Below are 144179 nucleotides of genomic sequence, written 5' to 3' on the forward strand. Positions count from 1 at the left end.
CTCACTGTAGTCTTGACCTCGGGACTCGAGCGATCCCCCTGCCTTAGCCTTCTGAGTTGGGACCACAGGCATGCACTACTATGCCAGGCTAATTTTAAAAAAGTTTTCAGTAGAGATAGGGTCTCACTGTGTTGCCCAGGCTGGTCTCAAGCTCTGGGGTCAAGTGATCCTCTCACCTCAGCCTTCCAAAGTGCTGGGATTGAGTCACCACACCCGGCCAATCGGGATCAAAGAGGGTCTTCTTTGTTTCTCTTTAGGAGGCAGAATTGTATGTCAGAGTAATTCTAATGAGGCTATTAACTGGCTGGCCAGTTAGCTTTCCTGAAGTTTAAGAATTGAGAAAGTCTTGGCCGGGTGCAGTGGCTCACATCCGTAATTCCAGCACTTTGGGGGGCCGAGGCGGGTGGATCACTTGAGGCCAAGAGTTTTAGACCAGCCTGGACAACATAATGAAACCCTATCTCTACTAAAAATACAAAAATTAGCTGGGTGTGGTGGTGCGTGCCTGTAATTCCACCTACTTGGGAGGCTGAGGCCTGAGAATCATTTGAACCCAGGAGGCAGAGGTTGCAGTGAGCTGAGATCGCACCACCGTACTCCAGCCTGGGTGACAGGAGACTCTCTAAAAAAAGATTACCTGAATTTTAACCTTGGAGAACAGGGAGGCACCCCAGGTGGGGACCTGTGGGCTCGCCTCATTCATCCCTGGACGAACCTCCCAGAACCAAAACGGGCTGCTCACCTCTGTGGCCCTCAGAGTCAGCTAAACCGCTTGCCATTGTCGTTTGGGCCTCTTACAAAACGATGCTCACCTATCGCTGAGGATTACATTCATTCTGAATCCCACTCATAGGCTTCAGGATACTTTCCCTTATTTTTTTCCCCTTCATTTCAACAGTTTTCACTGAGTGTCTTGTGGACACGTGTCATCACATGTTTTGGTGCCTTTATGATCCAGTCCCAGAGAAGAAGTAACACATTTGTCCTAGTGCCTCACTGTCGTCACTCAGACAGACCAGGAGTCAGGACGCAGATTCACGTTCAAGCAGCTGTGTGGCCTTGAGAGGGCCACGTCACCTCTCTGTTGGTGTTGGGTGAAGTCTGTCCTGGGGGCCTGGCTGCCTCCCTCACAGGGTTGGGAGGATGTCCCAGGACAATGCATGGAGAGTACCATGAAACCAGGGACGGAGGCAGTCTCCGCTGGCGTGGAGATTTATTTTGCCAAGGCTGGGGATGCGCCTGGGAGAACACCACAAGCCACAGTAGGATCTGTGGTCTGCACTTTTTTCCAAAAAGGATTTTGGGCGCTTCAATATGTAAAGAGGAAAGAAACAGAAGAGGGTGGGTCACATCCTTGACTAGAGCTCAGTAATGCACACACTGAGCGCGAGGAGGGAGAGGAACAGCGGGTTCCATGGGGGAGACGGTCTTTTTCCTCGCCTCTCATCCCTCACCGGCAAGATAAGCTGTTAATTTACATTATCTGGGTGACAGAGGCCACCTGGGGAGACCCTGCCTTCTGTCTCTAGCTGTTTTGTTGAGGAACAGAAGGCAGGCCAGTGTTCTGTGTGACTCAGCTTCCAAGCTTGCCTGTTCCCCTAGGCATAGTGAGTCCGGGGTCTCCAGATTTTCCTTTCCATACACAGCAACTGTGGAAAGCGGGTTGGTTTTTTGTTGTTTTTGTTTTTTACAGTTAAACATATTATTAAAGCATGAAAATAGCATGAGGTCTCCAATAACCAAATGTTATTGGGGAAAACTAGAAATATTTAGATTACACCACAGCTTAGACAGACTTTGCCTGATTTATTAAGCCATTTACAATCAGTTCTATCATCCATACCCAAGACTTCAGGGCTAGAAAAATACATTCCATAGCTTTCCTAGTAGGAACCACATTCATCATTGCTTTTTTCCATGGAGGCAATGTATAAATAGAGCAGCTTTTTGAAAACATAAGCAGAGGTCCAAATCAGTGGCCTAAAACTTGAGTGATCTGGGGAGGCACCAGGCCATCTGAACCAGTGCTTTGTGTCCCCATCAGATGGTGGGACGTGCGGGGGCTATGCATGTCAGCACAGGGGGCCACTCAGCAGCGGGGTAAACTTGAGGTACTGGCCTAGCCTCTCTGTGTCCCTCTGTAAAATGAAATAAACAGGACTCCTGCCAGGACTGTGTGGATCAAATGAAATAGCATATGCACGTGACCGCATCAAACAGACAGACAAGAAGAGCAGAAAGACTGCAGAAGCCAGGACAGAGGACCCAGAGTCAAGGGCTTCTCACCCCAACTGCTTCCTGCCTCTTTCTCTGCCCTGGACTTCCCAGTGTCAGCCCCACAAATTGTGCAGTAAGAGTCAAGTGATGTCCAAATCCTGGGCTGTTCTGTACATGCTCAGGCCCTGAACCTTCACTTAACAATGCCACTTCTGCAAGGATGCTCCCCCCCAGCCAGCCAGGCACTGCACCTGATGTTCCCCACAATATGGTTTACTACTTGGATCAGGATTAAGAGAAATGTTGAGATTTGACAGAAAAATTTTAAGTATGAGACACGAAAAAACAAAGGGAGGAAGAAATCTCAGTGACAGAGACCCTGATTTCAATCTTCCTGGATGTTCCAACTCCTTAGTGCAGGAAAATCTGAGACCTGAGATTACCCAGGATGAAAGCCACAGCATCTGAGCTAGGAAACCAGCCAGTCCGAACCACGCTGCTTAATTTTTAACAACCAATTGCTCACATTCCTATTTAAAGATCAAATTGAAAGCTCAGGCTGGGCGCGGTGGCTCAAGCTTGTAATCCCAGCACTTTGGGAGGCCGAGACGGGTGGATCACGAGGTCAGGAGATCGAGACCATCCTGGCTAACACGGTGAAACCCCGTCTCTACTAAAAATACAAAAACTAGCTGGGCGAGGTGGCGGGCGCCTGTAGTCCCAGCTACTCGGGAGGCTGAGGCAGGAGAATGGCGTGAACCCGGGAGGCGGAGCTTGCAGTGAGCTGAGATCTGGCCACTGCACTCCAGCCTGGGCGACAGAGCGAGACTCCGTCTCAAAAAAAAAAAAAAAAAAAAAAAAAAAAAAAGGAAGCTCAAACTCCAAGTTGGCCTACTGTTGTTTTTCATTTCACATAAATGATAGAAAACCAAGAAGCCAGTTTAAACAGTATCTCCTGTTAGGAATATTAACATCAAAAACATTCAGAGTAAATTAATTCCTCTGAGTTTGTTTACTCACCTGAAGAACGAGGGTAAGACAATGACTGTCAGGGCTACATGTACTAATATGGTGAAGCCGCCTGAATGTGTGTGACAGGGTAACAGTGACTGCTGTAGGGCTGACTATATTCTTTTCCACTGAAATTCTATAATGAGAATTAGAAACAGTTAATCAAAATAACTTCTGATTGACCTCAAATGCTTTTAGATATAAGTAGACTGTATAATCCCTAGCATAGCTGGTGGTTCTCCTCTCCCTCGTGGTCCACAGGCCCCCAAAGGCTCTGGCCCTTTATGACGTGGTGAATGCAGGTCGGGCGTCTCACTTCTGGGATGAGCAGCACATCGATGGCAGGAGACCATCTTGAGTTCCCTTCTCTTATCACTGGGATCTGTGGTCCCTTGTTCTGCCCTGAGAGCAGCAGACGTGGGGCAGAGCTGACCCGTGGTGGACACGCGGCATGAATGGAAATGAGCCTTTGTCATGTTAAACCAGAGATCTGAGGGTTATTACTGCAGCATAACAGTCCCATCCTGACCGATCAACTTTTTATGAAGTCACACCTTCCCTATAATGAGACCATCGTATCTATAGTGGTGATTTTTCCATTAAGTTTATCAATATAAAGCCTACTGAATTATGAACTTATCAGTATGACTACTAAATCGTGGCCTAAAATCCATGAAATATGAAAAGACACGGGAACCAACTGAACAGTAATAAAGATACTTCAACCCAAATCAAGTAGGGGAAGATAGTGCCTTCAACCTGATTGTAGGTGCAGAATTCTTTCTATCCAAATCCCACTACAAAATGTTAAAGTAGGTTACAAAAAACCATAATAATAAACCCAAGGATGAAGACTTTAAAATGCCATGGTCCACTGCTTTGTGAAACTGAACTCTAGACTGGGCGCGGTGGCTCAAGCCTGTAATCCCAGCACTTTGGGAGGCTGAGGCAGGTGGATCACGAGGTCAGGAGATCGAGACCATCCTGGCTAGCACAGTGAAACCCCGTCTCTACTAAAAAATACAAAAAACTAGCCGGGCGACGAGGCGGGCGCCTGTAGTCCCAGCTACTCGGGAGGCTGAGACAGGAGAATGGCGTAAACCCGGGAGGCGGAGCTTGCAGTGAGCTGAGAGCCGGCCACTGCACTCCAGCCTGGGTGACAGAGCAAGACTCCGTCTCCAAAAAAAAAAAAAAAAAAAAAAAAAAAAGAAACTGAACTCTAAGCTGAAAGGCACAGTCCTGGTGTGCCCCACTGACATGGTACAAAAACTAAAGTAAAAAAGAAGGCCAACCATGCTCACCTGAGTATGCACAGAATCTCCTGCAAGAACTTAGCACTCACAGCACACATCTCAGTCTTTGCACTCCAGCTGTGCCGTGGTCCCAACAGCATTTTGGCCCTCCCAAGAAGGTAAATTTGTTCTTCTTATTTGGCTAAATTAAATGATTTACCCTGGGTTAAGTACAGAAATAAGTATTTCATATTGATAAAGTCAACTTTAGTGATAATACTTTCTAGTTATGTTTAGGAATAAATTTTATGATCGTTATGATAATCTGTGCAGGTTTACATTTAAGGTTCTTAAAACATTTAACAAAATCTTACATATTCCCCTTTTGATTTTCAATGTTTAATTGTGATTGAGAATTTTTCACAAACAGTATTTGCAAATCTGAAAGCTCAAATAACCGTATGTGTAATGTTGGATTTACTAGCTTTATAAGGATTACTTAAGTACTTAGAAAAATTTTTTAAAGTTTTAAGGCTGTTTAAATTAGGCCCCTTGAAAAATTTAAGAGAGTCAGATATTAAAAATACCTGTAAAGGTAATGTAACTCTATGGGAGCTAATGAGCCAAGTTTGTGAAGTGGAGGTAATTATCTGACAGCATTTTATTCAGTGTCCTTGAGTATTAATTAAAAGCCATGTAAGTTGTTTCTGTGCACAAAACCTCGTTAGAATAAAAACAATCGAGTGGAAAGTTTGTTTTCCTTTTTCAAAATTGGTGTTTGCCTCAGTCCTTTTTACTTGCAAGATGTTTTTAATGTCCTTAAATTTAACTCATCACATTAAAGTCATTATTTATTGACCCTTTCTCGATGAGTCGAATGAAAGCAATGCGGGGGGTGACAGCAGAAGGTGGACTTTGCTTATCCTTCCTGGCTATCTCCTCTTGCTGCTACAAACACAATAGTGACCACAAACCACATTCAAGACACTCCAAGGTGTCCTGGAAGAAATATAAAATCACACGATGTCCGACAGCCACTCCTGCATTCTTTCTTACTCCAACTTCTCCTGAGTCCAGGTATCAAATTACATTATTAATTTCCATTCCATGAAAGACAGGGATAATATTACATAGCTAGCATCCAATAAATGTCTGATTGTAAGTAAATCTGCCAGTCATTGAAGTGCTAATTATGTAAACAATTTCACATCAGTTCTCTTAGCCTCCTAATCATACGTGGTTTTATCTCACTTAACCCAATCAAAGAATGACTTTCTTGGAAGATGCGTTAGTCTTCCATCTCACCAAACAGCAGTATATCATAGTATTACAATAACCGCATGACTGGTATTTTACCTTCCCAAAGGTACCTTACTCCCAAAGAGCAGAAAAGACAACTGCAGATAACAAAATACTGTCCTTGTAAAATAATGCTGAAGTCATATAATTAAGAGAATGTGTCCCTGGAAAAAGGAAATTTAACAAGCTAAACAAAATAAATAATACAAATAATAATCATATTTACATAGTTTCAGGTTTTATTTTCATAATTATCTTCCTATAGAAGCAATACTCTGCATTTCCATAACAACACATTTAATATTCTACTCATCAGAGCTGGAAAAAATAGGAATAAAGCAGATTCCATACACGAATACCATACTCTGCATATGTACAAATAAATTCAATATATTAAATCTATTTTGTAGGTGGACTTCACTTACAATGTAACAGAATGTTGAATATTAGATTCTGAGCATATTCATGCAGACTTCCACTTTGGTGAAAGTGATGACAGTGGAGTTCTGGAAGACAATTCTTGTAAACACCAAGTTTTACACTTTGGACTATGCTCTCAAGATAGAAACTTATGTGAGTGGAAAAAGAAAATGTATAAATGTGAACCAAATACTCTTTACCACATAGAATAACCCTGACAACAAAGAATGTCCCCAAGTCCTGGTTATTCAGTCCTCCCCGTGGGCAGGAAGGGTGAAGGAGGCTGCCATTGGACACAGTCTTTTGTGTGGTTTAAAGCCCAGCTGCGCTGTTGCTACAGAATGCATTTCATCCTCACCTTTTTTAAAAAAAAGTTTTCAGTACATGAGACAACTTTTCTCCCCCAAGACTTTAAGGGTAATATGATCTATAAATAAATAGTCTACAATATTTTTAAAGTATTGCCAAATCTGTTTAAACAGATTACTAATTAGCTCAAATGAGCATTAATGTAAGACTCCAGAAGTTTCTGATTGGATCTAAAGGATACAAGCTGCAATGATGGGATCTTTGAAACACTGCAATGTCCTTAAATGCAAATGTCTACACATCGCTTGTTCATAGTTAATCCCAATATCATTAATAAAAATGAGCTGCTACCTGAAGAACTATGCCAATAAATTAAGGAAGAAAAACATTAAATTTATTAGCGTTTTGTATCAGACCTAAAATAAAGACCGTATACCAACATTCACACACCCAAGACCACCTCCCAAAGGAGGATGTTTTTTTTTTTTTTTTTTTTTTTTTTGGAGACGGAGTCTCGCTCTGTCACCCAGGCTGGAGTGCAGTGGCTGGATCTCAGCTCACTGCAAGCTCCACCTCCCGGGTTCACGCCATTCTCCTGTCTCAGCCTCCCGGGTAGCTGGGACTACAGGCGCCGCCACCTCGCCCGGCTAGTTTTTTGTAGTTTTTAGTAGAGACGGGGTTTCACCGTGTTAGCCAGGATGGTCTCGATCTCCTGACCTCGTGATCCGCCCGTCTCGGCCTCCCAAAGTGCTGGGATTACAGGATTGAGCCACCGCGCCCGGCCTAGGAGGATGTTATTCTGTCTAAGCTCTCCCACAGAACTAATTGTGACTAAAATCACTTCTGATACTCCACCGCAGTGTTTTCAGAAAGTCTAGCAAAATCAAGCATTCTATACTTAAACAAGTTATGACTCTAAAAGAGACAGAGACAGGGCATGAATAAGCAGGAAATTTCTTTGGCAGCGTGTACTTGCAGAATGCACACTACTGGTGTTTGCAGCCTCTTTCCAATTAATAGATTATGAGATGGGTCTAAGCCACACAGGGTGATAAAGGAATGTTTCGAAAACAGCATTTTAGGAAATAACTACAAAGGATCAATATATTAGCAGTGTGGTGTTTTAAACATGTCTTTCTAAAATGATTCTTCCCTTTCAGCTAAGTTTTCATAGTATATAGCATTTTCTTTTTTTTTTTTTTTTTTTTGAGACAGAGTCTCACTCTGTCGCTCAGCCTGCAGTGCAGTGAGTGGCACGATCTTGGCTCACTGCAAGCTCTGCCTCCCGGGTTTATGCCATTCTCCTGCCTCAGCCTCCCAAGTAGCTGGGACAACAGGCACCCGCCACCATGCCTGGCTAATTTTTTTTGTATTTTTAGTAGAGACTAGGGATTTCACTATGTTAGCCAGGATGGTCTCGATCTCCTGACCTCGTGATCTGCCAGCCTCGGCCTCCCAAAGTGCTGGGATTACAGGCGTGAGCCACCGCGCCGGCCTATATAGCATTTTCCATGTCAAGTTAAGACGGAGTTACAATAAAACAAGCCAAATTATTTTGGAGGGAAGAAATATATCTGTATTAGATTGATGGAAACATTACCTCATTCTTACAATGTAAGAAAGATATTCGTAGGCTGGGTGAGGGGGCTTATGTCTACAATCCCAAGACAGGCAGATGGCTTGAGCTTAGGAGTTTGAGAACAGCCTGTGCAACATGGAGCAACCCCATCTCTACAAAAAATAGCAAAAAATAAAAAAAATAAAAAATAAAAAAATTAGCCTGGCATGGTGGTGCATGCCTGTAGTCCCAGCTACTCGGGACTGAGGTGGCAGAATCACCTGAGTCCAGGAGAGGCTGCAGGGAGCTGTGATCACACCACTGCACTCCCGCCTGGGCAACAGAGTGAGACCCTTAAAAAAACAACAAAAACCCCTGAAGGTATTCATTACCCATGAGCTCCTACTTGGTCAAGAACCAAGTAGATGTGAAGACAGTCACTGTATGTACTTTTTAGATAGAAGAAATACCCACACTTCAGAGACGACTGAAGATCTTTATAGAATCACTTTAATATGCTACCTTCAAAATTTTTCAAACTTATAATAAGAGCTTCAATGCATCTTTGATTGGGCTAAATAATATTGTAAGGCTCAAAATAACTTCCTGTCTCCATCTCATCTCTGAAAAGACTTGATAATTTAAATGTATCTAACATCATGGGGGTAAATTTCCTTTTCAAAACAAAACAAATTTTAAAATAATTTTTTATCAGTAAACATCACTTTTAGCAGCAATAAAGTAAAATGTAAAAAACAATTCACTAACAGTAACTTACAAGCGTCCAAGAGAGAAGAATACCTATGCTTATTACCCCTTTTGTTTAGAACATAATTTATGTATAATTTGGCTTGCAAATTTTTTCATCAACTGTATTAAAACATAGACAGTCCATTTTCTCTAAATTCCTGCTGGTGTCTTAGAAAAGCTCTTATGGAAAGAAAAAGATATGCTTCACAGGTAATGGATACAATGAGTGATTTGGGGAGATGGTAACTAAAGATCCTAAGTCTTTATTAGGATCCAAAATGACTGTGATGAAGTACGTATATCTTTAATCTATTCCCAAGTCCTTGAAATGGCATGTCAGGATTTTACCTTTGTTTCCCTTTTCTTTTCAGTAAGCGAAATGCTAGCATAGTCCTCCTGAGTATTCGTCGTCCTCTTCAGCAGCAGCTGTGGCAGTGACTCCACCAGGCCTGGCCTGTGGTGTCGCGGGTGATTTCTTCTTGATTCCCCCTCCTGGAACCACCAGACTCAGGCCCAGCTTAGCATACTGTCGACAACAGAGCATGTTCTTCAAAGCTGGGTAACGAGAATCCTGACACGTTTCACTCAGCTCTAAAAAGACACAGCCTGGTTCTCCACCCTCATGAACACCAATTCTACCATTCAGACGGAAAAACAGAACCCAATACTGCTGTTCTCCAGACGGCTCATGACCATGGTGGGACAGGTATACAACTAGTAAAAGTATCAATTATAATTTTTTAATTAAAAATTTAAAAAAAATATATTTTCAAAACCTATGTAATAAGTTATTCAGAAAAAAATTTTTCTACATGTATCATAATAAACAACTGAAGGCCTTAAGTTGATCTGATACTATGATAATACTCTAAAGGCCTAAGGCCAAACAGGTACTTACAAATCCACTGAAAAAATAGAACAAATAGAAACTTACAGTCCTGGTTCACTTTACGTGCAAGGCATCACGTGAGGATGTTTCTCACACACTGACTAATGTATTCCTCACAACAGTCCAGCAAGACAGGTACTAGGGGCTTCATTTTTACAAATGAATTAACTGAGGTTTAGAGATAATTAGTGACCTGGAACACGTAGCTAGTCATCACGGATTCCCACAAGTCTACTGAATTACAAAGGCCACTACAGAATGGGCCTCTTTCAGACAGTCCGTCTAAAAGAAACGAGTAAAAGCAACCTATGCAGGACAACAGATAGAGGAAAAGTTGAGAAATAAGCCTGAATTTTAAAATATGTATGTGGTCAACAGTTAGACGGGTGAGTAAATGGCTATAAACCACACAACTACCATCTATTTTATCTAAATCTATGGTGAAATTCAATGCAAGTGGTCAGTTTCCTTATGAGTAGTAGTTTGAGAAGAAAAAAAGAGGTCAGAAAAAATCTCTTAAGTACACGGGTAAAAATCTCACTAGAAACTTTTCTTTCAAGAGAAAAGACGAAAGCTATGCAAACAGGTCCACTTACATCATTGTCCATGTACTTGAACAGCGGTGAGTTGCAGACATCTGACACTTGATCTTGGTCTTGCTGGTCATAACCTTCAAGAAGCTGTTCCAGTGCAGCGCAGTCTTCACTGCCATTGAACCCGGGGATGCTGCAGGAAGCACAAGTCACGTGTTTTCACCTTCTCCTTAAAAGAACACAACTCAGGCAGGGGTGATTCTGCCCCTGGCATGTGACAATGTCTGGAGACATTTTGGTGCTTAAAAGTGTGGGAATGCTAGTGGCATCTACAGGGCAGAGACCAGGGATCCCACTAACCAGCCTGCAGTGCACAGGACAGGCCCGACCACAAAGAATTATCCAGCCCAAATGTTGTTTTTTTTTTTTGAGGCGGAGTCTCGCTCTGTCGCCCGGGCTGGAGAGCAGTGGCCAGATCTCAGCTCACTGCAAGCTCCGCCTCCCGGGTTTACGCCATTCTCCTGCCTCAGCCTCCAGGGTAGCTGGGACTACAGGCGCCCACCACCTCGCCCGGCTAGTTTTTTGTATTTTTAGTAGAGACGGGGTTTCACCGGGTTAGCCAGGATGGTCTCGATCTCCTGACCTCGTGATCCGCCCATCTCGGCCTCCCAAAGTGCTGGGATTACAGGCTTGAGCCATTGCGCCCGGCCAGCCCAAATGTTAACAGTGTTGAGATTAAGACTGCTCATGTTAAACACTGAGAAAATCCCTCATTCTGATTTCTGTAACATATAATCTGAGAATTTTTTTCCCCTTTTTCTTATTCTTTTTTTCTTAGAAGGTAAATAAAACAAAATGACTAAAATGACTAAAGTCATTCACTTCCATGGAGATCCCCAAGAGAAAAATACAGGAAAGGAAAAAAACAAAAAACAAAACAAAAAAACCATGTAAAATGCCCACTGTAAAAGATGAAATGGTAGACGAGCACTCCTAAGATTTTGAAGTAACAGTCTCATGGCCAGGAACATCTGTCCCAGCAGCAATCTTAGCTGTAGAAACAGAAGTGCTAACACTGCAAGTCAAGAGGGCCCAGACAACGTCTTACCTATAGCTCTCCCGGACACATCTTTCTGCAGCTACATAGTCATTTCTGTGTAGATGTACTAAGACTTGAGCAATTGTTTTCTAAAACAAAAGAGAGGATCATGGTCAAATTCATATCTGTTTAATAAAGTCAATATCCTGGCAGTATTAAAAACACCTGGAGTTTCACTTTCAGAGTCTTTGTTTGTACAAATACAGATTTATAAATGCTATAGTAACTTCTACGGGACACCTGACGGGAAATGTCCTAGAACAGTACTTTCCCAACTCTCATGTCCTGGGATTTGGCTGCTTGGGGCAAGTCTGGGATTCACCCACTTCTAACAGGTTCCAGGGGCACTCTTACTACTGGTCCGGGGACCGCACTTTGACACAAGCCTTAGATCACAACCACGTTTTCAAGAGAATCTCTTTCAAATATCTACACAGATTCAAGCTTGAAAAGTGAATAAAAAAGAAGAGGGGGGCGACCAGAATTCCACAATGACACTTAGAATCGTTAAAAAGAAACTAGGAAAAAGATGTATGAGTGAAAACAGAAACAATGATAGTATTAATAAGTCAATATAAAAGCAGTAATAAGATCAAGGATATGACTGATAAATTATTGGCAAAATAGGTCTTTATGAAGTATTTTTCCATCTTTTTGATCTGTATTGTTTAGGTAACTTTTACTGATTTATCTTCAAGTTCACAAAGTCTTCCTTCTGTCATCTCTGAGATTAAGCTTATCCAGTATTTTATTTCAATCATGTATTTTCCAGTCCAAAAATTCCCATTTAGTTCATTTTTATAGTTTCTATAAAAACAATTTTTTCCTATAAAAAACAACAGGTCCTCTTTTCTATTCATTTCAATTGTCTTTATCTCTACCTCATGAAGCAACTGTAAGTCTTTATGTGATAATGCCAAAAACCCTGGTCACTGCCGGGTTGCCATCAGTTGTCTTTTCTCCTGAAAACTGGTCATACTGCCAGGTTCTTGCATGTTAATTCTGGATTGTACTGTGAATGTGATGCTGCACAGCCTCTGCTTAATTTTCAGGAGAGTACGGATGTTTTCAGCAGGTAATCACTCCAGTTAGGTTCAGATGACACGTGGTGCCTTGCTTTTGGTGGATGGAAGTTCTACACTTAGTTCAAATCCTTTGCTATGTGGCTTCGGGCCTGTTCCATGCCTAAGCCCTTCAGAGGGCAGTGCGACACTTCGACGGTGATGATATCTTAGCTCTCCAAGCTCTGCATTGCACTGCTACTTTGATGCCTGTCTCAGTACAGCTGAAGAGTAAACCCAAGACTTGTGTGGGCCACATCCACACTCAGGGGACTCCGTTTCCAGCTCTCTCCTTTCTGGAATTTTCTCCTTTCTCTCTAGCTCATTTTTCTAGTTCCTCTGGGGTCCTTGTGGTGTTTTATCAACCTGAGCCATCATCACAGTGCAGCTCCATGCCTGGGCACAAGCTTGGAGCAAAGAAAAAGGAGAGGAAAACAACGGGGCCTCTTCTCCCAGTGCTGGTTAGAAAGGCGGGGTTTCCCGTCTCTACTAAAAATACAAAAAAAACTAGCCGGGCGCGGTGGCGGCGCCTGTAGTCCCAGCTACTCGGGAGGCTGAGGCAGGAGAATGACGTGAACCCGGGAGGCAGAGCTTGCAGTGAGCTGAGATCCGGCCACTGCACTCCAGCCTGGGCCACAGAGCCAGACTCCATCTCAAACAAAACAAAACAAAACAAAACAAAACAAAACAAAACAAAACAAAACAAAAACAAAAGCGAAAGGCGGGGTTTCTTCTGGTGTTTTCATTGTTGCAGCCTTTGCTGCCCAGCTCCACAACTGCGGGCTTCGCTCACGGCAGGGCAATGCTGCCAGACGAAATGGAAAAAAACCCCAGAAACTCACTCCCACGGTGGTTGTTTCTCCAAGTGTTTGCTCTTCTCGTCTGTTTTTATTTACTTTTCAGAGTTCAAGGGTGGTTGCTTTTGTATTTTATCCAGTAGTTTAGTTGTAACCAGCAGAGAGAGAAGCTGTAGTGGGCTTACTCTATCTTGGTCAAAAATAGAGGCCCAGGAAGTATTATTTCACAAAAACATAGAAACAGCCATAGAATCCTTTCTTAGGTACTTATTCATACCAGTATAAAAAATCATCTAATGTAACACCAAAAACAAACACTTCCAAAGAATACCTTATAACAAGTTGGATAATTCTCAATTTCCTTATAAATATTTTTTTCTTTCTGAATAGAGAGTGCCGCCTCATCAAACCTAAAACGAAACACAGAAATGTGAAACAAGCAAGTCTAAATGATGGATAGCAGAGGTCCCCTGAGAAATGTGCTTGACATCATAGATTTGCAGAGACACCCGGAGGACAGGAGTTGTTAGCAGCTGCCCCAGGACCCAGGTTTCCACACGCTCCGCTCATTTGGCCTTTCTAATGTCTGACTGCCCACTTTCAGGCTGCACGGTGACAGAAAAAGCAAAAGAACTCAAGGAGGGGTTAGGTCAAATGGGGAGTTTGAAGCTTGGTAAGGACTGTCCAATAATGAGTAGCACAACTTCTTTGTGATATGTATTTGAGACGATCTTCGATTAAATCACCCAAGATTTCTTTCCGCCCGACTGAAAGAACATCCAGACACCCAAGGCACTCAGTACCTTCCCCCAACTGTGTCCCTCCGTCACACACTCCGCTGCTGCCCCAGTGGCCCTAGTATGCTCTGAGGTGCCTAAAAGGGCAGCACTGAGCAGTGGCAAGTCAGAGACCTAAACAAAAGCCTTCCTGCATCTTCAATCTTCAACATTCATCATTTCCACTGACCCTCATACATTCTCCTTCTCTTCCGTTTTGCCTAATGGCAGAATGAAGATGAAGGCAAGGAAAGGGGTCACCAAAACTTTCTCCCCAAACCCTCCAGGTCCTTACCCCTTTCTCACTCCCCCAGCCCTAATTCCATCAAACCCTAATTGAATCCTCCCCTCCCTGCAAAGCTGTAGTATACTCCAAATGCCAGGACTCCCTGAGTAGTACAACTAGAGACTGAGTGAAATGCACAGTCTGTAGCCATTGCTCTCATCCCAATATGAGTCCAAGGTTATGGCAGCAACTACCAGGGGTCTGGGCATTGGGAATACACAAAACCAACAGCCAAAAGGGGCAAGAGTCTGTACTTTCGGGATTCAAAGGGAGGTAAGTGGTATTATAACCCAAAATAAAAATACAAAAATGTTATGCTCTATGATTTTTTTTTTTTTTGAGACAGAGTCTCACTCTGTTGCCCAGGCTGGAGTGCAGTGGTGTGATCTCGGCTCCTTGCAACCACCTCTGCCTCCTGGGTTCAAGCGATTCTCCTGCCTTAGTCTCCCAAGTAGCTGGGATTACTGGCGACTGCCACCACGCCCAGCTAATTTTTGTATTTTTAATAGAGATGGGGTTTTGCCATGTTGGCCAGGCTGGTCTCAAACTCCTGACTTCAGGTGATCCACCTGCCTTGGCCTCCCAGTGCTGGGATTACAGGCGTGAGCCACTGCACCCAGCTTATATGTTATCTTTTTAAAAATAGTTGCATGTATACAGACACACACACCACACACACAATGGCTTGGCTTATGCTATTATGGCTACTTACATCACGAGTTAAACTGAATCTTTATGGGATGCACCCTGGTAACTTAGTGCCTTATAAAATAACACTCAGAGAAGAAATGCATTCTGAATTTCCACAGGTCAACTTGATACATTTTTGGAACTAAGTCAATTTATAAACTGAGTTTGGTAGCAGAATTCTAAGAGTGCTCCCAGTTCTTGTCCCTTGTAAACATTTCCTGTATAATCCCCCTTTAAGTGTAGGTGTGACTCTTGGAATATGATGGGCCATCCTGTGATTAGGACACAAATCAGCTGACTTCGAGTGAATCACTGTCTGTGTGGGCCTGACTTAATCAGGCCGGCCCTTCCTTAAGTTAGAGGCCAGAATCAGAGTGATGCGCTCCCGATGCCTCCAATCAGCAGCAAACTGCCATGCTGTGAACCACCAAGGGGGACACACGGCCAGGAACTGAAGGTGAACTCAAAGCTGAGAACAGTTCCTGGCCAATAGGCAACAGGAAAACAGGAATCTCTTTTACACAGCTGCAAGGAAATCAATTCTGCCAACAATCAATGAGCTTGCAAAAGGACCCAGCCTCCGGTGAGATCACAGCCCGCTCTGACACCTTGATTTCAGCCTGGTGAGACCCTAGCTCTGCTACCTAGCTACACCAGGATCGAGCTACACGAGGATCGAGCTACACAGGATCGAGCTACACTAGGATGGAGCTACACTAGGATGGAGCTACACTAGGATGGAGCTACACTAGGGTCTAGCTACACTAGGATCTAGCTACACTAGGATCTAGCTACACTAGGATGGAGCTACACTAGGATCGAGCTACACTAGGGTCTAGCTACACCAGGATCTAGCTACACTAGGATGCAGCTACACTAGGGTCTAGCTACACCGTATCCAAACTTCTGGCCTTGTGAAACTGTGAGCTAATCAGTGAGTATTGTTTTAAGTTGCTAAGTTTGCAGCAATTTGCTATGCAGAAATAAAAATTTAATGCAAGGCAGACTACAGCTACATGTATCTATATTATTTATAATTGTGACCCTGAGCTTATAACAGATCCTGTTTTATAAAATAAATTACGTCAGAATATTCTGTGCCCAGTGTCCAGATTATATCATTCTATTAGCAATCTCAGTATTTTAAACTTTTCATATATTTAACTATAAAGGGTGCATTCTTTACACATAAACTGTTTATTTCCTTGACATAATAATAGCATTTCTATGTGCTAATATATATTTACTTAACAAAAAAGCCAAGCATTTACATGAGTCTGTAGTTGAAAAAGTTGATCGACTTTGCTAAAAGGCCATGAAATTAGCATATAAAGCCATCTATTTTTAAATGTATCCAGAAAAGTATTAGTTACTTATAATGAAACACCCATGATTACAACTTTCCCCTCACGTAACACTCAATATTCCTAACAAAATGACAAGAACCTGGTTTTGCTGAAAAAAGAATAAATTGTTTTTATCTTCCCCAAATGAAACAAAACTGAATCCAGACAGAAGTTATGTGCAAATGGCAGAAAACTGTCACAGAACCTCATTCACCCCCAAGCTTTCAACAGACACCTTCCTCACCACAACTCAAACTCTTCCCCTGGCCCCAACTATTTCCTGAACTCCAAAACCTATTTTTACCTACCTACAGAAATGTCGAGTTTATGTGTCATATTCCCAACGAAGTTTATGATCATCACCGAGAAGTTTGTGTCTATATTCCTTATCTGTTATTAATGGCACTATGGGCAGAACAGTTATGCAAGACAGAAACCCAGTGATTCTCCTTAATAGCACACACCCCACCCCGAACATATACATACCCAACCCTCCCTGTGTTTAGATCTAGTGACTGTCTCAGACAACTGGTGAGAAGCAGCTCTTTTCTTTGCTAAGTGAATCTTCTATGAGGGATTTGGGTTCACTGAGATCACACACCTTGTCTCAGAGGCACAGACCTTCTCTCAGAGGCACAAGGTCATGATCAATCTGCTGCAAAGGCCTTTTCTATTTTTTTTTTTTTTTTGAGATGGAGTCTCACTGCAACCTGTGCCTCCTGGGTTCGAGCGATTCTCCAGCCTCCTGAGTAGCTGGGATTACAGGTGTGTGCCATCACGCCCAGCTAATTTTTGTATTTTTAGTAGAGGAGGAATTTCACCATGTTGGCCAGGCTAATCTTGAACTTCTGACCTCAGGTGATTCGCCTGCCTCGGCCTCCCAAAGTGGCGTGATTACAGGCATGAGCCACCGCACCCAGCCTGGAAAGGCCTTTTCTAAAAAGGAACAGGGGCACTGGCCTTGGACTGCCTTTAAGACCATCCCAGATGTAATCTAAATGAAACTGAATCACTTCTGAACTATGACTCTCCAGAACTGAAGGAGAAGCAAGAGATTAATATATTAAATAGATAAAGCATTAAATTAGGACATCTTACGGACTCATGTTACTGTAAAAAGAAAAAAAAAACCCAAAAAACAAAGTCATGAATAAAAGCCCTAGATTTATAAATGTGCCCTTTGAGCACATTCTCACTTCCGCTGCTCATTCAACTAGCATTCTCCCCTCTGCTGAGGCTCTGAAGAATTTAACTCAGTACCTGCTTTAGAACAATAGCTTTCTTTAGATGTGTCCAAACCGACTGGCAACATCGGTAATGTTTTGAGGATGGTGGTGGCCCCCATCCCTAGTGGAGCTTTCTAAAGGAATATGCACAGGCAGCTGGAAAACATTCCTCACCTGACCTCCCCCCGAAAGATCCTGGCCTCTCCCCTTTGCCATGCTACTCCCTCTACGACACAGCTTTAGATCATCTGTACCTTGAGAAACAAAAGGAGAGAAGATGTGGAAAGCAGAAATACTTCAGGGGAGCTGAGGCTGTGTGGACTCTCACACAGGGCTGTCCTTAACTTCTGCCCCTTCCTGCAACTTCACTTCCTCCACCTTCCATGGGGTCTTATAGTAAGGGGCTTAGTGCTCTAGAAAGGCACTGCGAGCCTTGTTGGGGAGCATTAGGAGGTGAGAACAGGTGAGAAAGGAGGTAAACTATGCTAAAACTTGCCTCCTGACTGCCCTGAAAAGAATGAAGGACACTTTCTAAGACATGGGGACCCTGCTCACAAGTCAGAACCTGGGTATCACCTCACAGTTCAGCTATTCTGCCACAGCCAGAGCGCCGTCACCAAGAGCAGCTCTGCTGCTGTAACAAACACCTTCAGAAACTAAACGGAACCCCACGAACAGCTCTGCTGCTGTAACAAACACCTTCAGAAACTAAACGGAACCCCACGAACAGCTCTGCTGCTGTAACAAACACCTTCAGAAACTAAACGGAACCCCACGAACAGCTCTGCTGCTGTAACAAACACCTTCAGAAACTAAACGGAACCCCACGAACAGCTCTGCTGCTGTAACAAACACCTTCAGAAACTAAACGGAACCCCACGAACAGCTCTGCTGCTGTAACAAACACCTTCAGAAACTAAACGGAACCCCACGAACAGCTCTGCTGCTGTAACAAACACCTTCAGAAACTAAACGGAACCCCAAGAACAGCTCTGCTGCTGTAACAAACACCTTCAGAAACTAAACGGAACCCCACGAACAGCTCTGCTGCTGTAACAAACACCTTCAGAAACTAAACGGAACCCCACGAACAGCTCTGCTGCTGTAACAAACACCTTCAGAAACTAAACGGAACCCCACGAACAGCTCTGCTGCTGTAACAAACACCTTCAGAAACTAAACGGAATCCCACGAACAGCTCTGCTGCTGTAACAAACACCTTCAGAAACTAAACGGAATCCCACGAACAGCTCTGCTGCTGTAACAAACACCTTCAGAAACTAAACGGAACCCCACGAACAGCTCTGCTGCTGTAACAAACACCTTCAGAAACTAAACGGAATCATTCTTCAGTTGGGAATCGTCAGAGTTAGCGTTTCAGTCACTGATTTCTGGGAAGCAACAAGTAATAAGATGAATAAAGGTAATGACCCCGGACTGACATTTAAATTAAACTTTGCTTCATGATTAAAGTCCTAATTTAAAAACAAAATGAAATTTCTATTCCATTTAGACAAAAAAAAACAAAAACAAAAAACCTACTCAGTGAAGGAAGGTCTTATAAACAAAGTAGTCTATCTAAATGAGATTAACAGTTAATTCTAGATTAATTTATTCTCATGTTACTCTACACTGGTTTCTATTTCAGAATCTGCAGTCTTCATGAAGAAAAAATTTAACTCAGTGTCAGAAAGGACAGATTCATCACTCATTTCTATTTTGATTCCTTAACATATGAACTGGATCTTGGGTCTTTTCTGTTACTGGGAAGCTTTGGGCAAATTTCAACTAAGATATCTGCAGACCTACAACCACCTAAAGATGTTTATCTTAAATATTATTGAGACAGAAGTTTATTAATGAAAGAAACTGCTTACTAAAAGTAAACTGAGATAAAGTAAAAAAACAAAAGGAAATCCCAATAGGTTTTTAGCTTTCCGAGGTTCAACTATTTGTGCTTCAGGTCATATGCTGAAAGGTAAATATTGTATTAATGACACTATTTGTCAAGAACCTGTCAATTTTCATGGGTGTTTATGCATCTTTGTCATTTATCCTAATATTCTTATTTTTCCTTGAGAGAGGTATCATAACCCACCCAAATAACATGAAGAAAACTGTTCCCTCTCAGGTTGCTGAGCCAGGGTTCAACCAACAAAAGCACAGTGCATGACAAATTTGGGCATTATAAATTTGGGCATTACACTTTCAAAAAACAGCAGATCTTTTAATATCTAATTCAGTGTGCCTACTGTCTAGTAAATGTTAATATTCTATTGTGTGGCCTGGTGTGTCTACAGCTTATACCAAAAAATTAACAAGCTATCCCCCAAATGACTTTCCAGTTCCAAATGTGGATTCAAAGTATAAAGACACAGCAATAGTTTTTAAAGACATACCTACGTCCTCGCACTAGTAGTCTGGAGGCTTTTCCTAGTAATTCAACTGCCTGCCGTAAGCGCTCTTCATTCTGAAGGCATCAAAGAAAAACAAGTGTTGGCTGCTTTAAGGCTGAACTGTTTTTATCCCACAATATTTATTTTGTAAAGAAGTAATGGCACTGGATCAAGGGGGGAACACGAAAGCTGCTAGTCCATTTCACTACTCTCTAACAGAAAAGAGACAGCACGCAACTGTGAGCAGGGAAAAGTTTTAAAAGTAGCCACTGCATTTCTCTATTTTCCTATATATTATTAATCTAAACATTCTAAGTAATTAAAGAAAAAAATAAGATTCAAACTTACTTCAAACACATTAGCTGTCTGTTGATATAACTGTACAGCCTTCTCTGGATCAACATTTTCTATAAGCCTGAATTAGACAAGAAAATGTGACTCACATGAGAAATGGAAAGCTTGTTTTTCAAGGACTTGTTTAAAATAGAGACAAGACTTCAATGCAGAGACTCGTCCATCTCACACTCACTTTCCAGCTCGCTCCAAAGCCATGGCTGCAGTGTCTGGGGTGCCGTTTTCTAGATACATCATGCTGGCTTTCTCAATTAGCTGAACAGCCTCTGGTAGTTTCTGCATCTCCTTTGGGCAAAGGATACAGCACAGGTCAGAAAATGCATCAATTAAAGAAAAACAGAGTTAACAATCTGAAATGCAATTTTTAAAATTTTAAGTTCTGGGATACATGTGCAGAACGTGCAGGTTTGTTACATAGGTATACATATGCCATGGTGGTTTGCTATACCTATCAACCCATCATCTAGGATTTAAGCCGCGCATGCATTAGGTGTTTGTTCCAGTGCTCTCCTTCCCCTTAATCCCCAACCCCCGACAGACCCCGGAGTGTAATACTCCATCCCTGTGTTCATGTGTTCTTGTGGTTCAATTCCCACTTATAAGTGAGAACATATGGGGTTTGATTTTCTGTTCCTGTGTTAAGTTTTCTGAGAATGATGGCTTCCAGCTTCATCCATGTCCCTGCAAAGGACATGATCTCATTCTTTTTTACAGCTGCATAGTATTCCATAGTGTATATGTACCACATTTTCTTTATCCAGTCTGTCACTGATGGGCATTTGGGTTGGTTCCATGTCTTTGCTATTGTGAATGGTGCTACAATAAACATACGTGTGCACGTGTCTTTATAGAATGATTTATGCTCCTTTGGGCATATGCCCAGTAATGGGATGGCTGGGTCAAACGGTATTTCTGGTTCTAGATCCTTGAGGAATTGCCACACTGTCTTCCACAATGGTTTAACTAATTTACACTCCCACCAAGAGTATAAAAACTTTCCTATTTCTCCACAGCCTGGCCAGCATCTATTGTGTCCTGACTTCTTAATCATTGCCATTCCAACTGGCGTGAGATCTCATTGTGGTTTTGATTTGCATTTCTCTAATGATCAGTGATGAGGAGCTGTTTTTCATGTTTGTTGGCCACATGTCTTCTTTTTCTATAAGGAACTTAAATTTACAAGAAAAAAACAACCCCATCAAAGAGTGGGCAAAGGATATGAAATGCAATTATTTTATCCCTAATTCCTGAAAGTAAATGACTCGAAAACATTGTATAGCAACAAATATATTTAAAATGAAAGGCTTCACATGATTACTCTCCCAATCAAGCCTCATTAAACCCAACCAAAAAGGTACCAGGTAATCTCTACACAGAGTTCATCACCACTTCACAGAACTTTGGGAAATCTATGAAAACAGAAAAAAACCAAAAACCTCGCTCTTCACTGTTTTCTAAGCATTCCTTATTCTTAAAATATTTACCAAGTCCCTACGACATACAAACCTATGCCAAAGATCACAAACTGGCAGCCCAATGACTCTATCTCACTTCCAAGTGTGTTTTGCTTGATCCATGCAGTATTTTTAAATTAGATACTTTCATGAAAACTCTGTTTTATGGCTTTCTTCAAAAAAATATCAAAAGCTACGGCATCAGCAGGCTTGCATCCCTGTATGGCAACAAGCTAGGGCTGGGCAGCACTGTCCCGCCAGATGAGCATGCACCTCCTGGCACTTCTCCCCGCTCTTCACTTCCAAATGCCCTCCGCGTCCTGGCTGCTCATTCATTTCAGTTACTCCTCTATACCCTGAGTTCATCTGAGTTTCCAACCCTCTTCCACGACTGATAAATTCTGTATCTTACTATTAATCTGTACATCTCAGGATCATGCAGTCCTACTGTCTAATATCTCCAAATCAAACACTTTAAAAATAAACTTAAAAAACACCGTTTAAAAGCTAGTTATAAAGTTTACATAAGCAACTTATTTAGTGTTGACTTGCTGTATCTTAAGGTAGGCTCCGCACTGACATCTCACAGGTAGTTTACAAATCTGCCTCTTCAGTCCCTTGCTAAGTTGACAAATTCATTAGGACACCCCTAACAAAACTGGTCTCCTTTTCACCAACCCCAAAACATAACTTTATTACTTAGCTATGGAAACCAACAATAAAACAGACTGAAAGATACTGTATGAAACAAGGACTGCTATCACTCACTCTAGCAGAATGAGATGCTAATACATCTCCAAAGCTCAGTGAAAAAATAAAAACAACACTTTTTTTGTTATAAAACCAAAAGTCAACGAAAGAATCTGAGTCTACAATATCTGCTGAAAAATGTCTGAACGAACAGGGGAGGCAAACCTACCAACCTCTCCCAGGCGCGCTAGTCCTGAGGGCCGTTTCAGCCTCTAAAGAATAACCAACCTCTCCCAGGCGCGCTAGTCCTGAGGGCCGTTTCAGCCTTTAAAGAATAACCAACCTCTCCCAGGCGCGCTAGTCCTGAGGGCCGTTTCAGCTTTTAAAGAATAACCAGACCTCTCCCAGGCGCGCTAGTCCTGAGGGCCGTTTCAGCCTTTAAAGAACACAACTGAACCTTGGACAACAATTTAAACTGTGCTGGTCCAATTATTTGCAGACTGTCTTGCTCCTCTGCCCCGAGACAGCAAAACCAACCCCTCCTCTTCCTCCTCCTCAGCCCACTCAAACCTGAAGAGAATGATGAGGATGAAGAGCCCTGTGGTGCTCTACTTCCACTTACAGAACACTAAATATACTTTCTCTTCCTTAGGATTTTCTTAATATTTTCTCTAGCTTACTTTACTGTAAGAATACAGTATAAAACATATTCCACACAACACACAACATATGTACTGTTTATATTATTAAGACTTGCAGTCAATAGTAGTAGTGGCTCACGCCTATAATCCCAGCACTTTGGGAGGCTGAGGCAGAAGTATCACTTGAGCCCAGAAGTTTGAGCCCAGCCTGGGCAACACAGTGAGAACCAGTCTCTATCAAAAAGATGAAAAAATTAGCAGGGCATGGTGGCATGCACCTACAGTCCCAGCTACTCAGGAGGCTGAGGTGGGAGAATCGCTTGAGTCCAGGAGGTTGAGGCTGCAGTGAGCCACGACTGTGCCACTGCATGCCAGCCTGGGCAACAGAGCAAGACCCTGTCTCAAAAAACAAAAAAAGGCTATTGGTAAAGTTTTTGGGGAGTAAAAAGTTATGTGTAGATTTTCAACTGCACAAGGGGTTGGCGTCCCAACCCTTGGGTGTTTCAAGGGTCAACTGTATTTCCTCCCCAAATTTACCTATCCACTAATTACATATAATCTGTGAATCTACAACATAAAAGCATTTGGGAGGATTAAAAAAAACGAAACAAAACAAAACAAAAAAACACACAGGAACTATTCGTCATGAGTTTTACCCAGTAGATAGAGCAAAAAATACATTAGAAGGCAGTATAAATGGCATCCAAGTCCTATTTGTTGTTTAAAAATTAGCAACTACATCTTCCTGCTTTTGCATAAAATCAAGTGAGGCTGTGAATAAGAGGTCCAACCACAATATTGATACTTCTCCATAAAAAATGATGAGCTGCCTACTTGAAAGTTATACCCTCCACCATAAATATGCCTATTTTCAATGGCTGTGTGCCTGTGGAGCAAACAGGATATGAAATCACAGCAGTCATCAAGTGACAGAACCAAAGGTTGATCCAACAAGTTTCTGTGGCTTCCCTTGCGCATCTGTCTACAAAATGGCACTCCCCAAGCCTTGCTGGTGAATAAATGTGAAGGTTTGTATGACAAACTGGTAGAAATCTTAGCCCACAGAATTGCGGACCATGTAGCGCAGGGGTCCTGTGCTCCCAAGACTGTCCCAGGGCATTTAATTTACATATAAGACAATGCCAGAAAGCATTTTCCTTCATCTGTTTCCCTATCCACTAAGTTAATTTTCTTTCATTCAAAGTATTGCCTTTCCAACCCTCAAATTAAATAGATACTTGAGCAATGGAAATGATGCCTGAATAATAACTTTTGATGAAGATTCAAGTCTTAGTACAGCTGTTGCAATATAAACTGAGGCTGTGAGAATTAGAGTGTCTGAGCATTTCTTAATTAAGTGTATCCTAAAAACAGGCACGAAGTACACTGAGACTGTAGCAGCCACCCGGGAGCTTCCTAGTTCTCAGTGGAAAACGAGACAGAAGAAGGCCAGAGCAGATCCCCAGCTTCTTTGGCTGTAAGAGAAACTCTACTTGCAAAGGAACTGCAATAAATAACCTAACTTGCATCACCAAATACCAATACAGTTGCATGTTTGGCCAGAAAAGCTTCATTTCAATGGATTTATAACAGTTTATCATAAGGAAGCCTCATAATTTAAACATTCTCCTATTATTATTATTATTATTTGTTTTGAGACAGAGTCTCGCTCTGTGGCTCAGGCTGGCGCGCAGTGGCGTGATCTCGGCTCACTGCAACCTCCGCCTCCCGAGTTTAAGCAATTCTCCTGCCTCAGCCTCCCGAGTACCTGGGATTATAGGCGCCCACCACCACCCAGCTAATTTATGTATTTTTAGAAGACATAGTGTTTCACCATGTTGGCTAGGCTGGTGTCGAACTCCTGACCTCAGGTAATCCACCTGCCTTGGCCTCCCAAAGTGCTGGGATTACAGGTGTGAGCCACTATACCCAGCCTCACTTTCTTATTATTCAAAATTTAGATAATTGCCATTTCTTCAAAAAACATCCTGATGCATAAATCTTTGCTCTCTCTCTCTTAATGACAGATTCACAGAATTGAAATTCCTGGGTCAAAGACTATAAAATCTTTTAAATTAAGCATGTTAACAGCTATTACTAACATTCTTTAACCTTTTGCTATTTTTTGTTGTTCTACAATGAGCATGTGTTCACTGAAAAAAATAAGTAAGTTCACATTATAAAAGTCATAGAAATTAAAAACAAAAGCTTTACTAAGGTCAAAGTTCTTAAAAACAAAGCTTTATAATAAATACTTGAAAGTAGCTTTTACCAATGTAGATGAAACGTTTTAAAAAAAAGAAAGACATGTACTTTATTTCAGCTGCCAGCTGGCATACTTTGAGAGTCAGCATCATGAAGTAGGGTGCTCTGTCTCACCACAGCAGGACAATAACTCCTAGCCTGCTTTTGAGGAGCAGAAGTACCAACAGTGGCACAGGCACATTAGTCAGAATATTCCATGCAGAATGAATTAAAGTAGCAAAAGCTTAAATCTGTGGTGGTCTCTGCTGCCAACTGTTATTCACACAAGTAAAAATGTCTTCTATAACCCACGTATGATAATTTTTTAAATATTTATAAAATTTACTACATTCAGATGTCCTTCCCAAAAGTAGAGAAATTTCCCATAGAGCTCTTTTTATAGCAATACACATCTATCCTGGTTATAGAGCTTAACACGCTACTGTTCCCAGTTCCCTCCGACACATTTTCTCTTAAATTTCACGTTTAACACTCTTTATCTTAAGAGGTACAGAATGTATTCTATGGGTCCAATTAACGTTACTATGGACGGAAAATCTTACACTTAGCACTTCTTGCCTTACAGTAAGGACGCTTTTCAACTTCAACATAAATTCTTGTTTAACACTTTGTAGTTAATTCATTTTACCCACACAACAATTGTGATGTAACATTACTGACCTTCAACATCATTCCAGCTTGCTCATAAGCTCTGAAAGAGAATATAATTTCTCTGATGAAATCTTAATGAAATAAGGGGTAGAAGAAACTCTCTAGTGAGGAACTACTGATAAGGAAAGTGACTTCACTTAAAATGGGCTCATGCACAACATATCACTTCAGGCTTGTATTACCACACAATATAATTTTTTATTCTTTTTTCAGGGGGAATAATGGCTTAGAACATTAGACATTTGAGTTAAAGAGATTTTATTTTGCAGATGCAAACTTAAGTAAGGCTCAGTAAGGTTAAATTAATTTCCATCTGACAAACCTAAATCTAAGTTTTTTTGCTTTTGTTTTTGGGGCGGGGGGGATGGAGTCTTGCTGTTATCACCCAGGCTGGAGTGCAGAGGCACGATCCCACCTCACTGCAACCTCCGTCTCCCAGTTTCAAGCAACTCTCCTGCCTCAGCTTACCCAGTAGCTGAGATTACAGGCATGTGCCACCACATCCAGCTAATTTTTTGTATTTTTAGTACAGACAGGGTTTCACCAAGTTGGCCAGGCTCGTCTCAAACTCCTGACCTCAAGTGACCTGCCGCCTCGTCCAACAAATAACTACTCTTCACAAGGCAGGAGAAAACTTCCTGCCTCCTTTCCACAGGCACTATTAACTATCGAACAGAGAAAAACAGAGATTCTAACTTATTTTTTTCCCCATAGGCTACTGAACAAAATGCTCCTAATAATATATTATGGCAATTTAATTTAAACTCTTTACATTTTAGAGTTGGGAGTGACTTAGTTTTTAACGTTGAGGTAAAAACTGAAACAAAGAGAAATGATTATTTAAATCAATACAAAATTTATAATTTGGGAAAAAATTACCAACCTACAGAAAAACAGCGACATTTAAAACATAATTTGCAAATACATGAAAACATGAAGAATACTTACTTGGCAGCATGAAAAAGACTGAATGGAAGTATCGAAGTCAAAGTTAAGGAAAAAAGAAAAAAAAACCCAATAGTTTCTACAGATCTACTATTTAAAGACAGTTCTACTATTAAAAGATATTTTTACTACTATCTACTATTTAAAGACAGTTAACTCAATCACTGAGCCAGCTGGTTCCAAAAGACAAATCCTACAAACAGGTAAAAAGAAATAATTCAATGCCTGTCGATATCGTTTAAAACTACATAATTCCCCAAAACACTGCACAGGTTTTAAACTATTTCTATTAGGCAATAATCTGAAATTTTACTGAAGTGCAAAGTTATTATGACTACAGTTTGCAAGTAAGAGAAACATTTTTTATCGATAAGTTTTCAAATACCTCAGGAAAATGTACTGTTTTAAACTACTTATAATTTTTATTTCAAATACCTAAGGAAAACTGTATTAAAAAAAAACTGATACAGTAGTTCATGCGTTTTCAATACCCGTGCTACTTCTTCATTCTTCAGCACTTGTCTATAGATTTCCCTTACTTCATCCCAAGTAAAACCATCATCAAGTAAAACCACAAACAATAGAAAGTAAGTTCTCAAATGTAGCTCTGCGAACCAGCGTGGACCTTATGATCAAACTTCACTATAAACACTCCTTCAGAGTTTAAAAATACAGAATTTTTCTAATAATTTTCTAACTTAAAAACATTTTACTTCACAGGTAGTAAAGCAAATTTACAGCAAGAGAAAACAGTTTGTCAAAACCATCTAATTGTTTAATTTCTTTTTAACAGTTGAAAAAGATACGCCCTATTATTTTCGTGGGCAACAGCTTCCCTCAGGCAGGCATCTTTTGCTTGCTCAAACTGTTTGGCATTTTTAAAAGCAACAGCTGAAATAGAAAAAAAAAAAAAAACCTCTCTATTTCCATCATTAAAAACCTCAAATAAATCATCACTGAAATCTGCATTTTATAGGAAGTATTACAAACATACTTACTTCAAATACTTAAGAAGTTTCCTAAACTATAAAATACTACTTTTTTCTAAAGCAATTTCCTTACAACTTTTCCAATTATCAGTAACTTAGGAGTATTTTTAAAAGTTTTTCTTTTTTAATTGTCGACTACCGGCAACAAATCAGTGTTACTTCCACTCAAAATCTAGAAGTCTTTCTAACACCAACACTCCCTGATGCTCCCCAGTGACAGGCAGAGTTTTCAGTCACAAAAGACAGCACCTGACTTCACCAGTTGTACCTTTAACAATAAAAACAGTATTTTAGGTATAGGTCATTCAATTACGTAGAAACTGAGGGCCAATAAGCACCTTAAACAGTTTTTTTTTATAATAAACCTTCCTTTTGGCACAATCTTTAAATGTCTAACAATGCATTTTTTTTAAAAATCTTTTTATACTGTTTACTATCTATGAAAAAGATATCTCACTGTTCAAACAGCTAAAGTATATTGCAAGCTGTTTTAAAAGTGCAATCATCAAAGCAAAACAGGAGTGCTTATAAAATATGACCTTACAAATTCTGGAAAACTTATCAAGGGTTGCTTACAAAGAAGCAAAAAGCATAATGCTTTAAGAAAAGTGTTAATTGTTAAAAACACTCTTAAAATTCTCTTAATAAAATGTGAAAAATAAATACTGAAACTATTCCCCTCCCTGCTTTTCCGTATGCTGCTTTTTAAAAAATTTATTCTGATTAAATAGATTTTCCATAAGCCCTTAAAGAAAATAAACAAATGATGTTTCAGTGGGAAAATCTCACCTAAAACATTGATTTTTGAATGTAGTTCATGATCTCAGAGGGACAGAAAACAAATCTGTGTTAAATTTCCCTCACAGAGGACACTTGGAAAATGTTGTTCCCTTCACTCCAGAAGCCTCCCTGTATAAGTAGTCCATAAAATTCATACAGAGTTTAAACTTTTCATAATTTTAAAGTATGAGAGATAAACAATTTGCCTGATGCAAAAAAAGAGAACTTACTCAGATTTAAATAAAGGCAGTGAAGACTCATTTGCTGTTTAACCAAAAGCACTTGCCCTAGATGTTCTCTGTGCTGGGCTAACAAGTGTGATCAGGGCTATCGCTGAAATACAACTGAAAATGTGTTCAAGGTACTCAAAATTTTGTTATATTTTATTTATACTCCAAATTACCACAGATATGCTGAAAGCTATCACTCTATAATTCAGAATGCTAAATTTTTAGTAAATTCCCTTTCTGTTGCATATTTTACATTGTTTATATCTTATATAAACTGATTAAAATATGTATATAGCTTAACACGTCACGAACACTGAACAGACACATTCACTGTGACGTTCATAAAAGACATAAAGGACCAAGCAAACATATGATTTGCAGATCTGCTGAAGATGAGGCTAAGTTAACAAAAAATTTAACAAACTCCTTATGCAATAGAAAGTATAGAGAAAAATGGCAACATTCATGGATATAGTATTCAAACAACTGGAGCTGAAGAATATATAAGCAACACTAAAAACCCACTGCTGTGTATCACCAACCCCGCCCCAGCCCTGCTGTCAGACAGCAGGTACCAGGAACTCTGACTCAGCTCTCAACACATCTGAAAATAACAAGTGGAAAAAAACTTTTGTTTTTTAACTATTAAAGTCTTGTAGAAAGTATATACATATTACGGTGAAATGAAGTTATCAGACTATTTTAAGATTACATGCTGGAGCAACCGGACTACAGTCAAAAATACCTGCTTTTCCATATTCAGAAGCGGCACTGTCATAATCTGGCTTCCATTTTAAAAAACCAGTTTTCAGGCTAGAATGAAAGAAAGACACAGTTAACAGAAGTTACCAACCACATTTATAAGTCAGATCCCTGCTTGTAATGACCTTCTAGGTCTTTAAAAAAAAAAAAAAGAAAATAAAGGAGGAGCCATCAGGCATAAACTTCCCGTGTCACCTGCCTCCACCCAAACTTATGCTTAACAAACACAACCTCACCTCTTTCCCTCCCACTGTCACAGGTATGTGGTTTTCCTCCTACAGGTTCTCAATTCGTGGTCCCCAGACCAGCACCATCAGCACTGCCTGGGAACTTACTAAAAACATAAATTGTTGACCCCATCCCAAGCCTACAGCACCTCTGAGGTTTAACGAGCCCAAAGGTGCATTAAAGCTTCAGAACCTCTGAAGCACAGTGTTGACAGCAGAGGGACTCATTGAACTGATGCACAGACGAGAGGCTAGAGACATAAATGGAGGCATCATAAGCGTATGTCAAGAGCATAGGTGAGACCAGATCTCCTAGTAAGACTGCAGAGAGAGAACAGAAAGACTAAGGAATATAATCATTCAGCGGAATAACAGAGGAAGTAGGCAAAAAAAAAAAAAAAAAAAAAAAAAAAAATTAAAAAATTAAAAAAATTAAAAAAGTGAAACTCGCCACCCGTAAACAAGCATGATAATCAGAAAAGGAAGGATATTACAAAAGCCAAGAGAAACTGCCTTCCAGGATCACTACTGGCTTCTCGGATGCCAAATCAAAGAACAATCAATTTTGAATTCTTATCTTACTTGCCTTTTCCTCAATATTTTATTTTTTTCTTATTTTAAAATAGTTTCAGAATTAAACTAATTCAGTAACTGTCAAATTTGGGTGTGCATAAAAATTGCCCAAACCATCTTCAATTCTAAATTCCATTCAATCAGTGCAGGCCCGCTTGCATAGAACACGGTTTGCTTCAAAGGAATCAGTCCAGTATCTTAACTGGAAGATGGGGAATCCGTAGGAGCCCTCAGAAGCACAGCCTTCATTGTGTGACAGCCATGTGAACTGCCAAAAAGTCGTAGCTTTTTTTTTTTTTGAGATAAGGTCTCGCTCTGTCGCCCAGGCTGGAGTGCAGTGGTGGTATCTCGGCTCACTGCAACTTCCGCCTCCCAGGTTCAAGTGACTAATGCCTCAGCCTCCTGAGCAGCTGGGATTACAGGCTTGCACCACCACACTCAGCTAATTTTTGTATTTTTAGCAGGGAAGAGGTTTCGCCATGTTGGCCAGGTGGTCTTGAACTCCTGGCCTCAAGTGATCCGCCGACCTCAGCCTCCCAAAGAGCTAGAATTACCGGCATGAGCCCCTGCGCCCAGCCAGCTACAGTAACATTTTTTGCCAACTAAATTTATTTAACATACTTAGCATCTAAAACTTGTTTGTGTATATAGTGTTACAAGATTCAAATTAACATAAGCAATTTTTCAAGCTTACCAAGAATTTCACTGCTCAGAAAAATAATATCCTTAAATTGTGGTGTGTCTACTGTAATCCACAAAATTGAGGAAATATGCAATATGCAAAATGCTGACCCTCTGTTTCTATCCCAAAACAAACATTACATTCTGTATATTAACATCATTTTTTTAATCCCACTAAAACCAAGATACAATCATTCAGTCGCCTGAGGTGCTATACACGGAAAGACCCAGAGAGTTTAAAACGGGGCACACCATCCCAAGTCACACGAATACCACTAATAAGGAAGAAAGCCTACAGCTAATTTAAGTTTAGCAGCTATACCTGTTAGTCCTTTTCACTCTTTTTCTCCAAAGAATCAATAAGGAAACTGACCAATTTCCACAGAAAAAAAGAAAACAGCAAAATTACCATCTGTGGGGGTGGGGGGGGATCAATTTACTAAATTACTCAGCAATACTGCACTATATCATCATTAGAAAATGGAGAAAAATCAAATATCTCCTAAGCTCCTGGCCCACTTTTCCTACCACCCACCGACTAACGGTCTAGCAGCATTTCAAACGCACACTTCAAGCCTGAACCCCACACCTCCCTGCCCCAGACCTACCCACCAATCACATCCATTAACCCCTATCCCCTATCTTGGCTGAAGGCCTCTCCCACTCAACTCCCAAGTTAGAAACCTAGGAGTTAACCCTTCATCTCTATATGCACGCAGGTCATTAAAGCATGTCAACTATATATTGACAAATGTCACCCAATCCTACCCCTGTATTGTACTGGAATTCAGGCCATCACCACCTCTCCCCTGAAGTCAACAACACACTAACATGTCTGGCAGTACCTTCACGGGACAGGCACCTTTCCTCCTCTTCCATTCCCCACACCCGGAGCATATTACCTTTTCCTTGCTTCGTATCTCCACCATACTACACTGAATACTTCTAGCACTGAACATCTTATTTTTAGTCCTCTGTTCACTTGTCTGCCTGTCTGTGAATTCTAAGCTCTTGAAGAAGGGGCCACTTTTGGTTACGCCAGTATCCTCACTGGCTGGTACAGGTACACAGAGACAAATTTGTAAATGTTTACTGAATATGTCAAAGTTCATTCTCCACATTGCTGCCACATTTTTCTTTTCCTTTTTATTTTTGAGACAGAGTCTTGTTCTGTCTCCCAGGCTGGAGTACAGTGGCACCATCTCTGCTCACAGCAACCTCCGCCTCTGGGGCTCAAGCTATTCTCCTGCCTCAGCTTCCTGAGCAATTGGGATTACAGGTGTGCGCCACCACAAAACGGCTAATTTTTGTATTTTTAGTAGAGACAGGGTTTCACCATGTTGGCCAGGCTGGTCTTAAACTCCTGACCTCAAGTGATCTGCCCACCTCAGCCTCCCAAAGTGCTGGGACTATAGGCGTGAGCCACCGCGCCCAGCCTGCTGCCACATTTCTTTCACCCAAAGCAAATCTAACCGGGTTCTCTGGTTAGATGCCTACAACAGCCATCTGAGAAGCTGTCCCTTCACAGTCTGGCCCCAACTCTTCTTCACTCCAGCTCGTCCTCTGGCACTGTGACTACACTACATTCACTGTTCCCAGAGCACATTTTCAGGCCCGTGTATAATACATACTACAGTTTGTACACAGAATCTCTTTCACAAGATTTTCCCTCTGTCTAAAACATTCTGTATTTTTCAGGCCCTGCTCACAAATCATCTCTTCCTCAAATTTTCTCATGAAAAATAAACTTCTCCCCCTGGGTTACCTATGCACAGTTAATACAGCTTTTTTTGTGGTCCCTATTCTACACACTACTCTTACTACAATTTTTGCGTTTGCTCCCACTAGAAAGTCAGATTGTTGTGGGAACCTCCTGCACCAGGAGAGCCCCAGTACCTTACACACTGACTGCCTCAAGTCATGTGACAGGGCTCGAGGTTTTCCACTGTTTGAAAACTGGCTCTGCCATCTTTCACCTGTGCAGTTCGGGACAAGTAGTTATGAGGCTTCCCCGAGTCTCATCTCCTCTTACGAAAAATTATCATCTCTATTTGGAAAGTTATTGTGACGATCTCAGCTTATGAAATTATGTATGTGAAGCACCCACCACAGGGTACGATGCTGGCCTTTTATTAACTGTAAGTGACAGATAAAAATGCGCCGGAGTAACGAAGCGGGGGGAAGAGGCTGCCCAAAGGATGAATTAAGGAGAATCAGTTCAGTCCCACCCACAGTTGCTGGGTGCCTACTACGTACTGCACCAGAGGTGCAAGGACATACACATCAAAGGACGAACGAAGCACAGTCCCTGCCCACAGGAAAAGTAAACTGCCAGATGACAAAGGTTCACCGAGGAGTTTTTGGGGTAAACCTATGGTCCCCTCCACACAAGGAGCTTTTCAAGGGCAGTGGTTCTCAACAACGCGATGTTGTTCCCCAGAAGGCATTTTGCGTTGCCACAAATGGGGAACAGGTGCGACCGGCACCCAGCAGGTGGAGGCCGGGGATGCTGCTAACGAGCCTCCGACGCACGGACGGCCCCCACCAGAAGGAATCTTCAGCAGCAGAGCGCCCAAGTCAAGAAGCCCTCTCTACATACCAGCCCGACGGCACTGCGCCGGGTCCCCGCCCACACCAGCCACCGGGAGCGGACTTCCGGCGGGTGGACCCACGGCGCTGCCCGAGGCGCAGCGGACCTGACTCCAACCCCGATCCCGGGAGCTCGACCCCGGGAGTGCGACCCAGGGGACACCGAGCCCCTGCAGCCCCGCGGGCACCAGCGCGCTGGGTCTCCTTATCCCTGACCGGAGCCTCCCTCCCGCCCCGCCGGGTGCTAAGGCCGCGCCAGTGAGAGACGGACCCGGCGTCCACACACAGGCCCATGGTAGGTTCTCACTCACTATTTCTCTGCTTTGGCGAGGTGTTCCAGCCCCTCGTTTATCTTCTGAGCCGCCATCTCCACAGTCAGGTCTCTGACGCGGAGAGACGCTGCGCCTACCTCTTCCTCGGGCGCCAAGAATCCGCCCAAATAGGCGTGGGAACGCCGAGGAGGAAGCTGGTGCGGCGCGACAGTCGGGCGGCTACGGAGGGCCGGAGGGCCCAAGCCTCTGCGGCAAAGCGGGGCTGGGAACCGACCGGGGCGCCCCGCAAAGAGACATCGCGCAGGCGCAGCGCGTCAAGGCTGGCCCCACCCAGGACATGTAGCGCAGGCGCGGTGAGATACTGATGGGGTGTATTCTTTCATTCAGTATTTGCAGGGCACTTAATATGTGTCAGGCACTGTGCTAGACGCGGGAAAATCGGCAGACAAAAACTCCCGCCCTCTTGAAGTCTTGCTTTCTCATTGTTGTGAAACTGTGGATCCTGTTTGTAGGGTTAATTGGCCTTATAATTTATTACATCTGAAGTTTCTCTGTATCACAGATGGAATAGTATTCATCCATCTATCCATTCTGCCTTTTGGGTATTAATCGTATGTCAATCAAGAAACGAAACAGACTTGTAAGCCCTGATTACTGTCAAATAATCCGTGCCCTGCGCAAATAATCGCTCTAATATTTCAAGCCGTGATAAGTGCTCTAAATGGGAAGTTGAGGGATCTAAAGTCGCGTACAGTGGTCTGGTAAAAATAGTAACCAGTAATACAGTTGGCTCCATTCGTAATTCATGGTGATTTCAATATCCACATGGATGATTCCTGCAATGTCTATACAGCCTCTCAGCTTCCAACCTCCTGTGATCTTTCCCACACCAGCGCAGCCACACATTCCTGGTATCACACTATTGACTTTACTCATAACTGTGTGCCCTCCGTAGTGTCAGTTTCAAGCAGCTCACTTTACATTCCCTTTCCATTCCAGCTCATGCCTCTTAGTGCCAGTAATTACTTACCTTCATCAGATTCCTCACCTTTCCCTATCGCTCTGCTCTTAGACTTCCCTCTTTTCCCAGCATAAATTCATGTCCCATCATCTTAGTGCATATACTCTCAACGGCCTTGGCTCCCTCTCCCTCCTTTCTCCCAGCCAGGAAAAACCCCAACTCTCCCACCTACTCTGGAACTCCTCTTGAGCAAGTAAATTTGACTGGAAAAAACAAACGAGCATGCTAACATTACTCATTTTAATGATCATAAACATCAAGACGACCTTTGGTGCTGCTGAGCAACTCTCCCACTTTTCCATGGTCAAATCACTCACCCACTCATTGGAGGGCTGATTCGCACCTTCCTTCTCAAAACTCCTACACAATCGCTGCTTGCCTGCCAACTCTCACTTCTCGTTGAATAGAAAATAACAATTTGAAGAGCTCTTCCCTTTGGCCTCACCACACAATCTATTGCCAATCAATATTTTGCCTTTTCTCTCATGACAATGGGTGAACTGGCTTTGGACTTTTTCTCTGTCTATCCTCACTTTCTCATTTAGTACCCACACACAAGACCCCTCTTCATTTGGTTGTCTAGGAAGGCAGCAGAATTTCAAGAGAGTGAAAGTGGAAACTTCAGGCTTCGTAAGGCCTGGATGCCCACTGCACATTACTTCTGCCACCATTTATTGATGAAAACAAGTCACAAGGCAAGTTCAGATTCAAGAGGTAGGAAAATAGAGGAGTGTAAAGTACTGTGGCCATGACTTCCAATTCACCACAACTTTGGGATGACTGATTAAATGTAAAAGGACTGTTACCAGTGGAAAGCCTTATGTTTTCAAGTGAATTTAGATTTATTAACCACCCAATGCCATCACCCTCTAAAACCATTGAAAGTGCCCAGAAAGATTTCTAAAGGATCTACACCAAAAGCCTATAGCCTCGTCCACATTCTCCCTTATTTATTCATTCATTATTGAATTATTATTTACTGAATGCCCACTCTGCACAAGACACTAAGCCTACACACCTAGGACCCAATTGTTGAGCAAGAGACATAATGCCTGCCTTCATTGCATTCGTGATCTGTGAGCAGATATAATATTTAACTTAATTTTATTTTGGCATCAACAAAGAAAGAATGGGGGGAAAAAACCCCATGATAGTGATATAGCAGTTATTAAGAAATACTTTTTAGGCACATAGTAAGGGTAAAAGTTCTCAGTGGAAATTTTCCTGCTATAAGAAATAACCCCTGAACCATCTCTGTTCTAACAGAAAAGGCAGCTTGAAGGGCCAGTCCCACAAGCTTTGATATGCAAATGTCAGCCATTAGAAACTGGGTTCACTCTCCCGTCATCTCTTCCTTGTCATCAGGTGTACCAAGTGTCGTGGCCACCTCCAGACAACACCATGTGTTCAGAACATCACGGTGACCCGCATTTGCATATTAAAGGGCTAAGGTGGGAGGGCCAGGTTTTTCGAGAGCTGTGTAAATGACACACCTGATCAAACCAATCCCCTGGACCCTATGCAAACCAGACACCGCCTCCTCCAGGATCCCAATATAAGCAACCACTTTTCCACCGCACACTGGATTTTCTCTTCGTTTGAATCCTCCCTATCTCTGTCTCTGTATGGGGGAGCTGTTTTCTTCTTCCCTCCTTCTTTCTTGCCTGTTAAACTTTTTGCTCCTTAAAACTATTCCACGTGTCCGTGTTGTTAATCCTATCAGCATGAGACCAAGAACCCTGGTGTTCCTCCAGTCACTGGAGCTATATCAATAGCCATTGGTATTCAAGGGTTCTATGTTTCCAAGAACCCTTGACCAAGGAAGCCGTGATAAGTGTGTGCTAACCTGCTTTCACAGTAAAGGGGAGAAGAAGAGGGAGAATGGGCACAGTAAAGGTGTGATACAAATGTCCCCACTTTCTTCCCCCTCCCCTTCTCTTCCTACAATAAAATTGAGGTGGGAGTTGAGCAAGGGGAATTTAAACTGAGAAGCCCGCTTAGAAGAGCTGAGAATGGAAAGCATGGACCAAATGATGACAGACTAAGACATGTAGTTTTCCAAGCTAGATTCGATAGTGTAACTCAAGCCTTGGTGACCCATGAACGTAATCCTTGTTATCACAGCAGCTACCACCAGAACCTCAGCAAAAGTTGTCTTTGTGACTTCAACTTACCTCTTGCCTCTTCTAAGCCTCTTTAGGCACTTAATGTCTTCCCTCACCCACACCATCAACATACAGACTAGCTGGCTGCTGGCCCAAGTGACTCCATCTGAGCCAATCCCCTCCTCTAGTTCTAGAAACCCTTTTTTCTTTATTCCGCCTCAATAAAAATGTGCATTCCCGAGTGAGCTACTTGTTTTGGATGTGACTAAAATGAATCACATCAAAGTGTGAATGAGGCTTCAAATAGAGCTTGCAAACCCCATTCCTTCTCTCATGGTGGGCTTAAGTCTCTGAGAGTTCTTTGAGCCTGCCGCCCCAGGTTCCTTGTCTACATAAACCTGCTTCCTTCCCGTAGCCTAGTCTGCTGCCAGGAAGCAAAATTCTTGGAACTACCTCCCACAGCTGAATGTTCCAGTCAAATAAAAGGTCTTTGTCATTTCTTGGAGAGAGGGTTTGATTGGTCAAATGAGCTCTATTTCAAATCAGGAATCATAAATAAGGAAGCATAAGAGCTCCTATATCACTAAGTTTTGTTTGTTTGTTTAATTGCTAGTACCTTGACAGTGTTATTTGACTCTTTTCCCCCACAAATATGCTGTTATGTTATACAAGAGATACACTTCTGAGACCTAGCCCACGAGGTTAGCCATGAATCATGAAATTATTTCTCTGGGAAAATATATTCTGAGTTATAAATAACAAATGTACAAAAAACCTTTGGAAAAAATTCTGCTATCGTTTGACAGTTCCTTTCATCAGAATAGGATTTTAGAAGATTGTTCTTGGCTTTTGTTCCGATAAAACTAATAGAAGCCGTTATGATCTGTATTTTTTTTTCCGGTTAAGTATTAATGAATGTGCTGACTTTTAAAAATCACCACTGAATCTTTATGAGATTAATATGGAGAATTCATTCCCCAGATTCCTGTGTCCAATGCCTGCTTAGCAGCTCCACATAGACATGTAAAATGTCACACATAACCTGTTCACATCTGAGCTCCTGACGCTCCCACACCTGCTCTACCTTCAGGCTCAGCCATGTGGGTTCATGGCAGCTTCACCCTCTCCTTGGCCAAACACTTAGAGTCATGCTCCTCTGCTCTTTCCCTCACACACCACATGCAATCTATAGGAAATTCTGTTGACTTTGCCTCCAAAAAGTGCCCAGGGGCAACCTCATCTCCTGGTCTCCCTGTCCACAGCCACCGCGTGGTCTGTGAGTCGCCATCGTCTGTGACTGCACTTGCCATCTGTGTTCAGAACCTAGCACAGTGTCACTTCCAGAGCAGAACCCAGTCAATTTTGGTTGAAAGTCCTGTGTCGTGATGGAAGAAGAGGAAGAAGCATTTGGACACTCTGGAGGTGTTTTCTCTCAAGTCTGGCTGTGGCTCTTCTTCAAGGTAATTTCTTTTCTTTTTTTTTCTTTTCTTTTCTTTTCCTTTCCTTTCCTTTCCTTTCTTTTCTTTTCTTTTTTCCTTCTTTCTTTCTTTCTTTCTTTCTTTCTTTCTTTCTTTCTTTCATTCATTATTCTTTCTTTCTTTTTTTAGAGACAGGGTCTTACTCTGTCACCCAGGCTGGAGTGCAGTGGCATAATCATGACTTACTGCAGCCTCAAACTCCTAGCCTCAAGTAATCCTCCTGCCTCAACCTCCCAAGTAGCTGGGATCGTAGGTATGTGCCACCACACCTGGCTATTTTTTATTATTATTTTTAGCAGAGACAAGGCTTCACTATGTTGCCCAGGCAGATCTCAAACTTCTGGACTCAAGCAACCCTCTTGCCTCAGCCTCCCAAAGTGCTGGGATCACCAGTGCACCCCCCTGTACCCAGCCAGCCTTTTCTAGTGTTTTCTTTGACTTGTTATTTGCTTCTATTTGCTGGGCTTTCTCCACATTTCTCTCAACCTCTCCTGCTCTAACCTTTCACAAAACCATCATTATTAATTTGTTTTATTTTCAATTGAATTTCAAAATCAAAGCAAGAGAGCGAATGTTTGAAAAGGAGAAAGAGAACGGGGCGACACTCAAAGGTGCCAGCCCTTGAAGACCAGGCAGACTGGCATCCCCTGACCATAGCATAGCTTCCAGCACAGCAGGGCCAGTTTCTGGGGGGCGGAGGGGAGATGGGTGCCAAAGGTGCCTGGAGTGGGAGTGGGATTAGCAGCCTGGAGCTTGCCTGAGCTCCCAGGCACCTGATGGAGGCTGGCACCTAAAACCTCCACTGAACCCTAGGGCCCCTGGTAACCATTTGCCAGAAACTCTACAAAGTGCTTTAGAAACACTGTTGTTAACCCATCTCACATATAAGGACTGAAGCTCAGAGAAGCTAAGTACCTTTCCTAAGGTCACACAGCCAGTAAATGGGAAGATGGGGACTTGAACCCAGACCCATGTGACTCCAAATCTATACTTGGCCCACTAGAATGGACCAGAAAATGGTCCTTATTTTGTAATAGTTTAATAACCACTCACGCAACACCGCTGCCTAGTTGTATGGACCAATGACTGATTTTCAAATGTTTTCATGGGGAAAAAGTCGGTTTATTAGTACCTGGTACTTTACACATATTGCTTTGAAATTTTAATAATAATTGGAAAATGAGAGTTGGAAGTTTATTAGGTTCGACTGAAGTAAGTTGTCAAATGGCTCAGGAAGGGCCACGCCTAACAGAAGCACCAAGCATGTTATACTGAGAAATCCCCCGTAGGCACACATTGGCTGGGGAGAGTCCTGGCGTTCATTTCCTCTCGCACGTAGCCTTATGGGTCCCTTCAGTGGACACACGGTGGCGCTACCTGCACGTGCCTTTGCAAACTGCAAGCCGTCCAAACAAAAGTGGTTAGTTTCTGTCTCTTGGGATTACAGTCAGATTCTGGCAGCATTTCGCATTCATAACTGAACTTTCCACATAAAAGCAATCTCTCTCACTGTTTTGTACACAAAGTGTGGCAGCGTTGTCTGAGTACAGTAATGTTGGAAAGAGATGAAGCATTGTAAATGTTTAACAACAGATCTCTGTTAAATCCACTCTAACGAATGCAACCGTTTTGATGAACACTATTTTTAAAGAGAGAGAAAAATACAGACCTTCCTTTGCAAGCTATCTTTGAATAAAAGATAAAACCAATGCACCGAATTGGCTTAGTGGAAACCCATCATATGTTTCATTAGACCACTTGCAGATAGCCCAGTGCCAACCTGTAAATATTCTCTCTTGAAAACCACACCTTATGGATATACAGCAATCATTTTCTTTAAAGGAGGATATGTTCACACAGTTACATTTTGTACAAATATAAAGTAGGCAAAATTGAGAGAATACAACCTAAAACATGACTCATTAATGAAGTTTGTGAATGAGTAATTCCCTCTTTTTGAATGAGTAAAAAAACCCTCTTTTCTCCAGCCCCCAACGTAATCAGAGATGAAAGAAGACAGTTTTAGCTTGGTAAATAAGAAATAAACAAGTGCTTGAAATGGATACGTTTTTTCTTTTAAATTTGTTTTTGCAAAGGGTTTTTCTTCCCTGAAAAACAACATACTAAAATAGCTCATTCACAAACTTCATTAATGAATGTTTGAAAATAACATATCTTCCAAATTAAAAATTCCTCAAGAAGTGCACATGTTGAAGCTGCCAGGAATAAGGACTGGATTTATTCTATTCATTCTTTAGGCACTCATTCAACAAGTATGTGTGGGATGGCTTCTCCATGCAGGCACTGTATAAGCAGCAGGGATTCCCAGAACTGACATCCTAGCAGAGGGCATATGGGTGGGGTTGTGGAGTCCAGTAGGAAACTGGCTAAGGCGGTGTAGACAAAGTGCTAGCGGGCATCAACACTCGGGAAAACAAAGCAGGACGTGGGAATGGGACAGGGCACCTGTGATTGTGGGGTAGGTTTCCTCACTGGGTAGGTGACAATGAAGTAAAGCTCTGAAAGAATGGTGGTCTGAGACCTGGGATATCTGGACAAAGATGGTTACTGATAAAGAAGGAATAGCAAATTTGTGCGGCAGACTGTGCGGGTGCCTGCCCCCACATTCCAGGGAAGAGTGGGGAGGTGACGCGGTTGCAAGCCAAGGGTGACTTGGCTAGAAAAGCAGCACATGACCCCCTTTGTGAAGACTGGATTAAAATTGTGCAATGGTTGCATTAAGTTTGCAGATCTTCAGGGACACATCTCTTGCAGCTTCCCTCTACTTGTGTAATTAGAAATGAATAAATGTTAATAAGGAAGTTGAAAAGGCTCTAACGGTCTAGGACATTATATAAAGCTTACTGGAACATGAAGTTCTCAAAGTGTACTAGGATTGCAAAAGCAGCCACAGGACCCTGATTTTCCAGATTCCTGTGGAGCTGAGGAGGGGGAATCACAGCACAATAGCGGGACACATGGCAAAGGAGCATGGAGCTGTGTGCTAGCAGGTGCACAGCGGGGTCATGGCCACGGTTGTTCAGTGGGGCCACCAGATAACAGATGAACACTGCAGCCATCTCACATGTGACTGCCCTCGCCCTTCATTTCCTATCCCCCACTGTGTGGAGCTCTTGGGCCACAGTTACAGCCGGAGGAGGCTGTGGATTCAGAAACGCAGTTGTGGATAAGGAAAGGTTTAGCACTGCCCACAAATGAAAAGCGACCTTCCAGATTTAGAGAAAAGGAAAAAGCAAACAAAACAAAATAAAAACCCTCTTTTCTCCAGCCCCCAATGTAATCAGAGATGAAAGAAGACAGTTTTAGCCTGGTAAATAAGAAAATAAGCGCTTGAAATGGATACGTTTTTTCTTTTAAATTTGTTTTTGCAAAGGGTTTTTCTTCCCTGAAAAACAGAATACTAAAATAGCAAGTTGTGTTTTCATTTATAAATCCTTCTCAAGAGGAAATCTAATAATAACAAGGGGTTTCCATTGGATTCCAGCTTATTGCATAATGTAAATATATATCTATCCTCTGGGGAAAGAAACCTTCCCTGAGCCAGGTATTTCTCATTTAAATTTGTGATTTTATTCACTTCCATTTTTTCCTCTTCCTTTACCTTGAACAGCCTCTGAAATTGAAGAGCAGTGTTCAATTCTACAGCTTATTAGATAGGGCCTCTTCATTCAGTGATGCAAAGTTTAAAAAGAACACAGACAATGACTTGCTACGTTTTGTTCCACATCCAATCAGAAGAGTAGCTTGTGGCTCAAAAAGTCTTATCTTAGAAGATCAAGTGTCCGCATTTTAAGCGAGCGGGGCTGTATACTAGAAAGAAGAACGGATTAGAGTCAGTCATACTTTCAAACCTCAGCAGTATTTCTTAGGTTATTTAAAGACATATATTTTCTGGCTTCTTTGAGCTTCAGTTTCTTCTCCTATAAAATAGGAAGAATAGTAATGTGGTAGATTAAAAATGGCAGCCAAATCGCTGACCCTCCTCCCATTGAGAGGCGGACTCTGTCCTCTCCTCTTAAATACAGGTGGGTTTTCTGACTGCTTTGACTGAGAGAACAAGGATGTGATGCTGTGCCACTCTCAGGGCTCAATCTTCAAGGCACAGGCAGCTCCCACTTCCCATCTCCCACAACATGAACTGGCTCTTGAAACCCTGAACAGTGCAACTCCCTTGAGGCTGCCATGATGTGAGGAAGCTCACGCCACCCCGGTAGAGGTGTATGAGTGGAGAAGGGTAATGGCCAGCTGCCCCTCCTCTCCTAGCGGCAGCCATGAGAGCCGTCCTAGCCGTCCAACCGTGAAGCCGAGTAGAGCCCCTCTGACTGTGCCCTGTCCGAATGTTCCATCCACACCATCAGGAGATACAATAATACTGTTTTAACCCACTGGGCTTTGAGATGGCTTGTTAAGCAGCAATAGATAAACATACTAAATGCTTATGTTGTGGAGTTACTGTCAGTTTTACAAATAATCCCTCCAAAGCGCCCACACAGAATGGACACAGAGGGAACAGTCAGTAAACAGGAGCCATCATTCGTACCGTTGTTCTCATCATCTTCCCACGAGAGTGTTTATTAGAAATGTGATCAGAGAATCCTTTCTGAGCTCACGAAAGGCATTGAAATCCCTCACAGCTGACTTGCATGGGAGTACATGGGCTTTGGGATAGCAAATCCTTTCTAGCCCAAGCCAGTCAGGTGCAGGAGAGCCACTAAAAGCCTGCTACTGCCGGCACTGCCATTCAACATGTGTCCTCTCAGCAAACGAGACGTGCCTTCCCTGCACTCCAGAAACATTGCAGCTCCACATTGTTCTTGTATATTTTCCTCTCCTGTAAATCTCCCTGATTACCTAAACTCAGTAGGCAACTAAGCACAACTGGGTTTACAGAAGGCAAAGTGACCTAAGAGAGCTTCGAATATAGCTGTTGATGTCCAGACTGCACGGAGAGCTCACCAGCCAGGTTGAGAGCCTTTCAAGCACTTATCGTCCCCCTACTTCCAAGTGACCTTCTCTCTGGGGCACAGGTATTTAGGAGACACTTCTAATGATGACTGTAGACATCTTGGGACCATTGAGACATTGGTAATATTAGGAAATAAAGTACTTTCAATGGAGCGAACTTGAAGGATTCAGAATTCCAAGATTCCTTAACCTCTCCTGCTCAGGTTAACCACTGCTCCCCATCCTGGCTGCCATCAACACCTTCTCTTGCCCGGCCTGCTGGACAACCTGCTCTTACTGATTAGTCATTCTGCCACCAACGTGGTCTCTATTCAGTGCATCTTCTCCTCTGCAGCACAGTCTTCTTAAAGCACCAGTGTCACAGTGCAGTCATGCACCTCTTTGTTTTAGTCCTTCTTTACTAATGGAAGAAAAATGTACCAATTCGAGAAGCCTAGCTTCCCAACCCCTGTGTGCCGCCCCTCACTTCTCTGACTGATGGCTCAGGGGTTAACTCTTTGGGAGGAGTGAGGGACAAAAGCCAGGATGACATGGCCCACAGCTGATGGAAGCAGCCAAGGCCAGCTTGGAGGGGAGGGGAGGACCTTCTGCTTAAGGATTTCTTCTATTTCTTACAGTCAGCCTCTGGATCTAAACGGGGACTCTTAAGATCAGTCCAAGTTACCAGGACCAGGACAAATAACTTGGAATGAGGTGCTTTTTTCCATCAGTTCTTTGGAACTGTTTGGGTTAAAAAAAGAGATGTAACTGAAAGCACAAAGTTACAAAGCAAAACGAGGGAGGGAAGAGTCAAGACTCATGTGTTTCTCAGCCAAGCTGGGACCAGGTGCTCAGTTGTTTGCTGATGGTTTAAGCTATCTCTGTCCCCTAAGGAGAACAGCTTAGGAGCCGTCAGAACCTGCTCGAGTTCCATTTAGAAGCCAAGTGCCCACGTTCCTGCTGTGCCCCATGTTGTTTTCCTGGTGCCAGTTTCTCCTGTCTCACTCCTGAAGCTCAGGTTTTCAGCTTCTCCTTTCCATCCTCATCTTCAGCATCCCCACGGGAACCTTCCTGGACAGGTTTCTGTCACTGATCTGAAGTGCAGGCCCCAGCTTGCTGCTGCCCTCCCTCCGACCTTGTTGCCTTTGGAAGGGCATTCTCTGCATGGCTTCTTGTTGCCCTGGGCTGGCATTCTGCCACCCATCCCATATCGTTCTCAGAACAGAACCACAAGTGAGTTGAAAACTTCCATCCAGTGAGTTATGTAAAAGCCACACCAGTAGCCACACAGACACATGGGACCATGATGAGGATGTAGCATTTGCAGATAATTCCAGGAAGAGTTTCTACCTTAACAATGACTTGCTTTACTTTCCTCTATTCCTGAGCTTCAGTGCTGATCCTACAGATGAAGAGAGAAAGGTCCTTCTCTCATGGTGCAGACTGAGGACAAAACAGCAATGCACCTGAACACGTCTGTCTCCAAGCCATCCCCAAGATTCTGTTTCAGTCCTTCTTTGAGCTGTGGCCTTTACCACTGTAGAACTTCAGTTTTATGGTGTTGACCTTTAAATCCAAGATGGATCCGATAATTCAGATAAGCGTTGACCAGCAGATGACTTCCAGTTTAGACTACAGCATATGTCTTTAATATTCAAACAGGCTTCCAAATCAATACTCTTACTGAATTATAATTTTCTACATCTCGTTTATTAAAAATATGAATTTATGAAAACAACAGAACTTAGCAACCTTAACCTGTCCTTTATCCATGTTTCAAGACTCTTGGGTTGTGTGGGAAGGTGTTACCGTGAACGTGCTCCTCCACCCCACACCTTGGGCTGGCTTCCCTATCAGGTGGGCCAATTCAGCTCCCAGAGACCAGTTTGAGGCCCTGGCCAGCCTAAGTAGGTTCCAGGAGTTGGTGGCGGTGGGGGTGGGGGGTCTGTCTGTCTTTTGATTCTCACAGTAGCAAGAGCATGGACTGCCTTACTGTTCAGACATTGAACAGGAAAAACATAACTCTTCCCACTTGTTGCTGGGACTATCTGTGTGTAATTTTCCCAGAAAGATTCTTTTTTTCCTGCATCCTGAGTAAAGACTTCTCTTTCTGACTCTTAGGTAAGCATTGGACTTTTTTTGCACAGAGTATCATTCACAATGAACTTTGCTCCTGACAGTAGTTTTAGATATGGAATTAGTGTAACATTTATATTAGAACAAAAGTTTGTATGTTTTATATAGAATATGTTTAGGTGATTCACAAGAGTTTTTGAAGCTGAAGTTATGCTCATTTTACTCCCAGAGCTATGATGAAATCTGTTGACTCTCTGTTCACATTTTGTAATATTCCAAAACTTTGAATTCTGTGTAGAGCAGTTTTTTTAAGGAGGCGAGGCTGTAAGGCTGGTAGGGGACCCAGATGGCACACGCAGTGTTTGCTTGCTCATCAGAACATGTTTTGCCAAAAGTGTTCCATGTGCAAGGCACTGAGATCTGCCAAGGGCACCAGCAAGGACAAGTCAGAAACAGTCCCTTCCCTTGAGGAGCTCACTTTCACAGCAAAAGAGACAGATAGTAAATCACAGTTTTAGAAATTACAAATATGGAAAGTGTTGCCAAGGAGACTAAACCTCCCTGCTCCAAGGGGTGAGGTGTGGGGTGCATTAGGGAGGGCTGGACATGAGCGGCATCCCAACAGAGCAGGGAAAGCTGGGGGATAATAGTCTTTTTCTCTGTTGTTCGGGAGGGAGGGCTTTCTTTCGGGATGTCTTTCTTCTTTAGGCGGGGGGAGTGAGGGCTTGCACGCTCTTATCGTGAGGTTAGCGTATTTCTGGCGGAGGGAGAGGGGGTCTGGAGAGAGAAGTTCTCGGGTGGAGGCATTCCTTTCTTTCTTTCTTTCTGTTGCTTTCTTCTTTCTTTCTTTACTTTCTTTCTTTCTTATTTCGCTATCTCTCTCTCTCTCTATTTCTCCTTCCTTCCTTCCTTTCTTCCTTCCTTCCTTCCTCCTTCCTTCCTTCCTTCCTTCCTTCCTTTTTTCTTTCCTTTTTGTTTGAGACAGAGTTTTGCTCTGTCACCCAGGCTGGAGTGCAGTAGCATAATCACAGCTCACTGCACCCTCAACCTCCTGGGCTCAAGTGATCCTCTCACCTCAGCCTCTTGAGTAGCTGGGACAACAAGAGTGTGCTACCATGCCTGGCTAATTTTTAATTTTTCAGGTAGAGTCGGGGTCTCATTATGTTGTCAAAGCTGGCCTTAAACTCCTGGGCTCTAGCAATCCTCCCGCCTCAGCTTCCCAATGTGCTGGGATGACAGGTGTGAGCCATGGCACATGGCCAAGGATGACAATCTGAGGAAAGACTCATCAGTGGAGAATGAGCTTCCAAGAGCCTGGGACCCTGGTGCCCGAGAGCGCCGCTTGCAGTTAAGGTGTGAGGGTGTGGATGCCAATCTAAGAGCAACCAGCACAGCACTTTCTGCAAACGTGGCACTCACTGTAGTATTCGTCACCTGAATAAGTGATGCTTCCTTGACATGTTACAGGGTGCATCCCGAGCCTGAAGACTTGGGGGGAACAGGCTGAAGGCCGATGATATGAGATTTGGGAGGAAAGATATATTCAATTAACTCTGGTATTTTTCACATTTGGAGGTTCGGATTTTTATAAATGAAGATTTAGGGTTGACTCTTGCATTGTAAGCAATTCCAGGGAAGGGTCAAATGCCTCTTAAAATGACACGTATTATAAAATAAAAGAAAGAAGCAGTGCTCATCTGGCTGTGGCTTGATTGCCTCCAGTAAGGAAATCAACCTCAGCCAGGCTGGCAGGGGCTGAGGAGCAGTGGAGGATGCTCCTCCCATCCATTCATGGGGCTGCACGTCTCCTTCGGTGGCAAGCAAGGAAAAAGCCCCCTATGAACCCCAGATGCTAGTGTGTAGGGCAAAGAAGACCCAGAGGGCATACCCACCCCACCCCCACACACCACACACAGAGAGACACACACCACACACACATACACACACACACGGAGTCCCACGGGGACACACACAGAGACACTCATATATACCACACAGACACACACATCACACAGGCACACATATACTCACACATACATAGAGACACACAGACACACACAAATACAGACACAGATTCTCACACACACATACACACACACCCATCTTAGGAAGAGCAGGAAATTATTTCCCAGAGGAGAAGCTGCCTTGGATTGAGGACTTTAAGAAATCCCTCTGCCAGAGGATAGGAAGAAGGGAACAGGGAGAACTCAGGAGAGAGGGCAGCGTCTGTAGGCTCGCATCTGGAAGGCCATCTCTTCCCGGGCAGCACAAGGAGATCTGCAACTGAGGGAAATAAGAATTCTTAGCTGTGCACTTCCAGTGCTGAGATCCTCTGGACTCCGGACGAAGTCTTGCCATTGAGGTCTGCTGTCATTGGTCAGGAGTAGACTGGCTGGGCAGGAGGGACCCTGGAAAAAGTGACTCGTCACTCCCAGCCATTGTGTGAGAGAGCTGTCATAAAGGTGAGAGACACAGCCATGATTAACTTCAGAGGAGAGAGAGACCTATGAGGCTGGGCACGTGGAGACCCTCTAAGGATGAAGATGGTCATGGCCACCCCTCCCCCAACAAGAGTCTATCCAAGAACATCCTTGGACACATTTTGTAAAGCAAGGACCGTTCCACATGGAGGTTACGCAATAAGTGGTATTGCCGTGAAGAAGGAGAGCAATTGAGAGTTTTAAACTTGGATAGTTTTAACAAAAACCATCACGTCAGATATTCAGCAGAACATACTCCATGTGCAGACTGTACCCTCTGGGCATTTATTGACACCTAGTAAGAGCATACTTTAATTACGTGAAAGCTCTGGTAACAGACAGTGAAGCCTCCTTTGATGGGAATGAGACCTCGAGTTTATGACTTGCGTAACTAGGAGACTTGCTTCATCAATCTGCCTTTCATTAGCACATAATAACATCTCATTTTTATGGGAAGTTCCTTCAGTTAATTTTCTTAATTAGGTTTAACTAAAGGATGAAAGTAAAATCTTGCTACACAAAGTCCTGGTAAGGAAGACCACTGTGTTTAATGCAGTAATTCAAACATAAAAGCCACATACATCAAAGGTACACACAAATAAGAGAATTATGTTTTCTAAAGATCCGTGGAGCAGTGAAGACTAATTTCAGATGGACCCAGGGTTGTAAATTTAACTGAAAATGTCCACGCTTGGATGGAATGTGGGGCAGATCTAGGGTATGTAGCATTGGTATCCTTAATCCATGTTCTAAAAGATACACCAACGTCTATATTCCTAAGTGGAATGAGTGTACCATGCTGAGCAATAAACAAGTGAATTCCTCTGTGTTTAATAAATTTCCCACAAATGAGAAATCTCTCCCTGCTGTCAGAAACAACTGTGCTTTTTCGTAAGCAATTAACTTGTTCAAGTCATATGAAATTTTAAGCCACATTACCACTTTAGCATCTAGAAAGGCTGACATTAAATATGGCTCACCTACAGCTAGGGTTTAAGATTTGACAGCATATCCTAAGTATTCCAAGGCCACATCTGGATTGTTCTTGTTTTCATAGCCCTACACTCTGGTCGTCCAGATGCACTCAGCTATTTTTATATTTTTTTTGGTCTTCTTGAATTGTAGGCATTTCCGTAAGCTGCCTTGAATCATTTTTGGAATAAAGTGGGATATAAATAAGTAAATAAAGAAATGATGATTGCAAATTAAAGAGCTCAAACAATTTAACCATACAATATAAACGAATGCAATAAGATCAAAGTCAAGAATATAAATCAACCATTCAAAAGCACAAACAGTAAAGCACTAAGATAATCAAAATATAAGTTGACAGCCCACTTCTCTGCTCTAAATACAACCACTTGCTATCAGACCAAAGTGATGTTCCCCACTTTATCTTTCCCTGAAGAAATGTCCAACTCTCGAAGCTTCTTGGTCTCTCATGGAAATAAAACTCAGCAGTCCTAGCTTCAACGGCTCTCTTGACATGCACTAATGTCTTGCCATGCAGACTAATCTGGTTCTTCCATTGCAGTTAAGTATCTTCTATGAGCTTTGATAAGCACTGAATCTGTCAAAGGTGAAATATTTCAGCAAGTATCTTCATACAGTATCTGCTATTTTGTGAATTACATATGATGCATGCCTTAGATGCCAAAGACAGAGGTAAAGTTGACATTGCACTGGGATAGCTTCCAGATAGATGCAACAAGTAAATATAAATTATTTATTTCTGAAAAGCTTTCAATCTTTGCAAGTTCTTATACTAATGACTTATTGAATCTTTGCATTTCTACATCATGTAACATAAAAGAAATAACTCTGGCTACCAAATCTTTGAGGACATCAATTCTGAAATGAATGTAAATCTTATTTTAAAAACTGTAATTTATCTATTCCACCAGAATTGGTCCAGGATACGGGAAGTAGTGGTACTAATATTATTTTCATTGATTCATCTACATCTCTTTTATTCAGCATTTTCATAGAAATGTTAATTTGTCAAACTGGAGCTTGACCAAAGGAACAAGAATGGAGCTGTGACTTAAAGCAGTGGTGTCCAAGTGTTATCAGGAAAGAAATTACAAGTCTTCCAAAACGGAATGAGAAGCTTTGGAGATCTGCGTAATGTCTCTGGAAGTGTCCAAGCTGACACCAAAAATTCTCTATCAGTTACAGCACTGAGGGGATCACAGCATTGTGTGTGGAGTAGAACTAGATTGTTTCCAAGGTTTCTTTGAGTGTAAAAGTCCTGTTTGTTGCAACATATTCGCAGTTCTTAAATAGTGGACAGGCTTAGCCTCATTCATCAATTTACTTAATGGCAGCCATGTAAAAATTAGTGAAAAACTACCAAAATATGTGTTTGAATTTAGAGTAATTGACTTAAGTCATATCATCTAGGATTAGCTAACCTGCTATCTATCTTAGTCTGTTCTGTTTTGCTATACAGCAATACCTGAGACTGTGCAATTTATAAAGAAAAAAGGTTTATTTGGCTCACCAGTCTGCTGGCTGGAAGATTGGGCATCTGGTGAGGGCCTCAGGCTGCTTCCACTCATGGTGGAATGTGAAGGGGAGCTGGCATGTGCAGAGATCACATAGTGAGAGAGGAAGCAAGAGAGAGGAGGGAGGTGCCAGGTTCTTTTTAACAACAAGCTCTCATGGGAACTAATAGACTGAGCGATCCATCCCCATGGCCTAGAAACCTCCTATTAGGCCCCACCTCCAGCACTGGGGATCCAGTTTCCACATTAGATTTGGTAACATCCAAGCCATAGCACCTTCACATTCCATTGTGTCGTTGCATGACTCCCAGGAAAAAAGCAGTTAGGTCATGTAATTTGCACGAAGAACAATGCTGGGACTTCATAGACATTATAGGAATAAGTGGAATAGCTATTTTTGTACTTGTTTAAGATGTTGGTATGTGCAGCAAAATTTTACATGAGAGTTGCTTTTATTATACCATAGTGCCTGGTGATAAGGTTGTAGATCCAGAGTTTGTGGGGCGAGGTTGTAAAGTCACAGATCCCCTACATGTGCCAAAAATAACCTGACAATTATAAAGAGCCAAGTTCCCATTCTTGAAAGTTGTTCTGGGGTCTTTTCTGAGAGATGGAACACAGTGAAACAGTATTGGTATGCAGCTTTGTGTTTGCAAATGGTATTATTTTAAAGAAACCGATTATAAAATGTATTAGAAAAGAGAAAGGCTTGAGCTTTTAAAATAGCGTCAATAAATACAAAGATTTTATTTTGAGGTAATCAAAGATTTTTAAAAATATGGAGTAGGCCATACTCACAGTGCCCATTATAAAAATGTATTTTAAAATTTTGGTTTTAAGATTTAGCAAGGCCTTGTGCTTTCAGCACATGATAGATTTTGCATCAGAGATATTTTCTGGGATCAGCAAAATGTGTGTTATTAATTACAAAACAGGAATAACAATTCTAGACAAGTTTAGGGTAAAACATTATTGTTTGATTGAAAATAGAATTGGGAACTCCAAACTAACTCCCTTCACTAAAGCAATGATTATGCAAGCAAAAGTTGTTACAATTAGCTTTTTCATATCTCTGGAATTTAATTTAAAAACTTACAACAATAAGGAGAATGATGAAATAAGGAAGAAACTGCTGAAATTTGTGAAGAGATTGTGGTAGCATTTCAACATACCTGTCCATGGTTCTTTGTTCCAGACCATGGCAGTAGCCATAAATATAGGACCTGTGTTCATGGTGCAGCTTGCTGGTACTAGATAGAGCAGTGTGGACTTGTTCTTGGAGAACTGTGTAAGTGGATGTTGATCTGCCTGGCGGCTCCCTGAAGGATTGGTCCATGGAGCTAAACTTTGTTTTGCCCACCATAGAGTTTTCTCAGAGCTGAGTGGCTTTCCAGGCAGCGTTTGTCAAATCCATTTAAAGGTAAATATACTAGAAGCAGCCCCTAAAGAGCAGGCAGCAGGCAAGCCAAAAAAGTCTGGGAAGGAAGGAGTTGGGGAAAGAGATACACAAGGGAACAAAGGCTTTGAAAAGCTCCCATGCATACCAAGGAAACTAGAAGATTATACTCATGCCCAGGACCAGAACTATGTTCATAGAAGACCAGAAAGGACCCTAAGCTTTTATCTCTGGCTGCTTCTATGCTCTGTGCAAGCAGGAAATGAGGGCTAAGGCAGAGTTGTAAGCAGCCTGGCGAAACATGAAATGAGTTCCCTCAATAGAAGTCAATCTGAAAACCCACGGGTTTTTGTTTGTTTGTTTGTTTGCTTGTTTTAAGTTGGGGGTTGGTGTTTTTTTTTCCTCTAGACACTTAGGGAAATCTGTAGCTAACAGCTAAGCTAACAGAACAGACACTTTGTGACCATGTGCAGTGAAGAATGCAGTCTTTACAAAAATAGTTTGGAAAATGTCACTAAACAAACCACTCCAACCCATAACAGACAGCAACAATAAACCCTGGGCAGGGGTAAAAATCTGATTTCCAGAATTATGACATAATATTTGATATATAAATATTTGAAATACCTAATTTACAACAAAAATTATGAGGTATGCTAAGAAATAAGAAAATAGGGCCCAGTCACAAGAAAAAAGAAAATTAATGAAAACCGTCCCCAAGCAAAGCCAGACATTGAACTTGCTAGACAAAGACTTTGAATCAATTGTCTTAAGTATGCTCAAAGACATAAAGGAAGTGAGGAGAATAATCTCTCACTGAATAGAGACTATCAATAAAGAGATAGAAATAAGAAAATAAATCAAGTGGAATTAGCAATCCTGGAGCTGAAAAATACAGTCAGTAATATGGAAAATTCCCTAGGTCAGTTCAACAGCATATTTGAAATGGCAGAATACAAAGGTCAGTGTTCTTTTTAAAATTTTTTTTGTTTTTGTTTTTGAATAATCATAGAAATTAAGAGAAAAAAAATCAGTGTTCTTGAAGATCTATCAGTTAGAATTATCCAGTCTGAGGAGCAGAAGGAAAAAAGAATGGAGAAAAATAAAGAGAACCTAAGAGACATGTGAGACACATACCAACATACTAATGTATACATAATGAAAGTCCCAGAAGGGCCAGACACAATGGCTCATGCCTGTAATCCCAACACTTTGGGAGGCCAAGTTGGGCAGATCACCTGAGGTCAGGAGTTTGAGACCAGCCTGGCCAACATGGCGAAACCTCATCTCTACTAAAAGTACAAAAATTAGCCAGGCATGGTGTAATCCCAGCTACTCGGGAGACTGAGGCAGGAGAATTGCCTGAACCAGGGAGAAAGAGGTTGCAGTGAGCCAAGATCATGCCACTGCACTCTAGCCTGGGTGACAAGAGCAAAACTCTGTCAAAAAAAAAAAAAAAGAAAAAAGAAAAGAAAAAAGAAAAAAGTCCCAGAAGGGGAGAAGAAGTAGGTAAAGTCAGAAACAATATTTGAAGGGAGAATAACGAAAGAGAGCAGAAAGAATATTTGAATAATGGCCCCAGACTTCCCAAATATAATGAAAGATATGAATCTACATATCCAGCAAACTCATTGAACTCTAAGTAAAAGAAACTCAAAGAGATTCACACTGAGACATTATTACATATTGAAAGCCAGAGACAAAGATAAAATCTTTAAAGTAGCAAGATCAAAGTGACTAGCCACAAACAAGGGATCATCAATTAGTTTATCAACTTATTCCTCATTAGATACTATGAAGGCCAGAAGGCAGTTGGATGGCATTTTTAAAGTGCTGAAAGAAAAAAAACCTGTCAACCAAAAATTATAAATTGGCAAAACTATCCTTCAAAATGAAGGAGAAATTAAGACATCCCTCAGTAAACAAGGCTAAGAGAGTTCAATACTAGTAGACCCACCTGCCCTACAAGAAATGCCAACACAAGGCCTTCAAGCTGAAATGAAAGAACCCTAGACAGTAACTGGAAACAACATGAAGAACTAAAGAGCACCAGTAAAGTTAGCTACCCAGGTAAATATTAAATCCATTATTATTATTATTTTAATGTGCAATGCCTCATTTTCCATATATGATTTTAAAAACAAATGCATAAAACAATAATTATAAATCTGTTTGCATAGGCTCACAATATATAAAGATGTAATTTGTGACAATAACAACATGAGGGGGCAAATGGAGCAATATAGATTCAGAGTTTTTGTATACTATTGAAGCTAAATTGAATATTAATTGAAACTTAGATTGTTACAAATTTAAAATGTTAATTGTAAACCTCAGGATAACCACTAAGAAAACAAATACAGAAATAATAATGAGAAGGAAATCCAAATAGTACACTATAAAAAATCAGTTAAACACAAAAGGCAGTAGTGGAAGAATTTAGGAATTCTTTAAAAAGAAATATAGAAAACAAATTTTTAAATGGCAAAAGAAATTTCTTTCTTATTAGTAATCACTTTTAAAGTAAATGAATCACACTTTCTAATTAATAGTCCAAAATTCACATAATGGATAAAGAAATATGCTCCAACTGTATGCTATCTACAAGCTACTCACTTTAGATATAAAGACACAAATAAGTTTAAAGTAAAAGGATAGAAAAAGACATTCCAAGAAAATACTAACCAAAAGAGAGCTTCAGTGTCTATTCTATACTAAGACAAAATAGACTTTAAATAAAAGATGTTAAAAGAGACAATGAAGAACATTATATAGTGATAAAAGGTCAATCCATAAAAAAGATGTCATAATCATAAACGTATAGGCACACAACAGATGTTCTAAATATCTGATGCCAACATTGACAGAATCGAAGGGAGAAATGGACAGTTCTAGGACAATAGTTGGAGATTTCAATACCCCACTTTCAATAACGGATAGAACAACTACACAGAAGATCAGTAAAAAGATACACAACTTGAACAACACTATAAACCAACTAGATCTAACAGACACGTATAGAACTTTCCACCCAACAACAGCAAAATATACACTCTCAGGTACAAATGAAACATTCTTTGAGATAACAATACATTAGGCCACAAACAAATCTCAATAAATTTTAAATGACCTAAATCATACAAAGTACATTCTCTGACTACAATGGAATGAAACTAGAAATCAATAACAAAGGAAAACTGGAAATTTCACATATACGTGGAAATTAAACACAAACTTGAACAACAAATGAATCGAAAGAATTTCAAGAGAAAATAAGAAAATACTTTGAGACAAATGACAGCAAAAACACAACATACCAAAATTTACAGAAAGCAGCAAATCAGTGCTCATATAGAAATTTGTAGATGTTAATAGCTACATGAAAAAAGAAGGAAAATCTCAAATCAATAAACTGGACACTTTTAGGAACTAGAAAAATAAACTAAATCCAAAGCTATTAGAAGGAAAGAAAGAAAATGATAGAATACGAAGAGTGAATCAACAAAAGCAAAGGTTAGTTCTTTGAAAAGATCAACACAATTAACAAACTGAAAAATAAAAAGAGAGTAGATTCAAATTACTAACATTAGAATTAAAAATATAACCTTAAAGAAACAAACAAGATTTTAAGGCAATACTATTAAAAAATATAGGCCAATGAATTAGATAATGTAGATAAAATGAATTAATTCTAAAAATAATAAACAATGAAATCTGACTCAAGGAGACACAGACAATATTAACAGATCTAAAACAAGTAAGTAAAGAAATTGAATCAGTAATAATAAAAAAAAAAAAAAACCAGCCAAGAAAATCCCAGTACCAGATGACTTCATTGGTGAATTCTACCAAACATTTGAAGAGTTAAAATTAAACTTTCTCAAATTATTCAGAAGGTAGAAGAGAAGGGAACACTTCTAAATATTTTATGAGTTATGCATCACCCAAATACCAAAGCCAGATGAACATATTACAAGAAAAGGAAACTACATACAAATCCCTTACAAATACAAGTGCAACAATTCTCAACAAAACTCTATCAAGCTGAATCCAGAAGCATATTAAACAGATTACACATAATGATTAAGTGGGATTTATCCCAAAAATGCAAGGATAGTTCAACATAACAAAGTCAATCAATGTAGCACACCACATTAATTGAAGAAAGGAAAAAGAAAACAACCCATATAGTCATTTCAATTGATGCAGAAAAGGTATCAGACAAAATTCAGTGGTCTTTCGTGATTTAAGAAAGAAGGCAGTCAGCAAAACAGGAATAGAAGGAAACTTCCTCAAGATGGTGAAGGGCGTTCATGAAAAGCCTCATAGCTAACATCATATTCAACTGAAAAACTGAACCCTTTCTCCCTATTATCAGGAACAATACAATAATTTCTACTTTGAAATTATTTGAACAATACAATAATATTCAACATTTTACTGAATGTTCTATTCATAGCAATTAAGCAAGAAAAAGAAATTTAACACATCTACATTGTAAAGGAAGAAATAACACTATCACTATTCACAGATGACATGATCTTATATACAGACAATACTCAAGACTCCTCATAAAAATTATTACAGCTCATGAATTCAGCAAATTGCGGGATAGAAGACACACAAAGTCTGTTATATGTGTGTATACTAGCAATGAACAACCTGAAAGGACGTGAAAACAATTCCATTTACAATAGCATTAAAAAGAATAAACTAGTTTGGAATAAACTTAACCAAGAAGGTGCAAGATTTGTATACTGAAAACTATAAAATATTATTGAAAGAAATTAAAGAAGACCTAAATAAATGGAATGTATCTTGCATTTACAAAGTGGAAGACTTAATATTGTTAAGATGACAATACTCCTCAAATTGATCTACAGATTCAATACAATCCCTTCAAAAATCCCAATAGTTTCTTTTTCCGTTGTTGTAGAAACAGAAAAGCTAATCAAAAAGTTCATAAGCAATTGCACGGGACCCCAAATAGCCAAAACAATATTTAAGAACAAAGTTGGAGGACACACATTTCCCAATTTCAAAACTTACTACAAAGCTACAGCAATCAAAACAGTATGCTACTGGCATTAGGATATACCATAAAAGTGTAGGTTAGATCATATACATATGGATCATGGAATGTAATTAAGCCTGCAGAAATAAACCCATACATCTATTTTCACTTGATTTCAACAAACATGCCAAGAACATGCAATGGGAAAAGAATAGTTTCTTCAACAAATAGTGCTGAGGTCACTAGATATCCACATACAAAAGGATGTTGGACCTTGATCTCACATTGTATACAAAAAATAACTTCAAAGTATCAAATATCTAAATGTAAAGGCTAAAATTATAACACTTTTAGAAGAAAAGATACTGATATGTCTTCATAATCTTGGATTTGGCAGTGCTGTTTTGCCTATAATAACAAAAGTACATGCAACAAAAGAAAATAGAAAAATTTGGCTTCAAAATTAAAAAGTTTTGTGCATTAAAGTGCACAATCAAGAAAGGGAAGGCTGGGCGTGGTGGCACGTCCCTGTGGTACCAGCTATTTGGGAGACTGAGACAGGAGGCTGAGGTAGGAGGTTGAGAAGGGAGGATTACTTGAGCCCAGGAGTCTGAGGCCAGCCTGGGCAACACAGTAAGACTCCATCTCCACAAAAATGTTTAAAAATTAGCCAAGCTTGGTGGCACATACTTATAGTCCTAACTATGAGGAGACTGAGGCAGGAGGATCACTTGAGCCTGGGAGGTGCAGGCTTCAGTGAGCCATGATCACACCACTGCACTCCAGCCTGGGTGACAGAGTGAGACCCCAACTCTTAAAAAAAAAAAAGGAGAAAAGACAGCTCACAGAATAAGAAAAAATGCTGGCACATCATATATCTGATAAAGATGCAGGATACAAAATATATAGAGAACACTTACAACTCAACAACTGAAAAACAAACAACAACCCAACTCAAAAATAGGCAAAGAACTTGAATAGATATTTCTCCAAAGAAGATACACAAATTGCTAATAAGCACGTAAAATTATGGTCAATATCACTAGTCACTAGGGAAGTGCAAATTGAAGCCACAATGAAATACTACTTCACAACCACTAGGATGGCTATAATAAAAAAAAATCTGAGACTAACAAATGTTGATAAGGATGCAGAGAAACCAAAACCGTCATCAACTGCTGGTGAGAATGTCAAATGGTAAAGCTGTGGAAAACAGTTTGGTAGTTTCTCAATTAGTTAAACATGGAACAACCCTAGGACCTAGCAACTCCACTCCTAAGTATACCTCCTGAAGAATTGAAAACAAGCGTCAAACCAAAACTGGTGTATAAACGTTCATAGCTGCACTATTTGCAATAATCAAAAGATGAAAACAACCCAGATGCTCGTCGACTGATGAAGAGCTAAACGAAATGTGGTCATCCATACACTGGAATACTATTCAGCCATAAAAAGGAAGAAAAAGTCCTGATACATCTATAACATGGATGAACCTAGAAAACGTTATGCCAAGTGAAGAAGCCAGAGAGAAAAAGCAACGTAATGTCTGATTCCATCAAAATAAAATATCTGGAATAGGCAAATCATAGAGACAGAAAGCAGATTAGTGGTTGCCCAGGGCTGGAAAGTGGCAACGGGAGTGACTGCTTACAGGGACAGCGTTCCTTTTGGAGTGATGACAATGTTCTGGAGCTAAATAGTGGCAAAGGTTGCATAAAGTTATAAATGTACGAAATGCCACTGATTTTGTACTTTAATATGGTTAAAATGGTGAATTTTATATGATTTTAGCACAGTAAAAAGTTATTACTCAGATGGTTATTTATAAACATTGTCTTTGTCTACACCAACTATATGTTAAATTTTTCCAAAAGTGATTAACTTTCAGAAAAACAGATAACACATTGCCTTAAATGATTCTTATTTCTGTTACCTTGTCATCAGTATTCAATTGCAGCCTCTTTGGAGTGGAGTCAGTGCGTGTTAATCTCCGTAGTTCTCACAGTGCCTCTTTCAATGTCACGTATGTAAGAGTTCCTAAAGTAAAATGACTTATGGTGAGGAGGAAGGCGTCAAAACCACAAGATGCACCATGACAAGCTGCATAACATCACCCTCTCAGAACTTCTACTTCTTAGGCATCTACCCTGTATCTCACACACTCAACATTTCTAATCTCTATACCAACTCTGTGGGTAGGTCCACCAGCATGCTACAGGGATAATAGTTGATCTGCTAAGACGAAGAGTGAGTTGAAGTGAGAATACCATAAACAAACAGTTTCAATATACGTTGAATATTTTATTTTAGTTAAAAATACGTAAACATACATTTATTCATCAATCTTTTCATAACACACCAGGAACATATCTTGGCCCATAGTTGCACCAACTTCTTGCATACATCTCACTTGTAATGCATGGCCTACGATTTCCAGTTGGAGTTTCTTCAGTGAGAAGGGATAACTTAGAGACATGTGTGAAATCATTAGAGTTCAGATTCCTTCTGTATTTTTACATCCCTCCACCTCAGTCAGTAACTAACAGTTGTCTTGTTTGTACCTTACTCAACAGCAATGTTTTAAGTCACTTTGCATATCGTCTTTCCATCACATTCACCTTGGGTTTCACAGAGACAACTTTATTTAAAAACATAATAATTATTAATTTTTTGTTTTCATCCAAAAACTAACTTTTAAAATTATTGTACAGTTATAACAAAAAGAACAGCAAGCATACATAAGCTTGGGAATTAAAACTTATTATGTAGGGTTATACAACTTAGCCGGTGGCACCAGAAGTACCTCGGTGTGCAGGAGACAAGTCCTGCCTCTCCATCTTTCTTTTGCACAGGAATCCCCTAAAGAGCTTAATGAAATGCAGATTCTGGTTCAGAACTTGAATTTGTGCAATTTTAACAAACTCCCAGTTGCTGCAATGCTGCTGGTCGAGGGTCTGCAGTGTGGGGAACAAGTCGCTATATCGGGCCATGCACAGCAGCCAGCATACTTTTCTGCAGCAATGGGAGTGCCATTAACCCAGAAAGTTGGTCAATGCAGGTCTAGCTTCTGTTCTACTGGGTTAAGAATCCCATCATATAAGTGAGGAAGCTAAGCACAGAGAAGCTGAATGATTTACAAAATGGGCAAGTGCACAGTGTACGAGCAGGAATTCAAACATGGGCCTATTTGGCTCCAAAGCCCGTACTCTTTCCACTTCACATCCAAGAGAGCCAAAAGCAGAGCACTGAAGAGCCCAGGCATCCACAGAGGGACCTGGAGGAAGTGGATGGCAACCCTGCCCAAACTACTCAGAGAAAACAGCAAAGGGAGAAAGCAGGCTCCAGGGCAATAGCTTTGACTTGCTGGCCGTCTTTAATCATTGTAAGAAAAAGACTTCATATTATCTTCTTCTATTTATGTATTGTCACAAAAACTTTGGGCTTGCAGAATTCGTATTGCTTTTTAATTATTTTTATCACCACCATTTCCTCTAACATTCTGGTGTTTGTCAAGTGATTTGAAACTGAGATTAACTTACTGGCGCTCTGTTATTTGGGAAAATGATCAGAAACAAAGCACAAGTATAAAACTGGGCTAAGTACAGTGACATTAGTGCCTCCATCATTCCCTAGGAGAAAGGTTGTTCCAGAAATAGAAAGTATTGCTATTTTTTTTAACCAGGCTGATCATATGAATTCATATTCAGTGCTTTATTATACTAAAAACTGCACATGACTCCTTTGGATCTTTGGCTCAATAATCACTTTGATGTTTTATTTATTGATGCAAAAAGTACTTTCCTTTCAAGTTTGTTATCTCTCATTTCAATGGAATTTTTCAAAGTATTAAGAAACCAGCTCCACAGTACTGTCTATCCAGTTTTAAATTGGCACAAGATTCTAGTGTTATGAGTGCCCCTGGGTGTTTCCTGCCATTTAGTTTCAAGCTAATAAGGAAATGCAGAGGTTGGCTAGAATTTGCTGTGAATACTGTAGATAGACATTTGTGCTGGAACGCACTCAAAGAAGGTTGAGAGAATGCATTTTATCATACCAGGCACTTTGTTTTTTTGCTCATTGAAATGATTTGTGTTTGGAAATCAGAGCTATTTTTCGTCTTTGGCCAAATCTTTCATGAAGTCTGAACTTCCATGTTTATGAAACCCATCTGTGACATCATTGAGTGGTTTTCACAGTGAAAAAGTAATTGTCAAGGAAGACAATATAAAATGTAATATATTTTTGGGAAAATGTTTATTCCAGTCTCTCACCCATTCTTTTAAATAAAGTTACTTGGGTTTTGTTTGTTCTGTTTTTGCTATTGAGTGTAGGAATTCTTTATATATCTTATTTATGAATCCCTTATCTGATGAATGGTTGCCAGATATTTTCCCATTCTGCAGGTTGCTTCTTCACTGTGCTCATTGTTGCCTTCACTGTGCAGAAGCTTTTTAGTTTGATGTGGTCCCATTTGTTTATTTTTGCTTTTGTTGCCTATGCTTTTAGTGTCGTGTCCATGAAATCATCGTCAAGACCAGTGTCATGAAACTTTCACCTATGTTTTCTTCTATGAATTTTATGGTTTCAGGTTATATTTTCAAGTCTTTAATCTACATTGAGTTCATTTTTGTATATTGTGTGAGATAAAAGGTGGCGGGCGCCTGTAGTCCCAGCTACTTGGGAGGCCGAGGCAGGAGAATGGCGTAAACCCGGGAGGCGGAGCTTGCAGTGAGCTGAGATCCGGCCACTGCACTCCAGCCCGGGCGACAGAGCGAGACTCCGTATCAAAAAAAAAAAAAAAAAAAGTCCCAATTTATTCTTTTGTATGTTGATATCCAGTTTTCCCAAAATTATGTATTGGTGAAACTATCTTTTCCCTATGTTTATTCTTGGTAGCTCTGTAGAAAAGTGGTTGACTATATATATGTGGTCTATTTCTGGTTTCTCTATTCTGTTCCATTGGTCTACATGTCTATGTCTTCATGTCAGTACCGTGGTGTTTTGATTACTGCGGCTTTGTAATATATTTTGAAGTCAGAACAAAATGATGCCTCTAGATTTATTCTTCTTTTTCAGTATGTTTTGATTATTTGGGGCTTTTTCATACAAATTTTAGGTTTATTTCTGTAAAAACTGTGATTGGGATGTTGATAGGGATTGAATTGAATCTGTAGATCACTTTGGGTAGTATGGACGTTGTAACAATATTATGCCTTTCATTCCATGAGTAAGTAATATCTTTCTATTTAGTTGTGTCTTTTTTCCTTCATTAATGTTTCATAGTTTTCATTGTATAAGTCTTTCATCCTTAGTTAAGTTTATTCTTAGAATAAAAAGCCAACCTACAGAAGGGGAGAAAATATTTTCAAGCCATATATCTGATATACAGATATATAAGAAACTCCTAAAACTCAATAGCAAAAAATCCTAATAACCCAATTAAAAAGTGGGTAAAATACTTGAATAAACATTTCTCTAAAGAAGATATGCAAATGGCCAACAGGAATATGAAAAGATGCTCCATGTTACTAATCATCAGGGAAATGCAAATCAAAACCACAATGAGATATTACCTCACATCTGCTAAGACGGCCATTATTAAAAAAAAAAAAAAGATAGCAAGTGCTGGAGAAAATGTGGAGAAATTGGAGCTCCTTTGCAAGACTGGAAGAAATGTAAAATGGTGCAACCACTATAAAAAACAGTTTGGAGATTCCTCAAAAAATTAAAAATAGAACTATCATATTACCCAGAAATCCCACTACTGGGTATATATCCAGAAACACTGAAATCAGATCTTGAAGAGATATTTGCACTCCCCCTTTCATTGTAGTATTCAATATGTAAAATATGGAATCAATATGTAAGATATTGTCCATCAGTGGATGAATGGATAAAGAAAATGTGATCTACACACACAATGCAATATTTTTCAGCCCTAAAAAAGAAGAAAATCTTGTGTATGTGACAACATGGACGAACCTGGAGGACATTATGTTAGGTGAAATAAGCCAGTCACAGAAGTACAAATACTGTGTTTTTCACTTATATGAGGAATCCAAAATAGCCAAACTCATAGAAATAGTGAAATGGTGGCTTCCAGGGGCTTGGGTGGAGGTACTGCTCAAAGGGTGTAAAGTTTTGTTATACAAGAGGAGTAGGTTCCAGAGATCTGCTGTACAGCATGGTGCCTATAATTAACAACATTGTCTTGTGCACTTAAAAATCTATTAAAAGTGTAGATCTCATGTGAAGTGTTCTTACTGCAATAAAAAAGATGTCTTTTTAAAAACACACTAAATGTCTTGTCATTGAACTTTTCACATTGAAAATAAGAGTATTGATTAGTTCAAAGTCATAGTGACTCTATACATCATTTTTGGGAAGATTAATAGAAAATGGAGACACAGAAAACAGCTTGGGGTAAAAATATGAAATTTAATCTGTATTATCAGATATACAGTCTGCCACTAGAATAGAGAGTGAAGTTTCTATAATGTGGAAAATATTTTTCATCAAACTTGTCCATGTGGAACCCGGGCAGTTCAGCTTCTTGTGTGACATCACCTCTTCTCTGCTGTCCATTTCTCTTGCCCAGTAGCTGACCTGTGTACAGGTTAACAGGGTTTGTAAGTGCAGGAGAGGTGACTTGGGGTGGAGACATGCACCAGAAGATTGCGTTTGCTGAAGAAGGATTTTACTACTTATGAAATGAAACACATCCTCAGAAAAGCTGGCACCAAATTTGAAGCAGGAAGTCCTCATCAGGAAAAGGTGATTCTAGCTTATATTCACTTGTTCCCTCTAATAAAGTCAGATATGCTACAAAGAGAGAACATCAAACTCAAGAGTCCCTCATCAAAAGGGAAAAATGAAGATTATTTACAAAAGTAGGGACCACAAATTTAGAAAAATCAACTAGAGCTACTGCAGTTTTCCAGGGCCAGTAGCAGTGGGAACCAAAATATCCAAGATCTGAAGGGGCAAAGGAGGAAGTGGCTGCTGGTAACCTAGACAGGGAGGTCTTGTGGAGAGAGCTGTGTGATGGGAGTAGGCACCCCTACCCGCTCCTCCTGCCAGGGATCACCCATCTACACCCTGTTAGCTGAATCCAGTTAGAAGGCAGAAGGCAAGGGAGCCCGCTGCTATAGTCAGTGTGGGGAAGGAGGATAGGAAGGGGTGGAGAGGAGAACTGGAGGGACCAGTAGGAGATACCTTCATAACTTACTATGGAGAGCATCTCCTGGATTTTCCTCAGAGCCTATTCTGCTGAGCTTGGCCTCCCATCCTGAGCACTTCATCCTCAAAATGTCAGCAAGCCTGCATATTTGAAGTGACCAGACCATGGCCCAGTTCACAGCACTGCCTTGCAGATGGAAGCAATGGCTGGACATTTGACTTGGGTGCAAACACTGGGAGAAGTTATGGAGGGTTTGAGTAAGTGATGACTGGGCAATAGATACTTTTATTAACCATTTGCAAATGTGGCTTTACGCAGAAGGTGGGATAGGCCAGGGCTGATGTGAGAGTAGTGTGCTAGAACAATTCACGAAAGTATACCGGTGGCCTAGAAGAGTGCAGACGTGAAAGGGTACACACTTCTGCCTACAAGATCCCTCACACGACTGTGTGTCCACAACACACATTTATTTGAGGAGCTTCATTAAGGACATTAGATATCTCTCCAGCTTCACCTGAGATGTTCAAATATTTGTCACTTGAAATGGAAAATCAAGTGTGTGTGCATGTGTGCAGGAGCTCCCCTTGAAGGCACCTTCCCTCACTGGCCTGGAGACCTTGGGCCAGGAGAGATCTGGAAGGAATTGTTCTTGGACTGGCTGAGGAGCTGAGGGTCACTCAAACTGGAGAATGTTTGAAAGGTGAAATTGCCCACTTGCTGTAGGAGGGCACCCATTGTTCTGCCTGGACAGTTTCTGGGAGGAAACAGTTTCCCCTGACTTTGCTCAGCCTGGATCAAGGGACTGAGATTGGTGATTCCCACTCATACTGAAAAGCAGAGTCTGACGCCCCACTGATCTCTACTTTTTCTCTTCCCAAGTCCGGAGCCAGGCCAGAGGCTTTGTAAGCATCACTGAGTCCACATGTTCTGGAGGGGTCAGTGGTGGAGGCCTTAAAAATAAAAAGCTGGCCGGGCGTGGTGGCTCACGCCTGTAATCTCAGCACTTTGGGAGGCCAAGGCGGGTGGTTTACAAGGTCGGGAGATTGAGACCATCCTGCCTAACACGGTGAAAGCCTGTCTCTACCAAAATTAGCTGGGCATGGTGATGGGTGCCTGTAGTCCCAGCTACTTGGGAGGCTGGCTGAGGCAGGAGAATGGCGTGAACCCAGGAGGCGGAGCTTGCAGTGAGCTGAGATTGCACCACGGCACTTCAGCCTGAACGACTGAGCAAGATTCCATCTCAAAAAACAAAACAAAACAAAAAAAAAAAACTGTTGGGACGAGAACATGGAAAGTCATAACCAGATTTTTCAGTAAGAATTTAAAACTGTAAAGTATCTTGCTGTAGTAAGTTGTTACGAAAATTAATCAAGTATGCTTGTATGGAACTGAGTACAAGACCATATGATTTAGTGTGCATTCGAGAAATGGCTGTTGTTGTTTTTAAGAAAGCCAGGCTAAAATTCCGGGGCAAAAAAAAAGAAGAGCTAAATCAATGCTCTTTGGCTTCTTAACCCTTAACCTCAGAAAGCTCCACTTTTATCATCTATAACATGAAATTAATGATGCCTTGTCAGTTGGTTGAAGTTGCCAAGGCATTCAAGCCTATATTCATTAGCTTTATTTTAGTCAATATTTTAACAGCTGGCCAGATTTGTTGGGCTATGTAATCCAGAGCAAGGAGTGAAGAAGAATTGTTTTGTCCATTGGCGAAATAGATAGGCAACTGCAAGAGGAAAAGACTTTCATGTCGACAATGGATAAAGGTGTCAACTGGAGGTGGGATGCTGGCTGCTTCTCTTCCTACATAAATGGCAGAGAATGCTGTGAAGAATAGTATTGCTTTTTGATGGGCTCTAGTACTTGCATTGCTGTGCTCTCCATTTGATATTAGGAAGAAAATACCTTCTAAAAGTTGTGCAAAAGCTGTGCAAATGACTGTCAGGACAAACCAGCCCCATGTTTTACTAAGGTGCCTTTCACGTTTGTCGGGCACAGAACAGCAGCAGTGTGGGTAGAGAGCTATCTTGTTACAGTTCTGTCTCTCAGACTGCCTACCCAGTCTTACCCTGCCAAACTGCTTACTTCTGATATAACGGGGTATTCCCTCTTCTGCATTAGAACCCGTCGGAGACTATAGGCTCTTTTAAGGGACTTTAAAAAATGCTATAAGTTAAGGATCCTATGAGGCTAATGAACTATTTTCTTTCATATAGGTAATGCTGGAATCTAGATATAAAATGGCTTCATTTCCTAAATGAGTTGGAGGATAAAACTTCAACACGCAACAGATATCTCAGTTTTTCCCTCTACATAAACGGATCTCATGGCAGATGTATTACTCTACTCCTAGCCTGTGAGAATCTGGACTGTTTTATTGAGGAGACAGAAAGATGTTCTGCACGTGAGCTCTCTTAGTAGATAGTGGTCCTCACTAGTTTGCTATCATCTTGATTTTCTGAAGGTCAAAGTCTCTCAATTGTCTTGCATATGTAGCCTCATCAGCTACAGAAAGAAGACTTAGGCCTCAAATGCCTAAAGCCCTTGGAAAATACAGTTTCCAACCTTCTGGAAGTTTCTCCTCTGCCTTTTTTTTTTTTTTTTTTTGAGACGGAGTCTTGCTCTGCTGCCCAGGCTGGAGTGCAGTGGCCGGATCTCAGCTCACTGCAAGCTCCGCCTCCCGGGTTCACGCCATTCTCCTGTCTCAGCCTCCCGAGTAGCTGGGACTACAGGCGCCCGCCTTGTCGCCCGGCTAGTTTTTTTTTTTTTTTTTTGTATTTTTTAGTAGAGATGGGGTTTCACTGTATTAGCCAGGATGGTCTCGAACTCCTGACCTCATGATCTGCCCATCTCGGCCTCCCAAAGTGCTGGGATTACAGGCTTGAGCCACCGCGCCCGGCCTCTCCTCTGCCTTTCATTTCACTTGAGAAGAAGCAACTTCCTGAGAAAAAGGCTGGAGCAACTCCTTAGAGGCTGGCAAGAGTGCCAATCCTTCCTCCAGCTCAGGAAATCAAGACTTTGATCAACAGAGTTTCAGAGGCTAAGGCTGCAAAGCACAGCAATCTGTGCCCACAAACTCTCTTGTGCTTCTGAAGTCTAGTGTAACAGCTGCATGAAATTCATTAAATGAAGAGGGGGTAGAAATGCTCACGGAGTGTTTCAGAGGCCGTAGGCTATGGAAGTGGTTGTTCCATAGACATCAGAAACAAAGCGACCAAGCTGAGCCTGTGGAAACCGTGGCCTTATTCTTGGAATGGGAGGCTAGGGTCAGACACTGCCACCTGCTTTCAAGAGCAACTGTGCATTGGAGTAAAGGAGGTGCATGTGCGTCCAGTTTCACAGCTTGGGTGGCATCAGGTAGGTCTCTCTTGACTAGGTATGACTATATAAAGTGCAGTGTGTCAATGTGATCACATCTCAGCCGATGGAGAAGTTGAAGGCCATACTTCTCTAACTTTTTTTTCCAAGACAGTGTTACTTCTGCTTAGTCAAACACCAGGAAAATGGGATTGTGACCAAACAGGAGCCCAATTTTATATTTAGAGATTGTTGACCCAAGCCAGGAATACTCAGGAACAGTCTTAGATTTGGGGATTTGAAGAATTTAATTCTTTTCTTTAGGACATGTGATTCTCTTACTGGTAAGAAAAGAACGCTTGGCATTTTCTCATAAATCTAGACATTGGTGGGAAACATTGATCCAAACTGCATTTGTTCTTGATGCAGATATTTCCATAAAAGATGTTTGGACTCATGAAAGCTCAGATGTCGGCCAGGTGCGGTGGCTCACGCCTGTAATCCCAGCACTTTGGGAGGCTGAGGCGGGCGGATCACGAGGTCAGAAGATCGAGACCATCCTGGCTAACACGGTGAAACCCTGTCTCTAGTGAAAATACAAAAAATTAGCCGGGCGTGGTGGCAGATGCCTGTAGTCCCAGCTACTCGGGAGGCTGAGGCAGGAGAATGGCGGGAACCCGGGAGGTGGAGCTTGCAGTGAGCCGAGATCGCGCCACTGCACTCCAGCCTGGGCGACAGAGCGAGACTCCATCTCAAAAAAAAAAAAAAAAAAAAAAAAAAAAAAGCAGAAAGCAAGCTCAGATGTCTCAAGAAAGCCAGAGAAGGCTGTGTGGGGTAGGGAAGGTCTCTGCGTGTGAGTGGACCCACTCTCTCCCTGTCCCCAGGCTCTCTGGCATTTTCCTTTGAGGACAGTGTCCCGCAATGCCTAATTAGATGCTGTCTGCTGACTTCGGTATCCCATTGCTGTGTTCCTAGTTTGTCTTCCAAGGACTGGGTGTACCATGTTAAGACAAAACATTGCAATGTTAAAACACAACACTGTTGTGAAGATCATCGTTGTTTTCAGAATATATTTTAAGAGTTAGTGGAATAGAGAATGGCTTGTTTGTTATCAGTAAAGCTCTTCCTTCACCCAGAAACCACGAGAGCCTGACAGTCACGTCGTTCCCACAGGTGCGTGTGGTCCCTGCTGGGCCTCCCTGACAGGCCCTTCGTGGTGGTGCTGCTGAGTTACCGTAGCATGCCCCCACGGGATCAGACAACTGTTGCGGACTGCTACGACGACGTCACCTGGAGGTGGCAGACCTGCGTGTGATGTGTGATCCTGCTCTCTGACACCGGAACTTGTCGTGTCTGAGCAAACCGACCTTTAGTTCTGTACCAGCTATAGTCAGAAGGCCAGGAATTTCCTTTTGAGCCCCAGGTCAACTTGGATGGTATGAAGTAGAAGTCTAAATTTTCTACTTCTAGTACTTCATCTTCTACTTCTAAAGTAGAAGTCCAGATTTTACGATTGCCCAAAGAACAGCCTTCCGACCTGGCCCTCATCAGCCTGCTCCCCAGGGGAGGAAGCCTGGTCCCAGCAGGTCTTATTCGCTCTTCACCACCTTCCCTGAATCTGGTATTCCCACGTAGAATGACCTGCTCCTAACTGAGGGGGAGGCTGGCCAGCACTGATTGTGTGCTGTGTACTTTGAGCTTGTGATGGAATATTTAGGGGCCAGACACGCCTTCCTCAGATAGAGCGCCATGGTCTCAAGTTAACATTTCTGACACTCAACCCTGAACGGCTCTTAGAGGTCAATCACTATTTCTTGGAGGTGATGGGAAATCCCGTAACGTGGAGATCATCGTGGGACACGGGGGAATTTAGAGTCTTATTTGGGCTAACACGACACAACCAAGATAAGATGGAGTGTACGTGGGTGAGATGGCATCAGGCAGAAAGCTAAGGTGCCGGTGACCCGTGAGTAAATTCTGTTGTTTCTTGTGGGTTAGGATTTATGTAGTATCAGAAAGTGGTAAGACCACATGAATTTCATATCATCCTTAAGAAATATATACATATACATACATTGTATACACGTTAATATCTATATATTTGTGTATATGTATATGTGTGTGTATGTAGCATATTTTTAAGAAGCACCAATAGCTGAGTCTAGGGGAGTGCCTGTGAACTGAATTGTGGTAAGTCACTGAGGTATTCTTCACCAGTGAATACAGTTTTTCACATGATTTTATTATGTCTTTTTTTTTTTGAGATGGAGTCTCGCTCTGTCGCCCAGGCTGGAATGCAGTGGCCGGATCTCAGCTCACTGCAAGCTCCGCCTCCCGGGTTCACGCCATTCTCCTGTCTCAGCCTCCCGAGTAGCTGGGACTACAGGCGCCCGCCACCTTGCCCGGCTAGTTTTTTTGTATTTTTTTTTAGTAGAGACAGGGTTTCACCGTGTTAGCCAGGATGGTCTCGATCTCCTGACCTCATGATCCGCCTGTCTTGGCCTCCCAAAGTGCTGGGATGACAGGCTTGAGCCACCGCGCCCGGCCTATTATGTCTTTTAAAGATAGTATCAGTATTAAATAGATCCACAGATAAAATGTATTTGTGAGAGTATTTTGACATCTTTGTTTATTGAACTTGGTAGACATTTAAGTTAGTATTTTCATTTTCAATAAGCCCCCTCAGTCTGCACCACAACTTAAAATATATTCTAAATATAAAGCACTTTGGTACTCTATGCGGTCATTATAACTTAATGCCACACCGAATGCTGCAGTATTTAATAAAGTTAATTCTTAAATACCAGGATGGCTCTTCGCTGTGATCATGGTTTCCATGTTTGCTTTTGTTCCATCTGGCTTTCGGTTACTCCCGCTTCCCCGCTTCCCCTCCTCAGTCTCTGCGAGCAGTAACACTTGGTGCTGGATAGCACCATCCACGATACTCCAAAGGAATGGGCAGACATGCACTCCTGCGCCCTCCTAATGTCCCTGCGAAGAAGCACACTGGCCCTGAAACCGCCAGCACAGAGCCACATCAGCGGCAGGAGACACTGAGTGGGTCAGTGTGTGCAACGATAGGATGGCTTCACACAAAGACTTGGTTGCATGCCAAGTCAGGGTCTAACGGAGCAAGCCCCCAGGGCAGACCATGCCCACTGCACTCTCTCTGAGCAGCTAAAGTTCTGTCTCTGCATGTTCATCTTAGAAGGTGGCATGGATGCCAGAGTGCCGTTTCCTCCGCCTGCCCCTAACAAGACAGTGTGAGTCAGGGTTCAGGTCCCCCAGGAAGAGGAAACTGCAATGAACGGACACTTTCTCTATCATTTGTGTGGCGTGTACCACTCTGCAGCCACCCCTGTGTCACTGCTCCTGTGTAACAGGATTGACGTTGCTATTTTCCCAGTGGTCCTGTCTACTGAGAGGGCTAGGAAGCCACATGCCTCCTACAACAACCAGAAGCCAACAAGCGAGTCTCCTCTCTCAACAAGGTAAGACAAATGATGTAAAAGTAGGTTAAATTACTTCGAAACTTTAATTACAGATACTTTTCCACGCAACATTTCTGAAATGAAAGCTTTGATTCTCCCCTTTTTTTGCGTAAAGGCTAGGAAGGTGGTATAGCCAGACCGTACATCTTTTTGTATATACATATCTACACCTGTGTCCCTTCTTTATTAATAAAAGGTGTCTTGATCACAGTCCCAAACCAACTCTGCATTGGATTCCAGCATATAAAACTCAGAGAGTAAAACAATTTCAAAGGAAGACAGGCTGCAACCACAGGAAAATGGCAGGAAAAACTGTAGCTTGATAGTTGTTTCTTCTAAGTTTAACTCAGAAATATAATAATAATTAAGAGAAAAAAATAAGAGGCCTTAGCTTTCATCCCTGCTACCAAACACGCTCGTCCAAAACTCTCGGCTGTCTTAAAGTGCAATTACTGTTGTGAAGTTGCTCAGGCCAGGGATCAGGCTGGACGGAGTTCAAAGCAGAAACTTCAAACACTCCTTGCTGTTCATGACTCAGGGGTGGGGAGGGAGGGAGAGGAGAAAAAGAAGGACAGTTCTCTGGCATTCAAGTGCATCAAAAGAATAAATGTCTTTTCTTTCAGTAAAGAAAATCTGTCAATAGTAAGGAATCCTGGTTTGGAAAAATACAACTTTCTAAAACTTCTATCTGCGGATGTTCCAATGCAGCAGAGTGACAAGGCAGGCGAGTGCAGCCAGCAGCAGGGGCCAGGTGTGCCTCCCAGGGGCCCGGCCATACAGGTGGCTTCCACTGTCTTCTGCGAGGTCCTCTGCCCTCGGCGAAGAGGAGGCACACTGGACCAAGGGCATCTGGTAGGACGTGGCTCTCTTCTCTGGCCGGTCTGGACTGGACCCATCGCTGGGCCTCTGGCCATTGAACAGCAGATAGCGTCCCCGGGCATCCTGTTCCATTTTGAAGATCTCGTACTCCGTGTGAGGTAGTTTGATGCCCAGGGCCACGCAGCCATTGGTGTGGGTCACATCCTGCTGGATGCCCACCTGCCAGGAGCCCTCGGCCCCACACTCATTCCCGTTGAAGACGTTGAGCAGTGAGGCTGTGGCTGCATCCATGGGGGTGACCTTCATGTGATTCACTGCCAAGGAGAGACGAGAGTTCCGTGACTCCAGGGAGTAGGCCTGGGACCCAGAAAACCACCCAGAAAGCACTGGCCACACTCTAACTAGACAGGCTTCTTTTCCAAAAACAGTCCCACCTACGGACCCACCCGTCTGACTGCAGTAGCCGTCACAGCACTGTCAGGCGGGGAAGAGTTCAACCTGTTGATCTGGGTGGCAGTAACACCGATATGCTGCAGGTGTGGCCACGCGACACACACCATCTGGTGTAGAAACACTGATCCCGGAATACAGCTGGGAGTGCCTGCAGGCAAGAAATAAAACTACAGCTCGGAGTGCTCCTCAGGAGTTTTATTTGGTGATGCTGACTCCTTGGGATTGAAAAAAATACTCAACAAAGGCTGGAATTTTGCTTTTATCAAAAGGTTTTTGGGTTTCTAAAAGTTTTGGTGTCAAACACCTATTCTAGTTGACATTCTCATACATTCCTACGGGCCCATACATCAGGCATCTAAAATAAGTTAGGCTGCAAGCAAGAAAAATGTGAGTAAATCAATTAAATACAAACCCCAGCTTTTATGGAGAATTGCTTCTGAAGGTCCCTCCAGGGGGCCACTTCCGTGTATAACACGATGAGCTTCGGGGTGGAGTCAAGTAAAGATTGCTTGCTCTCAATTAAGTTTCTCAAAGGGCCTGTATTCCTGGAGCAAACCTTGCTACCCAAAAGGAGGGCTAAAGTCTTCCAGGACTTTCTGGGTTAACAGAAACATTTTACAGTAATGGGACTGAACCCTGGAATGCCATCCTGGAGGAGTCACCTGGGATCGAGGCTATCCCTCTTTATTTGGCATGATAGGGCCGACACCATTTTACAAAAATGCTCAAACTGAAAAAAAAAAAAGGCAACCTTCTAAAAATAGCAACCACAAGTCCTGCTTTGTTGCTAGCAGCCTGGTGTAGCCCCTCCCTCCCCTCCTCATTTAATGATAAGGACACAGCCTGAACCTTCCCACAGATGCTACCACCTCCAAGCAGGTGACAACCTCTCAGTTACACGACAACCTCAGGGTTGGAAAGGACAGCCCTGAGCACCTGAGGTGTCACTAATACCTCTTTCCTGCCTACTCGAGAAAGCATTGTGGCATGCAAGCAAATGCAGTGTTATTAGAGGGGCAGCATGGAATCCGCCAGAGTTGTGTATAAAAAACACAAAGCGCAGACTTGAGATTTCTTTTTTTGTTTTTTTACAGACGGGGTCTTGCTCTGTTGCCCAGGCTGGAGTACAGTGGCACAATCATATCTCACTGCAGCCTCAACTTCCCGGGCTCAAGCGATCCTCCTAGCTCAGCCTCCAGAATAGCTGGGATAACAGGCACATGCCACCACATCCGGCTAATTTATTTTATTTTTTATAGAGTCCGGGCCTCACTCCGTTGCCCAGGCTGGTTTCAAACTTCTGGCCTCATGAGATCTTCCTGCCTTGGTTTCCTAAAGTGTTGGGATTACAGGCATGAGCCTCTGCACCTGGCCAGAGATTTCGTTCCCAGTAACATCCTCCCTGGACTGGCAACTCCCCACATGCAGCGGAGTGGACTCCTCCCGCACTCAGGCCTGCAAGCGGAGGCTGTCCACCTGATACATTCTGAGCAGGGAGAAACTCAGAGGGCGTTGGGAAGGACTGAGGCAGAAATGGCTCCCTGATTTCTTTCCTAGGAACTCAGGCAGAAAAGCGGTCCCTTCCCTCAGCTCTGCCTCCACAAAAATGTCACAGGGCCATGTATTGGCTGTGATACTGGGACTCGAGATGGGCATCCTACCTTTGAACACGAACTCCGTGCCTCCCATGACCCTGGACGACAGCATGCCGCGGCTGTAGCGGCCCCGGGCATAGATGGAGAAGGTGGGGTGCTTGCACACCGGGTCTGAGTAGTGGTAGTAGTGGCCCTCCCAGGTGTTGTTGTTGTCATGGAAGATGAAGTGGCGGGTGAGGAAGAGGACTTCGGGGCGCACCTCGCAGCGCTGGCTCACCCACTCCCCGTGCAGGCCGATGGTCAGGTCAGCCTTCGGGGGCAGGATGGGAGGGTGGTGCTCGTCCGACCGGTAGATGATCCGACAGGCGATGCAGGCGTGGTCATGGTTCTGAATCCAAGAAACAAACACAGTGCACATGTGCTTCTGGCAAATGGGGTCTCACCAGGTACCAGGTCACCATCAGTGACAACCTCAACAGCAAGAACCAACTGGAATCACGCTCCGGGCACAGACAGAGGTGAGAGTGATGTGTGCCTGTGTACGCAAAGTGCACACGTGTTTGCCTGACAGGACAGACCTACACAGACATTTCAGATGTGATGTGGCCTCTTTAGAATCCTGTTAAGTTTTCAGACCACATGCACTGGACACTTGATTTCAAAAAGAAATGATGGCAGCACCTCACACCCATTAGGATGGCTGCTATCAAAAATGCTATCAAAAAATCACAAGTTGGCAAGGATGTGAAGAAATGGGAGCCCCGGAACCCTGACACACAGCTAATAAGAATGCAGAGCGGTCCGGCCACTGTGGAAATCAGTAAGGTGGTTCCTCAAACAAACAAACAAACAAACACCAAAAACGAAACAGAATTATATGACCCAGCAGTCTCACTTCTGGGTATGCACCCAAGAGAGTTGAAAGCAGGGACTTGAATAGCTATTTGCACACCCATGTTCACATCAGGGTTATTTACAATAACCAAAAGGTAGAAGCACCCCAAGTGTTCACTGACAGATGAATGGATCAACAAAATGCGGTCTAGCCATACAATGAAATACCCTTCAGCCTTAGAAAGGCAGGAAGTTCTGACACCCGCTACGATAGGGATGAACCTTGGGGACATCGTGGTAAGTGAAATAAGCCAGACACAAAAGGAGACTGTATGATGTCACTCATATGAGGTTCCTAGAGTGATCAAAATCATAGAGACAGAAAGTGGAATGGTGGTAGCAGGGGCTGGAAGTGGGGGGACAAGTTGTGGTTTAATGAACTAGAGGTTCAGTCTGGGAAGATGAAAAAGTGCTGGAGGTGGAAGGTGGTGATGGTTGCATAATAACGTGAATGCCCTCAGTGTCACAGAACTGCACACTTAAAACTGGCTAAATGATACGTTTTACATTATGTGTATTTTACCACAATTAAAATTTATTTTAATAATAAAAGGAGACACAAAGGAAAAAAAAAAAAGGCCAGCACTCCACTGGCTGTGGATGAAATGGAGTTGTGTAGGAAAGGCAAGGTCCTTTAGGAGAGGGAATGGAGGAGGCGGCCTGCAAGAAGGGAGAGCTGAAGGCCGCGGAGCAGCAAGCACACCCGCACACTGCTCTCTCTCCGGGCCTGCCCACCTCCAGGTTCAGAAGGTTTCTGTGTTCCTCTTCCTGCTTTCTCAGCTTTAAGCAAGACAGTCATAGCTCTGACCTTCCAGAAGACCCTGTAATGCCTAGTCTATTTTATAACAGGAACACAGCAGGGAACAAGGGCTGTTTGTGGCACAGAAAGTCCTCTCTGGTGAGGGGTGCACACGTCAGAGATGCTGGAAGTCAGGGCACAGGGTGCTTGAACACAGTGCCAGTGCCTCGCTGTCTGACCAAGATCTCCAGACATCTCTGAGCCCGCGCTGCCTCCTCCTGCACCTGGATCATCCCTCCGCTATTCTCCTCCCACCCAGGGGGTGCAAAGCTGGCAGGCTAGCAGAACGCTGACCACTAGCAGCACGTGCCAAGCGGATCAGGCTGTGGTGGGGAGATAGAAGTGGGTAGCTCAGTGTTCTGGGGATGGCTGGGCCACCCTAGCCCCATGCTCCCGTGCTATCAGTTCGTGGCCTCACATCTGCCCTGCGGCCAAGGCTGAGGGCTGCCCACTGACTGGGCAGGCACACACTTATTCTTTAGCAGTTCTTTAAAGTTGGAGATCTCAATCACCAGGGTCTTTGGGTTTACAGCCCTCACTCAACATGTGATTTCCTTGTGGCTGCTGTTTGGTTTCTCAGAGAGGGCAGGAGGAGCATTCTCCTCAGAGAACAGCTGTGCTCGCTAACTTGCGCTGCTGCTGTGTGCATTAAATGGGCATGGAGTTGCACTTCATGTGAGAGAATGTTTCCTTTGCTAAAATGGTTTGTGGCTTGTAAACGATTGGATCAAATAGCTCCAGCATTGAGATGAAGGCCAAGTCCTGGGCGTCCCCAGGCTCTACGTGCATTTGTTGGCCTGCGGTTTCCTACAGAGGGCTTTGGGGCACACGGAGAAACTGCCTGCAACCTGTGCTCAGCAGTGAGCTGCCCTCTGCAAGCTACAGGAGAAATAGAGAAGAGCTCCTGCATGAGGCCCATTAGCCCAGTGATTAATTACGTGATGGAAAGATGGCTCTGCCCAGTTTCTAGGGGCCGAGGCCAGCCCCGGCCGCTTCACAGTTGGTGATTTTGGGCAAGTTATTTATTTCTCTCCATTTCAACTTCCTCATTTATACAATGGTGATCATGACACTTACTTGCATAACTGCTGCAAGAAATGAACAGCAGATTAAGGTGGTTCCCACTCAGTGTACCCACTTGGTGTGAACATTAAATAAAGGCCTATCTGCCACCCTATGTGCCACTGTCTTTCAAATGCACCTTGAGGTGAAGAAAATACAAACTGAGTTAAAAGAAAGCATCACTGAGTACGGCAGGTTAGGCTCTATGTTTCCTTAGTCAACTACTACGGGGTAAAGGTTCCAGATTTTTCACCTACACAAGGGTTCTCATATTCAAAACCCAGGATGGAAAGTTAATATGACATAGTGTGCCCAGCCCAGGGCTCCTGTACAAGTGCTGGAACTGTCACCATTGAAATCAGGCCTGCGGTCCTGGTGTGCGGACCAGTGACACGCCCCCTGACACTGGCTCGGAGCTTGGATTCAAATCACGAAAGTTTCACAGGCAGAAAGGTCGTTGTCAGAGACATAGGCTGTACAGGAGCTGGACCCTGGCCCAGCACCACCTACAGCTGAGCCCAGCACATGCTGAAATAAGAGAGGCCACTTGGAGCACTGGTTCCATCAGGGTAAGAAGCGTGGGGTCAGATCTTCCCCAATCAGCCAGGAGGAGCTGGGCACTCCTACCATTTGCAGCTCATCGCTGGTAGCGGCTGTCCCCTCCGCCTGGACAGGTCCCCAAAGCCTAGCTGGCAGCCCTGCTTCCCTACACCAACCCCAACCTCCACCTCCCCTCTGTGCCAGTCCCCACAACTTGGTTTGCCATCTGTAATTTGGGAATTTAAAAACATCAGTTGCCGACTCCTTCATTTCTGGTCACTCTAAGGAGGTGAGAGTCTCAATTCCTGAAAAGATTTAATTCCTCAAATAGCAGGATCAATTTAGGAGGAGCTCAGAGCGCTTCTAAGTTGGGGGTGGGGGTGGGAGAGAGAAAGGAAAGAAGGGATGTTAGTTCTTGCAAGAGATGCTTCTGGGACGACGTCGAGGAGCAACTGCCCTTTGGCTCAGACAAGGACAAGGCTCGGGGGAGGGGACGGGGCACTGCTGTTGCCCCGGCTGTTCCAGAATGGGTGTTTTCAGGGGTGCTTTCCTTCAGGAATAATGAGGCCGGGGTCCTGAGCTCCCAGACGAGGGCCCAGTGGGACTTGGTCACTTCAGGAAAATGATGGTCCTGGGCTGAAGTGTTGCTGTTCCATAGCAGAGAAAAGCAGGCCAGGCAGGGTTTTTGTTTGTTTGTTTTGTGGGGGGCACAGGCACAGGGAGGCTCGTTTTCCACCAGGTGGGCCTGAGAATTTAGGGAGGGTGCAGGGAGTGGGAGAAACCTGGCTCTTGGGTATGGTCTTGCTGAATCCCTAAACTAGATGCTTGTTTGTGTGTGTGTGTGTGTGTGTGTGTGTTAAAAAAATACCTAACGAAGAATTTGCCATCTTAGCCATTTTAAATTATATTCACACTATTGTGCGGCTACCCCTGGAACCTGTTCATCTTTCCCAGCTGAAAATCTGCACCCAGTAAACACTAACGCCCCATTCCCCCTCCTGGCCCTGGAAACCTCCATTCTCCTTTCTGTCTCTATGGATTTGACTCTTAGAGGTGCCTCATCTGAGGGGAACTATCACTATTTGTCTTTTTGTATCTGGCCTATTTCACTTAGTATAAGCTCCTCAAGTTTTATCAATGTTGTAAAATGTGTCAGAATTTCCATCCTTTCAAGGCTGATATTCCTTGCATGAATGTTCCACATGTTGTTGATGTATTCACGTCGATGGACATTTAGGTTGCTTCCGCCTCTTGGCTACTGTGATTGATGCTGCTAGGACCACAGGTGCCCCTACGTTTGTTCAAGTCCTTGCTTTTAATTCTTTTGGGTATGTACCCACAAGGAGAACAGCTGGATCAATTTGGTAATTCTATGTTTAATTTTTGGGGGGAACCACCATACCACTTTCTGGAGTGGATGAATCATTTTACATCTCCATCAGTAATGTATAAAGTTCCAGTTTCTCCACATCCTTCCCAACACTGGATATTTTCTGGTTTTGATTGTTTTGTATTTTGTAATAGCCATCCTAATGGGTAAGTTGATATCTCATTGTGGTTTTAATTTACATTTTCCTTTGCCAATTTTTAAATTTTTTTTTATTTTTTGGTTGTTGACTAGTTACCCTTTTTTTTTTTTTTCTTTTCTTGAGACAGGGTCTCACTCTGTTGGAGGTGGGAGAGAGAAAGCCTGGGGGTTGCCCAAGCTGGAGTGCAGTGATGTGATCTCGGATCACTGCAACCTTCACCTCCCAGGCTCAAGCCATCCTCCCACCTCACGCTCCTGAGTAGCTGGGTCTACAGGTGTGCACCACCATGGCTAGATAATTTTTGTTTTTTTGTATTTTTTATAGAGACGCGGTTCCACCATGTTGCCCAGGCTGGTCTCAAACTCCTGAGCTCAGGGCAATCTGTCTGCCTCAGTGTCCCCAAGTGCTGGGACAACTCTTTAGCTGCCATGAAGAAACCAAAGTTATCATAACAAGTGGAGTTGTTTCTGGCCTCTGTGGACACTGTCAACAAGGGAGCAGTTTTAGCCACCGTTGAATAAGGAGATACCTCTGTATTGTAACGAATTTTAAAATTTTAATTTATGCTCCTAATTCTCATAATCTTTGGCCTGAATAAAAATTAGAGACCTACAGGCACAACTACAGAGAAGCAGAAATTAAAGCCTGTATATTGTATTGGTTCTAAAGTTTCTCTTTTCTGAGATGTTTTTTGGAAACAGCATTCTTCCAAGATGGATACATGGAAAGAGAATTACACATGCAGTTTTTAAACATGGTGAGTGATTGGTACTGTGGAATATCATTTGCTCTGTAAAATTATTCCCTCTTTTTTGGGGATCCATGTTCCAAGACGTGACTCTCATTTGAGAAGTGTCCTCTCCCAGGCTCACCAACTTGGCTTCCATGGCACCCCCTTTCCCCGAATCTTAGAAAAGGCTATTTAAAGCCAGAGCTTCTGTACGCAGAAGATTTGAAGGTTAAAGCAGAGGAACCAGAAAGTGTTTCCTCGTTGCTATTTATACACACTATAAAAAGCGTTCATCATAAAGGGGAAGGGAGAAAAAAGATCCTATGCAAATAATCTCTGGGAAAAAAATTAGGCTTATTCTAAAAATGCGAAAGAAGCTTATACTTTATAAATGAGCAATGTTCTAGGCAAAGAGTGGGGTTCTGCCTACTCTGCTCTCTGATTCCTGCTTAGCTGCAGGTAACAAGTTAAATAACCACAGCGAGCATTCACAGGGTATTCGAGTCTCGAGGGCTCAAGTACAGCATCTCCTTAGACTTTACAACCTCCCAGGAGACCACGGCAGATGAGGCAACTAAGGCACCTGGAGAGAAACAGTCAGATGACTTTACAAGCCCAAAGTGGAGCCAGGATAGTAATTTGGTCTTAGGACTTGCTGAGTGCTGCCTCCTGGCCAGAGTTGCCTCACAGGCTGCAAAGATCAGACGTTTCCCCAGCAAGGACTCCAGCCCAGGAAAAGGTCTTCTCCGGCCAATGACTGATGGGGATACTCCAGGCTTTCTCTGTACCCTGCCAATATTTATTTCTGGAGAGGTGGTTCATCAACATTTGCTGACAGTATCCACTTGTTTTCGCCATCTTCCCAGAATGGAAGAATTTACTTGATGTGATCTTGTTGTGAACAGATCAACTAAGGAAGCAGGCTGCATGAAACACAAGTCTTCAAAAGCACTGTTCCTTGAGCTAAAAGTTTGGTTCAAGAAGGAGGAAAAATGGGAGTAGATGATGGAAACTTCCTTTCCTAGGGTTTTGTTCCCTGGGATAAAAAGCACACGAATGTTTCTCACAAAGAAACCTGCAGTGGCCAATGGCTCACATTGAAAGCTTTCTTTGTAACTGCGATGTGCCGAGTATTTGATTAAATTTCTGCTGTAGATAACCCTGCAGGTACATCCTTCTCGGGTCTTCTCTATTACGAGTTCTCTGAGGCCAAGACCAAGTGTTCTCTCTTTGTCGTATCTCCCACGACATCCAGAAGAGAACTGCACAGGGCTTTCGGCTAACAGGCAAATGGAGAGAAAGCTGGCATTGGCTATGTAAAGAGTTAAATGGAGTAGCTAGCATTCATCACAAATGATGGGCCCCCACCTCCCTCGTGGGAGGGAGCTCAGGGTGCTTTTCAGATCTGGGATTCTAGGAGTTTGTGAACTCGGGCTCATTTTAATCAACTAAAGATAGCACGATGATGCTACTTTCAGAAGGAAGTGGGTGAAGAGCTGTGGCTTTAGGTACAGACTGCCCAGGCAGGCTTGCTGTCTATCCCACTGCAATACACTGAATGTTTGTGTCCCCTCAAAATCCATGTTAAAATCCTTACCACCAATGTGAGGAAATTAGGAGGTGGGGTCTGTGGGGGGGGTGACTAGGTCATGAGGGTGCAGCCCTTAAGAAGGGGATTAGTGCCCTTATAAAAGAGGCTGAGAGTTATCCAGCTGTCTTGCTGCCACATGAGGATACAAGGGGAGGATACAGCAGTCTGCAACCCGGGAGAGCCCTGACCAGGATTCCAGCCTCCCACTCTGCTGGTGCCTTGATCTTGGCCCTCCAACATCCAGAACTGTGAGAAGTGAGTGGCTGTCCCCAGTCCATGCTGCTTCACTATGGCAGCCCAGATGGACTGAGGCACCTGCCGCCCAGCACCTGATCCCCGCAGGTGCAGGCAGCTCCCTCAGTGTACAGACCCTGTGCAGCTGCCAGGATCCTGCCATCCCTGCCAGAATGCAAGCACCTCTGTGGGGCCAGGGGAACTCAGAGAGCCTCAGGGAGGCTGCACAGCCACCCCGGGCCTGTTACCACAATCCAGGAATGGGCCTGGGCCAGGAGGATGAGGGAGAAAGGGAGAAACCAGGCTGCTAATTCCTGGGCCTGTAGTTGGCTGCGAAGCAGAGGGGAGCAAAACTCAACGGAACACTTCTGCGTCCTGGAGTTGAGCAGGGGCAGCTGAGAGGTCCTCAGGAGCAACATTAGCCTTCTGGAAATGGGCTTCCAAGGCAGCTTAGAATCTGAGAAATGAGCTCACAAAGTCCTTTTCTGTTTTAGTTAACATTAGAATCACGAAAAAGACGATTTTGCCTTCACCTTCTTATACATACACATGACCGCTGACCCAGCAGCTGGGGAAAAAGGACCCTGGGAAGATGGCTCTTTAAAAGACTTCAAGAGTGGTTTCCAAAAAGAATTTTCATTTATTTTTACTTGTTTCTTTCTTCCACTCCAATGCATTTTGATTCATTTAAATAATTAAAGTAGACTTATTAAATCTGCTGTAAATCCACTGGGCACTCCTGGCTGGCCCATCCTCTTCCTTTCTCCCCTCGGGGCTCAGCAAACACTCCCTGGAGGAGGGACCTCATGCGTACTTTTTAAATGGCCAATTTCCTGCTTTTGCAGGCTTTCCTCATGTTCTCTGAGCTTTCTTGCCTTTTAAGGGATAAAATGTTTACCACTTGCATTGTCCCTGACAACAAATATTTCCTGGTCCCCAAACTCCTTAAATAAAGCAACCTTGCATGCCTGTTTATCTGCTGAAATACTCTGGAGTCAAGAATATAATGAGCTGTTTCTGCAATAAAAGTGTATATCAGCAGCCTTGTAGCCCAGCAATTGTGACACTGCACACCTCGGCCCAGATGAAATGTCCACAAAAGCAATCCCTTCAGGGTTAAGACCCCCTCAACGGATCCCAGTTGCCAGCTCCGTTTTTTTTTTTTTTTTTTTTTTTTTTTTTATAGAATTGTGCAACATTTGCTGCCTTATAGGAAACACGTGGCTCCAAGGAGCAGTCAGTTTTCTTCTAGGGCCCTCCTTCCTGTAAGACTAGTTCTTGAAACTGTCTTAGGTCACGACTTCTTGAACTTCTGGTCGTCCACCACCTCCTTCATCTCCCATCACCTCTGCAAATCCACACCAGCAGAAAGAGAAGTGGCATGGAATTCTTCCACAAGCACTTGGCTCCTTCTATACACCAGAGACGTGGTCGCCCACCCACCCAGGAGCCACACCAAGCACATGCTCAGGGAGACATCCCTCCATGCCGGCTCCTGCAGCTGGGCTGAAAAGTCCAGACCCCAAGGCCACCTGACTCAACATCCCCACGGTGTCATTGATATCAGGAAGCCGCACAGCTCACACATCCTCTAAAAAGCCTCTGAGACGCATGCTACCTCAAAAACATAAGCTGGCTCACAGCCTAGCGGCTCCTAAAGAATTTGAGAGAGAAAGCGCAGCACGCTGTTGTCCTGCAGTGCTCAGATACTCCCGAAGTCCGGTGCTTTTCTTCCTCCCGTGTGTGGCTCCCCCGCTGTACGTGTGCTGGGATTGAGTATTTCAGATGCACGGCCTGGGGAAGGCTGTCTCGTTTTCAGACAGCCCCTTTGATTTACGATCCTGTGGTTAAATCAGTGCAGGATTTTGGAGAAAGACCAATTCCATTTGCTTACGAGTCTGATCCTGAGGCTCTGGCATCTCTAACGACCCTGGCAATCATTTGCTTTTAATTACCATTTGATTCCATCCCTGAAAGAATGAGCCTGGCTTCTACCCCTCCAACTGCATGGTTCTGAAGAATCTCGGCAGAGGGTTATGGCTGCTCTGATGCTAAACTTGATTCAGGCAAAGCATCTTCTTTCAGGATTACTTTAGGCTGTCTTGACTTTTTTACAATGAAGAGTAGCCAATTCTATCCTGAACGAACCCTCCCAGCACACCTGAATCTCTTCAAACATCACTTATTTGCCAAAGGGCTCTGGACCTCACGGCAAAGCTGTATAAAGCTTAGAAAAACAAGTTGACTTAAAGTTTCTATTTTTACACGGTGTCCTGTTTCTAGAGGGGCTGAGACTCGTGGTTTGAAACTCAATTTAGCATTTAAACTAATTTTCAGCTCGGTCTCTATGGACCAGCAATTAGGGAAGGAGAAGAGTTCAAAGAAGGTTTCAGCCTCTCCTGGGCAGGCGTGTGCAGTCTTTGAAGACGCTCTCCCAGCCTTTCTTCCTGTCTCCGCCGGGCAGCCACAGACAGCTCAGACGACCTGCTGTGGCTGGGCCCGTGTGGGCACACAGTGCCCAGTCTTTCTGGTGCCCGGGTCTGGAAAGACACCAATGGCTGAGTCCATTTTGTTCCTTCTCACAGCTGTCCTGGGGAAGGATCTGAAAACTTCCTGAAGACTCCACTGCACACTGCAGGCCAAGAGGTACAAGGCGAGGGACAAGAGAAGAATGGACCCTTTCAGCTCCCGGAGCCACTCGGCCTTCCACTGACCCCCCAGCCATCTCACGAGGCAGCCGGGCTGGCTCAGGAAGCCTGGGTCCTCCTCCCAGCTGGGCTGCCACCTGTATCTGTGGCCACAGCATTCCTCTGGGTCTGGGAGTGTTGGCTGGCCTTTTTTTTTTTTTTTAAATCTAAATTTTCCATGATGACTGTGCTTAGGTAATAGAAGATCACAGCACAAAATGCAAGAGGTACCGAAAGTGAAGTCTCTGTTCAACCATCCCAGATAGACAGCTCTGTCTCTTCCTCCGAGGCAGTCATCAGTTTCCTCCAGAAATATCTGATTCCTTTGCAAAGAGTCCCTCTTCTTCTCCTTTCATTATTAGTTGTATGCACATGGTATCATATTATTCATGCTATTTTGTAACTTCCTTGTTTCCCACTTAACAATATGTCTCGTGTAGTATCTAAGGTCCTAAAGCTCTTTCCACCTTCATTTTCTGTCATCAAGGAATCAGGCCTAGCGTTTAAAGAGTCTACTTCTTAAGAATCTGGGTACATGTTCCTACAATTGCCTTAGCGGAGCAGGGAGGAGAAAATTGGAGGAAGTGTTTTATGGCTAGGCATCATGAAACACTTTGATGTTCCCTGGTCAGTTGTCATTGTCATTCTCATTCCTCTCTGAGCCATTGGCCTAGAAGGGCGACTTAAGAGAGATGGAGCTTTGCGTTCAGGCCCTATCCTGATGCCTACAGGATAACCCTATTGATTAGCCCTATTGATTCTTATATTTTCGCCATTTTACAGAAAAGGAAAACGAAGTCTCCAGTAGGTCAGATAACTACCAATGCCACCCGGCTGATGACAGCAGAACTGGCTTCCAGGATTGGCTACTGTTTCTGAAGTCCACATAACCTGCCAATCTGTCCAGAAGGTGTTGAATTCTAAAAAGGTCAGCTTTACAATTGCCGTCTTTAATTCCCATGCCAATATTTAATACTTTTCACTTGCGGGGCGTTTTCCCTCCAGGAGCCAGAGACAGGTCTGCGGAGGGGCACCGACGGGAATGGAGTGTCCCCTCCTGGAGTGCCCCCGGGCGCCAGCCTTAACAATGCTGGCTGGGCTTTCAGACTCCATCTGCGGAGCCACAACCCGGAGTGCAACAGGGTACAGAGGCAGGTAAGAAAATAAACGTGGTTATGGTTAATTTTTCCCCAAGTGCTAAAAAGAGCAAAAGAGATGAGAGCCCACGCAGGTGCATGAAGGTGAGGAAAAGGAACCAGAACCCGAGTGGGTGCAAGAGACTAACCCAAGGTCAAGTTCGGAGCCGACAGCCCGGCCGACGCCGGCCCAGCAAGTTCCCCGGCGGCACCTGCCTCCTCACTCAGACCTGGCACTCAAGGCTCCCTGTGCTTTCTGCTGTTTTGCGGCTCCTTGGTGTCTCTGCTAGAGGGCGGGCAGGCTCTTCCTGTTCAGCAGACGTTCACAAAGGCCCCGAGGGGACGGCGGGTTCCGGGATGCTCCTGGCTAACCCCAGGTTTCCGGATTATCCGGGCCATTTTCATTCCTGACATTCGCACCTTCCTCCCGTTACCTGCGATCATTTGAAAGACGGCGGCCGGTGGCTCCCGCCTGTAGTCCCAGCACTTTGGGAGGCCGAGGCGCGTGGATCACCTGAGACCGGGAGTTGGAGACCAGCCTGGCCAACATGGTGAAACCCCTCTCTACTAAAAATACACAAACTAGCTGGGCGTGGTGGCGGCACCTGTAGTTCCAGCTACTTGCGAGGCTGAGGCAGGAGAATCGCTTGAACCCGGGAGGCGGAGCTTGCAGTGAGCCGCGATGGCGCCACTCACTCCAGCCTGGGCCACGAGAGCAAAACTCCCAGAAATTCCCAGAAAGATGGCTAGACTATACTCAGAGTGAGCCAAAGGTAGGTATGAAACCCCGTCTCCTGCTACTATCTCAAACCAAGTGGACCTGGCCAGTATAAAACAGGAGAAATGCTATGCAGCTACAGTGTCCAGTGCCGCCTTTGGGCAGTGCTGCCAACCAGAAAGGTCCCAAAATGTAATTCGAAGCCCGTTATTCCTACCCATTTTCCCAAGACACCCACTCAAGCCTGACCCGGAAAGCACACCCCAGTCCAGGTATCACCCTATGAGCCGATTCTCCTCCTGGTACCTGTCCTGGGGAATCCACATGTTGAAGGGGCAGAACTTTGGTCTCCTTTCCCTGTGTCCCATTCTAGGAAAACCTCTGGGACCCCCGACAGCGGCAGCAATGGAGCCAGCCTCAGAGGCTGCCCTGCCTCTGCCCTAATTCATGTTGGCCTCTTCAGCGCACTTGAAACTTACAAGGCAGAATGAAATGAGCCTGGCTCCCGATCTGTGTTGGAACAAACCCCCAAGGGCATCCTGAGCCGGCGGGAGTGCTGGGCCTGGCCACACGGGCTGAGCACAGGGCTTCATCTCACACGTGGGGACACAGCCGTGAAAAGATTCACGGAGGAAGCAGCCTCCACCAAGCAGGCTTTCTCAGCAGCTATTTCATCATTATAATAAAAGCCACTTGCATTGCACAAACTCACAATAACATAGATAAAAAAAGGTAACACGGAGCAGTCTTTGGTGGAGGAAGTGCCCTGTGATATCTCTATTGGTTGAGTAGTCTTGGAGGACTAATAAGAAAAAAGATTTTTAAAAAATGAAGAAACCACCAAACAAAAGTTAAGCAGGGTTCACAGTTACGGAGCCACTGTGCCGGAGAGAGTTCCACGAAGCCAATGGGGATGGCCAGGGAGATACTCCACAGAGACCTGCCCACCGCCCAGCCCTAGCAGGCCTGGGTCTGCATGTTCACACTGTGCCCTGGGCAGAAGCCCACTCCCCTCCTGCCTGGGACTTCACAGGCTCTGCGGGGAGATGGTGGAGGCGATCGAGTTACACATGGACATGTACTCTGAGCTTGTGGGAAGGAAATGCCTCATGAATTCCAAATATAATTAGTAGAATATCATTCAAGGAAAAGACATTATAAGGTTTAATTGTTTCCTGCCCTCCTTAGTCCCCTCTTCTGATTATGGTGACTTTACATTTTCCTTAGTGAAATGAAAAGAGCGTGGGGTATGGAGGAAGGACCTTTGGGCTCACGGTCCAGCAGGAAAACTCAGTAGCCGTGTGGCCTGCACAGGAGCCTTAACCCCTGGGACCTCAGCAGGCTGTGCTGCCTAAGAGTGTCAGGACTCACCAGGGTTTCCTGAGGACTGGAAGCAGTGACTCTGGTGGATGGTCTCCGTGGAGTCTTAACACCCCACACAAATCCCACTGTCACCTCCCTTTTCTCTCCCTCCCCACCTCCTCCAGGGCCCGGGTGGCTGCTATTGTTTAGTATCTTTTCTAGGTGTGGTTATGACATCACCTTCGCACTGTCCTCTTGGAGTCACTGAAGAGGTTCCTGGGATGGGAGAGCTGAAAGGAGCCTTAGGAATTTTATAGAACCATCATCCCACACCACCACCCACTTCGGTAGGAGAACCGAGGTTCCAAGTCACAGGGCACGTTGGTGGCAGACCCAGGTCTCCTGACTGGCTACAGCACCCCCCAGCCCCAGCCTTCCCCGTCTCCTCCCACCTCGCAGTAGCCCCACCTTGGCCTGCCCCGCCATGAAGCAGAATTCCCCCTTTCAAGGGTGCCCTGAAGCCCCCATGGCAAGCCTTTAAGAAGGATTACCCACTTTATTCAATAAAGAGGAGAACACAGAGCTCTGAGGTACCTTGGCATTCTGCAGAGGGGGCTGGTAACTGGATGGCCGGTAGAACATCCTCTGGGTGGCATCAGTGTGAATGTCACCAAGGAAGAGCTCCTCGACCAGGTGGTCGAGGCTGTGGTGAAGGTACTGCTTCTCCACCCGGATGAGCTGAAGCTCATGCATGGCAAAGTTCACGGCCTTCGTGCACTCACAGCCATTCTCCTCTCGCCAGAGGTCATAGGCCACGTCTTGCACCCAGGGACCCCCGTCTGCGAGGAACCCCGGGCACGTGCGGTTCACCTGCTGGCCGAGCTTCTCGGCCACCGCCTCTGTGTGGCAGATCACCTGGACGTTGTGTAGCTGGTAGTCGGCTTCCGTGCCCCCTCGGATGATCCAGGAGGCCTGGCGGAGGCGGATCTTGCCCCGGATAATGAGAGTATAAGTGGGATTTGTGCACCGGTTGCTGCCATAATAAAACTGGTAGGCCTTGAACGTGTTATTGTGGTAGAATCTGTAGGACCTTGTGATGAACTCTGGGCCTGACCTTACTTCACAGCTGGGAAAGAAAAGGGGAAGAGACCTTTGTAAGCCCAAAGGTATGGGAAAGAGATTCATTATGGTATTAAGAAATTACAGAAATAATAATAAACTGCTGGGCCAGACACTGTTGTCAGCCCTTTAGAGATACCAACTCACTGACTCCTCACAACAACCTAGGAGCTAGGTATTATCATCACCCACATTTTACAGGTGGGGAAACTGAGGTTAGGGAACATGCCCAAGAGCACATGACCAGCAAGTGTCAGAGACAGTCCATGAATCCAGGCAGCCTGGCTCTGTCACTGCCTCAGCCAGCCTTCCACTAGCTTCATGAGCAGGCCAGGAGGGCAAATACCTGCTGCCCTATGCAGGTATTTCTTTCTGGATAAGGAGGATGAGTGCTGTACTGGCCTATAAGAGAAGTTTCCTTATGCTAGTTCAAAAACGGTCGACTTCCTGAGCACTTTTATTTTATGGACCTTGTCTAAGTAGGCAGGTGCAAAACGTCCGTCATCCTGACACAGAAACTAGTCACCTGGCGTCTTCTTGTCCATTCAAAATTAATTCTCTCTCTAGTAGAAAAGTAAAGGGCCAATTAACTAAAAGCAAAGCTGACACAACAGAAATAAGGGTTCTTTTTGTTTGTGATGGTTGCCAATGTGGCATTAGATGAATGCTAGGTTTCTGAGCCAGAGACACTAAGGCAGGATCTACAGAGCATAACAGTAGTGGGATGGAATTGAGGGATTTCACACACGGCTCTGTCAGCCATTCATATATACTAGCTGAGGCTGCAACGGGGGGCACGGGGAGGTACTTAAAGCCCTGGCCAAATAACCTGGCCTTAGCCTTTTATTAGCTCCTAGTCTCAGTTACGCTATGACTTTCAGCTCATCAATTGTAGCCTTCCCACTCTGCTCTCTATGATGCTAACACAGGTTCTGGTTTGAACCGACGAAGCGTTGCTAAATCAAGCAGTCAGGCTAAAATGCCAAACACAAGTGGTTTTCAAAATTGCTAACACTTTAATTTGTTCGTTGATGGACTGGTGAAAGATAAGCATTATTTAGAAGGGGGTACCGTTGCTACGTAAAGTTTGACACTTGCTGTCGAGTAGCATCCTATGGACATAAAGCACTCAACGGTACCTGGGGTATCTGTAATCTTAGAAAAAGGAGACAGAAAACACCCCAGATTTCTCCCACAAGGAAAGAGAAGGTTAGTGTAAGCAGTGATTCATGTTACATGAGGTTTAGAAAAGAAGATCCCGTATGTTTAATTTTTTAATCTAAGCATCAACAGCCTGCCACGTACAGTGGATCTCAGGCCCACTCACTTCTCAATTGCCCCTGGAGCTCCTCTTACCTAAGCCTCCGTCCTCTCTAACCAGAATGGTTGCAAAGGTCTTTTAACTGGTCACCCCCAAATCACTTTTTCTCCCATCCATTTGCCAAACAGCAGCCAGAATGCCCTTTCAAAAAGTTGAATCATGTTTTAAGCACGGCCCCTGCTGTAAGCTCTTCAATGACTTTTCAGTTCTCTTAGGTTAGAAAAGCTGGTCTGCAAGATGCCTTAGAGCTGGCCTACCCGCCCCAACAGCCTCATCTGAGGCTATCTGCCCTGCTTTACTGCATCCCAGCCACAGGGCTCTCAGCCAGCCGGTCCTTCAATCTAGCCAGCCTCTTGCTCAGTCTGTATCTAGCCTGGCCTCTGGTTCTTTAAATACAAAGCTCTTTCTTCCCACCGTCTTTGCACAGCCAACAATGTCTCAGTTCAAGGGTCCCCTTCCTTGGTAGGCTTTCTGAACTCCACCCCGATTTTAAAATGGGCCCCCGGTATTCTCTTTTAGCACCTGTTGCCTCCCCACCCTCCACTTTCATAGCACTTCTTGTGTATTTACTTATAAAGCCTCTGATGATAGGGACCAGGTCTGTTTTGTTCACTGCTATATAAACAAAACTTAAAATAGTGTTTGGCATATGGTAGGCACTCAGTAAATATTTGTTGAATAAAATGATAAATATTTTAAAAGTATGTAACATGAAGGTTGTTTATGCAAATTGTTTATTGTGGTTATTTTGAGAGACCTCATTTTTATGAAATAAAATTCTGCATCTTCATCATCTTATACAATTTCTTTTTTTCTCTTCTCCGTATTCATCTGATCCCTCCCCAAGGAACTTGGAGGCTGCTATCCATATCCCAGGAACAGTGCATAGGGAGAAGTGATCAGATCCCAGAGTTAGTCTTGTTCATTCTCAGCAATTTAATGGGTAGAAAAAAAAAATCGCAGATCTGCCTCTAGGCTATTTTTAAAAGCTCTAATGGAAGATAAGCCAGAGCTCAAACTGGGATAAATCTCAGCTTCATAGCATGGAAAAGAATCCAAGAGCTGCACCCTGGCTAGCAGAGCTAGCTTTTAACTTACTCTTAGAACCCTGAAGCCATGTATTAAATTACCAGAATATGGCTAGAATATTTACACCATCCGGAGCTTGCAAGTCATGTTTCAGGGTTGGTGAAACACAGACTCTTAATTTCACTTGCTAATGGTTTCTTTTTATACGCAAGTAGTCCCATAGAGTTCAGTAAACAAGGATCTATTCACTCACGCTGTGAGGTTAACAGGAGTACAATATAATCTCTGCTTTAGCATAAGATTTCTACAGTACTTAGCTATTTTTCTCAACCAACCATAATTTCAAAGAGTAGTTTGGTTCTTCATTAGAACTTAGACAACACCTAAATCATTGTAAGTGATAAAGTTTTATGCATCTGAGAACCCGTAAGAAGGGTCTTCCATAGTGGTGTGCTCTCTGGCCTCTCCCAGACCCCACCTGTCCTCTTACCCTGTGGAGACCCAGTGGCCCTCGATTGTAGGTGGCATCTGCACGGTGATCCTTGCGCCATTGTGGAGATGTTTGAGCATGTGATGGCACTGTGACTCCTTGAAAGCCCTCCAGGCGCTTTTCTCTAAGGACCTAGGATGGGACCTGCTGTCTGGATGAAGGAGGGCAGAACCCTCTCCCAGCCCTGAAAAATCAAAGTGGAAAGTTATAGCCAAAAGAAGAAGTAGCAGCAGACATGAATCACGCCAAACAACCACCTCTGCAGCAGTCAGTGGCTGAAGGTGGGAAATGATTGTTTATTGTACAAAGTGTCATCACAGTGCACACTCTCGCACAGGATGCACATTCCAAAGTGGCAAGTGTCATTGTAGATCAATTCCCTGGTGAGAAAACTGAGGTCCTTGGAGATCACCAACATAACTTGCTTGAGATCACTTAGCTAGTTCCTGGCAAAGCCAGAGATCAAATCCACGCATCTATGAAGCAACAGTGAAGGTTGTGCATCTAAGAAGGGTTTGTGCAGGGTGGCCAAGGGAATGTGACCGGCACTGTAGGAGAGAGAAATGAACATGTCTGGAGTCACCAAAGTGGAGGAGGTGGGGAGAGGTGAAAGAGGTGTCATCAATAAGGGTGAATTTATACAACGGCAGATTTAGGTGAGGAAAGGAAGCATCAAGGAGACCAGCCTCAGTGAAACTGCAGCCTGGGCAGTGATGGAAAGAGAAGGCCCAGGGGACTAGGAAGATTCCCAGCTGGGATCTGCTTGCTGGCTTGACTCCATCTGCTTACACCAAGCCTTGCGTCTTCCGGTTCTCTGTCTTCAAGTGGATGCCCCCTACACGGCTGCTCACCAGGGGGTGTGAGCCTTGCACCCTCCTACAATAGGGTGCATCCTTCTTAGATGCACAATCTTCACTGTTGCTTCATAGATGCGTGGATTTGATCTCTGGCTTTGCTAGGAACTAGCTAAGTGATCTCAAGCAAGTTATGTTGGTGATCTCCAAGGACCTCAGTTTTTTCACCAGGGAATTGACCTACAATGACACTTGCCACTTTGGAATGTGCATCCTGTGCGAGAGTGTGCACTGTGATGACACTTCGTACAATAAACAGTGTCACACATGGTGTGACATTTCCCCCCAATTATCTTCCAAGTCCAGCCCCTCACCCTCAAAAGGCCAGAAACAAGCTAAACATACAATATAGGGCTTTAAATGAAGAATAATGGCAATATTACATATGTTTATTTCCCAGGGGTAAAGAAATACTAGCAGTAAGCTTATCTTCAGAACGAGTCGTGCAGGTTGGCCACAATCTTCCCAAGCACAACTACCACCAGCCTAATGTTCAGAATAAAGCAATTAAAACTAAACGAATGGAGTTATCATCCGAAAGCCACGGTCTCCTCTGATACTCACTCCCAAAGTGATTAACAAATCAACAGGCATTTATGGCGGATCTACTACGTATTTAGCCCTGTGTTCGCAGAAAAGACACTAGTTAGACAACGGTACAAACTTTTTAAAAATATAAAAAACAAAATGTACCTGTTAGAATACTACTGGTGAGGAAGCAATTATGTTTTCATCAACACATAAATAGCTTCATAGACAAGGCATGGTTTCTGAGAGATGATTTGAAAATGAGAAGTTAGATTCAGAATATAGTGACTTACAGCAACATGATGAAAATCTACCTGGATAAACTGAGACCTGCAGGATAACTTCAGATATCTGTTAAATATTCAGATATTTACCATCATGTGGACAAAACATTCAAAAGACTGAACTAGTTTTTGATGGAAAGTCTTGGTGTTGAGAAGACAGAAGTTTCTGTATCTGAACTCCCAGATTTTCCCTCTAAGTAGAATTCTGGCTTTGAGATGGAAAGACAGCTTCTGATTGTTCTTACAGATTTTACATGCAATGGATGTCTGTGAGACAAATATGGGTATTACTCAACTAAATGAAAATTGTGAAAAGAGATTCTAGACACAAGAGGACAGTGCTATGTTCAAATTTAAGGCAACCTCACTCAGCCCTGTTTAGCCAAGTCCCTTAATTCTGGCCTGAGCTAGAATGGGGCAAACTCTAAACGTGAGAACTCTGCCCAGTGTTATTATTATTCACGGTCATGGTTATTAAGCCAGGGCTTCCTTTCCTGAGGCCTCGAGTTCCACTGAGGGAAGGCATCTCCACTAGAGTGGTACTCCTGGGCATTCCCTCCCTGTCCCTCATTCTGCCCTCCCCTGGTGAAGGCACATGAGTTATGGAAGTGGAAGCAAGCATGCTTGACTCAGTCATTTTTTTCTTTTCAAAACCAGCCTATTTACCAATCACATGCATTCTGATCAGCTCCCTCAGGCAGTGAGGACCATGCCCCTTTAGTTGTTCAGCTGTGGCACTGGGCCAGATGGGAAGTCTGAAACATTCGGGGGAACTATGAGCACTCCTGTCACGGGCACCCATCTACACTGTGTCTTCTGATCGAGTATTCATCACTATGCTAATGTTTTAATCCCCATGTGCCTCACCCTCGTGTTGAACACTCTCTTAGTTCTGAACCAGAGTAGGGGAGAGGGGACTGCTCATGGGACCTCCACCAGCCTCAACAGTTGTAGTTATCTTGGTAACTGTCAACATTTCCTCAGTGTCCCTGCTAGGCAGTCAAGGAATGAAACCGGGTATAACTTGCTGTCTGGTGGGTCAACAGTGTGATCAATTTTCATGCGGCTAACTTAAAATAGATTTTAGTTAAAGTTATAAGGTATTGGGAGTTGGGGAAGATTCTGCTTTAAATATGCTACTAAGCATTCAGTAAAGAAGCTGTCATCTCACTATCAACCAAGCTGTGTTCTAAAACTTGATTTGTAAACCTCTACACCCTGCAAGTGTTTTCCCATGAACATAATAAAAGTCAGGAGTGTAGTGGATGTGGGTAAAATCTCCAGAGTTCAGCTGAGTTCAGCTGCTTGAGTTTGAAACTAGATCTGCCACTTGAAGGACTGCATTGGATCCAAGACATCAAGGAGTGTTAAGATGTATCATTATTTTATTATCAGTGACAAAACATGCACATTTAAACAATGACATGTGCCTTAACAACAGTCCTGAGATAGCCGTGAACTATTTGCAGCAGCCTCCGACAGCACTGACATTTCTGTTTCTAGTCAAAGACATTTGGCAATTTCTCTTGCATTTGGTGGCACTGCTGCACGTGTGACAGGTAATCTGTTTGCTCTGCATGTATCTCAGCAACAAAACAGAAACAATGCCTCGTCTGTTTTGGCCTTTCTCCTTTCCTAGTAGTTGATTGATGCTGTGTGAGAAAATACGGAGTTGCAGTTATTCTTCCAGCAATAAATACTTGCTTCACTAAGGCCAAATTAACGCTCCACTGCTCTATTACGAGATCTGTCTGATTGTCACCGTGATTTTCCTTTTTCAGTGCTGACAGTATATAACTTATGAGTGAGGGAGGAAAAACACCAAGCATGCTGACTCAGATGTGTACTCTCTTGATGTTCAAAACCAGCCTATTTGCAATGAATCTCCAGATGAGTCCCAAGGACGAACATAAAAGAGGTGATGTGGGGACAGTATGAGCATCTGTGTTCAGGTTCACACAGGCAAAGGGAATGTCACCCCTCCTGGCTGCTGCCTGGAGGCCAAGGGAAACTGAGGTCCCCACTGACCGTGAGATGCACACCCCCTGCAGGGATCTTAAATTACGAAAAAGATGGGTATCTTGCAGTCAATAAAACCCAATATTAGCACAGTGACCTTAAACAAATCACTTAACTCTCCAAGCCTCGGTCTACTCGTCAGTGACGAAGGGATAAAAACATCACCCACTTCTTACGGTTGGTTTCAGTTGAGCACCATGTTGGTTGGTATTATTTCAAGTAATGATCTTAGACCACCCTCAAAAAGTCCCCTCTAACTAACAGAACAGCTAAAATCAGGGTAAAGTCACATGGAGGAGCCAGGCTCACTCTGAGCTCTGAAGAGGACAAAGTGTAAGGACACAGGGACTCCAGGCAAAGTTAAATGATGACCCTCAATGTAGAAGAGAGTGAGGCCCAAAGTGCCAAGTTCTGTGGTTGCTGATAAGTTCCACTCGGTTTAACAAATACCTGTCAGTGAGGCTGGGCACAGTGGCTCATGCCTGTAATCCCAACACTCTGGGAGGCTGAGGTGGGAGGATGGCTTGCTGCTAGGAGTTTGAGACCAGCATGGGCAACATAACAAGACCCCATCTCTACAGGAAAAGAACCGTCAGGCGTCGTGGCACAAGCTCCCAGCTACTCAGGAGGCTGAGGCGGGAGGATCACATGAGCCCAGGAGTTCAAGGCTTCAATGAGCTATGATCGCGCCTCTGCACTCCAGCCTGGGTGACAGAGTGAGACCCTGTCTCTAAAATAAACAAGTACGACATACCTGTTCACCTTGACTTGCTAGACTTTAGGAGCCAGAAGCATAAAGACTATCAAAGATGTTTTGTGTTTTGTTTTGTTTTGTTTTTACTTTGAAGCTTTTAAGGTCTCACTGGCCTGGATGTCAAAGAACAAGGGTCAGAATGATGAAGGAGGTTCTGGGGAGAAAGCTAGGGAGTTCAAAGGCGGAGAGAGAGGGAGTGGTGGGTAGCACTTGCATGGGCCATTCATAAGACTAGAGTCACACAGGAAAGGAGGCCTACAGCTATGTTTTTAACCAGTGATGGAAGAAATAAAATCTAAGAACCTCCAATACACAAATTATTGGAAAGCAGGAAAAAAATGATATTAAAGAGCCCAGGGTTTCTCAAGATCAATATCCATTTCGCTATTGCTCACATTTGACAATGAGCACAGCTCAGGAACCCAGCGAGGCTGGCAGTGCAGCCAGGGCACCCATGTGAGCGGCCAGAGGGAGAACCCCAAGGCTGGCACAGCTCCCCAAGGACACAGTGATTTCAGGCTCACACTCTAGGTTAATATTCTATTTCTAAGATGGAAAAATGGGGTTGGTATTTATTCCATTTTTAAATTTTCCCTTCAAAGTACCCAACATTTTCATTACTCTTAAGGAGCAAAATTAATTTTACTCTTAAGGAGCAAAATTAAAGGGGTCAAGTGAAAGAAGTTGCTGTAAGGCAGGAGAAACTGACTCTTAGGCCTTCAGTTCACCACTGCAAGTGGTCTCCGGTGTTTACTTGGCTCATCTGATGTGGCAAATGTGGATGACTTTCCTGTGAGTACTACTTCTGTTAAATGGCTGGGAATTAAAAAGTCATTTGAAGCACCCATTTCAGCTGCAGCAGAGGCCAAGCATAAAAGTTAGACCGGTAAACCCCAAAGCTTCCTCTCAAGGATCAGTCATGGTATGCCCTCCAAGGACATTCGTCTTAGATTTCTGGTCAACTAAGGAGCTCTTGTGTTTGTTGCATCGCCTGAAGTAAGTCAATTCCAAATTCGGGACTGGAACTAGCGAATCATTCACTCATTCATTCATTCCATCAGGAAGGCTCTGAAGGGCCAGGCACTGTTCTGGACATAGCAGCCACAAACATTTCTCCCCTGGGAGTCTCAGTTGGACAAGAAACTGTAGGGTTGTAGAGGACTCTTCAGAGAGGGGGAAGGGTCTGAATTCTTCCTTGAGGGTTCAAGGAGAGGCATCTCTATCTTGAAGATGGAACAGAAGTGGTCTAGGAGGAGTGTGCTTGAGCACACTCAAGCATGGGGGGGCAGGAGTGACAGATTCACGTAGGAGGCTCTAAGAGAGGGGGACACAGGGTGACCTAGGACGAGGGGCAGAGGGAGGCAGGGTCACAGTCGAAAGCACCACACATCTGTTACGCAGAGTGGGGACTTCACTGGAAAGGTGAAGGGGGGCCACCAAAAGATTTTCTGCAATGTCGTGGTGTGGTAAATATTTCATTTTGGAAAAATTGCTTTTCTGTTTTTTTTGGAGGGACATGGGGGACAGATTGGAAGCAGGAAGATCAGTGATGAGGCTACTGCAATGGTTCAGTCTTGTATGATTTCTTGATTGGATAAATGAGAAAGATAAAAGAAGGGAACAGCTCCCAACAAACTGCAGTAAATCTTTTTTGTAGTGTTGGAGAGGCATTGGCCATCTTTTGCATCTTGTGGGGGGAAGAATTACCAAAAAGTTATATTAAAAAAGGAAGAAAGGAAGGAAGGAAGGAAGGGAGAGAGGGAGGGAGGGAGGGAGGAAGGGAGGCAGAGAGGGAAGAAGGAAGGGTCACAGGAAGGAAGGAAGTAGGGAGGCAGGGAGGGAAGGAGGAAGGGAGCAAGGGAGAAAGGAAGGAAGGAAGGAAGGAAGGAAGGAAGGAAGGAAGGAAGGAAGGAAGGAAGGAAGGAAGGAAGGAAGGAAGCTACAGTAATTTAGCACTACATTTGCATCTGAAAAGGAACTTTTGTAAAATATATATACAGTCTCTTTTAATACATTTTAAATTGCATAAATCAATCATCTCAGTGTTTAGCAATGCAAAGTTCAAGGACCACACTAATAATAACCATTCCTGTGTGAGTACACCTATTATTTATAATAATAAATGTGCTTATTATATATAATGCTGTTTTTAAGCCCCTCCCCCCCCCCCTTTTTTTTTTTAGGAGTTTAAGAGCAAAGATTTAATAGGCAAAAACAAAAAACAAAAAACAAGAAAGAGAAAGGAAAACAGTTCTCTAGTGAGAGAGAGGGGACTCCTGAGAGGAAAAGACCCTAAGCCCCTCCACTTAATTGGATTACTTGTGTAATTGGAAGTGTTGGCTAATCACAATATTCGGTTGTTGAAACTTCTGCCATTGTATGTCAAATGCAGTTTGACCTTATTATCTTTCTTTGATGATCCAGGTTCTTAAAAGTGCCTTAAGGTCATTATCAGGAACAACCGTGCCTGTAAAATGGGGCTGTGGATAGAAAGGAATGAACCTGTGACAACTCTGTGTAGACTATGAAAAGCTTTTTCCTCTTATTTTACACATAAAACAAGAGTTAGAAACCATATACTGTATGTGAGAGTACACACACAAATAATGTCAACATTTTGATTAGTTGAAGATTCTAGATGTTAATGAAGGGGACTAGCGAATGGAGTCCCCATTCACTAAGATTTTGTTGTGAGTGAATCTGCAAAAAAGAGTTACCTGAAAGGATCAAACAAATATTAAGAAAATGGCTGTGAGTTTTTGGTCTTCAAAGTGGTTTTGGGTAAGTCATCTAATATATGCCTTTCTTTTTCCTCTATAAACTAAACATAATGATCATGATGATGATGACTAATGTTTGCATTACACTTGACAATTCACTTTATGTATATATCATCTCATTTGATCAAATGCTAGCTACTATACAGGTACAGAGGCACTCTTGATTGAGAATGTATAAAGTCAGTTCCATGGTACTATCTAAACTGGAAGCTCTCCAGGGACTGTTCCTAGTCCAGAGGAATTCTGAATAAGGTTATCCAAATGATTCCACCATAAAATGGTCTCAGACATTGGGGGTCCAATGGTCTGGGCCCTGATAAAATTATTATGGCAAAGGGAGTAGTTTCTTTCAAATGAATGTCAGAGAATAAAGTAGATTCTGGAAGGAGTGGTTCATCTGTAAGAAACAAATTAAGTCCTGTGTGCTTTAGGACATAATTTTATTGACGACCATGTCCAGAAAACTAAATGAGATCCTGGAGCTCTGGAGGGCTCGGTGGTATGTAAGTGTGTGCACCTGCATGTGTGCACTAGTGATTTACTTCCAAGGAATACATTACCCCACGACAGTAATCCTAAATGACTGCACAATGATTGTAACTACAATCGTAATCACAATAGTCTACCGGAGAGTGAAAATTCCCAAAGATACCACATTTTAAAAATAGAGTCACCTAAATGAAAGGAGGCACAAGGTTGACCATTTACACTGAGGTTTATGCCCTAAGTCAAAGGTCTGTGTGTCGGGTTAACTGTTCACATCCCCTGAATTCACCAGACGATGCACACAGAAAGCAGTCCTTGGCACAGTTTCCAAAGTGAACACACACAGTACCTCTGCTAGAGCCCTCCTCAGCAGATCTCATTCCTAAACCCATGGTGCTTTGAGCAAGCAGGCCAGTGTATGCAGAAACCAAACAGAGCCTTTGTAGAGAGTGAGAGAAGAAAAAGGGTGGGGTGCCTGCTGGACTTTTGCAAGTCAACATTCATTCATTCAACAACTGGTTGAGTGCCTACTACGTGCTCAGGTATCTCTTAGGCTTGAATCATCGTGACATACAGGGGAAAAAGTAAAATAGGACAGTATACTCCATGTCCAAGTCCCTGATTTTTCAATAAAGCTTTTTTTGCCTTTTTTTTTTTTTTTTTTGAGACAGAGTCTTGCTCTGTCGCCCAGGCTGGAGTGCAGTGGCACGATCTCGGCTCACTGCAACTTCTGCCTCCTGGGTTCAAGTGATTCTCCTGCCTCACCCTCCCATGAAGCTGGGATTACAGGCGTGCGTCACCACACTCAGCTAATTTTTTTTTTGCATTTTTCTTTTTTTGATGTTGTTTTTTTGTTTTTTTTTTTTGAGACGGAGTCTCGCTCTGTCGCCCAGGCTGGAGTGCAGTGGCCGGATCTCGGCTCACTGCAAGCTCCGCCTCCCGGGTTCCCGCCATTCTCCTGCCTCAGCCTCCCGAGTAGCTGGGACTACAGGCGCCGCCACCTCGCCCGGCTAGTTTTTCATATTTTTTAGTAGAGACGGGGTTTCACCGTGTTAGCCAGGATGGTCTCGATCTCCTGACCTCGTGATCCGCCCGTCTCGGCCTCCCAAAGTGCTGGGATGACAGGTTTGAGCCACCGCGCCCGGCCTTGCATTTTTCTAAGTAGAGACAGGGTTTTGCCATGTTGGCCAGGCTGGTCTCCAACTCCTGACCTCAGGTGATCCGCCCGCCTTGGCCTCCCAAAGTGCTGGGATTACAGGCGTGAGTCACCACGCCCAGCCTCAACAAAGTTTTAACAATCTGAATTATCTAGATGAATATATTCCATGGTTTTTCACCTGCCTATCTATACTGACTGAGAAATAAAAAGTTCCAATGCATTTTATACATAATAAATGTAAAATTATTTGGGAAGGAAACAATAATTTGCAAGCACACTTGGAGCTAAACTAATCTTTGATCAGGTTAATCTCTGTACATGTACTCTAAGGCTTAAGGGAAAAAACTGAACTTGAAAAAGACTAAGTATAATGTCAAAATATCAACAATGATGGAGAGCTTAAAATGATTCTCTCCTTGTTCATTTTGCAAGTTTCTGTACTTTATATAATGTGCCCTGCATACTTTAATAATCAGACTGAGAAAAGTGTTTTCAAGTTAGAATTGTTGTGACACATAAAATGTGACTGATTAGATTAAATGCAGGTAATTACTTAGCCATGAAATTGCCTGCCCAATTAAATACACAGTCATTACTGTAAACGTGTGCTTTGAAGTGGGGGCTGGTAAATAAACTCCAGCACAGCTTTCCATTTTTTTGAAATAAAAGCATGTATGTATTGCAGACAGTACTGAATTTTACCACCATTGTGGTACTTGTGCTTATCAAGTTCTTGTTTTTATTTCCTTTTTTTTTTTTTTTTGCAGTAAGCTTGCTGCTTTTACCCATCTTGAAATCTTCATATCTAAAGGCAGTCTCTCTTTATGAGAAATAAAATAAGGTCAAGTTTTCAAATTCCTGGCTCCATTTGACTTTAGTTGAAAACAAGTTACTTTTCTGTGCCATTTTCTAGTGCCATAGTCCTCAGGGTGGACACTGGGGCTGAACCAGAGGTTGCAAAGTTTGCATGTTGGATCTGCAGCTGACTAGTCACATCCAGCCTCTTCAGCACACTTGTGGTCTGTGTGTGTGTGTGTCTGTGTGTGTATGTGTCTGTGGTCTGTGTGTGTGTCTGCATGTGTGTGTGTCTGTGTGTCTGTGGGTGTCTGTGTGTGTGTCTGTGTCTGTGTGTGTGTCTGTGTGTGTGTGTGTGTCTGTGTGTGTGTCTGTGTATGTGTGTGTGTGTCGGTGTGTGTCTGTGTCTGTGTGTGTGTGTGTCTGTGGGTGTCTGTGTGTGTGTCTGTGTCTGTGTGTGTGTCTGTGTGTGTCTGTGGTCTGTGTCTGTGTGTGTGTGTCGGTGTGTGTCTGTGTCTGTGTGTGTGTGTGTCTGTGTGTGTGTGTGTCTGTGGTCTGTGTCTGTGTGTGTGTGTCTGTGTCTGTGTGTGTGTGTGTCTGTGGTCTGTGTCTGTGTGTGTGTGTCTGTGTCTGTGTGTGTGTGTCTGTGGTCTGTGTCTGTGTGTGTGTGTCGGTGTGTGTCTGTGTCTGTGTGTGTGTGTGTCTGTGTGTGTGTGTGTCTGTGGTCTGTGTCTGTGTGTGTGTGTCTGTGTCTGTGTGTGTGTGTGTCTGTGGTCTGTGTCTGTGTGTGTGTGTCTGTGTCTGTGTGTGTGTGTGTCTGTGGTCTGTGTCTGTGTGTGTGTGTGTCTGTGTGTGTGTGTGTGTCTGTGTCTGTGTGTGTGTCTGTGTGTGTGTGTGTGTCTGTGGTCTGTGTCTGTGTGTGTGTGTCTGTGTCTGTGTGTGTGTGTGTCTGTGGTCTGTGTCTGTGTGTGTGTGTGTCTGTGTGTGTGTGTGTGTGTGTCTGCATGTGTGTGTGTCTGTGTGTCTGTGTGTCTGTGTCTGTGTGTGTGTCTGTGTCTGTGTGTGTGTCTGTGTGTGTGTGTGTGTGTCGGTGTGTGTGTGTGTGTCTGTGTGTCTGTGTGTGTGTCGGTGTGTGTGTGTGTGTGTGTGTGCACATTTGTGGGATTCCCAGCAGGGAAAATAGTGCAATCAACTGCAGTGTTCCATCCACTCAGCTGTGAGGCTCTACATTCAGTTTACTCCCTTTCAGCCACTGGACCTGGCAAATGGCGGCTCCTGGCGCGTAGTAGGCCCTCCTAGTTGAGCTTACTGAATAAATGGTTAGCTGAATGAATGAAACCAGAAAGCCCCTGCAGAACAAAATACTCTTGATAATTTTAGGTGACACCATATCCTTTCTCCAACCTTGAGATGTGCGTACCTATCACATGACTTTCCAGAATAATTTTATTCCCAAATTGGCGAGGACTAAGCGATGGCCTGTGTCCACAAAACCAAGCCATTAAGAACTCATACTTGGAGGATGGTAGTGGATTTTTTCCTGGTTTTCCCTGCGATCACTTCAACTCCAGGGGAAGAGTCTACTGAAGACATGCCCTGCTGTGTATCTTTCAACCGATGTAGACAATAATCACTAACACATCATCTTCTATTTCTGGTCTGAAATGTTTTATGCCTCCCTTTGATTGATTATATTGTCATCAGTCTGTCCCTAAATAGTAGTATGTAATTACACAGACATATCACCCACCTATATTTAGTTCTTTTCTCATTTAAGGGGAAAAAGAATGAACTTGGCTAGTATAAAAGAATGAAATTGGCTTGTCAATGTATTTAACAAGAGGATATTTAACATCTGTCTAAGACCCTTGCCCCTGTTGGGTACAGATAAGTCATGCTTCTTTTCAAGATCTCATTTTCTTTTTATGACTAAGAGAGGGGAAAAAAGTGCACGAAAGACAATGTTTTTTTGGCCACAAAAACTGTCCTTAGTAAAATAGTTTTTCAAAGATTTCTATTTAACCCTATATAAATGTTTCCTCACATTGTGTCGGTTAAACTCTCATTTGGCAACCTGCAAAGTTTTTAAAAGTCTTGGCAGAATATGCTTTAATGAAAGGGGAGAGCTGAAAGAGCCTTCACCTCTCAGAAAAATCAACGAATTCTACAAAAGTAAACAGGGTGTGGGAACAGAACATCTCCCAACGTCAGCTCCAAAACTGAAAACCAAATGTTTCCATTAGCAAAGCGAATCAGGCACTCCGCTGGGGCATTACAGCCACAATTATTCTGGATACCTCATGCTAATCTGTGTTTTGGAGCTGAATGATTTCTAGCATTTGACATCTGAAACTTTTGCGGCTTTTATCTAAGCAAAGAAAACAGTGATAATGGACGTCTTCCAGCTGCATACCTTCATGACATTAAATAGGCTTTATTTGGATTAAGTATTGCAATTGTTTTCAGAATCTGAAGAGGAGGAAAGGAAAACTGACATGTATACTTTTATGCCATCAAATTTTGAACTTGGGTCTCGCACCACATTTGCAGTCTTAAATAAACAACAGGCTCAAGTCTTGCCAGAGCCTCATTTCAGTGATAGGATTTAGGGGTGATTTATAAATTGCAGTGAATTGAAATAGAAGTAGCCACAAAACTGAACAAAGACTGGATGCCAAACATAATGGTTATCTACCTCATCCTCACACAGGATGCACTTCTTGCACTTCTTAACCTGACTTGGTGGTGTTAACAAATCATCTCTAAATGATGTGTGAAACTAAATTTATTAAAGTTTGTCACAGAAACATTCAACACCCTAGAACAAATGCTTTTATCTACTAAGTTGACCCATAAATAGACAAATGGTATCCTATGGTTAGGAAAATAAAATGCCTGTTTATCAGGAAAAGAACCACTAATCCATTCTAAGAAGATTTCAAGAATTGCCTTCAGATTTGTGACTTCTATTTAAATATATGATCACGCTCCATCTGTTACTACAGAATTCTTAAATGCCTGCAAAGCGCCTATCAGTTGAGTAGGACATATTCAGCAAACCATTCCCTTGGTTAGGTTGAGTAATACCCATTTGTTGTTAAACCTACTTCAATCAAGTAGATGTCAGTGGGGAAAAGGGGAAAGGAAGAATATTCCATTCTTTTCTGGTGCTTTACATGATCCTTGCTAGTTATGGCGACCCTTTCTTAAATCCTGAGGATTTATAACTTGAACAATGATCTCCTCTGTTTCTTTTCTGCACTAGAGTCTGATACTCTCTGCTGGATCTAAGTAGATCTTTGAGCAACTTTAGTTTTAATAACTGTGCCATTGCAGATCCATTCTGAAATTGGATCACTTTTCATAGGTTTATTTATGTCATCCAACTCAACTTTGCAAACCTCCCTTTTTATCTTATCTTCAAAATACATATGCACAGAGCTGTACACACACATGCACACACACATATACCAGCACGCACACGGTCTGGCTCCACTGTGCTCCCATTTATGCTCAGACTACTCTTCCCAGTTATTTCCTTGCTCCCCATCCCCCTCCCAACACCATGGGGTCTGGGGAGCCCTCCTCCCCGAGATCCCCAGTCAGGGAAGATTCCAGATGCACATTTTCAAACTCAGGAAATTTGGGGCTCCTGTCCCCATTGAGGATATACTTGGGCTCTTGTTACCTGTCAGCCATTACTACCCCAGTTTGGACTGCTAAATAGGAAGTGTAATTACAACTCCTACCTCTCAAAAGAGGAAGAACATGTTCAGAGTTACACTAGGTTGCATCTCTGAGGATCACTTTTGTAGTTTAAAAGGCAATTATTTTACCCCCCCAAAATGCTGTTCATGCCAAGCTTTCAAGTAATTTTTTAAATTTTAAAATCATTTGACCACACTATCTTTTTTCTTCACAGATATTACAACAATTTAAGGGGGACAATTTTTCCTGTTTCATCTCTCTCTTTTTTCTTGTGTGTGTGGCAGCTGCTGTTTGATCTGTTCATTGGCTCTGATTTGTTTCATGTTTCTGCCAAAGATTAAAACTGCTCTGTAATTCTAAGCAGATGGGCCTAGGAGTCCAACCCTATAATTATACCTTCTCTCTTTTTGCCCTCGAACTGCAAGCCTTCCATCCCGACTGTTAAAATTCTGGGATCACTGGGGCTCTGAGTACACCTTGGCAACTGGACAGGTCTGGCCCAGCCAGACAGGTTCACAAAGACTGTGGAGCTATGCAAGCCATCCACCTGGGGCAGGACTACAAAGAAAAGAGCATCCCGGTGGCTTGTGGGTTAACAATCCCTTGACCCTCCGGAGGGAAGGTCCTCAGCCTGACTTTCAGTCCTGGCTACCATGCATTTTGAAGCTGGAGCCCGCTGCACGTTTGGGGTGGCTGTGGTGGGTCTTGAGGAAGGAGAGCTGTGAAGTCATGCTGTTGAAATGTCAGGTGTCTGACCATTAGGGACAGTTTGCTCAGGACACCCATATCAACACGACGTGATCTGCCACGGCCTGTCAGGATTATGAACCCGACGCGCCATAAAAACCTGCCTTGTTCACCCCAAAGAAATTCTGTTTTGGTGTTTTCAGTGTAATTTCTGGAACCCGTTGAAAGGGCTGATGTTCTCTAGCTAAAGATTTACTAGAACCTCTGGGGAAAAGTGGCACAGGAAGCCCAGGAAATGGGGCGTCAAGTTTGGGTGCACCGTAGGAGACTGGTTATAATGCTTAAATCTTGGCTAACAGGAGTCCCCTGTTTCTTAAAATTACACCCAGAGAACGCAGCAGTCCACTTGGGAGAAAACCCCACAACCCCGCCTCAATCGGGAGGCAAAGTGCAGGCAGACAACGAACACTGGTTTTCCGAAGGCAGGCAGATGTGACTTCCCAAATGATCAGTTTCTCTTTCCACTCTCCTAAAAGCTTGGAACACATCAAGAGCCTGCTGCGTTCTGACATTTTGGAAAAAGGCTCGCAGAGCCGACGATTTCATGGCAGTGTACAGTTAGAAAATCCAGCAGAGTGGACGAAAGTTTCCCTCGGACTGGATGCAATGGATTCTGGACATAAAAGGTGTCTGCGTGCGAGAGCTTCTACCCTTCCAAAAAGAACATTCGCGCAGCAAAGAGCTCCGGGCGCCCGGGGGTAGAGGGCTTCGAGCCTAGGAAAGTGGGTAGAGCCCCCTCTCCCAGGGCTGAGACAGCCGGCGCGGGGCTCCCCTCGGATCCGCCCCGCCGAGGGGACAGTGTAGACCCTGCCGCGATCCAGACCCGAAGCCTCCGCGGGCTCCGCGGCGCCCGGGCTGCCCCCTCCGTCTGGGAGCGCTCCAGTGGCCCTCGGGAACTCACCGTGAAGCAGGAGGGCCGGGAACAGGTATCTGAGCAGGAGGCGGCGCGGCCAGGACATTTCCAGTCCTGCTCTGGGCCCTCCCGCACGCTGCGCTCCGATTTGGTGACCGGGCAGCTGGGCGCGCGCTCTGCCCTCCGCCACCGGCCGGGTGCCGCCGGGCCAGGCCGGGGCTTCAGGCAGCTGCGGCGCGCCCCATGCCCGGCGGGCGAGGCGCGGGGCTGCGGGGCGCGCGCTCCCTGGGCGCCGTCGGGCGGCTGTGGGCGCCCCGGCCCGGTCCGCGTCCCGGCCTCTCTGCCGTCCGCCCCGACTTCTCCGCGCCCGGCCCCGCGTCCCGCCCCGGCCGCCGCGTGCGCCGCTCCGAGCTGCAGTGGCCGCCACCGCCACCGCAGCTGCAGCGTCTCTTCATATTTCCAGGGCGCCGCCGGCGGGGCAGCCTGGCCGCGGCACGGAGGAGGGGCCCGGGAGGGGGCGGTCGGGGGAGGCGACGCCGAGCCACCGCCCCCGGGCAGCCGCCGCCGGGGGGAGCGCGGAGACTTGAAAGGGCGCGTCGGGCAACGCCTCCCCTCCTCCCACTCCGGCCGCGCCTCCTTCCCCCGCCCCCCTCCCGCTTCCCTCCTTCCCCTCTCTCGCCTACCCCTCCTCTCCCAACTTCCTACCCCTTCCATCCTCCCCGCCTCCTCTCCTCCCTCCGGGGCCCTCTGCCTCCCTCTGGCTCTGCGCACCCCTTTCTCTCCTCCCCGCCCCCCATTCCGGGCGCGCTTCCTCCTCGGAGGGGCTGGGAGCCTTCGGCCCCGCACCCCGCCCGCAAGGAAAGAGAATGCGGGGTCACCCTCCCGCCTCCGCCGACGCCACTGGGGAAAGGTGTTCAAAGCGGGTGCGGGCGGCGAGGCTGGAGGCCTCGCGTGGGATCCCAGCAAAGCGGCCTGCTGAGCCGGGGTGTGTGCCAGCGCGCAGGCATGGGAGAGAGGGGAGACCGGAGAGAGAGTCCTGGGGGCTGCTGGGGGTGAGGATGCCTCAGCGCTGGGCCCCCTCGTGGGTGCAGGGCAGGTCTTCACTACAAATCGCCTACCCCGGCCCAGTGCCTGGCTCCTCGGGGGAGCACAGGGAGCCTTGTCACAGGCCCCGACCTGCGAAGGGCACGGTATAGGCGGCCGGAGCCCGTTCACTTTTTCCTCCCCCTTTCACGAGGCAAATGACTTGTTGAAACACGGGAGAAATCTCCGAGAAACGCTCCCTGTCAGTCTAAGAGCGTGCACTTAGGCCCCTTCGCCGAGTCCTCTTCTCTCCCAGGGCAGATTTAATCACCACAATCACGCTGATTTTATTTGTGTGCCGCGGTCTTGTGGGGGAGGGGGGACTACATGGGCGTTTAAGACCCAAAGGCAGGAAGAGTTTCGCCTGGGGTCCTTCGTTCTCCGGGCCGGGTACAAGGCAGTAGCCGTCTGATTTACCTGGAAGGTCCCTCCCCTGCCAAGGGCCGGCTTGAGCCCTTCCCCTCTCCCAGGAGTTTTGCCTCTCCTAAGGCAAATGTCACCTCTTCTCCACACTAGGATGGAGAGCAGACAGGAGACCCAGTGGAGTCTAGAGAACATTTCTGGACTCAACTCTGCTAGTGTTTTTCATTAAAAAAAAAAAAAAATTAAAATAAATGCCTGATTTCCCAAGAGAATTCTCTGCCCCTTTGAACAATGCAATAATTCAACTCCTTATGTGTTAGACTTTCAAAACTGGTTGGATCTTAGCAACAGTATAATAGTAAAATAGATGAGAATACATTTGACAGTTTCCACTTTTTTTAAACCCGAGAAATCCATGGGTGTTTTGATGTGATAGTGCTGACGCTGTTTGATGTATCTCAATTTTTATCACCATCATTATCATCTTTCCAGCGTTAATACAGAGGATATAACATGTACCAGCTGCTGAGCTCACAAGGACGTTGTGAAGATTAACGTGCTACTGTTTGCAAATCTTGAAGATGAAAGAATACCTGTGTGGGCAGAAAGAAGATCATGAAAGCGATGCCTATGAGCGCAGGCATTATTTTGCGTTAGTCTTCCTCTGCCACATCTTCCTGAGCCTAACTTTGTTCCTAATCATTCTGTCATCATGGTTGCTAGGCTTGGGTAGCAGGCTATGATTTGTAAGATTTGAATGTTTGCCAAGGACCAATCAAATTTTCATTTTAAACCAAGAACTTGACTTCTTCACAAATGTGGGGCAGTTGGAAACGATGTAAACAGCATACTTGGCTGGTTATGCAGAACAAAAGCCTTGTCACTAAAAACACATATGAGGCGGTGTTTAGTTTTTCAATGTCTTTTAGTCATTTGATGCCTTTGAGTCTATCAAAGAATATTTGAAACAAGCAAATGGCGTAAGAGGATGCTAGGGATGGTGCATTTTTGTATAAGCAAATTGGTGGACAGTAATGGAAAAATGTTTAGGTTATTATTAAATAACCTTTTATATTAGAAGAACAGTTAGGTCACGTATGTGCTTAATTTTTTGATTTTGTTATTAAAAAAGGATAAAACCAACGGGTCAGCTGTAATTTGGTGTCATTTTGACAGTCAAGTTGCTTCAAGTTTTGTTTTTCCAACTGGTTTTACTGGTGTGGTATAACGTAGCCAGAATGAAGTCAGCAGAATGAAGTCAGCAGTTTGAAATCTGTTTTCCCAGTTTATTTCCCCCATGTAGCGTCACAGATTTAAATACTCGACCCTCAACGTAACATCCTGCCAGACTGACTACTCCCTGAAAATGTCCCCACAACGTCCAACAGTCGAGAAGATCTAGGTTTGCCCGAGGATAGGGTTCATTTTCTGCATTGCTTTTTACTTCTGCTGTTAATGTACCTCCTTCTGGAGAAGAAAAAGAAAAAGGAAGACATGTAAATTTGTCTTAGGTTATTTGTGGATATATGTTTATATAGAACTGGGAAGGACGCATTGCTAGGGAGATAATGAAGTGGCTGTTAAATCCAGCACAGAATTGGGACCCCTGAGACAAGCACAGGGGATTCCCCAGACCACTTACGAGAACCCAAGCCTCAAGCAGGAGCGTGTGGAGCCCAGGTCCTGGTGATAATGGGAGTGTCCTTGGCAGGGACAGCTGGACAGGATCCCCTTAAGAGCATCAACAAGTGTGTTAGAATATCCAGAGCTGTTCATAAATAGCCTTGGCCATGCTGATGGAGAAGAGGAAACTCATAGGAGCTAAGTTCCCAACCACACAACACATCACCAGTGCACTTGGAACGCCTGTGATTTGTTCAGTCACCAACTCATGAGGCCTCTCACATGTCTACCAAGCAGTCTTTTTCCACAAGTGGAGTTGCCCTAACTCTGAGCCTCTATAGTCGCCTGTCTTTAGTCAGAATCAGTCCTTTGCTGTTCCCTAGGAACGCTCAATCATGAGTAAATTTCCTGGGATGTAGAGCTTGGGTGATCGCCGTGGCTTGATTTTCTTAGGAGAGTGTCTTGATTTTTAGTGAGTACAGAGTGGTAGGAAGTTCTGTTTCATTGTTGTCCTAGGAGGCACAAGGACCAATGCCTCTTAAAACCTGGGCCACAGTTTGGTTTTCTAACGCAGTCGTTGTGAAAATTGGTATAAAGTTGCACTATCGTGCAAGTCATTTAGTCATTTGGAATTTTTGAGATTCTAGGCCTTTTGGTTCTAAGAAGGGCCAGGGTATTTAAAACATGGATTCTAGAACACAGCGAACTATGAGTATGGTCGAAAGCATTTGACTACCCTCTGAGTCCTCAGAACCTGCAAAATGTCACCAGGAATAGACTTTTCTTGAAATTTGTCAGATATCAGTTCGAAGCTTGTGAGGTTACATTAAATTCCCACAGACTGGAAGCATTCAAAGGCCAGGAGTGGCTGAGTCATCACCGTTCCCCTTTTAGCACCAAAGCCAGTATTTTCAGTCTTTTGCCCACAGCAGGACTTTGAGAAATGGTAGACATAAAATTTCAAAAATCCTACACAGCTCCCTCAGAGGCCAAGACAATGAAATTATCCCAAGGGGTCCTTAGAAGGGGGCATATTTTGGAGTTATCCTTTTTAAACACACCAACTAGAACAAGCTCTATTTTGAAAATAAAATGCAGTTTAGATATCCCTGAGCAACACAACCTCTGAGGTTAAGAAATTAAATGTTACATTCCATTTTATACTCCTGGCATTTATCAGAGAAAACAAATAAAGTGTTTGTGAGCTTAGCAAACATTCATTCACGTTTTGACCAACTGCTGAGTGTCAGACACATACGTACAATCACCTGAAAACAGGAACAGATATGTATGAAGGGGATTCGGCTTCACTGTTCATTTACCCGCTGTCACCAGTCTGTTTAGGGGACTGATGAGAAGACTAGGGACCCTTCCCACTGGAAGAAGATATGAGACCTCCTCAGGGACAGGAGACACTCAAGAACCTCAAGAGCGTTTTTGTCTGTACCTTCCTGTGATTTAGAGACGACTCTTCCTTTTAGTGCTGGTTGCCTTCTATGTCCAACTGCTTTATCTGCGCAACTAAATTATTTGGCCCTTTGAAGGCAGGAAGAAAATCGGGTATTATGTGTGTGTCTCCTCCCCCAGTCCCTTCACAAGTCCTTCCATAATGGGCATTTGTTGGACTCGTAAATGAGGCAGGATAAGATCAGACCATCAAAAAAGAGTCTTTATGAGCCAACACCACCCTAAGCCACTTCGGCACCCAACTACAGAAACAGGAGGATAAAAGAACTCTGGTATTCACTGCAAGCATGCCCGAGGTTGTTATGACACACATAGCAACACTCAAACAAATGCGACAAATAGGAGGCAGCCTGGCACAATTCTAAGGAGCCAGATTCCCTGGGTACAATCTCTCAGCTCTATGACCCTGGGTAAGTTACTTAATCTGGCTGTGCCCCAGTTTCCCCATCTGTAACATGGGGATAATAGCAGCATATACCTGCACATAGTTAAGTGCTACATAAGTGTACTCTAAATAGTAATTCACTGACAATAATGAGTTTAGACTAGACTGTACATTCTCAACAATAGCAAAATTACCCCCAAGGGAGCAAAAATTGGTTCTTAGTGGGGGAGGTGAAAAAACTTAGATATTACAATGATTTATAGCCCTCCAGAAAGACAGTACTTAAACAGATGTAAAGTGTATCCATGGTACTTACAATCTAATGGGATGAGTAGAAGAAAATGTTTAAAAAGCCTTCTTCAGGGGCAATAATAAAAAGGAAGTTTGAGAAATATTGTACAAGATGAAAAATTATAAGATTAGTCCTATTACAATTAATCATGTATCAAACATTTTAATAACTTTGTTCCTTTAATTCACTATGTTTTGATTATATGAAACCAGATATGTTTTACTTCAGCTGACCATCTGGGGTGGCAGTCTACCATCTCATTACATCATTGTAACATTACATTCAGTGTTGCTTATCTCTCTTTGAGATAACTCAGCTATTACTAGTCTCTCTTTGCAGATGGGAAAACTGAGGCCAAAGAGTAGTTTGCCTAAGAGTCACAACTTTAAAGGGGTAGTGTCACTGGGTTTTCTGGCTGTCAGTAAGGTGCTATTTTCAGCTCTAAGACTAGACCAAAAACAAACAAACAAACAAACAAAAAAACAAGTAGAAAGTAGAAAAATTGATTTAGATGTGTTTTGAGACATTCAAGCTAAAGGGGAAAGGTGGGAATGTTACACAGGCTATTTGGACATTTATTACAGTTGGTGTCTGGTTGGTACTACAGTTCACTATTTCGTGCATAAAATATTCAAACGTTTTAGTGTTTGAAACAGATTATTGCACTCTATAAGATAGACAGGTGGACCAGCTAACCCACTAAAATGCTGCTCATTGCCATGAATCTCTGAAATTTTCAGTATTAGGACTTGACTAGTCCTTTTAGAATGTACATGTTTGTGTGTGTTTGCTTTGGATTATGCATATTCAGGGAGAGGAGCCATATGAAATCACATTTCATCTAGCTGCAGGTTAGGTCTCTAAAGCAGAGCTAAGCGAAAACGAAACAGTCCTCTGAGCCGCCAAATTCAACATCACAAAGTTCCACATGATGCCTAATCTCCATAGTTGTGTAACACTTTGAAATGCTCAAAAGATTTTTCAAATACATGGTCTCTTCTGATCACCATGCAATTTTTTGAGGGTCAGAGGACAGCCAAGGCTGTTTTAATGTGGAGACGCGAACTTGAAGTTCAGAGAGTTTTGAGATGCCTCTGCAGGTGCTGAGAGTGTGTACCTTCTGTTCTGCGAAAGCACTAACTTAGAATGTGTTTTATTTTCACATATAGAACGTGGTGACCTTGATGCCTGTGTCCTTACAAAAAGAGAAAACTTCTACAAACAGACACAAACCCAAGACCGGAGGATTGCTTGAGACCAGGAGTTTGAGATCATCGTGGGAAACACTGCAAGACCCTGTTTCTACAATTCTTTTTTAAATCAGGCAGGCATGGTGGCACATGCCTCTAGTCCCAGCAACTTGAGAGGCTGAGGTGGGAGGATCTCTTGAGCCCAGGAGGTCAAGGCTGCAGTGAGCTACGATTGCACCACTGCACTCCAGCCTGGGCGACAGACAGAGATCTTGTCTCAAAAAACAAAAACAAAAACAAACAAACAAACAAAAAACATGCCCCAGAGTCAGAAATAAATTAACCCTATAAACCTAAGAAAACCTTACATGCTTGTATAGTTTATTGTCTTACAATGTGTCTCTAAATTTTTCATAGGCTTTAGCCCAGTGCCTAAATTAGTAACTCTTCACAGACTCTTGAGTGATTAGATGAAACCAAATGTTGTACTCCAGTAGACCCATTTGAGTTAAATGAACAGCCGCTAATATGGTGGCAAATCATACTGGAGAAGAGACTAGCAGCATAATGTGCGCCATGTTAAGTTCAGCTTGGTCTGGGAATGGCTTAGCCTTGCGGGAACGGCTTAGCCTTACTTGTGTAAAGCTTGAACCATCTGCTGCCTCTACTCCCAATCCCTGTATTCTTGGAGAGCCTCCAAGTCTTTGCATACTCAGCACACGTTGCTCTGTAGTGGTAAGGAAAATTTCTTGAAGCAGGATCAAGGACACCAACCAAGCTCTGGAGAACTTATAGAACAAAAGATCAACATGGCTATGAGCTCATCCAGAATGAGCTACAGGACAGCAGGTTTAGGCAGGAATCTCTGGGCATAAGAGGTCAATCAGTTGGCTGATCTTATGTCAGTGGGGATGGCCATACATCAGTGGGCACAAAACATCTCCCCCGGTGAGACAGTTGGATGAGCGCAGTCTCCATCAGATGCGGTGTCCGCAGGTGCCGCAGAGATGCAGCAGGTGGTAAACTGTAAAGCTGTACTGCTGGCATTTAGACCAGACCTTTGTGCTTTTCTCTTGGAACTCAAGAAGGGTTGAGCAACTCCAAAATCATCAGTAGAAGTAGATGCAAGCAGCACTGAGGTAGAACTCTTCATCTTAGGGAGGTGGTGTCCACCCGTGATGGGTGGAAGAGAGCCTTGAGTCTCAGTGGAGGGTTTAGGGCTACAAGGAAACCGAGACCTTTTGAAGTCAGACCTTCTCCTGAGTATGAACGCTTGTTTAGATTCCAGGTCTTCTCATCTCATTTTAGGGCCTCTTCCACCTCCAATTCCACTTCCTCTGCTTCGGGGTCATAATATATCTCTCATAATGATAAAAACTTGGAAAGCAAGGGCCTTATGAAACATGTGTATTCAATTAATTGTATGCCAGATTCCTGTTAAATATGAATTCCACATCACAAATTCTTTTCTTCATTGCATCCATTCCACCTTTGCTGCTTCTAAAGATATGTTAGGCTTTCCTGTTCTGGTATCCAAGTATTTTCTACTTCACCACAAGCCCCTGGTTTCTAACCATTATGCAATCTTTTAACACTGTAAACTAAGCAATTCAGTCTTCCCTGTGGTACTTGTGGGTGTTGTTTTGTGTTGTGTTCACCTTGCTCGTCCTAGCTGTTTCCTTTGTGCCCCTCTGTGGGATGGCCTTTGTGCTTCCATGAGGGTGAGCCATCGGGAGAACATTCCAGAAGAATCTGTTCTTGTTGCAGAGCAGGGCTGGATTGCCTGGGAGAGTGATAGACAAGCAGAGACATCAGAGGCCACATTCCTGTGTGCAATCTGCCATACTTTGCAGGTCCTCAAACTGTCTTTCCTGTATTTTAATGCAGAATAAAGTACAGAAAACGTTCTTTGCCACTGCATAGCTGGATGTGCCGAGTATGCTAAGACTAGCGGCCCTCCAAGGAAACAGGGCGGGGACAATAAGGGCAGCACTTGGTTCATGCTTTATGGAAAAGAGACGAAGTCATTCCCACCCCAAGCTGAAATTAACTTGGTCCACCTTGTCAGCAATTCCATGGAAGCCACTGTGGCAGACAGACCTCATGAAAGCAAACCCTCTTCAAGGTGAGTCGTCTTGCTATAAAGCCATCTGAAGATGGTTGACCCAGCCTATTGTACTGAATTCAATAGCTTGGGTTTTAAATCTTGACCAATCACCTGCCCAACACTTTGCATTAAAGACCCTCCCCATTCCCTCCTACACACTCACCTCCGGCTCTGCCAGGGAGAAATCCCTGCCATGTAACCCAAGGATTCATTCATGCAGGTCTGACCACTGGGGTGTAGAAGATGCTGGGATGGAAGAACTATAAAGTGCTTCCAGTCAGGAGTTACTGCAACTACCACCAGAGGACACATTCACATATGTGTCATCCAGCTCCAAGACCTGAATCCTCACCTTGGATCATAAGTGATGCTGACAAAGATGCTCTATTCTATCTGCCACTGGCCAGGTTAGCTCCAAGAGAAAGGTGGCTGGTTAAGCACGGCTGTGGCAGAGACTTCTGGACGAGAAAAAACTGAGATCATCTATTACCAAAATAATTTGAAAATCAAATTATCTCTCTCCAGCCAGCCAGAGAATAGGTAGATCTGAAAATAATAATAAAAAAAAAGAATAAGGAAAAGAAATGTTGCAGCACAATCCTCGAAGAAAGCTGCTGTATACAGAGAGCCAAGCAGTAAAGAGAGAGAAGCATGTCAGACCTTTTTTTGTTACACAAAGCTTTACTGAGAACCAAATCTTATTCTTCCTCTTACACATGTATGTTTTTGAAAATTAAGATCTCTACAGTGACAAGTATAGTCACATGTGTGTGGGAACTACTGCTGGCAGATACACTTTTCATTTGAAAACCAGTGGTTTTCCAGAATTGCCTGAGAGAATCTACTAAGCTATATCTAAGGTCTTGCCAAACACTTGTGATAAGAGTTGAAAGAATCATAATGATATTTTCACTTTTTCCACAAGAAGGGAGGCAGCATCACCTGTGGTTAAGAGTACAGGCTTTGGGATTTGTCGGGACAGGATGAAAATTCTGATTCTATCACTTGTCACCTGCGACTCCTTGTGCAAGCCAGTGGTCCTAAGAGCAATACGAGTTGCTGCTTCGAGTCAATGGTGGATTAGGGAAGTGGATGATGGAAAGTACTTAATGCACTGCCTGATTCCTGAATGCGCTTCATCCGTGGTCAAGTGCGGTGGCTGGAGGGGCTGCCGCTCCGATTGCCTCTGTTTAAGTCCTCCCGCATCCTATGCCACCTATTTTGACTATTGCTTGGAACATGAACACGGGTTTTCCATGTCCACTTTGAGTCACTCATACATTCAATGAATATTTACTTAGTAGCCACTGTATTTCAGGCACCATGCAGTCAGTACACCACTACTTTCATTAGGAAAGCACAGAAGAGCATCCAGACTGGATGAAAGACTTTCAGTGAGAAATACTTCCCAGCTTCTCTCACTCCCAGGTCCCCCGTGCTGTGCTCTGCTTTGCAGGACTCTACATTCATCTCTTTGGGCTTCTTTTTTCTGCCCTCATCCTCCCAAAAGATACCAGAGTATTCTTATGTCCTCTGTCTTTCTTAACAAAATAAGAATGGATGTCATAAACGCATTCATGCTAAAATAGAAATAATTTGTAAGTCCAAAAGCATTAGCCTTTATCTGGATTTTTGCATTTAAACTGCACATGAAGCCCTGAGCCGGAAGAGACCTGGAAAGGTGGAATTCCATGGCACTCATGATGTGTCACTGTTACCTTGACCGCCGGTGAACCACTGACCTGCGTTTCAGAGACCGCCCTCCCCTCTGGGAGTGTGAGTTTGGAGGGAGTGGTGGAGACTTGGCTTTGCTGTGTTTATCTTGAGCCCTGGGCCAGCCAGATTTCTCTTTCTTTTATGTTATAGCTGTGGTCGTTTTATTTATTGATTTTAGCCGGGGGTAGGGAATTTGGTAACGTCACTGAGTGTTGTCTTTTGGTTCTGTTCTGACTTGTAAATGTTATCTAGTTCTGTTCTGTTTTCCACCTTATGTAATATGGATCCAGTATCTCAATTATCTGAGCCATTAATCAGGTTGCAAAACCTTTCTCTTTCCCACGTGAAAGCAAAAAGGAAGAATGGGACTTGTCTACAGATCGCCACCATACCTGTTAGTTGAATTTTTAGGTTTGTCTGCTTCTCACATGCGGTTGCCTCCTTCCTCTCCCTTTCCCTCCCCTTCCTTTCCCTCCCTTCTCCTCCTGGGAGAGAGGGGATATAGGTATTACTGAGAAAGACTTCACATGCAGGGCAGTAACCAAAGACTACCAACCTGTTATTCCACGCTTTGCCTTGATCTCTCTCTTCCATTTCCTAGTGGTGATTTCTCCAACACTAGCAAGCTGGGGATCTGTGATTTCTAGTGCTTCCCCTGCTGGCCTGTGGATGAACAGTTGATGCATTCCACAGCTGGTGAGAGCTGGCACTGAATATAGTGATGATCCTCTGTATTGTCCAAGAACACTGTGAGATGGAAAAGCCTGAGGATACCTGCAAGTAGCAAGCTGTGTTGGGATGGATTTCACAGGCTCTAGATGGATCTCAAGACGTGTCAAGGGCCCCAAAAGTGGTGATAGTGGCCTGGGGCTGGGTGGAGTGAGGGATGGCTAGCCCAAGACCCAAGCAAATTACTCTGGTATTTCACTATTATCTAAGGAAAAGATAAATGGTCTGTCTTTACATTTGGGACCTTGATCTCATAAATGTCTGCCATAACAAGCTTATTTATAGCTCATTATAAAAATCAGTGTACCTGGCTTAAATAAATAAATGGTACGGACCTTGACAGACACCATAGGATTGCTAGAGGTTTGCCAATCTTGCAGATGAAAGCAAAGATATGTTCTTACCAGACTTCCCATGCAATTTTTTTTTTTGAGACGGAGTCTCGCTCTGTCACCAGGCTGGAGTGCAGTGGCGTGATCTTGGCTCACTGCAACCTCCGCCTCCCGGGTTCAAGTGATTCTCCTGCCTCAGCCTCCCAATTAGCTGGGACTACAGGCACACGCCACTATGCCCAGCTAATTTTTTTGTGTTTTTAGTAGAGACGGGGTTTCACCGTGTTGGCCAGGATGCTCTCAATCTCTTGACCTTGTGATCCACCCGCCTCGGCCTCCCAAAGTGCTGGGATTTTAGGCGTGAGCCACCCCACCCGGCCCCCCCCATGCAATTTTTTGCATTTTCTATTCCATTTAGATACAAAACTCTTTGAAGTTAAAATAAATAGAAACAAAAAGACAAAAACAAACCAAAAACCTAAAAACATTTCTCTGGACTACAGCAAGCCTCATGACTCGTTAAAAGACATGGGAAATGCAAAGAGAAGTTTCTTTTAGTCCTACTGAGAGGTGTACTGTCCATGTTTATTCGAAATTTCCCCTTTGTCTATTTTCTTCTTTCGAAGTAGAACAACTTTTTCTGGCACTATGAAGATGTGGTGTCTTTAACCCATTAAGTTAATTTCATTTCAAGTGGAGATACAAGTTCTTACAAAGTTTTTACAAAACTGTAAAACGTCTGTTACAAAAGCAGAAATGGGATGGTTTAGCTTTCATTTTCTTTCTGAGGTGCAATTTAATTTAAATTTCATAAAATATGCAGAATGACTAAAATACAGCCTGAATTTACACGAAGAAAAAAAGGGTATTAAATGACATTGTATGTTATTACCCGAATGATGCCATCTTCAGGCAGTTGTTAAACAATCAAGCTTGTGTGTGTCCGCACGTGTGTGTGGTGCTCACTTCATACATTTACAAAATACACATGGTAATATGAATAAACTGAATAAGTTAGAGGAAATCAAAGCAGAATTGGACAAAGTTAATACTGCCAGCCAGTTTACAATCTTCTTTGAGCATTTTAACATGAATATTCATACAAAAAAGGACAATATTAAAACCATAGAGTCGAGAACTCACTGCTTTTATATGAAGTGGAGCCATGTCACTAGATTAGACAACATGGCTTTGTAACACTAAAACAAACCATCTGTTCAACAAGACCCACGCACGGGGAGGCATTTTTGGGCCTTGTATCTGCATTGAATGAGCATTCAGAGCACTGATTTTTGTATTGTCCCAACTCCATGACGGCCTCGCCCAGCCTCAACACAATTGACAAGAGAGTTTGAACGGGCCAAGGCAGAGAGGCAGCTGATCAGAGGCTCAGGGAGGATTCTGAGAGTGTTTCACGGTCTGGCAACGTAAAACCACTAGACTGCGTTATCAGTGATGGGGTGTTCGGCATCTAAGGCAGGACGCTGCAACAGGCTCCCAGGAGACAGTGCCACAGACTGCCGAATGGTGGAAGAGCACTTTCTATTCTGTTTCTTAAGGCTAAGTACTCAACAGTTTTTTAGGCAAACTTTTTTCAGTTACACTGAAGGTCACAGCTGCATTTGACATGACTTGAATTGGCTGTTTGAGGCGTGTCTCAAACTTGTGCTGTTGGCAGCAGAGGTCTGAACGTCTAGGTTGAAACCTGTTCCCCATTTTAAAATCAGTTCATGCTGGATCAAAGGTGAGACTCCTGTCAGGGTTAGCAACGGGTTGCTGATTGGCATAGTGATAAATAGCTCTGAGTTTGGGAGGAATGGCTGGTGAGACTGGAGTGCTGAAGCAGGTAGAAGTGCGGACGTTAGTGTCTGATGTGCTGCAGTGAAGTTTTCACTGTATCAGTGTGACTCTGATGCATCGCTGGATCTCTCTCTCTCTCTTTTTGTTTTGAGATGGACTTTCCCTCTGTTGCCCAGGCTGGAGTGCAGTGGTGCGATCTCGGCTCATTACAACCTCCACCTCCTGGGTTCAAGCGATTCTTCTGCTTTAGCTTCCTGAGTAGCCTTGATTACAGGTGCACACCACCACACCTGGCTAATTTTCATATTTGTAGTGGAGACGGGGTTTCACCATGTTGGCCAGTCTGATCTCGAACTCCTGACCTCAAGGGATCTGCCCACCTCGGCCTCCCAAAAAAGTGCTGAAATTACAAGCATGAGCCACCCCCGCCCCCAGCCCTGTCACTGTATCCCTTGAACACCTACTTTCTCCTTTGTAAAGTGGTAGCAGCAACAGAGCTGATCTCTGAGGGCTGCTATGAAGATTCGGTGAGATGACCATGGAAAGTTCAATCATGGTGATGGGTGAGCAGCCGAGAGAAGCTGAGCGGGTGAGCTCCTCCTGGTGCTGGCCTTTGCCTGGACCCGTGTCCACAGCCAATTCTGAGAGCAGACTGCAGTACTCTGCACAGCCTTGGATCCACTTATCAGATTGCACAAGCTAGGAGACCCCTCGGTTGTAAAGCAGCAGAGGCTAAGTTTGGTTAATTTAATCACAAAGCATAGAGCTGGGTTTGTAAAGACATAGTCACTGCACCATCAGACCAGACAGTGCAGATTGCCTCACAGACACCACTGACACTGGGCTCTGGGAATAGTCACTAGAAGTATGCCCCTGTCCACTCTGAAATGGTGGCTAGCTGCCCCTGCTGCCCCCACCCATAGCAGAAGGGATTCCTAGAGAACTCGTCTTATCATCATGAACTTATGATCCAAACTTAGGGTGGATGGGCTGTTTGGCAATGCCTAGATCTCATGCCTGAACCCCCACCTGCGAGGGGGTAGGCGTTTTTAGCTTTTCTGTGGGAGGTGGGCTCCTCCACTAATCACGTCCATGGAGTTCACGTGCTAGGAGGCCAGCAAAAATGGACACGTCTACTATAAGGACCCTGGCAGATGTCCCTAGAGTTTCCTGTAATTGTCTGCTTACTATCTGCACACTCAGATTGTAACAACAAACTGATTCCCTAGAGGCCAATGATAGACTGATGTTTGGAGTGTTTGACAAGGCAGAAAATTTTCTCTCATATCCTGGATTATGTTCATTGCTTTTATGCCCAATGTGAAGGGAGTACCATTTCCTCACAGCCTCAGAAGTGGGAAGTGAGCTCGCATGTTTAAAGACCTTCTACGTATCTGACGGTTGAGACAGAGCTGTGGATGGCGGAAAGAGGACTGGACAGAGTCAGGAGACCTGGTGCAACCCGTGCTATCATTTATTAGCTTTGTGAGGTTACTAGCTTTGTGGGGTCGTTACAGCAGATCTCTGGATGCCAGTTACTGTATCTGAAAAATGAGCATCATCATCATAACTATCTAATGGACCTGGAAGAATAAATTACATGACGTTTACGACAATCCCTAGGACACAGTTGGCATTCAGTGCCCTCAGAAGGTTTGGTCCTTGCACTTTGATTACCTCCTGAGATGATGGTTAGAATCAAGCCTGTGTTGTCGGAGGGTCCTTAAGGTTCCTCTCCCATGGCCTCTTGTACTTCTTAGCACGCTTGAAGAATAAATCCTTTATGGGAGCCACATGCGCTGGGTTTGGGCTTCCTGTCTCCGACAGAATCCAAGTGTTCTTTGATCACGAGAAAAGCTGTGTCCTGAGCCAGGAAAGAGGTCAAAGATAGGAGGAAAAGACAGAGAAGGCATAGAGTCTAGGCATGGGGACGCGTGCCGGGAGGCAGTGGAGCTTAGTCAGGGGCTGGGTCTGTGCTAACACCTCACAAGACCCAGAAATGAGAGCTCCTTTCCTACTGACTGCGTTAGGCACAGGGGAACTCCCTTTGTGTTCCTGAGGGCTTTGTGCTTTGGAGCCCCTTGAAGTTCCTCAGGCTTTCTGCATGACTGCCCCGTGGTGCTGCCTGATTCTGCACGGGAGCTCCCGAGAGGATTCCAGCCCCTGCGCCTGTGTCGAGAGGAAGCCAGGTTTGAAGACTGGCTGACACCTGGGCTCTGCAGGCCCAGGTGTTTTCCTTCAACTCAACCCACCTGAAACTGCCTCCATCTTCTCTATAGCTCAGAAAGAGGAAACTGGCAGGCCTCCTTACAGAAGGCATCTGGGAGATGAAGCCAGGGAAAACAAATTGGGAACAGAAGGTAACGTGTTGAGATGGGAAGATGGAAGACAACGCTGGACATGGGGATGAGAGGGCAGACAGGAGAGCTGACTCACGTCTCCGGCACCTGGGACCGTGGTCCTGAGAAGTCGGGGATGCCTCGGTTGCTGGGAGGTGAGTTCAGCGTGTCATATTCATCGTCACAGGTTCAGGCCTGGGCTAGCTGAGTCCCAGTCCTGGGTACTGAGAAAGGTTGAAGAAACTCCTCATGTCCCTCCCTGTACTCAGAGAGCTTTTACTCCTGGGTAAGCCCTGCCAGCAAAGTTCATGGAACATCATCAAAGCTTTCCCTAACCCCGGGTAGGTAGAGGGTTTTCTAGGGAGAACACAGACTTAGCTAGAGCTTTTTAGGGTATCACTGGCACGTGTTGATGTTACATCATTCAATGCAGCTATAGCTTTGCCTCTTCCCAGGCGGAAAGTAGGTTGGAGACTGGAGGATAGAACCACAGGGCATGACTGGGAAAGCCAGGGAGGTTTCCAACGTGGTGTGCGTGCGCCTGCTGCCTTAGTCAGGACAGGAAGGAAATAGCAGCACTTTGTCTTGTTGTTATTCTTATGTTAAAAATAAGAAATACTGAAGATTCCCTATTTTTTTTTTTTTTTTTTTTGAGGCGGAGTCTCGCTCTGTCGCCCAGGCTGGAGTGCAGTGGCCGGATCTCAGCTCACTGCAAGCTCCGCCTCCCGGGTTCACGCCATTCTCCTGCCTCAGCCTCCCAAGTAGCTGGGACTACAGGCGCCCGCCACCTCGCCCGGCTAGTTTTTTGTATTTTTAGTAGAGACGGGGTTTCACCGTGTTAGCCAGGAGGGTCTCGATCTCCTGACCTCATGATCCGCCCGTCTCGGCCTCCCAAAGTGCTGGGATGACAGGCTTGAGCCACCGCGCCCGGCCAGATTCCCTAATTTTTAATTCATAGGCTGGCCCATCACCCTCGGTTAGTTTGCAAGTCAGGAAGTCTGAAATCACACATCAAATGCCACGAGCCCACGGGGACCCCACACAGCAGGAGGCACCTCTTCTCCCTGTTCCCTTCCCGTCCGTGACAGGTGGCATGTCATCTGCCATCTGTCTAGGGTGTCAGCCACTGGCTTTTTCACTAATAATTTTTTTTTTTTTTGAGACGGAGCCTCCGTCTGTTGGCCAAGCTGGAGTGCAGTGGCGTGGTCTCGGCTCACTGCAACTTCTGCCTCTCGGGTTCAAGCGATTCTCCTGCCTCAGCCTCCCGAGTAGCTGGGACTACAGGCGTGCACCACCAGGCCCGGATAATTTTTGTGTTTTTAGTAGAGACGGGGTTTCACCATGTTGGCCTGGCTAGTCTCGAGCTCCCAACCTCAAGTGATCCACCACCTCTGCCTCCCAAACTGCTGGGATTATAGTCATGAGCCACCACGCCTGGCCTCACTAAGAATTTTGAATGGAAATACTTACAAAATTTTGTAATGAGATTCTGAGTTAACATGAAAATCTTTTGTACCACACGGAGATTTACTGCTATCTCATGGTAAAGTTCTTAGAAAAGTTGTCTAATATACAAATAAGTAGTGCATTATTTCTTATTAATTAAAAAGGCAACATGTTTTAGAAATTCTGACCTTTTCTATAACAAAAATTTATTCTATGTCAGTGGAAAGCTACCTAGCAGGGTTTTCGTTGGGTGGTTGGTGGGAAGCTATCTCCTAGAAAAGCAAGTCTCAAAAATAAGTCATAAAAAGTGACTTAAAAAAGAAAGAAGGAGGGAAGGAGGGAGGGAGGGAGGAAAGAAGGTGGGAAGGAAGGGAGGAAGGAAGGGAGGAAGGATTTCAAAAGAAACACTTGCTGTAGAAAAAGATGAAAATAGATGTTTGTGATTATTTCAATCATTATATGATTTTGTTACTAAAACAATACAAAAACCTTCATATCTCTACTCTTTAAACAGTTGGAAAGAAAATTCTTTAAAATGTCCAATTTAATGTCCAAAAATTAAAGTGCAAAACTTTCTAATTAGTTTGCAAAGAAACAGAACACTGCAAACTCTTGATTGAAATAAGGAATGAAAACTTTGTGTGTAAATTTCTAAAACGCTGATAAAATTGGTGGGTTGGATTGAAGAATAAGTGTTGTGAGTTAGGGTGCTCACAGCCAACAGAGTTTCTTCCATTTGTAGCTATGTAATGTGAGTCTTGCCATCTTCAGCCACCAGAGCCACTATAGCGAAAGCTGAGAGCCAGATATTTAAATCACTTTATCACAAAGTGCAAAGGCAAGATTTTCAAAGAAGCATAGTCAACCATGAAGGAACAAGATTTCTGTATCATTGATAAGCTTTAAAACATTGCTTGGTTTACCTTTAGTTCATCATTTGAAAAATCTTAGTCTTCCTGTATGTCTCCTTAAGGACATAGCAGTGTGACACTTTTTTTTTCTTTAATCATTAGGACTAATGTGATAAAAAGAAATGGTAATAAGAGACTTCATCTCTAAATGTTTTATACATTTGGAGAAATTTGATTTCTTTCCTTCAGGTGAGGCAAGTGGAAGATGATCTCTTCTCCATTGAACTTTCTTCTAAAGTTAGAAGGTGCTTTAATTGCACCATATAAAATTTAAAGCTAAATTTAAAACTTCAAGGAGATTACTGAAATTTGCTAATTTCATGTCTCAAATAAGAAGTGAAGGACAAAGATTATTAACCTGAGAAAGCGTGTATAATTTTACATGTTTAACTATTTATAAACATATTGACTGAGATTTTTAACATTTAATAAGCAAAGGTCAAAAATAGCTGTTAGCAGTACATGAAAAATCATACAGAAATTGTTGACCACTTGAATATAGTAACCTGTTTAATTGCCTTTGTCTTAAAAGGCTTATTTCCAGGCTCTAATTTTGATACATTTTAAATAATTGGTTTACTAAATAACACCAGGTTTTTTTTTTTTTCAAATGGCTAATATAAATGATAAGCTCTAAAGTGGAATTTTGGTGAATGTTTACGCCACATTCACTTTAAATAAAAAACCTTTGAGTTTAAGTTTAGGAATAAATGTTCAGCTTTGTTATACAGGTAAATTGCACGTCTTGGGGGTTTGGTGTACAGATTATTTCAACACCCAGGTAATACAGATAGTACCCAATAGGTAGTTTTTTGATCCTCCCACCCTGCACTCTTAAGTAGGCCTCACTGTCTGCTGTTCCCCTCTTTGTGTCCTTGTGTACTCAATGTTTAGTTCCCACTCATTAGTGAGAACATGCTGTGTTCGGTTTTCTTTTCCTGCATTAGTCTGCTCAGGATAATGCAGCCATGTTAACTTTATTGCAAAGATATGCATATTCTGTATGTTCACTGAAATCTGGTTATTTTAACTGAGCTCTTCATGATTGGTATTTAGTTGATTTTAATTGCATACTCCTGTGGAGATAATAATACAGCAGTGTTTGAATTTTCAGTCTAGTTATCTGCCTACTTTTGATTCACTGATATATTGTCACTTCCAACTAGTTTCTCATTAATCACCACCCCAGCATCTATCTACGCCTTTCACATTACGGCTCCATCAATATATAATCCTAAAATATTTGGTCTGTTCAACTCTTGGGCACAAACTTAAGTTAAAAAGGAAATAGAATAAAATATACTATCTGTCAGGAGTTCATAGTAGTTACTGAACAATTATTAAAAGATTTAATCTGTGGTGCATCTAATGGACCCAATCACTGGTTCAGTAACAAACAAGTAAATTAATGAATAAATGAAAATGCTTTATGATGAAAAAGATAGAACATTTTAAAGATAGAACATTTCCTGGATTAACTATATTGTACTTAATTGCACATTGGCATATTTTGTGTCTATTCAGCAACTGGGACAGCTAGGCTACTCGATTGAATGAAATCCAGTCAAAAACCCAAACTTTGCTGTTAATGGCTTTAAGATAATTTTAAAAGTGAATCTTCCAAGTTAGACCTTACACACCATTTACCTAGTTTTGACCCTGTTTCCTGAGTCCTTCGGAAAGCCAAGGCCCTGGCACAGGATTTGCTTCCTACTGAATATTGGGAAGTCTTGCCCTAACTGCTTCCAGGTGTCCTTTCCGGACCCATCTAGCCCTTCCAGAATGTTAGCACTTGTTTGGGGGAGAAAAGAATCCCTTTGAATCAGGATCTGTTTTTCGAATGTTGAGCGCATGAAGATTGGCCATTTGATGTGGTCAAAATCACATTTCTTCTTATGTGTTTGATGAATGTTAATTAGTTGTTTTAGGTTTTCTCCTAATGATTTACTTTTAAAAATCATGCCAATTGTATGCTCTTTCAAGACAATACCATATAAAACATACATCTGAGATGTCACATGTGGTTTGCTGAAAACAATTGTTTCCTCATTGCAAGGTTTTTTTCCTTCTTTTTATTTTTCATTAGATTTATTGACTTTCAACATGTCAAGTAAAAATTCTAGAAACAAAACCAGTTAAATTATATTCACATGAACAGTAACAAGCTGCCCCAGAAGGCAGAACTATTTGACCACAACATATAAATATCAACATCAATATGAAATCAATATGAACACACACACATATGCATACATATGTGTATGTCTAGATATATATCTTCAGACACCAAATGGCCACCATAAACTTTGAAGGTTAAGCCTATTTCAAAAAACAAAGGAAAGAAAAACCTATAAAGGAGAAGAAAGCTTTGAAATATGACTGTAAACCATGTGAAATGCATTTAGGATTTTCAAAGTGAATCGAACCCTTTCAATTTCAACAGAAGTAAATTGCTGTCATTATTAATGGCAGACATGTGGTAGTGTTTTTAATTGAGATCAAAAGTGAGGGTTCTTCTTAGTACAAAGACAGTGCAAACTCAGACTGTGAAATGCTCAGGAGTGATTGGGAATAGTCAGAGGCTTTGTTTTGTGTTTTACTTTTTGAAGTGCCAAAAAATTCAGTGTACAGCCTTAGAGTTCAAGGGATAAGATAGTTTGAAAAGTGGTGGCAATCCGTAGAGCAGGAGAAAGGCTGTCTATTGTTCAGTATTAAATGACAGTATCTAAGATCTGTGACTTTTATTGAGAATTAGGGCCACATTTACCCATACAGATACTTCAAGGAAGCATAGAAGCACCTGCTCCTCTTCATTTTCTGACAATCCTCTCGCTAGGATTACATATATCTCTTTGACATGGTTTGACTTAGGAGACTAAATATAACTTAAGAAGCATGTTCCCTTAATAAAAGAGCTAATAAAACTGCCAAGGATTTATAAACATAGACTGATATTACCTGGAAAGCAACAACGTGGCAACACTGCAAAGAGACTGTAGTTGGACTGGGGAGATAGACATGTTAACAGCTAATTGCAATTTAGTGGGATGGGTACAATAATAAAAATAGGAAACAGGCCCATGGTAATGTGTGGAGGGTACTAGGCAAATCTGCTTTGGGGAGTGGTCACTTCTCAGGGAAGGTTTTAGGGAGCAGCAGTTCTCACACTTCAGTGTGCCCCAGAACCCCCTGGAGGGCTGTTTAAACACAGATTGCTGGGCCCCACTCTTAGAGTTTGATTCAGTAGATCTGGGGTGAGGCCCAAGGATTTGTAGTCCCAGAAAGTCCCCCAGGGGCTGCTGCTGTTGGTGGTTGGGAGCCTACCCTTTGAGAACCACTGTCCTAGCGGAGGAGATGCTGGGTGGGTTTTGCAGGAGGAATAAAAGGAGAGGACCCTCCTAGGCATGCAAAATGCCATGGGGGAAGCCCCAGGTAGGAAGCCTTTGGGGAAGTCTTAGGGCTGCAGGGAAGGGCCCAGGTGGGGAGACCAATTTCCCTGGCTTGCCAGGGGCTGAGAGTTTCCCCAGGACGCAGGACCAAAACCAGGACAGTCCTGGGCAGACTTGGACAGTTGGCCACCTGGGAACAGCAAGAGGATGAGACCAGACAGGTGGGCATAATTCACACCCTGATTGTAAACCTGGGCCAGGTCAGGGGGCTTTAACTGGAAAGCCACTGGGAGCCATAAAAAGGGCGGTAAACAGGGTAGAGTCACAAGGGTTTTGTTGTTGTTGTTGTTGCTGTTGTCGGGGGCGGGTGATGAGGAGACAGAGTCTTGCTCTGTTGCCCAGGTTGGAGTGCAGTGGCCTGATCTCGGCTCACGGCAACCTCCGCCTCCCAGGTTCAAGCAATTCTCCTGCCTCAGTCTCCCGAGTAGCTGGGATTACAGGCGCACACCATGATGCTCAGCTAATTTTTTGTATTTTAGTCGAGACGGGGTTTCACCCTGTTGCCCAGGCTGGTCTCGTACTCCTGAGCTCAGGCAATCTGCCCGCCTCAGCCTCCCAAAGTGCTGGGATTTCAGGTGTGAGCCACTGCGCCCGGCACAAGGTTTTTGTTTTTAAAAAATCACTTTGAAAGTCATGTGGATGACTGATTAGAAGAGGGTGAGACTCAGGCAGGGAGGAAGCTCCTGAAGTGACCTGGGTGGGAGACGCCATGACTTAAGGCAGGTGTTTGGGCGCAGCACATGGATGAGGAGGGAAAGAGGCAAACTATGCTGGAAGCCTGAGTGCACTGGACTTAGCAACCCATGGAAGAATGTGGGAGGACTCCAAGGCCTGTGGTCTGGGGCCAAGTGAATGGTGCTGACCAAATGCGCATTTTACAGACAAACACTGAGACCCTGAGCGTTTGTGTGACTGGCTGAGGCCACAGCATCCGTGAGCGGAGGAGCTGTGTGTGACCGCACAGAACATTCCTGCCACACAACTCGCTCTCTTCCGTGTACTAATCACATCTCCACGGTGCTTTCTACACACACCTGTTAGGTAGGTTGGAACAGTGTTTGGCCAGTGGTCTTTATAAGTGGTGATGAGAAGCTGTTCTCAGCAGCTGTGCTCAGAGCATCTCTTTAGTCCTCAACTTCCTTTGACGGAAGCATCGTGCCTCTTTCAGAAGGAGACCACCACTTATTACATTTCACAGGTGGCTCTTTATTCCTAGTCTGACCCTGTGCCTGCCTGTTTTTTCTCGTCTTCCTTCCAAGTTTCACATTAGTGAAGCAGTATGTATAGTTGGCTTTTGTAGTCTTTGGATGTACACTTGAGTGACTAATATTGGTTTTTAAATGAATTTCTGTTGCTTGATATTAATCCCTTCTCCCTTTTTGGCCCACTGTGTCATGGTGCTGCCAAACACAATCTTTGAGAACTCTGTTGACACGATGGGAGTGTTTCAAGGCTGCTTGAGGAGCACCTTCTACTACACACTGCACTAATTAGAAATAAATCTTGAGTTTCAGCATGTTTCAGCCAGCTTTACAGGACTCAGTGCAATTTCCATTCTACTGCTGTGCAACAGAGGCCGGGCAAACTGTTTCTCCTTTTTGGCTAGGGCAAACCAGTTCACAATTGAGAAGCAGGTGAGGGTCTTTGCTGGGTGTGCAGAGTGACCAGCACGGATAGATTTCCTCACCCTGATCCATGACAGCAGTGATCGGTACCCTGACTGAGTTTGGAAAAGCAATCCCAGGGTCAGCAGATGGCTGGAGGCCTGTGGCATAGGGAGGATGAGGATGGAAGCAAGCCAAGATAGTAGGCAGAAGCAAAATTGGCCAAGAAACAGCAATCCAGAGAGCCAAAGACTGCATACAGCACAGAGGAAGTCAGTCTGAGAACCAAAGTTGATTAAGAGCCAAGGGAAGATAAGGTGCAAGAATAAAGGTTCAGATGAGCTCCTTTAAGAGAGTTCCCTGGGCAAGAGTTGTTTGCCAGCTTCTTCTTTGGGAGGACCCTGGCTCACATTATAGGCGCAACTCTCCAATGTTGGTGCCTGAGGGGTACAATGACAACATTAAATATCAGGCATGATCCAAGTGGGCTAACTCTGATGGAGTCTCAGTTGTAGCCTGGGAGTAGCAGGCAATGTCTGAGTCTTCACTGGGAGGGGGCAAAGCATAGCCTTGAAAAGTGTGTGTGAGGAGATGGGTAATGGGTGAGCCCCCAAAGTCAACCTGACATCTTCACACTTTCCCCCATATCCAGCTGGTCTTGCCCCTGTTGAAACTGTAGGACACACCCTTTGTAATAAGCCAAGGCAAAGGTGTGGAAGAACTGATGCAAAAGGTATGTTCAGGTGGCAAGGGGCCAGCCTCCTATACATCAAAAGTGAGGGTTCTATAGGTCAGCATGAGGGGATCTATCCATGCTGGTCACTCTGCACACCCAGCAAAGACCCTCACCTGCTTCTCAATTGTAAACTGGTCTGCCCTAGCCAAAAGGTAAACAATTTGCCTGGCCCTTGTTTGCATGCTTTGCAGTCTTTCAGCCACTAACAAGTTGGAAGGGGATTTGATCAATGAGTTCACCTTGATAGACTCATAGTTAATCATTTGAAAGAATGATCATTTTGGATGGACTGATAGCTTCTCGTGCCTTCAAATCACACCAAGTCAGGAAGTGGTTTCTTTGTCTTTCGGATTAGTTCTGTGTCTGTAGGAGAGTTATTTAAATTGACTATTGGGGTGTACAGCTCTCTCCCTCCCCATCCAGCTTTTCACTACCTGGGACCAGTTTTATTTTCCTTTAATAATAACTATTTCATTCTTTTTGAAGAAACAATTCATAATTTTCTTTTTTTTTTGTTCTTTTTTTTTTTTTGAGACGGAGTCACGCTCTGTCACCCAGGCTGGAGTGCAGTGGCCGGATCTCGGCTCACTGCAAGCTCCGCCTCCTGGGCTCCCGCCATTCTCTTGCCTCAGCCTCCCGAGTAGCTGGGACTACAGGCGCCGCCACCTCGCCCGGCTAGTGTTTTTGTATTTTTTTTTTAGTAGAGACGGGGTTTCACCGGGTTAGCCAGGATGGTCTCGATCTCCTGACCTCGTGATCCGCCCGTCTCGGCCTCCCAAAGTGCTGGGATTACAGGCTTGAGCCACCACGCCCGGCCAACAATTCATAATTTTCATGAAAATTTAAGCAATGCAGAAAATCTAAAGAAGAAAGGGAAAAAAAATCCCTGACCTCAGGTGATCTGCCTGCCTCAGCCTCCCAAAGTGCTAGGATGGCAGGCATGAGCCACTGTGCCTGGCCTAGATACCCTCCTGCGGTTAATAAAAATGATTGGGAAAACAGTACGTGGTAGAAATCATTGGCTATTTTACAATACGTTTCAGTGTTAGATAGGCTAGATTCACTCCTATTGTGAAGAGTGGGACACTTGAGTACTTCTGTTCTTCCTGACACTTCTCTTATGCTTCATTATGATTCTTCTTAGTAAGTTTCATAGCACGTTTATTTCATTTATAGCCACAGGTTGTTTAGCCTTAGTTGTACTTGTAAGTGATGCCTTACCGTTTATTCTTTTACTGTGGCTGTTCTATTCCTTGTTTCTTTATTTTGATTTATCACTTGTTTGGCTGGATTTCATTCTTAAATGCTTGAAAGGAAAACTTGGCTGGATCTCAAATTCCTGCATCACTTTCCCTTAGAACCTTGTAAACTTTGCTGGCCTATCTTCTGGCATGAAATGTTAGTCCTCAGTTTCTCCATGTAGCCCCTGGTGAGCTTCGTGTCATCAATACATAGTTTTGCAGAAAGGACTCAAGGGTGCTGTATTTCCTGAGTTCTTTCATGTTCAGGACTTTTGACCTTTTGTCTTTGTACTTGAACGACATCTTGGTTGGGTGTGACATGCTTAGATCAGAGTTTCTTTCCCCTATAACGTTGCTCCAATGTATTTTGGCCGCGAAGATTGTTATGGGCAAGTCTCAGGCCAGCCAGCTAGGCCCCAGGAGTTGCTCTGTTTGGATGACTGAAGAATTCTTGATTTTTCCCTTGAAGGTTATAACAAGCAGGATAAGCCTTTAGAGTCATCACTTTAAAATCTATTTTCTGGAAAATGCACCTCTATGATCTGGAAGGCTCTCCTTCCTTCATTTCAGAAAAATGTCTTTCCTGATATGTCTTTGTATACTTTTAGGTTTTTTTTTTTGCTGGCATTTTTCTTGTTTTAAGGACATTAGCTTTATATCTATTATGTTCTCTTTGTTATAAGGAATTAATCTTTTTCCTTTGTATTCACTCTGATTATTTTAAGCTATTCTTTTATGTTAGTACTTTAGTGTTTTTTTTTTTTTTTTTGTGACAGAGTCTCACTCTGTCACCCAGACTGGAGTGCGGTGGCATGATTTTGGCTCACTGTAACCTATGCCTCCCGGGTTCAAGCGATTATTCTGTCAGCCTCCCGAGTAGCTAAGATTGCAGGCATGCGCCACCGTGCCTAGCTAATTTTTGTATTTTTAGTAGAGATAGGTTTCACCGTGTTGGCCAGGCTGGTCTCGAACTCCTGACCTCAAGTGATCCACCCACTTTGGCCTCCCAAAGTGCTGGGATTACAGGCGTGAGCCACTATGCCTGGCCAGTAATTGACTTCTGACCTTAACTATATATTTTGTTTCTTGCTGTTTCCAATCTATTTACTGGTTCTGTGATGGTATTATTTCAATGCTCAACTTATTTCCTCAGCTCTACAGTTCACCTCAATCTGTGTTTTTCCTCAATCTGTGTTTTTGCCTCTTGTTTTATGGAGTTCTCGTTAACATTAGATTGGTCATTTTATGTGCAGAGAGGATTATTTATGGGTTATTTGGCTTAATTTAACTTTACCTGATTAAACTTACAAATCTCTTTTTTTTTTTTTTTTTTTTTTGAGACAGAGTCTCACTCTGTTGCCCAGGCTGGAGTGCAGTGGTGCAATCTCGGCTCACTGCAACCTCCGCCTCCTGGGTTCAAGTGATTCTCTGCCTCAGCCTCCTGAGTAGCGGGGACTACAGGCGCCTGCCACCACACCTGGCTAATTTTTTTTTTTTTTTTTTTTTTGTATTTTTTAGTAGAGACGGAGTTTCACCATATTGGCCAGGCTGGTCTCAAACTTTTGACCTCAGGTGATTCACCTGCCTCAGCCACCCAAAGTGCTGGGATCCACCACATCCAGCCACAAATCTTAAAATCTAATTTTAAGAGTTCAGGTTTAACACACAACTCTTACTGTTTTACAAATACAAATTTGATACAAATAATCTTATGTTTGAATTACTTTGCCTCCGTATTCATTTTCTCAAGTTCTGTGTTCTTACACATTTCCACATCCTACAAAGACGAGTAATTTTACCTTCTCAACTTGACAAAGGTTTCTTGGGCCAAAAATTCCAGGCATCAGTGCAGTTGCTTATCAACTAGGGATCTGAGCCAAGGATTCAGGAACCAGAGGCTACACGCTTGCAGAATTATTGCACCGTGTAAAGATACCAGGAGCAGTTGTGCTGATTGCGCCGTACACAACGGTATCTGCAACAGGGCATTGCGGGAGCTAAAGTCCAGCCTGCACTTTTGCCAAGACACAACTGGAAAAAGGACACTCGTATGAGCTGCTCTGCTCAGAGGGCTTGCCTTTATCTAACTGGTACAGCCAGAAAAGCATCTTTTTATTCATCAGCATACCCTCCCAGAGCTATGCCTGTTTCTAAATTGTACAAAAACGCGTCCTATTGGTCAAGTGCTAATGGTGACTCCAAGCCATGGATGAATGTGCTGAACCTTTCTGATAATCGGTGATGGCTTTTAGGGCAGCAGCAAAGCCCCAACCCTCACTTTGAGGGAGATTTCATTTCACAGGCTGGTGCATCATATGCTCAGTGTTCGTGTTTCCAGTCCTGCTCTGCGGCAGGAGGTAATCCTGACTGGGAGAGATGGAATCCTGTGCCCCGCTCCTGCTGCTGCCAATTTATTTTGTGACATGATAGAGTCGATTAACCTCCTGACTGCCTTGTTGGACTTGGAATTATTTTATACTTCTCTTGATTAAATCTCAGCCTCACTATAGTCATTTATTAACGTGTGTTTTCAAAATTCTATCGTCTAAAACACTTAGAGATCGTCTTCTTTTTCTCAAAGTGTATTCAAATTTCTTCCATGTCCTAAGTTAGGTCTTCTTAATTGGGTTCTTTGTCATCATGTAATGCTTCTTGTTTCCTTTCTTTCTCTCTTTTTTCTCTTTTCTTTTTACTTCTTTCTCTTTTTTCTTCTCATAATTTTGTTGTTGCAGATTTGCATACCAGCCAAGAGAAGGTTTTTTTTTTTTCTTAATTAATAAAATGTATTTTCGTGGCCAGGCATGGTGGCTCATGCCTGTAATCCCAGCACTTTGGGAGGCCGAGGCAGGTGGATCACTTGAGGCCAGGCATTCGAGACCAGCCTGGCCAATATAGTGAAACCCTATCTCTACTATAACTATAAAAAAAAAAAAAAAAAAAAAAAAAAGCCGAGCATGGTGGCGCACGTCTATAGTCCCAGCTACTTGGGAGGCTGAGGCAGGAGAATCGCTTGAATCTGAGAGGTGGAGTTGCAATGAACTGAGATCATACCACTGCACTCCAGCCTGGGTTGACAGAGCAAGACTGTCTCAAAAAATAAAAATTAAAAAAATGTATTTTACATTTTGAGCAGTTTCAAGTTTATAAAAAAAATTGAGCAGAAAGTACAGAGTTCTCATACACCCCCTCACAATCTGCCCTTCCACCAATGTCTCCTATTTTTAACATCTTGCATTAGTATGCTACATTTGTTACATTGATGAACCAGTATTGATACATTATTATTAACTAAATCCATCTTTTACACTAGGGTTCACTCTTGTGGTATAGGTCCTGTGGGCTTGGAGAAATGTGTGCTATGTGTCCACCGTTACAGTGTCATACAGAATAGTCTCACCGCCATACAATCTTCTGTGTTTCACCTATTCATCACAGGAAACTTTTTTCATCTAGTTTTGGTGGCCCAGTTAATTATAACAGATGTTCACTGAAGGCCTACTTGTAGCATGAATTGTAAGTAAGTCCTGACACCTGAGAATTAATAATGACCTCCAAATATCAGCCATTCTGCACTACGCTGCAGACAAGAGGTAGGCAGACCTGCATGGATGGAGGGATTGACCTTGGGATGAAAAGTGTGAGTCACTGTCATGGTCTCCTGAAACTGTACATACATTCTAAGATGCTGGCAAAACCAAGCTGACAGAAATGAAACTGATCTATGATACATCTCCTGAGTAGAATTTTTAGTAAAATATGTTTAAAAATATTTAACTGAAAAGGAATGGTTCATGCAATTTACCTGCCCTTATTTATTGACATGATGGGAAGTTTGTTAAAAGTCTACTAGAAATGTCATCGTAAACGTCTGATGGGGGAAGAAAATCCACCATTTTTCATGATTCTAATAACACTGTTCTTAAGACCTAAGAATTGAAGATAGAATTTTGACATCACTGGTAATATTCCGCAAAAACAGATGGGAAGTGCCGAAAGTTTGGAAATGTGAAAATATGACCTCACCCTCCAAAACAGGGGAGAGAAGTAGATGGCAAAACTCTACAGCAGATTACTAATGAGTCAGGTTATGAGTATTTCTTTAATAAGGGCTGTAATGGTTCCACGCTGTAGCATAGATGTGGAACAGTGGGGAGTTTTGAGTGTTCTATTTGGGGAGGTTTCTTGGCATTCTGAAACATCGCAAAAGGAAGTGTATCCTTGCTCTCCAAGCCTTTGGAAGCATCTCTTAAGTTGATCCTGTGTTACATGGCCTCCAAGGCCACAGTACAAGTAGGGTTTCTGCTGTCCAATTAGCTGTAAAGTCAGACAAACCTGGTTTTGAATCCTGGCTGTGTCAGTTATTGGTTGAATTACCAAGGACAAGTTATTTAGCGTGTCTAACCCAGGTTCTCCATCTGTAAAATGGGGGTATCAATGGTTCCTATCTGTTAAGGTTGTAATGAGGACTGAGCATGAACTCACAGCACTTAGCGTGATGCACAGCACAAGATGTATCCTAAGCGAGTAGGAGCTGCGAGGGGTGTGCCAGACTGCATTTGCGAAAGCTCTGTGTGGCCATGCCCTATACGCCTCTTCAGCTGGAGAGTCTTCATGCTTGAAAAGCAGATCCTGCCAGCTATCTTGTAGGGAGAATTCCTGAGTCAACTGAATGTTGGACTAGATGATCCACAAAACTCTTCCAGTTCAGAGTCTGTTTTTCTTTTCCTTTTATAAGACCACAGTTTAGGCCGGGCGCGGTGGCTCAAGCCTATAATCCCAGCACTCGGGGAGGCTGAAACGGGCGGATCACGAGGTAAGGAGATGGAGACCATCCTGGCTAACACGGTGAAACCCCGTCTCTACTAAAAAATACAGAAAACGAGCCGGGCGAGGTGGCGGGCGCCTGTAGTCCCAGCTACTCGGGAGGCTGAGGCAGGAGAATGGCGTAAACCCGGGAGGGGGAGCTTGCAGTGAGCTGAGATCCGGCCACTGCACTCCAGCCTGGGCCACAGAGCGAGACTCTGTCTCAAAAAAAAAAAAAAAAAAAAAAAAAAAGACCACAGTTTCCAGGCAAAGCTGAAATGGTGCTGGGTCACAGAAGGACCTCTCCTTTTTCACTCATTTGGAAAACTTGTGGTGCTGTGACAGCCTCTTGTCTCGTTACCAGGTTTCTACACCAGGGGGTGAATCATTTTTTGGGAAATATCCCTGACATCCCTGATTGAAAATAGCATCTGGCTGCCTCTTGTGGAAATGGAAATGGAGACTGGTTACCTGAGTCCCAGAGGTATCATGCACGTGAGAAGGATGGGGCAGAGAGGACTGGACACCTGGGTCTCTAAATCATCACAGGCAGAGCAAGAACAAGGCAGACAGAACTGAACACCTGGAGCCCAACGTACGACATCCAGGAGAAGGACAGGGCAGAAAGGATGGGAGGCGTGGGTCCCAAAGGCATCACATGCGGTTGAAGGACTGGGTCAGAGGGACAAGTTCTGTCCCGCCGCGCATCTCTGGAAGTAGGGTCTGATGAAGGCAGCTTCATTGTGGTCTTCCTTACATCTGTGGCTTCCTTCCCCACCTCACCTTTTATTCTCTTCTGAGTGACCCAGCATGTTGTGTAATGATAAATGTTCACGAGGCTGCCCCTAGAGGGACATAGCATTATCTGTTGCTGCCTTCATTTGTGTGTTTGTGCATCCAGCATTTTTTATTCATCCAACATTTTTTGTTCATCCAAAAAATGTTGGATGAACGAATATGCAAATGAAAGCAGCAAAGGATAACGATTACATCCATCAACTCACCGCTGTAGTCACAGTAAAGGGAAATGCTCAGAGATAGATGACTGCGGACTACAATGGTCATCACGAGCAAAGATGCCCCAAATGGTGTCTGCCAGCAGGTTTGAAGCAATGAATATTTGAGGTCTCAATACCCAGGGGACAGTGGGGGCTGCAGGAGTGGGGCCAGCAGGTACCAGGAAGTTTTTCTGTTGTAGTTTCCTCACTTGGAAAATCCAATTGCCTCCATCGCCATGTTCCTAATTGGGGAAGAAATTGTGTCTAATAAAAGATACTGAATCCTTTAGTTTTGAGAAACTAAGGACTTCCCAGGGTTTGAGAGAAGGGGGAGATGGCATCATCAGGAATGCAGTCGCACTGCAAGGAGGCATGTAGCTGTGGCTCTTATTTATTTTACCACACATGTTTACAAATGTAGATTTTTAGACAGAACAACCATTTCAGCATTTTAAGGCAGTGCTTGCTAGGTCTCTGCTTAGAAAGAATACTTTGCCCTCAAACCCCATTTTCAACCCCAATTCCAAAAGCAACAGAGATGAGAGAAATTTCAGATTTAAAGATTCTTAAGTGCCTGAGCTTGCCATTGCAACATGCTTGAGAACATTGTAGCTCAGTGTCAGGAATTCTGGAAGAGGTCACAACTAAGGAAGGAAAAAATCAAAAGCAGCAGCATGAAGTGAGCTGAATATGGGAATCCTGCCAATCTATATCTGTCCAAAGACATAAAACTGAAACAAATCGGTACATTTGCTTAGTAATGAAATGCATGCTGCTTCTAACGCTTGCTGTCTTCTCTGGGACACTTAGGAATTCTGAACTTGTGTGTTCATTCGTGGGTTTATTACTCAAGAGCATGTCGCTTCTGTGGCCCGTGTGGCGCTTCCTGTGGTTCCACGTGTATTTTCTAATCTGGCCGTCCGCAGAGATCAGAGAGAGGGCTTGAGTTTTCCTGCGTCCCTCCCTCCCTCCGGCACCCTCCGCCTCACTGCGTCCTCTCTGAGCCTCTGCACTGAGAATGTTTTATCTAAAACTGAGCTTCAATTTGAAGTCTGCCTAAAATCTGATCTTCACATTCACCTCCTTCTGGAACCAAAAGAGGTAAATTCAGCATTTTTATTTCACTGAGCATGGTAACTTTCTTACACACTGCTTTTTAGAAGAGCAAAAATAAAACATGAGGGGCATGACTAGTGTCCCCAACTTCTCTCTCTCTCCTCCAGGAAATATTTGTTAGAGATTGACTGTTTATTGGTCACGGAGCTGGTACAATGGGCATAATTTGAAGGAGGCCATCAAGGAGGATTTAAAACAATATCAGGTGACCATCCTCCTCACCAGGGCTGGTTTTAGGGTTTGCAGGGCTGTGGGCAAATATTTTTTGTAAGGCTTCTGTCTACACAATTTGATTGTAAAATATGTTACAAAATTTATGGGTCCGTGTGGGGTATAGTGATTTATCAATGGGGGTTTGCGATAGTGAGTGGAGAAGAGGAACCTCTGTATTTTTCTATCATCCAGCCAGTGCACATGGCGTCCGTGGTGTCTGGGCACCATCTCTTCTTTTCCTTTATTATCAAGGGCAGCATTCCTGGTCAAGGTCACATCTCGAGGAAGAAAAGGTAGCAACGCTGTGCTGTCATCACTCACTGCCATGACTGTCAGGGACCCGTTTGTACTGAAACAGTGTAGACCTGGGACCGTTCATGCACCACTGGTCACATCATTTGTGAGGCTGCAGTGTCCACCACGACCGGGCGTGGCTTCTGCTGACTCTCGAAGTGGTTTATGTGCTTTGCTGACTTGGACCGCCAATGCCAGGATTACCCAGATGATTCAGGAAAAGGCAAATGAAGATTCATTTTCTGGTCATGTGGTATTCTGAGTTATGTAGCGTGAATGTAGAATAACCTATCGTCCAAGGCATCATCCCTTGACTTCTTTTTTTCTGAGACACAGTCTCCCTCTGTCACCCAGGCTGGAGTGCAATGGTGCGATCTCAGCTCATGGCAACCTCCATCTCCTGGGTTCAAGCGATTTTCCTGCCTCTGCCTCCTGAGTAGCTAGGATTACAGGTGCGTGCCACCACGCCTGGCTAATTTTTTTTTTATTTTTAGTAAAGACAGTGTTTCACCAGGTTAGTCAGGCTGGTCTCGAACCCCTAACCTCGTGATCCACCCGCCTCAGCCTCCCAAAGTGCTGGGAGTACAGGCGTGAGCCACTGCACCCAGCCATCCCTTGACTTCTTTAGGCTGACATCACTGCATGCCTGTAATGAATGGGGTCTTTTTGCCCATGGACAGCATCTGTCTTCCACACCGCACCAGCAGGAGGCCAGGTGAGAGGGCTGAAGCAGAGCAAGGACAGGGAACCCATCCATACAAGATGGCCCGTCCCTGCCAGTCATGGCTTCAGAATGACCCAACAGAGCAGCGTGGCCACATTGATGGGAAGTTTCATCAGGCGAAATGGATCTGGCCACCTTCAAAGGATGGCAAGACACATGCAGAGTCTGTGGAGGGCGGCTGGTCAGTGGGAGCTGTGCACCGTGAGGGACACATGTTGGCACCTACAGCACCATCCAGTGCTATAAGCTAGAGGGCACCACAGCCGGAACACAGTGGGAGGAGCCCATGTGTGGAATTGCCCACAGGCTGAGACTCGAGGACCATGGTCACCTTAACCAGGCTGTCAGCACCACTCTGATGGCCAGATCCCAAAGGATCTCCTGTGGCAGTGAGTGGGAGTGATGGCCATGCCGGGCTGCCCCCTGGAGCCAGAGCCCACCCACGACCCACATGACTCCACAGGCACAGGTCCCTCAGCTGCTCTGGGCATCTGCAAGGAGTGGAGCAGTGCATGGGGCCAAAGCACAGGCCCCTTCAAGAGGGGAGCCCTGGGCAGGGGACTCTTGCTGGGCAAAAGGGCCTTCATGAAGCCCTCCCCAGCTTCCCTTTGGCTAGGTACAATGACACCTTCCTATAAGTTTCCACAGTGCTTGGCTCATCTCAGTATACTTCTGTTTCAGATTACAGTTTAATATTTGCAAGTGTATCTTCTCTGACAGACTGTAAGCTATATAAGGTAAGGGATGGCCTTTTAGTTATTTCTGTACCCCTCACAGTGCCTAATTCAGAGCTTTGAACTGAGAAACAAAAATGAAATCCTAAGCCCTCCAACAAACTGAATAGACCCCCACTTGGCCAAGGGGACCTCAGAGAACCCTTAAAAACTGAGTTCTGGCCATGATGGGATGGGAGCTCGGACAGGTTTCACTATCCTCCCTCGCTTGCTGGCCTCATGGGGTTTTCTTCACTGGGGGCTGAACAGAAACCAGCCCTTTGGAAAGACTACTCCCCCCCGGTATCAACCAGCCGCCTGACGGTGCCCATCCCTTTTGCAGTTTCAAAACAACTGACCAGCATTCCTTCCTGATAAGACTACCACTGACCACAGAGTGGTTCTGGCCAGTCTACAGAGGATGCACAGAGAGGTTTTTTTTTTTTTCTTTTTTCCTTTGTTTCACCTTTTGACATCATAGGGCTAAAGTCTCCACCCTCATGTCATGCTAATGCCACTGTTTTTGGACCTGGGTCTCCAAGGAGAGGCATGAAGCTCAGTTGTGCATGTGCGTGTTTCTCCTCCTAGAGGTTGTTATGTATGTATACTCGGCCACCCCACTCCTTATACATTCTTGTTCCCTTTGCCCCTTTCTATGAATATGTTTCTGGCTTCTGGCCAGAGGCTACGATTTCCAGCCTATCAGAATGGCCACCAGCAGGCTTCCCTTTATGAGACATGAGGCTCTCCTTTTCAGATGTATGAACCTCATCATTCTTCAGTTGACAAAACCTTGCAACCTCTGTGTGTCGAAGTAACATAAAGTAAATGAAAAGGACATTTTCCACAACAAATTACTATCTTAATCAGGGTCTTCCAGAGAAACAGAGCCAATGGTGTCTATAAAATCAGTAATTGGCTCCTGTGATTATGGAGGCTGAGAAGTCCCACAGTCTGTTGTATATAAGCAGGAGGCTGAGGAAACCCAGTGGTAATTCAACAGGAGCCAAAGGCTGCAGACCCAGGAGAGCTGACGGTGTAGATAACAGTTGAGGGCTGGAAAGATTAGAAATTTCAGCCCCAGAAGTTAGGCAAGAAGGAAAAGGGAAAGGTTCTTCCTTCCTCTGCCTTTGGTTCTATTCAGGCTGTCAAGGGATTGAATGAGGCCCACACACACTGGGGAGGGCCATCTGCTTCAGATGCTAATCCCCTGGAAACACCCTCACAGAAGTCACAGGTAATCTGGGCACCCCACGGTGCAGTCCAGGTGACACAAAACACAGTGAGTCAGGGGGCCTCAGCAAGGGAGACAGGCTTGTGACCCAGGAGGAGGTTAGGAGGCTTCTCTTCTCCAGCCCTGTTCTGCCTTCTTTGCCATCAAGGACATTTCTGGGGCACCCAGTGTCTCTTTTTGCCACATCGTTTACTGTGTTTGAGCCTCCTCTTGCCAACCTCCCTGACTGCTTCCTCATATCATTTTTTTGCGGAATATATCGTTCATGGCCACTATTATTATCTTAGAGGGAAATTAAATCATATGTTACCTCTCATTGTGTTTACATTTCAGACTTTATGTGTACTTCTGGAGTGAAAAGCTCTTCACTCGTTAAAAGCATTTGGGGCTTTCATTGCACATTACAAAAGAGCACGGGGTTGGGAGCTGGAAAACCTACAAAAGGTGGACACTACGTAGAACACTTTTAGGATTTCTTCCATCCTGAGATTCTGCAATTTTTTTTTTTTTTTTTTTTTTTTTTTTGGAGACTGAGTCTCGCTCTGTCTTCCAGGCTGGAATGCAGTGGCCTGACATTGGCTCGCTGCAAGCTCTGCTTCCTGGGTTCACGCCATTCTCCTGCCTCAGCCTCCTGAGTAGCTGGGACTACAGGCGCCGCCACCACGCCTGGCTAATTTTTTATATTTTTAGTAGAGATGGGGTTTCACCATGTTAGCCAGGATGGTCTCAATCTCCTGACCTCATGATCCGTCTGCCTCAGCCTCCCAAAGTGCTGGGATTACAGGCGTGAGCCACCACACCTGGCCAAGATTCTGCAAATTTTAAAACCTGTGGAAAAAGAGTTTGAAAGAATAAGTTAGCGTAAATTTCCCAGGGATAATAGAGCTGCAGTTTTTCAATAAACTCTGTTTTCCCTGTAACTGTGTAAAAAAAAAAAAAAGTAACTTTACAGAGACATGTGATATGGTCCTGTGGTCAGTGCCAGGCATAGGAGCAACCTCTGTCAAGTAGCATAGAGGGAAAATAGCAATGGGATATGGGGCATAGTTGGTCTGGGGCTAAGCACATTTTCTTCAGGCCAGGCCTAACCTAGAAATATGCTCTTTGAGATGCAAGAGGTGGCACAGCCAACAATCAAGAAACAGCCCCTGACCTCTTGGTCAGTGTGTAGTGCTGTGCTGGAGGGCACTTGGGTTACTTCTTGAGGACACACTATTAGCTGGAACCTGTTCAGTGGAGCTGCTTACACAGAAACTTTCCAGCACACAACTACACATAACCAGAGCCCTGTTTTGTCAACCAAGACTCACAGTAGAAATTGCCATTTACGTCATTAGTCAGTACTCAAAAGGCTGGCCTTGGATGTAGTCTCATGGCTCAAGGATTTTCTCCAAGTTCTTCTCCTTGCCATTCTTCTGTCCAGTTGCCTCAAATCTGAATTTCCCCCTTGTACCTGTCTTCTTTAGTCTTCTTTAGTTTCTTTAGTTCCACCTCTTCTTTGGGAGGACTGCCTAGTTTTTAACTTTGGTTTTTACATAAGATGTTTTCTCTTGCTGGGTTCCCTTGTCTCCAAGCATCATAGCCCAGGGGCAAGTCCTTACCCAGCTACTACACCCAGTCGTGGCATGCAGACTCCACCCACCCCAGCTCAGGTGCAGCGCCCTAGGTCCTTGCTGTGTGGGAGGAAGAATCAGACAGGGAGTGACATGGCTCATGGGTGAAGATCTGGGAATCCAGTCCACGCTCTGAGTCAGCAGCGAGGCAGCAAGCAGGCTTTACGACCCAGAGCACGGTGGCTCATTTTTTGGGGCCTTTGCGATGGAGGGCACAGTAGCCAAGGATAAAGGTATAAAGGTCCCTTGGAATGACCAGGGGAATTAACCACCATCATTGCCTGAACCAAACTTAACTCCACTTGTTGGTTTAGGACTTTCACGCTGCCTGTCTGCCATGGTTCGCTTTTCCTCTGAGAGTGTGTCAATGCCAAGCTGCTTGTAATTTTCTATTTACTGTTCATATACTTGTGTGCAAAGTTGACACAGATGTAGGTGTAGCTCTTATATAGCTCAGTACACACTGGATAAATCAGGGGCAGCATCTGCCTCCCTGGGGGCCTGGGTGCTCCTTCTCAACCCACCCACCACGAGGATACATGGGCAGCCTGGGATTTCTTGTTTCTTCCCTTCAGCAGATGTTCACAAAAGGAAAAAATATCCCACGTATTCATCCAAATTCCTTCTCTGAATGTGTAAAAGAAGCTTGTCCAACCCGCAGTCCATGGGCTACACGTGGCCCGGAAGGGCTTTGAATTTAGCCCAACACAAATTCGTAAACTTTCTTGAAACATTAAAACATGAGATTATGTTGGAATTTTTTGTAGCTCATCAGTTATCGTTAGAGTTAGCGTATTTTATGTGTGGCCCAAGACAATTCATCTTCCAGTGTGGCCCAGGGAAGCCAAAAGATTGGGTGCCCCTGATGTAAAACAGCCCCCTTTGAATTCTAGGTGTCCCTTGTATTAAGAACTAATGAGTAGATTAACTCCAATGCGTATCTAGCCATCTAAATTCGACCCTGGATTTCTCTTTGGGGGTAACCTTTTCATGAAATGCCTTTCCTCGGTGTTTAAGACCTTAAATCTCCCCACAGTGAGCAGGTGATTGTCTTTGAGAACTATGTGAGGAAACACAGCATTTTGCCGTGTAATTAGGTGTCTGGGGCACAGTGCTCTATACAGGTAGAACGCACTGCCCCACGGAGGCTGTGCCTGTCAGGAGCCTCTCCTCTGCGTGGCCTTCGGGTCGGTGTGTAGACTGATCACGTTTTGGTGAGGAAAGGACATCTTATAAGCTGTACCGGCAATTATACCCTGTCTATGAATTGCTCATTGCTGAACATGATTTGAATTTCAAAGGATGCAAAAGAGGATGCTTAAACTCATGAAATTCCCCCTTTCCATCTCCCCCCAGCTCCACCAAGGTAATGAGAAATGCAGTGTTAAGCGAGGCAGCTAAAGCAATTGCTGAGACAGGAACTGCAAATCACAAGTCAGGCTCTGTCCCGGTTCTGATTATACGTCTAATGATAGTTTAAGATCTGAAACCTCCTTTTTCTTTAGTTAGCAATATATAGAAGCAAAGTAACTTTTGGGTTCTCAAACCTGCACAGTGACATAGGGAATGGGATATATTTCTGGTGGGGAAGCGTGCTTTATTTTTAAATGTCAAAGGAATTGGGTATCCAGCAGG

General features: G+C 43.7%; 2 protein-coding genes and 1 long non-coding RNA gene across 6 annotated transcripts; 1 reads left to right on the plus strand and 2 right to left on the minus strand.

Moving 5' to 3' along the window:
* Window positions 1-8540: 8540 nt before the first annotated feature.
* On the minus strand, window positions 8541-34219 carry NAPG (NSF attachment protein gamma). Its single transcript, XM_010373431.2, has 12 exons — window positions 34038-34219; window positions 29640-29707; window positions 27702-27786; window positions 26899-26916; window positions 25960-25990; window positions 20425-20534; window positions 20244-20310; window positions 19899-19969; window positions 13507-13585; window positions 11327-11406; window positions 10282-10411; window positions 8541-9322 (listed from the first exon to the last, which is right to left on the minus strand). The coding sequence occupies exons 1-12, from the start codon at window positions 34091-34093 to the stop codon at window positions 9179-9181; spliced, it is 939 nt and encodes a 312-aa protein (XP_010371733.1). The 5' UTR covers window positions 34094-34219; the 3' UTR covers window positions 8541-9178.
* LOC115895541 lies at window positions 33794-70991 on the plus strand. Of its 2 annotated transcripts, none has more exons than XR_004055738.1 (3): window positions 33794-34021; window positions 38387-38584; window positions 70924-70991. It is a non-coding gene; the product is annotated as an uncharacterized LOC115895541 (long non-coding RNA). The 2 variants fall into 2 exon arrangements; XR_004055737.1 differs by lacking the exon at window positions 70924-70991 and adding an exon at window positions 44962-45444.
* A 38-nt stretch (window positions 70992-71029) lies between these two features.
* Window positions 71030-106479, minus strand: APCDD1 (APC down-regulated 1). 3 transcript variants are annotated; one of them, XM_030926215.1, is made up of 6 exons: window positions 106421-106478; window positions 106072-106224; window positions 91057-91240; window positions 87692-88223; window positions 73942-74263; window positions 71030-72141 (listed from the first exon to the last, which is right to left on the minus strand). In XM_030926215.1, exons 1-6 carry the CDS (start codon window positions 106476-106478, stop codon window positions 71693-71695), a joined length of 1698 nt encoding a protein of 565 aa, XP_030782075.1. In that variant the 3' UTR covers window positions 71030-71692. The 3 variants fall into 3 exon arrangements, with proteins under 3 accessions (XP_030782075.1, XP_010371732.1, XP_030782074.1); XM_010373430.2 differs by having other exon boundaries at window positions 106072-106478; XM_030926214.1 differs by lacking the exon at window positions 71030-72141 and adding an exon at window positions 72247-72428 and having other exon boundaries at window positions 106072-106479.
* Window positions 106480-144179: the final 37700 nt, after the last annotated feature.

Source organism: Rhinopithecus roxellana, chromosome 21 (genome assembly GCF_007565055.1).
Source record: "Rhinopithecus roxellana isolate Shanxi Qingling chromosome 21, ASM756505v1, whole genome shotgun sequence".
In the NCBI taxonomy this organism is placed as follows: domain Eukaryota; kingdom Metazoa; phylum Chordata; class Mammalia; order Primates; family Cercopithecidae; genus Rhinopithecus; species Rhinopithecus roxellana.

Excerpts from the sequence above, each read along its gene's own strand:
- NAPG (XM_010373431.2), bottom strand. The coding sequence starts at position 34,093 with ATGGCGGCTCAGAAGATAAACGAGGGGCTGGAACACCTCGCCAAAGCA. Across the intron at positions 20,311-20,424 it reads GCTTTGGAGCGAGCTGGAAA|GCTTATAGAAAATGTTGATC; the intron begins GTGAGTGTGAGA and ends TGTCTAATTCAG. Across the intron at positions 11,407-13,506 it reads ATTATCCAACTTGTTATAAG|AAAACAATTGCTCAAGTCTT; the intron begins GTATTCTTTGGA and ends CTTTTGTTTTAG.
- APCDD1 (XM_030926215.1), bottom strand. The coding sequence starts at position 106,478 with ATGAAGAGACGCTGCAGCTGCGGTGGCGGTGGCGGCCACTGCAGCTCG. Across the intron at positions 88,224-91,056 it reads GGCCACTGGGTCTCCACAGG|CTGTGAAGTAAGGTCAGGCC; the intron begins GTAAGAGGACAG and ends TTTCTTTCCCAG. Across the intron at positions 74,264-87,691 it reads CCCCTCTGCAGAATGCCAAG|AACCATGACCACGCCTGCAT; the intron begins GTACCTCAGAGC and ends TCTTGGATTCAG.